We start from the raw sequence: 141,653 nt of genomic DNA on the forward strand, positions 1-141,653 counted from the left end.
AAAAGGGTATATTAGCAAGCATGCATATGAGTAATTGTATTTGCATGCGGCAAGTAAGTGATTGCATTTGCATGCGGCTGTTCCTATCGATATTGGCATCCAATATCGATTATTGAAATAATCATTACAATCAAAAATCAACCTTTTTTCCAGATCTATTTTGGATCCAGTGATCAATTTCTGGTAACGAAATTTAGACTGTTGATTGTGGTTTTTTTCTGTGGGTTGTTGGAGGATTACTTAGGGAGATCCGCATGGCTGCTTCTAAGGTGCTTTCACATGAGCACCTTTTCTATACATTTTTGGAGCTTACGTACCTGACGTTCATTCTCCTTTTTTCGCCATTGAAACGCAAGGATTTAATTATGGAAGCTCCTAAACATAGAATAAAGGGTTTTCGTGGAAGTCTCTTTAGGCAAAATATAGAAACGTGAATGAATCTATTTCTCATGAATCATTTTCCGGCTAATTGCGTCTGGTTAGGACAACGATGTTTTGGTGAAATGTTCCTAGCCCAAATAGCAGCAATTTTGCTTTTTTTTTTTAATTTAAACGAAACAAAAAAAAAAACCAAGTTAATTTAAATTTATCTCAAGAGTGTATATTTCTATCCTTGTTCTAAATTGCTTTTTCTTGATTCTTAGCCTACCAGCATTTTAGTTGTCATTGGCATTTAAAACGGGGAATAAAATTCAAAAACATTGTGCAACACAAACAACACCTTACCCTTACATTTGATTTTTATGAAAAACTTCTGTGAATGATTATTGGGGCGGAAACGTAAACGAATTAGTGGGTGTTGGCATCCGAGATTGAGGGGGGAGAATCATCCACGGCTGTGGAGGGAAAGCCATCCATGGTAGAGGCGGAGGCATTATCCATGTGTTGGATGACTGAGCCAACGACGGCGAAAACGGATGGACCATTAGTAGTGGGGGCGGAGGAACCGCTAATGGTTGAGCGGACCGAATGTTAGTAATAGCGGCCCTTCAATATGGAAAAGTGGAATGATGGTTACATGAATAAAAATTTTGTTGAAAATTTACTTACATGGAGTGAATGAGATGCGACGATTGAGGTGCGATGGTTGGCCCTTCAGTATTTCTATTTCTTATTGGGCAGCTGCTTACTGTATGGCCCTTCACTTTGCACTGAAGAGACAAACATAATAAGTAAAAGGAATGGGAAAAATTTAATTTAATTAATAGTCCAAAAATCCTTACTATTATACACTTTCTATGTCGCATCAAGAAAGCTATGTTTCTTTTCTTTTTTTTCTTCTTCTTTATGGTGACCGCTGTGTTGCCACTTGATCCAGCTAACGGAGGTTGTTGTTCTGGTTGTGGCGTAGTTGACGTTGGTTCCATTGTCCGTCTTAACGATGTTGTACGTGAGGATGGTGCAGTGATGCTTGTTGATGAAGGCTCCGGCGACAGATTCCGAACAACATTTTCCACGTTCAAATCAGGATTGCTGTTAGTTGTCGTCTCTAGTACTTCACTTGATGACGTGACCGTTGAACAAGGTTGTTCCTCGTCGTTTTCATTCTCTGGTGTTCTGGAAACTAAGTGTTAAACATATGTACTGGATTAAAGTAAATTGTGAATAATTACCTGATAGTCTGTAACTTCCGTTTTGCATTGAACTGTCGCACTAAACTGTGGAGTTTTGCTGTTTTAGCGTCCACCCATTGATTGTCCGAATCAGGGTAACCAGCGAATTTTACAAAATACTGGACTTTTTTTCTCCCAGTTTCGGAGAAAACAACACTGAAAAGAAAGCCCCCCCCCCCCAAAAAAAATGCACTTTTTATGTACTGAGATAAGACACGTAACCTAAACAAAACTTACCGCCGATCCAGTAGTTCCTCCACAACGTAATCCGTGTCGTCCACAAATTCTCCGCGGTCACGTCCTAGGAAACCTTCCGCGTTTTCAAGCGACATGTTCAACGTAAAACAGTCCAACTTCTTCTGAAATGTGACGTTGGTCAGTTTCAAGTTTTGGTGCTACAATGGAAAATTCCCTAAGGAATTTCAATTCTCCCGAGCTATTCTCCGCTACCTAGTACTTACCTTCTTCTTCTTTATTATTATATCATCTTTTTCATTACAGTTAGAATTAAACGTTATAAAACAATCGTATTCGTTTCCACACATTTTATAAAAAAATTTATTTAATAAATTTGAATTCAGGTCAATTTTATTAAACAATTGAATTTATTGATTATTAACAATAATTATTATTAACAGCTGTGTTATTATAGTAGTTTTAATATCAAATTTGGCAACAGGCAAGCAATAGCGAAACCTGAAGTGAAGTAGACGTCACCATTGCATCGCCGTCGTCATCATATCAGCTTCACCTTCACCATCACAACAGTCAGTATTCAGCAGTCACCAGTGTTTCCAGAACGTAAGTAATACTTTTCTAACATAATTTTGTTACAGTAATCTTTGACTTTGTTTCTCTTTGACTCATATTTCAAATTTAGCAATGTAACTGGATGGCAAACAGATGCCGGTTATCATATGGGCATTCATTTCATTTTTATACGCCTGATTCGTCTATGCAGGGCAGTATGGTTTTATTTTCTCTCTCTGTTTTCTATGTATTCAAGACTATTTGAAACGTACATGCACAACCATGATTGTTTCAATCAGTCTTATTTCCCTTCTTCTCTTCTGAAATGAAACGAACATGGGTAACCATGTTTGTTTCAGTCAGTTTTATTTCTCACATTCTCTTCTGAAATGAAACGAACATGGGTAACCATGTTTGTTTCAGTCACTTATATCACATATTGTCTTCTGAAATGAAATGAACATGGGTAACCATGTTTGTTTCAGTCAGTTTTATGTGACATATTCCCTTCTGAAATGAAACGAACATGGGTAACCATGTTTGTTTCAGTCAGATTTGTTTCCCTTGTTCACTTGTGAACTAAAACAAATATGGTTTCCCATGTTTGTTTCAGTGAACAAAATGTTTAAAATTTCCTATTATTTGCATAGGAACACTGGGGGGGGGGAATTATTCTCACCTAATCGAACGATGGAAACTTCAGTAGCATGTGCTTCAACGAGAATTGATTGCTACCAACCGCAAAGGATATCGCATTCGATAGAACAAAGTAATGCATTCGATTGGTCAGCCGACGTTTAATCCTTCGCTTTACAATTCATGGCCGGCCCATGACAGTACGAGTAACAGGTAAAAATGTATGACATTTTTACACCTGACGATGTCTCATTTCGATGTTTTAATTTTTGTTGTTGTTGTTGTTCTAAAAGGATGGTGGAGAAGGAAAGATGTTCAGGGTTGTTGATTTGCGTGGTTGGGATAATGAATCTGGCCGCAGCATCCCGATAGAGCGATTGCAAAAAGCAGCGGAAAGACTTGCCTGCAAGTTGCCTCTCATCAGGGCCACACGTTCAGTGTGACTGTCTGTCTTGGATTTAGCATGATGATTATGTCTAGTTATACTGGATATATTGTTTGTGCCTTTAAAACGTTTGCAAAAAAGAATGTTCTTAGATCTGACACCATGTGTTACTGCATTGATTAAAGATCCTTGAATAACTCACTACAAAAAACTGGTTGAAATTTTAAACCTAATCACGGCCTGGATACAAGTGGTTTAGTTACCGTCATATCACCTGTCCCTTTGGGCTTTGCATTATGAGGTTGTTAAAAAATTACGCGATTTCTTTCAGTTTCTAACCTTTTAATGGAGAAAATAACCAAAACGGACGCTTTTGTGTTGAAGACATCCCTCAGTAGAAATGCTCTTGTATTCCGGCATAAAAAAGTGGCGAGTTTGCCTCACGCTCTAAAAGATGAAGTGTTAAAATAAACACCAGACGATAGAGGACAAGATCCTCTAACTGAAAATGTGTGTGGTTCAAAGGTTTCCCATGGAGGTTGGAAAATTAAAATTGGGTAAAATAAGAACCACTACTTAAGGCAAGAAGAGCTTGGAAGTTTCTGTTTATACAATCTATGAACACGGCTACTCGTTGGTATGGTGTTTGAAGATTCGAAAGCATGTTGGCTTGGGATGAGTTTAGACCCATTTTCTGGAGTTTAGAACTGAAATAATGTTTTAAAGAACTACCAGAACTAGAAATCTCACTATGCTACATACTATCACTGTTGGAGGCTTTTTTTTTTTTTATTAGTATGTTTCGACAAAGATAGGTCCGTCTATGTGTCCGAGCGCCACAGCTTGATAGTCTTATCGTTTTCCAGTGCAGCAGATGCGATGACATTTTCAGTAGAATGGCATCCAGTACATAACACGACATCTGGAATGCAGCACAAAACAATTCGTGAGTGCCAACGAGGCACATTCAAAACTGCAATAAATGTACAAAACGGCGGCCACCGGCTAATGAGGAGTCTTACCTCTACGACTTTGAAGTTTTTGAACAATTTCTTTCGTTTGCAAGTTCCAAATCTAAACCGTGTTGTCTCCAGAACCGAACACGAGCCACTATAGAAAGAGTGATACATTAACTTACATCAATTTGTTAAACTATACCCTACTTTTCCTCCAGTACCTGAAAGGTTGGCGAAGATGCAATATTTTCCTTTCTTATGTCCAGTATTGGTTTCCAAGCATTTGCCCTGGATATCATAGGCAAAACAGATCATTAAACTTCTTTTAAAACAGTGTGGGTTGAATGACGACACCTTGGAATAATCCCATAATTACCTATTGTGTCCCGAGTTTTCGTTTTTTGGGAAAAAAATTTTCCTACACTTACATTCTCCAAGCAAAAACACATTGTTTAAGGTATTTTTCGTGTTGAAAGATGAGTTGGTAAATTTTTAATTTGTGTTTGTTCACAAATGGCGACAGCGGCTGTCGTTTTTCCTTTGTTTTATTAGCATTTTATGAAGCCCGGTTCAGCCATTGACGTCTGCCCATCCAAATCTCGAAGGCGGACAACCTGTGGCCTTAATTAAATGCTTCTACCTAATGTATAAGTTGCCCCCAAATATTATGAGCAAATGAAACTTTCTCTGTACGCCCTACTGTAGAGCATGTATGCTTTTCAGCTAGAAGACCAATTAAATGACAGTAATAAACGCTTTTCGATATCCGTATACAATACTGTCACACGAGTTGTATTTGGACAAGAATAAACGAATACAACAAGTGATGACTTAAATTCTAGACAATTATCCCTGAGTGTAAATATTGAAATACTTTAGTATTTTAATATTACCGAAGGTATTACCGGATTTATGCCCGATTAATTTACAATACGGGCACAAAAAAAAGAGGAGGAAAGATAAGGGGGAGGCAAGGGGGAGGGACAAGGGGGAGGGACGAGGAGGGAAAGGAGCTGCACCCAGACCAAAACCGGGTTCTGGAGAAATTCGGCGGAAAAAAGGCGGCAAAATTCATAAGAACCGTTTATAAAATTCGGGGAAACGGGCCTTTTTCCGCTGAAATTTTAGCGCACTGTCGCCATGTTTGACCGTGAATAACTTGTGTACGTCATATCGGATCGCCCTACGAATGGGAAAATGACATATTAAGCCGGGCAGGAGCAGCTGGACCGTGAAATCCGCGTGAAAATCAGACATGCCGAAACCGGCCGAGTCAGCTACCGGAAGGAGCGGTCGCACGGCTCCTCATCGGGTACCGCTGGATAGAGCGCAATCACGCGATGGAAGCTGTCGAAAAATTTTCGCGATCCGACGCACCGTTCAGCCGCTATGAATTTTTGAAAATCAATTCCGAACGCGGCTGCGCTTTTGACGTCGAATTCCTAGAATTGGCAGGTAGAGGCCCATCATCATTTTTCGAGCTTTAAAAATCGTCTGCGGCCGAACGGTGTATCCGATCACGGCGGGACCTTCACCATCGGAACGACCTCGACGAGCCGCATCCAATGATACCGGTTTCGTGATCATTCGTGACCGAAAAAATATTTTGATAGAAAAAATCACATGGGGGTTGGACGCAATGGGATAGACGAGCCAGGCACTTGTGGGAGTCGGGGGAATTGGTGTGAACGAGAAAAATTAATCATAACTCCCGAACGGTACCGTTGCTAGCACTGACATTCATACTGACGGAATCAGCGTGAGCCAACGCATCGAACGGTGTCCAACCCGTCATGATTAAAAAATATAAAAAAATTCAAAGAGGAAAGAAGGTCAGTGGGGGTCAAGCAATTAACAAGGGCCTAACTGCTCCATTTTCCAAGAAAACCAAAGAAAAGTTGACAAACATACACGCCAATCTCGGCAGCGGATCGTCGCACGCACCTGCCATAGCCACCGATGAACGCGGCTCGTTTTCACCATCATTTTGTTTCACAATTCCAGATTTAATTTACACGAAGGTATTGTGCTATGCACGTCTTGTCCCTGAGTGTAAATATTGAAATACTTTAGTATTTTAATATTACCGAAGGTATTACCGGATTTATGCCCGATTAATTTACAATACGGGCACAAAAAAAGAGGAGGAAAGATAAGGGGGAGGCAAGGGGGAGGGACAAGGGGGAGGAGGGGAAAGGAGCTGCACCCAGACCAAAACCGGGTTCCGGAGAAATTCGGCGGAAAAAAGGCGGCAAAATTCATAAGAACCGTTTATAAAATTCGGGGAAACGGGCCTTTTTCCGCTGAAATTTTAGCGCACTGTCGCCATGTTTGACCGTGAATAACTTGTGTACGTCAAATCGGATCGCCCTACGAATGGGAAAATGACATATTAAGCCGGGCAGGAGCAGCTGGACCGTGAAATCCGCGTGAAAATCAGACATGCCGAAACCGGCCGAGTCAGCTACCGGAAGGAGCGGTCGCACGGCTCCTCATCGGGTACCGCTGGATAGAGCGCAATCACGCGATGGAAGCTGTCGAAAAATTTTCGCGATCCGACGCACCGTTCAGCCGTAATGAATTTTTGAAAATCAATTCCGAACGCGGCTCGCGTTTGACGTCGAATTCCTAGAATTGGCAGGTAGAGGCCCATCATCATTTTTCGAGCTTTAAAAATCGTTTGCGGCCGAACGGTGTATCATATCACGGCGGGACCTTCACCATCGGAACGAGCTCGACGAGCCGCATCCAATGATACCGGTTTCGTGATCATTCGTGACCGAAAAAATATTTGGATAGAAAAAATTCCCATGGGGGTTGGACGCAATGGGACAGACGAGCCAGGCACTTGTGGGAGTCGGGGAATTGGTGTGAACGGGCAAAATAAATCATAACTCCCGAACGGTACCGTTGCTAGCGCTGACATTCATACTGCCAGAATCAGCGTGAGCCAACGCATCGATTGGTGCCCAACCCGTCATGATTAAAAAATATAAAAAATACAAGAAGGAAAGAAGGTCAGCTTGGGGTCAAGTAATTAACCAGCGCCTCACTGCTCCATTTTCCAAGAAAACGAAAGAAAAATTTACAAACATACACGCCAATCTCAGCAGCGGATCGTCGAACGCACCTGCAATAGCCACTGATGAACGCGGCTCGTTTTCACCATCATTTTGTTTCACAATTCCAGATTTAATTTACACGAAGGTATTGTGCTATGCACGTCTTGTCCCTGAGTGTAAATATTGAAATACTTTAGTATTTTAATATTACCGAAGGTATTACCGGATTTATGCCCGATTAATTTACAATACGGGCACAAAAAAAAAGAGGAGGAAAGATAAGGGGGAGGCAAGGGGGAGGGACAAGGGGGAGGGACGAGGAGGGAAAGGAGCTGCAGCCAGACCAAAACCGGGTTCCGGAGAAATTCGGCGGAAAAAAGGCGGCAAAATTCATAAGAACCGTTTACAAAATTCCGGGAAACGGGCTTTTTTCCGCTGAAATTTTAGCGCACTGTCGCCATGTTTGACCGTGAATAACTTTTGTACGTGAACTCGGATCGCCCTACGAATGGGAAAATGACAAATTAAGCCGGGCAGGAGCAGCTGGACCGTGAAATCCGCGTGAAAATCGGACATGCCGAAACCGGCCGAGTCAGCTACCGGAAGGAGCGGTCGCACGGCTCCTCATCGGGTACCGCTGGATAGAGCGCAATCACGCGATCTCAGCTGTCGAAAAATTTTCGCGATCCGACGCACCGTTCAGCCGCTATGAATTTTTGAAAATTAATTCCGAACGCGGCTGCGCTTTTGACGTCGAATTCCTAGAATTGGCGGTAGAGGCCCATCATCATTTTTCGAGCTTTAAAAATCGTTTGCGGCCGAACGGTGTATCCGATCACGGCGGGACCTTCACCATCGGAACGAGCTCGACGAGCCGCATCCAATGATACCGGTTTCGTGATCATTCGTGACCGAAAAAATATTTGGATAGAAAAAATCCCATGGGGGTTGGACGCAATGGGATAGACGAGCCAGGCACTTGTGGGAGTCGGGGAATTGGTGTGAACGGGCAAAAAAATCATAACTCCCGAACGGTACCGTTGCTAGCGCTGACATTCATACTGCCGGAATCAGCGTGAGCCAACGCATCGAACGGTGCCCAACCCGTCATGATTAAAAAACATCTAAAAATACAAGAAGGGAAGAAGGTCAGCGAGGGTCAAGCAATGAACCAGGGCCTAACTGCTCCATTTTCCAAGAAAACCAAACAAAAGTTTACAAACATGCACGCCAATCTCGGCAGCGGATCGTCGCACGCACCTTCAACAGCCACCAATGAACGCGGCTCGTTTTCACCATCATTTTGTTTCACAATTCCAGATTTAATTTACACGAAGGTATTGTGCTATGCACGTCTTGTCCCTGAGTGTAAATATTGAAATACTTTAGTATTTTAATATTACCGAAGGTATTACCGGATTTATGCCCGATTAATTTACAATACGGGCACAAAAAAAGAGGAGGAAAGATAAGGGGGAGGCAGGGGAGGGGAGGGGGAGGGACGAGGAGGGAAAGGAGCTGCACCCAGACCAAAACCGGGTTCCGGGAGAAATTCGGCGGAAAAAAGGCGGCAAAATTCCTAAGAACCGTTTATAAAATTCGGGGAAACGGGCCTTTTTCCGCTGAAATTTTAGCGCACTGTCGCCATGTTTGACCGTGAATAACTTTTGTACGTCAAATCGGATCGCCCTACGAATGGGAAAATGACATATTAAGCCGGGCAGGAGCAGCTGGACCGTGAAATCCGCGTGAAAATCAGACATGCCGAAACCGGCCGAGTCAGCTACCGGAAGGACCGGTGCTCCTCATCGGGTACCGCTGGATAGAGCGCAATCACGCGATCGCAGCTGTCGAAAAATTTTAGCTATCCGACACACCGTTCAGCTGCTATGAATTTTTGAAAATTAATTCCGAACGCGGCTGCGCTTTTGACGTCGAATTCCTAGAATTGGCAGGGAGAGGCCCATCATCATTTTTCTAGCTTTAACAATCGTTTGCGGCCGAACGGTGTATCCGATCACGGCGGGACCTTCACCATCGGAACGAGCTCGACGAGCCGCATCCAATGATACCGGTTTCGTGATCATTCGTGACCGAAAAAATATTTGGATAGAAAAAAATGGGGTTGGACGCAATGGGATAGACGAGCCAGGCACTTGTGGGAGTCGGGGAATTGGTGTGAACGGGCAAAATAAATCATAACTCCCGAACGGTACCGTTGCTAGCGCTGACATTCATACTGCCGGAATCAGCGTGAGCCAACGCATCGAACGGTGCCCAACCCGTCATGATTAAAAAACATAAAAAATACAAGAAGGGAAGAAGGTCAGCGGGGGGTCAAGCAATGAACCAGGGCCTAACTGCTCCATTTTCCAAGAAAACCAAACAAAAGTTTACAAACATGCACGCCAATCTCGGCAGCGGATCGTCGCACGCACCTTCAACAGCCACCAATGAACGCGGCTCGTTTTCACCATCATTTTGTTTCACAATTCCAGATTTAATTTACACGAAGGTATTGTGCTATGCACGTCTTGTTCACTTTTAACTAATAACCATAAGGGATGACCATACCAAACTCGGAGAGCGTCTGAAGACTCCAGGGAAACCAGGGAACTCCGTATTCGGATTCGTAGGGCGATCCGAGTTGACGTACAAAAGTTATTCACGGTCAAACATGGCGACAGTGCGCTAAAATTTCAGCGGAAAAAGGCCCGTTTCCCGGAATTTTATAAACGGTTCTTAGGAATTTTGCCGCCTTTTTTCCGCCGAATTTCTCCGGAACCCGGTTTTGGTCTGGCTGCAGCTCCTTTCCCTCCTCGTTCCTCCCCCTTGTCCCTCCCTCTTGCCTCCCTCTTATCTTTCCTCCTCTTTTTTTTCCTCATGTATGCTTATTTTTCGGCATAAATCCGGTAATACCTTCGGTAATATTAAAATACTAAAGTATTTCAATATTTACACTCAGGGACAAGACGTGCATAGCACAATACCTTCGTGTAAATTAAATCTGGAATTGTGAAACAAAATGATGGTGAAAACGAGCCGCGTTCATTGGTGGCTGTTGAAGGTGCGTGCGACGATCCGCTGCCGAGATTGGCGTGCATGTTTGTAAACTTTTCTTTGGTTTTCTTGGAAAATGGAGCAGTTAGGCCCTGATTCATTGCTTGACCCCCCGCTGACCTTCTTCCCTTCTTGTATTTTTTATGTTTTTTAATCATGACGGGTTGGGCACCGTTCGATGCGTTGGCTCACGCTGATTCCGGCAGTATGAATGTCAGCGCTAGCAACGGTACCGTTCGGGAGTTATGATTTATTTTGCCCGTTCACACCAATTCCCCGACTCCCACAAGTGCCTGGCTCGTCTGTCCCATTGCGTCCAACCCCCGTGGGATTTTTTCTATCCAAATATTTTTTCGGTCACGAATGATCACGAGACCGGTATCATGGGATGCGGCTCGTCGAGCTCGTTCCGATGGTGCAGGTCCCGCCGTGATCGGATACACCGTTCTGCCGCAGACGATTTTTAAAGCTCGAAAAATGATGATGGGCCTCTACCTGCCAATTCTAGGAATTCGACGTCAAAAGCGCAGCCGCGTTCGGAATTAATTTTCAAAAATTCATAGCAGCTGAACGGTGCGTCGGATCGCGAAAATTTTTCGACAGCTGAGATCGCGTGATTGCGCTCTATCCAGCGATACCCGATGAGGAGCCGTGCGACCGCTCCTTCCGGTAGCTGACTCGGCCGGTTTCGGCATGTCCGATTTTCACGCGGATTTCACGGTCCAGCTGCTCCTGCCCGGCTTAATTTGTCATTTTCCCATTCGTAGGGCGATCCGAGTTGACGTACAAAAGTTATTCACGGTCAAACATGGCGACAGTGCGCTAAAATTTCAGCGGAAAAAGGCCCGTTTCCCGGAATTTTATAAACGGTTCTTAGGAATTTTGCCGCCTTTTTTCCGCCGAATTTCTCCGGAACCCGGTTTTGGTCTGGCTGCAGCTCCTTTCCCTCCTCGTTCCTCCCCCTTGTCCCTCCCTCTTGCCTCCCCCTTATCTTTCCTCCTCTTTTTTTTCCTCATGTATGTTTATTTTTCGGCATAAATCCGGTAATACCTTCGGTAATATTAAAATACTAAAGTATTTCAATATTTACACTCAGGGACAAGACGTGCATAGCACTATACCTTCGTGTAAATTAAATGTAGAATTGTGAAACAAAATGATGGTGAAAACGAGCCGCGTTCATCAGTGGCTATTGCAGGTGCGTTCGACGATCCGCTGCTGAGATTGGCGTGTATGTTTGTAAATTTTTCTTTCGTTTCCTTGGAAAATGGAGCAGTGAGGCGCTGGTTAATTACTTGACCCCAAGCTGACCTTCTTTCCTTCTTGTATTTTTTATATTTTTTAATCATGACGGGTTGGGCACCATTCGATGCGTTGGCTAACGCTGATTCTGGCAGTATGAATGTCAGCGCTAGCAACGGTACCGTTCGGGAGTTATGATTTATTTTGCCCGTTCACACCAATTCCCCGACTCCCACAAGTGCCTGGCTCGTCTGTCCCATTGCGTCCAACCCCCATGGGATTTTTTCTATCCAAATATTTTTTCGGTCACGAATGATCACGAGACCGGTATCATGGGATGCGGCTCGTCGAGCTCGTTCTGATGGTGCAGGTCCCGCCGTGATCGGATACACCGTTCTGCCGCAGACGATTTTTAAAGCTCGAAAAATGATGATGGGCCTCTACCTGCCAATTCTAGGAATTCGACGTCAAAAGCGCAGCCGCGTTCGGAATTAATTTTCAAAAATTCATAGCGGCTGAACGGTGCGTCGGATCGCGAAAATTTTTCGACAGCTGAGATCGCGTGATTGCGCTCTATCCAGCGATACCCGATGAGGAGCCGTGCGACCGCTCCTTCCGGTAGCTGACTCGGCCGGTTTCGGCATGTCCGATTTTCACGCGGATTTCACGGTCCAGCTGCTCCTGCCCGGCTTAATTTGTCATTTTCCCATTCGTAGGGCGATCCGAGTTGACGTACAAAAGTTATTCACGGTCAAACATGGCGACAGTGCGCTAAAATTTCAGCGGAAAAAGGCCCGTTTCCCGGAATTTTATAAACGGTTCTTAGGAATTTTGCCGCCTTTTTTCCGCCGAATTTCTCCGGAACCCGGTTTTGGTCTGGCTGCAGCTCCTTTCCCTCCTCGTTCCTCCCCCTTGTCCCTCCCCCTTGCCTCCCCCTTATCTTTCCTCCTCTTTTTTTTCCTCATGTATGCTTATTTTTCGGCATAAATCCGGTAATACCTTCGGTAATATTAAAATACTAAAGTATTTCAATATTTACACTCAGGGACAAGACGTGCACAGCACTATACCTTCGTGTAAACAAGACGTGCATAGCACAATACCTTCGTGTAAATTAAATCTGGAATTGTGAAACAAAATGATGGTGAAAACGACCCGCGTTCATTGGTGGCTATGGCAGGTGCGTGCGACGATCCGCTGCCGAGATTGGCGTGTATGTTTGTCAACTTTTCTTTGGTTTTCTTGGAAAATGGAGCAGTTAGGCCCTTGTTAATTGCTTGACCCCCCACTGACCTTCTTTCCTCTTTGAATTTTTTTATATTTTTTAATCATGACGGGTTGGGCACCATTCGATGCGTTGGCTCACGCTGATTCTGGCAGTATGAATGTCAGCGCTAGCAACGGTACCATTCGGGAGTTATGATTTATTTTGCCCGTTCACACCAATTCCCCGACTCCCACAAGTGCCTGGCTCGTCTATCCCATTGCGTCCAACCCCCGTGGGATTTTTTCTATCCAAATATTTTTTCGGTCACGAATGATCACGAAACCGGTATCATTGGATGCGGCTCGTCGAGCTCGTTCCGATGGTGAAGGTCCCGCCGTGATCGGATACACCGTTCGGCCGCAAACGATTTTTAAAGCTCGAAAAATGATGATGGGCCTCTACCTGCCAATTCTAGGAATTCGACGTCAAAAGCGCAGCCGCGTTCGGAATTAATTTTCAAAATTCATTACGGCTGAACGGTGCGTCGGATCGCGAAAATTTTTCGACAGCTTCCATCGCGTGATTGCGCTCTATCCAGCGGTACCCGATGAGGAGCCGTGCGACCGCTCCTTCCGGTAGCTGACTCGGCCGGTTTCGGCATGTCCGATTTTCACGCCGATTTCACGGTCCAGCTGCTCCTGCCCGGCTTAATATGTCATTTTCCCATTCGTAGGGCGATCCGAGTTGACGTACACAAGTTATTCACGGTCAAACATGGCGACAGTGCGCTAAAATTTCAGCGGAAAAAGGCCCGTTTCCCCGAATTTTATAAACGGTTCTTATGAATTTTGCCGCCTTTTTTCCGCCGAATTTCTCCGGAACCCGGTTTTGGTCTGGGTGCAGCTCCTTTCCCTCCTCGTCCCTCCCCCTTGTCCCTCCCCCTTGCCTCCCCTTATCTTTCCTCCTCTTTTTTTTGTGCCCGTATTGTAAATTAATCGGGCATAAATCCGGTAATACCTTCGGTAATATTAAAATACTAAAGTATTTCAATATTTACACTCAGGGATTAAATCTAGAATTGTGAAACAAAATGATGGTGAAAACGAGCCGCGTTCATCGGTGGCTATTGCAGGTGCGTGCGACGATCCGCTGCTGAGATTGGCGTGTATGTTTGTAAACTTTTCTTTCGTTTTTTTGGAAAATGGAGCAGTGAGGCGCTGGTTAATTACTTGACCCCCAGCTGACCTTCTTTCCTTCTCGTATTTTTTTATGTTTTTTATCATGACGGGTTGGGCACCATTCGATGCGTTGGCTCACGCTGATTCCGGCAGTATGAATGTCAGCGCTAGCAACGGTACCGTTCTGGAGTTATGATTTTTTTTGCCCGTTCACACCAATTCCCCGACTCCCACAAGTGCCTGGCTCGTCTATCCCATTGCGTCCAACCCCCATGGGATTTTTTCTATCCAAATACTTTTTCGGTCACGAATGATCACGAAACCGGTATCATTGGATGCGGCTCGTCGAGCTCGTTCCGATGGTGAAGGTCCCGCCGTGATCGGATACACCGTTCGGCCGCAAACGATTTTTTAAGCTCGAAAAATGATGATGGGCCCCTACCTGCCAATTCTAGGAATTCGACGTCAAAAGCACAGCCGCGTTCGGAATTAATTTTCAAAAATTCATAGCAGCTGAACGGTGCGTCGGATCGCGAAAATTTTTCGACAGCTGCGATCGCGTGATTGCGCTCTATCCAGCGGTACCCGATGAGGAGCCGTGCGACCGCTCCTTCCGGTAGCTGACTCGGCCGGTTTCGGCATGTCCGATTTTCACGCGGATTTCACGGTCTAACTGCTCCTGCCCGGCTTAATATGTCATTTTCCCATTCGTAGGGCGATCCGATTTCACGTACAAAAGTTATTCACGGTAAAACATGGCGACAGTGCGCTAAAATTTCAGCGGAAAAAGGCTCGTTTCCCGGAATTTTGTAAACGGTTCTTATGAATTTTGCCGCCTTTTTTCCGCCGAATTTCTCCGGAACCCGGTTTTGGTCTGGCTGCAGCTCCTTTCCCTCCTCGTCCCTCCCCCTTGTCCCTCCCCCTTTCCTCCCCCTTATCTTTTCTCCTCTTTTTTTTCCTCATGTATGCTTATTTTTCGGCATAAATCCTGTAATACCTTCGGTAATATTAAAATACTAAAGTATTCTAATATTTACACTCAGGGACAAGACGTGCATAGCACAATACCTTCGTGTAAATTAAATCTGGAATTGTGAAACAAAATGATGGTGAAAACGAGCCGCGTTCATCGGTGGCTATGGCAGGTGCGTGCGACGATCCGCTGCCGAGATTGGCGTGTATGTTTGTCAACTTTTCTTTGGTTTTCTTGGAAAATGGAGCAGTTAGGCCCTTGTTAATTGCTTGACCCCCCACTGACCTTCTTTCCTCTTTGAATTTTTTTATATTTTTTAATCATGACGGGTTGGACACCGTTCGATGCGTTGGCTCACGCTGATTCCGTCAGTATGAATGTCAGTGCTAGCAACGGTACCGTTCGGGAGTTATGATTTATTTTGCTCGTTCACACCAATTCCCCGACTCCCACAAGTGCCTGGCTCGTCTATCCCATTGCGTCCAACCCCCATGTGATTTTTTCTATCAAAATAAAATATTTTTCGGTCACGAATGATCACGAAACCGGTATCATTGGATGCGGCTCGTCGAGGTCGTTCCGATGGTGAAGGTCCCGCCGTGATCGGATACACCGTTCGGCCGCAGACGATTTTTAAAGCTCGAAAAATGATGATGGGCCTCTACCTGCCAATTCTAGGAATTCGACGTCAAAAGCGCAGCCGCGTTCGGAATTGATTTTCAAAAATTCATAGCGGCTGAACGGTGCGTCGGATCGCGAAAATTTTTCGACAGCTTCCATCGCGTGATTGCGCTCTATCCAGCGGTACCCGATGAGGAGCCGTGCGACCGCTCCTTCCGGTAGCTGACTCGGCCGGTTTCGGCATGTCTGATTTTCACGCGGATTTCACGGTCCAGCTGCTCCTGCCCGGCTTAATATGTCATTTTCCCATTCGTAGGGCGATCCGATTTGACGTACACAAGTTATTCACGGTCAAACATGGCGACAGTGCGCTAAAATTTCAGCGGAAAAAGGCCCGTTTCCCCGAATTTTATAAACGGTTCTTATGAATTTTGCCGCCTTTTTCCCGCCGAATTTCTCCAGAACCCGGTTTTGGTCTGGGTGCAGCTCCTTTCCCTCCTCGTCCCTCCCCCTTGTCCCTCCCCCTTGCCTCCCCCTTATCTTTCCTCCTCTTTTTTGTGCCCGTATTGTAAATTAATCGGGCATAAATCCGGTAATACCTTCGGTAATATTAAAATACTAAAGTATTTCAATATTTACACTCAGGGACAAGACGTGCATAGCACAATACCTTCGTGTAAATTAAATCTGGAATTGTGAAACAAAATGATGGTGAAAACGAGCCGCGTTCATTGGTGGCTGTTGAAGGTGCGTGCGACGATCCGCTGCCGAGATTGGCGTGCATGTTTGTAAACTTTTGTTTGGTTTTCTTGGAAAATGGAGCAGTTAGGCCCTGGTTCATTGCTTGACCCCCCGCTGACCTTCTTCCCTTCTTGTATTTTTTATGTTTTTTAATCATGACGGGTTGGGCACCGTTCGATGCGTTGGCTCACGCTGATTCCGGCAGTATGAATTTTAGCGCTAGCAACGGTACCGTTCGGGAGTTATGATTTATTTTGCTCGTTCACACCAATTCCCCGACTCCCACAAGTGCCTGGCTCGTCTATCCCCTTGCGTCCAACCCCCATGGGATTTTTTGTATAAAAATATTTTTTCGGTCACGAATGATCACGAAACCGGTATCATTGGATGCGGCTCGTCGAGCTCGTTCCGATGGTGAAGGTCCCGCCGTGATGGGATACACCGTTCGGCCGCAAACTATTTTTAAAGCTCTAAAAATGATGATGGGCCTCTACCTGCCAATTCTAGGAATTCGACGTCAAAAGCGCAGCCGCGTTCGGAATTAATTTTCAAAAATTCATAGCGGCTGAACGGTGCGTCGGATCGCGAAAATTTTTCGACAGCTTCCATCGCGTGATTGCGCTCTATCCAGCGGTACCCGATGAGGAGCCGTGCGATCGCTCCTTCTGGTAGCTGACTCGGCCGGTTTCGGCATGTCCGATTTTCACGCGGATTTCACGGTCCAGCTGCTCCTGCCCGGCTTTATATGTCATTTTCCCATTCGTAGGGCGATCCGAGTTGACGTACACAAGTTATTCACGGTCAAACATGGCGACAGTGCGCTAAAATTTCAGCGGAAAAAGGCCCGTTTCCAGGAATTTTGTAAACGGTTCTTATGAATTTTGCCGCCTTTTTTCCGCCGAATTTCTCCAGAACCCGGTTTTGGTCTGGCTGCAGCTCCTTTCCCTCCTCGTCCCTCCCCCTTGTCCCTCCCCCTTGCCTCCCCCTTATCTTTCCTCCTCTTTTTTGTGCCCGTATTGTAAATTAATCGGGCATAAATCCGGTAATACCTTCGGTAATATTAAAATACTAAAGTATTTCAATATTTACACTCAGGGACAAGACGTGCATAGCACAATACCTTCGTGTAAATTAAATCTGGAATTGTGAAACAAAATGATGGTGAAAACGAGCCGCGTTCATTGGTGGCTGTTGAAGGTGCGTGCGACGATCCGCTGCCGAGATTGGCGTGCATGTTTGTAAACTTTTGTTTGGTTTTCTTGGAAAATGGAGCAGTTAGGCCCTGGTTCATTGCTTGACCCCCCGCTGACCTTCTTCCCTTCTTGTATTTTTTATGTTTTTTAATCATGACGGGTTGGGCACCGTTCGATGCGTTGGCTCACGCTGATTCCGGCAGTATGAATTTTAGCGCTAGCAACGGTACCGTTCGGGAGTTATGATTTTTTTTGCCCGTTCACACCAATTCCCCGACTCCCACAAGTGCCTGGCTCGACTATCCCATTGCGTCCAACCCCCATGGGATTTTTTCTATCCAAATATTTTTTCGGTCACGAATGATCACGAAACCGGTATCATTGGATGCGGCTCGTCGAGCTCGTTCCGATGGTGAAGGTCCCGGCGTGATCGGATACACCGTTCGGCCGCAAACGATTTTTAAAGCTCGAAAAATGATGATGGGCCTCTACCTGCCAATTCTAGGAATTCGACGTCAAAAGCGCAGCCGCGTTCGGAATTAATTTTCAAAAATTCATAGCGGCTGAACGGTGCGTCGGATCGCGAAAATTTTTCGACAGCTGAGATCGCGTGATTGCGCTCTTTCCAGCGGTACCCGATGAGGAGCCGTGCGACCGCTCCTTCCGGTAGCTGACTTGGCCGGTTTCGGCATGTCCGATTTTCACGCGGATTTCACGGTCCAGCTGCTCCTGCCCGGCTTAATTTCTCATTTTCCCATTCGTAGGGCGATCCGAGTTCACGTACAAAAGTTATTCACGGTCAAACATGGCGACAGTGCGCTAAAATTTCAGCGGAAAAAAGCCCGTTTCCAGGAATTTTGTAAACGGTTCTTATGAATTTTGCCGCCTTTTTTCCGCCGAATTTCTCCAGAACCCGGTTTTGGTCTGGGTGCAGCTCCTTTCCCTCCTCGTTCCTCCCCCTTGTCCCTCCCCCTTGCCTCCCCCTTATCTTTCCTCCTCTTTTTTTTGTGCCCGTATTGTAAATTAATCGGGCATAAATCCGGTAATACCTTCGGTAATATTAAAATACTAAAGTATTTCAATATTTACACTCAGGGACAAGACGTGCATAGCACAATACCTTCGTGTAAATTAAATCTGGAATTGTGAAACAAAATGATGGTGAAAACGAGCCGCGTTCATCGGTGGCTATGGCAGGTGCGTGCGACGATCCGCTGCCGAGATTGGCGTGTATGTTTATTTTTATTTTATTTTTTTTGGAAAATGGAGCAGTGAGGCGCTGGTTAATTACTTGACCCCAAGCTGACCTTCTTTCCTTCTTGTATTTTTTTATGTTTTTTAATCATGACGGGTTGAGCACCGTTCGATGCGTTGGCTCACGCTGATTCCGGCAGTATGAATTTCAGCGCTAGCAACGGTACCGTTCGGGAGTTATGATTTTTTTGTCCGTTCAGACGAATTCCCCGACTCCCAAAAGTGCCTGGCTCGTCTATCCCCTTGCGTCCAACCCCCATGGGATTTTTTCTATCAAAATATTTTTTCGGTCACGAATGATCACGAAACCGGTATCATTGGATGCGGCTCGTCGAGCTCGTTCCGATGGTGAAGGTCCCACTGTGATCGGATACACCGTTCGGCCGCAAACTATTTTTAAAGCTCGAAAAATGATGATGGGCCTCTACCTGCCAATTCTAGGAATTCGACGTCAAAAGCGCAGCCGCGTTCGGAATTAATTTTCAAAAATTCATAGCGGCTGAACGGTGCGTCAGATCGCGAAAATTTTTCGACAGCGGCCATCGCGTGATTGCGCTCTATCCAGCGGTACCCGATGAGGAGCCGTGCGACTGCTCCTTCCGGTAGCTGACTCGGCCGGTTTCGGCATGTCCGATTTTCACGCGGATTTCACGGTCCAGCTGCTCCTGCCCGGCTTAATATGTCATTTTCCCATTCGTAGGGCGATCCTAGTTGACGTACACAAGTTATTCACGGTCAAACATGGCGACAGTGCGCTAAAATTTCAGCGGAAAAAGACCCGTTTCCCCGAATTTTATAAACGGTTCTTATGAATTTTGCCGCCTTTTTTCCGCCGAATTTCTCCGGAACCCGGTTTTGGTCTGGGTGCAGCTCCTTTCCCTCCTCGTCCCTCCCCCTTGCCTCCCCCTTATCTTTCCTCCTCTTTTTTTTGTGCCCGTATTGTAAATTAATCGGGCATAAATCCGGTAATACCTTCGGTAATATTAAAATACTAAAGTATTTCAATATTTACACTCAGGGATAAAGTACACGCATCAACACCGCATTTCATCGTACATTTTTTAAAATTATTATTATTTAGTTTACCCAGTGGCCTTAATATATTATATTATGTATACAATATAAAATGAAAACGAAACCATTGGAGAACACAATTTCTTTGTATTATGCAGACCATAATAAATGCACAGTTTTCAAGGATTTTGGGTATTTTGCATCTTCCAGTAGTGGCGCAATTTACGCTTGTCTGCTGCCGTTGGACGCACCTGATTAAATTTCTGGGAAATAGCCAACTCCAGTTTCGGTGGCAAACGATGTCTAGTTAGTTTCACCTTCAGCATGGAGCAAATGGCATCTAAGCAGATAAATATGATTAAAATACAACTCTTAAATAATATTAAAAAAACTCTTACCTTGTATTTGAACGTACTGCTCACACGGAATAGGAATTTTCAAGTCGTCCCCATGCGTAGCTTTCGTACCACTTTTTTTGTGGAGACGGAGGTATTGCCGGGAATACAGCGTCCCAATAAGATTCAGGACAAACTTTCGCTCATCCACGGTACTCAATTTGGTAAGGTTTTCCTTTTTTATTGGAAACGCGTCCTACAATGATTTTTTTCTTGGTTACAATAGAAAAATAATAGGACTGCTGCGAACTTACCTTTAGAGCATGAAAAGCGTCCTCGTCCTCCTCCTCATCCTCGTCTTCCTCTTCCTCGTCGCCACTTTCTTCAGCCGATGAATTATTAGTTTGTTCGTCGACATGGCGGGAGCTCGTCGATGGAGCTGGAGACGATCGGGAATCCGCTTGCGTACCCGCGTGCGTACCCGCTTCAATCACCACCATCGCCTTGCTCACTAATTTGGGAAACACTAAATAGCAATACATATTGTATGTAATATTGTGCATATAGTAATTGTAATATAGTTCTATAGTTAAATGTAGGTACTATATAGTACCTGTGTTTAGTTCTTCTATACAATACCTCTTTATAGGTATTATATAAGGATACTATATATAGGTATTATATATAACTATAATACATAGAATAACTGTATAGTTAAGAACTGACAGTTATTCTATAAGTTCTTTATATACACATGTACACAATTTTAAACAAAATAATATTTATTGGTTTTAGATTTCTTACCTTCCACTGCCCTCAGAAGATTTGTTACTTTTTGTAGCTCCAACTCCAAGGAAGTACCTTTCTGGAAATGGAGATATTTTTTTAAAATACAAAATAGAGCTATTAAATTAATAAGTGTTTAACTTACCTCGTCAGAGGCTGCCTTTTGCGCCACTAAGGCTTCTTCCAGCAGCTTAACCTTGTCCTTTAGGGTACAGTTCTCCTCTGCAAGGTTCTCCGCAGTCATTTTCCATTCCTAAATAGGGGTTAACAAATTTTAAAAATTTATGTATTAAACAAATGAAAAAGAATACACAATTACCTGAGTCGTGCCAGCAGCAATTATTTTTTCATCAGTGGCTGCTCGGACAGTAACATTTGTCTCACCCACTTCAGCCTGCGACTCATCTATGATGAGAGGCTGGGGGGACATAGACTGATCCTCTTCCTTGAAAGCTGACAAAGGGTCATTGCTTACCGGATCCAAAGCCTAATACAAATACAATTAATTAATTAATTTTATATGACTTATGATTAGGATTAACTAACCTTTGAACTTGTACACACTGTTGACAGAGGCGGATTAGTGGCTTTACATTTTCTCTTTGGCCTGGAAGACATTGTACTTAAAACTACTAAATTAAGATATGTTAGAAAAATAATATATAAATAACTTATATACACATCTATCAAATTACCTTGTATTTGAAGTCACTAAACAATTCACCACACGTGTCAAGTTTGAATTTTGATTCTTTGGGCCTGTTGTCTGCTGTGTATATATACGTATAGTGGTACACGATCGCTTTCCACGATATACCGTGGAAATCGACCCATTCCACGATAGTAGGCTCCTCCCCTTCTGGGCGGGGCTAGCCATTCCACGATGGTTTTCCACGATATACCGGTACGCGTACACGATATACCGCGGCCCACTATAATACCATGGTGACAACTGACAAGTAGTAAAATCCACTGAAAAAGGTTTCATGCATTGTCTGTAATGGCTTTGTTAACGTCAGTTTGAGGATTGTTATAGTTGATTGTAGCAAAGTTTTGAACAAATTCAGATACAAAAATGAAAAATACCGTTAGTAACGAGAATCAGGCAATGATAAAACGTTTCGTGGAACGAAGTTGGCAGTTAAGCAAATGTAAAAAATGGTATAAAGATCAGAAGAAAAACGCTGCCGCTTAATCTTGTGTTAACGATCTTTTGATTTTTTTTCGTTTAGCAACAGTTTACTTCATGACCCTGTGAAAGCTATGTGTGGGCATTTATTTTGTCGAACTTGCATTTTTGTGAAAGTTCACCACCATACAAATTATACAGAGACTCAGTCAGACTGTATTGTTTGCCAAGATGTAGACTCAAACAGGGATATTGAAGAGGTCAGTTTGAAGATTAGCAGACTCTCTTCTTGTCTTCTTCAGTTTGTGAAAGACTTTTGCTCTGAGGGAGGCGTCACAGTTGGTAAAAGTTTTCTATTAATTGTTTTTTAAATGTATTTCTGTTAGCTTGTTACATTGATATCATTTTGCTTTTCATCACAAAAATCATTCCGTGATCATTTTGTCCTTAGCTAGTTCAATTGGCCCAAAACAGAGCTCAGAAACAAAGCTGTTAATCCTAACTGAAGAAAATCTATATTCTCAAGAAGTGAATCTGGCAATGGAATCTGAAACTTGCAGTGGCCCTATACTAATATCTGGCCTACCATCCCCTCGGCTAACTAGCCATAGAACTCTGCAACCAACACAGAAAGTTGATCAATGGCTGATGACTTATTCAGATGAAGGTCCATCAACCATGCACAAGGAGGAAGAGTGTGAAAATAGCGTTAGCGTTAAAAACTCTGAAACCCTTTCTTCTCAGTCGCTGAAAGTTTCGTCGCCGTATTTGACCTCTTCGTCAAACGGTAAAGAGCTGTCATACGACATTGTTTCAGCACCCAGTCCACCACCGCCGCCAGGCGAGGACATAGATCATCAGGTAAAAAAAAAATGGTTTCTTTTAGCTGTTTTCTGGGTATAAAAAATATGTTCGTTAGATTAAACGGGGACGACCACGACGTGGGAGAGGTCGTCCAAGGAAAAATGCCTTGCCAATTAGTTCGGGTGAAAATTTCGCGAAAAAACGTGAGCGTTCGAATAGCATTACACCAGAACTAAAAGTGTCTGGTATCAAAACACCTATTTCACATACAAACATTTCCGAAGATATAGATGAAGCTATTGCATCCAAGTCCACGAAAACCATCACTACTAAAATGCATTCCTTTATGTTTCCCTTATCAAAAAATAACCGTTTTCACCTACCCAAAGGTATTGAATAGTTTCAAACAAATAGTTTCCTTTTATTTTATCATTGGCCTATTTTTAGGTTTAGTTCAAAATGAAATAAATATGACGCAAGACGAAACAAGACAAGTACTTGTCGATACCGGCGTTTCGTCAAATAAAGAAGTGTTTGAGAAACAGGCAGATAGTTTCGGTCGAGAATGTACCGATGGTGAACATTCTGTAAACCATCATACAGATACCGAGTGTTCTACAGCAAACCGTGAAGATACACAAACTCCGGAATCATTTACATCGAATGGATTAAACCTTCAACTACTGCCTTTAACAAGTACTTCGAGCCCTCAGCCTGAAAAATCCAGTCTGGCTCAACCGATAGCCCATCATCTGACACCAGTTTCTCGTCCTAAAACGCAAAACCATACAACTTCTGCAACAAATAACCGTGACATATTTGCCGATAAATTACGGAATCACGCGTCGTCTCTCGTATCTATTGGTAAACGGCGTACTGTGAATTTTTTTTATAAAGGCCGTGTCACCCCTAGGATATCAATTCATTCATTTGAAAGACAACCGATTATCTTTACCCGTTTGGGGAAATTGGGCCCTATTCTTGACAAGACGACAGCATACTTACCGTTTTCATATGGTTCGCGTGTTGACTCACAGAAAATGACCTATGCTCAGAATACCCAAACCTCTTGCTCAACATTCGTCTCACTAGCTTCAGTTGCGACTCAGACAGAAGCGATTGAAGCTCCATGTATGACTACGGAAGTGCAATCACAATTTAGCCTGAGTCAACGTCAAGTAAATGTCCTCTCGCATAATACGTTACACATGGGTGATCTACCAGTATCGCCTGCTAAACAAGCGCGGAACGAAGAAAATGGCGAAAATTTTAGCAGAAGAGAGTCAGATGAATGCAGTGAAAATATGTTCGCCGAGGCATTTAAGCGGACCAAAAGTTTGTCTTTGAGTGATAATGAAAATGAGATGGCGGAACGAAAACGGAGAAAAGTCTCGTCGCTAGATATTGTCAATTCAGTTCCAGTTTCGTTAATGCCATTATCTGTGGAACCAAGTCCTAGACTAGCGAATGAAGTGCATCGAGAATTACATGAATTGAATACGGACGAAGTTGCAGCCTGCAAAACTGTGGTGATGGAAAGTGATCCAGATTCGGACGAAGAGGATATTCTTACATCTACTCCTCCACGCCCAGCTCCTCCAAATCGAACCCCGTGCAAACGCATGGTTTTTACGTGTTCTGGGATTCCGGTAAGTCTACCTTAAATCTGCAAACCCACAGTTCGTTCATTCTGAATATGAAGTATTAATAACCACCTGGTTTAAATGCAGCGGCCACAGGTCAAATTGATTGAACATTGGGCTCAAAGGATTGGGGCCGAAGTATCGCAAACGTATAACTCTTCTGTTACGCATGTGATTGTTTATCTGGACGACGAAAACTGTGCACAGCGAACTCTGAAATTCTTATATGGCGTCGCTAGCGGTATTTGGATTGTAGGAGTCGACTGGGTTCATAAGTGTATCCGCGAGAATAGAGTGTTAGATGAAGAACCATTTGAAGCACTGGATATGGATGGAGAAGATGGTCCTCGCCGAGCCAGACAGACTAGTCAAAAGGAAAAGTTGTTCGAAGCTTTCGAGTTTTGCTGCCAAGGGCCCTTTACTGACGTGACGGTTGATCAGCTCAATCAGTTGTTACATTTATGTGGTGCAGCCACGGCGCCTAGTCCATCGCAACTAACAAAAAGACGGCGATATACGATGATTGTCATCCAGACCGAGGATGACGTCAACTTGGAAATTGAACGTACAGCGGTCGACTGGTTCAACAGGCACAAAGTAGTTAGCGTTTCCCGCGAATGGGTTTTAGATTGCTTGGCCGCCTATCAACTTCTTCCAGTACTCAACCAATTCATAGGTAAATATTCCGTTTCAGTGCTGAAGTTGATGGGATTTGATGCACGCCTTGGGGTATAATGACCATTTTTCTGTCCCGATGCTCAGCATCATTTAAGTAGTCCATCAAGCAGATAAAGTGTGTCATTTTTTTTTTTTTTTCTTTAGAAGGGAAGCTTTTTTTTTTGGAATCCTTGTACTTTTTTTTTGGATTTTTCCAAGTTTTATTAAATAAATTGAAATTCTTCCTCGTTGCCTGTTGTACCTCCTTTTACAAAAATATCAATGGTTTATCAAATTCGATAAAATTAAGGTAGGAGAAATTGAATGTATATTATTATGATGACCGTTTAACAGAGTAATTAGTTTAAATAGTAGTATAATGTAACTTTGTTTGGAGCTCATCCATGGATACAACTGCTCGGTTTACTTGTCTGCCTCTGTTTCCAATCCGAGTGAAACAAAAAAATATAATAACTTGCCAAAAAAAAAAGTAAGTTTTCCAGAAAAACTTGGGGAAAAAAGTCAAAATTTTGACTTTGAAATTTTGAATTTTAATATTTATGCCTTTTTGACAATTGCGTTTTCTTAGATTTTTGCAAACATTTCAAGAAATTACTCAGGAAAATCTTTTATCTGTTCCCTTCAGGAAGGAATCATATTTAATATGCCATTATTTCATTGGTGTCCTACCCTCGTTCATCACTCCAACTTCCCTTCCACATTCTAAATTATAATTCTAAGTGTTACTATGTCATCATAAAATGTTCACAGCACAGCAGCAAGGTCTATTAAATAATAAAGGCCTATAAGATCCAATACCTTTTATGACGTCGAGACTCGAGAGCACTTACAACAGATATATCGAACCGAACCGTTTGAAAAGTTTGTACCCGGGTCATAACCGATTGACTATTTTTTGGGTATGTCAATGTGGTGGAAACGGGGATCGGGTCCTAGGTAATCAGGCCCGAAACCTACGAACCTCTTTTTACTTTGTGTGTATAGTATCCTGCACAAAAACCCGAACATCAATTTTACTGTTATTGATTTTTTGAAACAAATAAGATATCTAGACTATTACAAAAAAAAATTTTCGGGGCTCTACAACCTGCCCAGAATAGCTCTTTTAAAAGATCTTTAAAAAATTGTACGCTATTTACTCGACCTCAACCTTGTGTTGACCATTTTATTACCCAGCCTTTTAACGCACACTAACAAAGGAAAAACGAGTCTACCCGCTAAGGTGCCGCCCGCTCAGATATAAGACCCTTTTCAGCGGGAACGTGACATTGGACCACCCGACAGTAGCCCTTAAGAGTAACCCGACACCAGCCCCCCCGACACCTGCCCCGTCCGACCGTAGCCACCCCCAACATTAGTCCCCCCGTTTTTGAAGGGGAGGGGGGGCTACAGTCAACGAAGAACGCGACCCCAGCAATGTTGTTAGGGAGGGAAGCCTGTGTCGTGAAAGCATACGACACCAGCCCCCCCATTTGTATTCATCAATATTTTATTTATATTTTTAAATAGAAAATATCTATTGAATCTTGCCACTAGGGATCGGCCCCGACCCTAATCGGGGCGCATTTTGCCAATCGGGTTTCGAAATTCGGGGCTCAGGGTGGGGCGTTCGGGGCTCGGGGTGAAAATTTTTGAACCCCGATCTCAATCGGGGTGTTTTATCGGGGTGCCTAATCGGGGATGCAACCCTGATTGCAATCAATCGATTGACGTAAAAACATAATCGATGGAGTAAAAATCGACTATTATGATGAAAATCGGGAAGTTCGCCCCGGTTACCCCGATAAAAACCCGACCCAAATTCGTAGTTTGAATACAGGCGCCATTTTTGAAAAAGGCGTCAGGGCAAGCGGGTTTACCTCGATTTTTGCCCCGCCCCGCCCCAGCTGACGAAGTGGCACTCCGATTCATCCCCGATTGCCTTTTCCCGGGGCGGGGCGGGGTGGTTAACCCGATTATGGCTAATCGGGGCCGATCGCTACTTGCTTGCCACTGCTATAGGGCTGTTCGACATCTTTTTTCGCATTTGATTTTATCGTGCAACGCAGCATTCGACGGCCGATTCTGTCTGCTATGAATGTATTTTGTTAGGTCACGCCTATTGCACCTCGCCAGTGAGGTACGTACTCCAATAGAGGCAATTCACATCGCGGTTTCGCGTGTCAATTGTTTCGATGTCCGCCATTTTCTCTGGTTGTTTATGTCATGTTTTGCGTTGTCTGTATTGGCTGAAAGTGTTATTTCCCAATACAAAGTGGATTTTGTGACTCAGTGTTACATTTTTTTAATTTTTTTTTTGTGTCAGTTCATTGCTACGTATCTTGGTTAGTATGTGTAGCAATTTCTGTTTCCAGATCACATTTCTTGTATTTAAAAAAAAATCTTTTCAGAGGGAACGTGACATTGGACCACCCGACAGTAGCCCTTAAGGGTATCCGTCTTCTATTTTAGAATCAGCTCTTTAGATTTCAAAGGTTCAAGGTTTAATTGTAATATACCACTATCACGATTATGTCACATTATTACCTCATAATAGGTGTGGACAGGTGTGCACAGCTCTTATTTTTTCACTGAGTTCCTTTTAAATGTCGGTCTGGTTTCCAACGTATGTCCTGAATTTCAGAAGGGGGGGCTGGTGTTGAATGCCTCATCGACACCAGCCCTTACTTGAACGAATTTCCCAAGGGGGGGCTAGTGTCGGGGGTCCAATTTCGCATTCGCGGCCGCAATCACAGACGAAGCTTCGTGGTGGTCTCAAGTCAGGAGACAGACGACGAAGCTTCGTGTTGGTCTCGAGTCAGGAGACAGACGACGAACGCAACCATAGCAGCAACAGCAGCAGGAGCCCTTGTCCTCAACAGAAGGTGGGATTTTTTTACTTCATTGATCCTGAAGGTGTGGCACCTCGCCACCTTGCTACGAAGCGCCTTAAAAATGAGTCGATTTTGGCAGACGAACCAGCTTTGAAGAAATTTACGGTAGGGAGATCACGTAGCAAGAAATTTCGCAATTATATGTCTACCTGTCTCCAGCCGTCGCATGCAAGTTTGATTCACAAGCGTTATGAGCCCCATTTTTTGAAAAAGTCAGTCACTCTCCAGTGTCCTAAGATTGACCATTCCATGGCTCGAAGAATGAAAGAGAGGAAAGGACCTTAACTCAACAAGGTGGAGCAAAAGTATAAGTCTTTCACCTCCATTCAATACAAATTATTGGACGTCGCTCGCCCACTACTCTTCATCTCAGAGTCCATGTCAGCTGACCAGGCCAATGTAAGCTCAGAAATCTTGGATGCATGCAGCGACACGTTACGCCTGCTAGGTCACACGTCAAAGGCTAGCGAAATAGAATTAGGGGCCGTTCACAAAATACGTAACGCATTTTTGGTCAATTTTTGACTCCCCCCTTCCCCCTTGTAACGGTCCGTAACAAAGTTTACTACCCCCCCTCCTAAAAATACGTAACAAATGTTCAAACCCCCTCCAAAACCAGAATCATATAATTGAGAGAAAATGACTGCAATGGAGAAAATACCATTTAGCAGACAACAGTTGTCATGACAACAACAAAAAAAGAAGCTAAACAGCATTTTTTTTTCTTTTTCTGCAGAAATTAAAAGTTCCACGAAATAATTGTTCTGGTACGTAACATTTTATGAAACCCCCTCCCCCTTGTAACAAAGCGTAACAAAACCAACGACCCCTCCCCCCTTTCGCGTTACGTATTTTGTGAATGACCCCTTACGGCTAAACGATGAGAGAACATCCCAAGTTCACCGACCTAAGATTCGAATCTCTCCTAAAAGATCCCGAATTATTATTACCAGACTTTTAGAAAATTGCGCCTTTCGCAACATTGCCAATTTTTTATTTTCTTATCAGATGATATCAGATATCAGTTAAAAACGAAAAACTTCGATTTTTTCTGCTTGCTCTGTCTGTTGGCCTCAGCCAAAAATAAACGCAATCACGACGTCGACACTCCACACTTCTCAGTAGCGCTCGGCCCTGCACCAATCGGAGAACTTTTTAGTCGATTCAGTGCCCAATTTTCAAAAAGTCAGATTTTTCTAAAATTAATAAAAAAATTCCGTTCGAGAGAATCGAGTTTGCCAATCTCGATTCTTTTTGTCCTTGAAAATCGGAAAAGAAATAACGGTTCAATTCATTCACTTTTCTTTATTTATTATATTTACTAAAAATAAAAAAAGTTAAAATAGAAAACCGGGTTTTTTGCTATCTCCCTGAGAGGCGACCAGCCTAATTCACTAGCGAACCTGATGGGGAATCTGGAAACCCCTTAGTAAACACACGCCGTTCTGGAGATAGGGCGATCGTGTACCTTTCCTATTATATCGTGGTTTGGCGGTTATCAGGAGTAAGTATGAGGCAAGAGGCCTTCCAGAAGGAGTCGTCAAATATTTGCTGGCCACAGATCGTTCCTCCACATCTTCTACATACCAAAGCGCATGGAACGCTTGGGTTGATTGGAGTGTTCAGAGGAATCAGGATTCCCTGTCGCCTACTGAGCTCTTCTCTATTCAACATACAATCTTAACTGCTCTTCAGTCACTTACGCGACCTCGAGCAATTGTACAATTTATCCCAACATCCACAAATTGGTGTTAAAATTAAAATTGCTGTTGCGGATTTTTGTGTAGGATACTTTACAAAAACAATCAATTAATCAAAAGAAACGACAACGTAATAAATTAATCGTTATACTTAGTTATATGTACGCCTATGTGGGAAAATCATCTTTATTGTAGGTTGTAGGTGACTTCAACGTGTTTGTTTCTGTAGCTACATTATTACTCCCAAAAGTATTAGTAACTTTGGAGTTTTAGTCTTGCCGAGTTGAGAAAAGTTGTACACTCCTAAGTCCAACGGCTGAACCATGCGCAGTCTTTTAGGATCTGCATAGCTTCTTTAATCGGTAGGCTCTAAGAGCATTCACTTCAAAACAAAATATCAACATTCAATGAAGCTAAATAGAACATTTGGCTATTAGGAACAACTCCACCGTTCACCAACGATGAACATTTAGCCGCCCCAATGTTCATCACAAGAACTAATCGACGTGCGAGCGATTCATACTTAATTTGCATTGATTAATGATCATGTTATTCACTGGTTATTTTTTTATAATAAGACAGCCATAATTCGCAACCCAACGCCGTTTTGTATTTTAAAAACCAAATTTAAAAGAAGTCCAGCGAATAACAAACCGTTACAAAATATTCAATATAAATTGTTGGATTTTCATAGTTCACTTAAAAAGAAAAACATATATCAGCTAGTGGGTTATTCAATAAGCTATACTATTTTATCACTCATACGAAAATGCACAGCGTCAACACACGCAACTTCCCCACGTCAACAAAAAAGGATTTTGAAGTGTACACCGATTTTCCACTATCCATTCAAAAAAGAATATTTGGTGTCCATTTAACTTAATTCATCTCCGCAATCCTTAGGTTATGATATATTTGAACCACGTCAAAAAATCCTAAATCATCTCTCTCGAAGCCATATTTTTACATCTAAAAAAACTCAAGATGAACAAAAGGAGAAGCAGGCAAAACAATAAGGACAGAAGGATAATATATCTATGGCATGCGCTGAGTTCTATCAACAAATAAACCCCGACTCAATTTTATTACTAAGCATGGCGGCGTGTTTTCAAGGGCTGGCAGAAACTAAAACAAAACAAAACAAAAAAAAAACACAATTAGTTGGTACACATCGTTTTTAAAGTTATTTCAATAAGAAGGCATCCAGATAAAGACATGATAATACCTTTGGCTTTGGATGCATATTCTATTATTTGAAGTAAACATCGACCGAATTCTTCAAGAACCAGACCTTCTGTTTCGGCCGATGTTTTACGCAACCTTTCAGCTTCTTCAGCTTGGGCAAGAAGGCACTGACACGTAGCCTCCACGACTTCTTGGGTGATGAAACTGAATGGTGGCCTACTGCCGAAACTAAATGATAATGACGGAAATTATAACAGTTATTCGTTAAATGGTACTACCTTGACCCAGACGCCGATGGTATTGAAAAGCCCTTAGGAGTATCAGCCGATCGGTCATCTTGTTTGCTATTATGGGTGGTATTGCTCACCGTTCGACTATCGTTAGAGTTACCAGGGTTATGTTGAAGCACTGCCATTTTAGACGTTCTTTTTCCCCAGTTCCTGGAGGGGAACCAGCGGGATCGACACAGTTTTTACATCCGATGCATTTACAAATAGCCGAGCATGCTATTTTAGCCTAAAAAATATGAAACCAATGAATAATGATGACTGGCTGTTGTTATTTTTGTTGTTATTTAAAAAGCAGTTCAATCAACAAACCTCATAGCATTCACAATAGTTCTTCAAACAGCCCGAGCGCTTGCAGTGGCATCCCTTATTATGACGTCTGGGTTCTGGACCCCAACCGACACCAATTTTAGGTTTAAAGGCGTGTGGATTACGATCCAGGCAAGATCTTATTGCACGCAAACGTAGTTCTTCATGCTCCAAGTTATTGGCGCAGCAGACGCAATTACAGCCGTGGCAAAACTCGCCATTGGCAAAACAATCACAATAACTGTAAGTTAAATTTTTAAAAAACTTAGCAGGAATTACTAAAAGACAACGTTATGATGAATTTACAGTTTGAGGCACTGTGACTTGGTACAGTTGCATGGCTTGCGAGGTTTGAGGCCATTTGATTCCAACACGCTTTGTGCTTTTGCTTGAGAAGCAGCCGTCGACATTTGAGCAGACTCGGGAGAAGGCGGAGGAGCTGCTTTTGGTTGCTGTGACAAACGAGGGGTCGCACTCGAACTAGTGACTATTGGTGATGTGATCGATTCCGAAACGACAGTAGCAGCACTGGTTGTAACAGCCGAGAAGTTCGTTGTTGCTGGCGAACTATTTGTCCCCATTGAATTCTTAAGATAACAGCGCGAAACAGAATTTGATTAAAAATACGTCATAGTATTGTAGAAGTGGGTCGATCTATGCTGAAAAAACGTAAAGCGAAAAGTAATTAGGATGCTCACTTGAGAAGAATACTGAGCTGGAACCATCACAATGTTGCTTGTCAGTGAATTCATCGATCCAGCTGGCAGTATTATACGTTGAGCTCCCTGCGGTACACTAACTGTTGAGATTGCACCCTTTGCTTGCCCAAGCGTCTTTGTTACGGATGGAAGGGTACCTTTGACTGATTGCTGGGTCACTGTGCTGTTTGATGGGTGGATCTGCAGGGCAAGAAACAGTGGTGATTATGACAATACCAAAAATTTTTAGTTAATCTCACTTTAATGGAGTTTGCAGTAGTTGCGCCTATTAGAACTTTTGAGGTTCCTGGTGCCGTGATTAAGTTTCCCGTTCCATTATTTCCACCAGTTGGATTGACGACGCGAACTAATTGTATCTAAGACAGGTATATTCTCATTTTTATTATAAACTTTTACGTGAAACCATCGATACAACCTTGTTTCCCGCAAGCTGGAAATGCTGCTGAGTTCCACTTTGTTCTCCTTGTGGACCCATTGCGGGAAGGATTCCAGCAGCTAATGCTTGAGCCGTTGTTAGCCGTATGTATTGTGCTGGTTGTGTTCCACTACTTTGCCGGACTACATACAAAAGAAAAATTTGAAAAATTCTATGTAATCGCACGTGACATTAAAAGATAAATTAACGAGGAGAACGGAGAAAAAAACTCCCAAATTGTAATACATCGACATGTTTTATGTACCTTGGGCTGAAGTAACCGAACCTGGTGTAGAAGGTCTAAGCACAAACTTTTGGGGGCTTAACGGATTCATATTCGTGACACTCCCACCACTTGGTCGAGCCTGAACGAGTGCCGCCATCGTAACTTGACCCGCAGCGTTCTTTATGAGTAAGCTCGTTGGTTGGCTTTGCATGGAAGACGTAGATGAGACAGTCGATGCAACAGAATGCGGTGGAGCTGGGGCAATCTTTGTGGGGGTTTTCGTCGGCCCACTTCTTACCAATGTCACATTGCCTCCTGCGAATTTTGCTCCTTGTTTCCCGGCCAAAATGTTGTTTGCGGGAGTTGTTTGGCCTACCGCGGCAACGGCAACCTTATTAACAATTAAAGGTTGCCCCTGATAAAAAAAAAAAATGAGAACCAAATTCCAATGCTTGAAAAAGTTTAAGAGCCTACTTTCTTGGGCGAAATAAGACCAAGTTGTTGAGCTTGCTGTAGCGTAATGGTTTTTGTCGGGCTCATAAGCCGAACGGATTGGGACTGAATTCCTGTAGCTTGTGGCCCGGTACTCGAAATTTTACTTCCATCTGTGTTCAAGGCATTGACAAAGCGCAAATTCGTATTTGTTGTTAATAAAGATGTTAATCCACTTGTTGATGCTGGCACAGTAAGAAGCAATGGCTGTCCATGTTGGTTTTGGCTTGTGGGCGCAAGCACTACTTTGGTAACCTAATGATTATAAATGTAGGTCAAGTACAAGAAGAAATGCAAGTGAGATGGGCAAACCTGGGTTGATGCTGAAGCTGAAACTGTTTTCTTGATTTGGCTTAACGGAAATACATTTCTTGCTATTGGTTCGGTAACCGGCAGAGAAACGGACATGGGAGTGATAGATGATTTACTTTTATCATCACATATATTATTTGTCATAATATTGAATCCAATGTCACTTTGATCCATGAAACTTTCCATTGGAATTGATTGTACACTTTGACTTCTATTCACTTCCAGATTCTATAATACAAGTAAATTGGAGTATATTCAGAGACTATTGAGTATTATTAATATCTTACTTGCACATCAACATCCATGGCTTCAATAGACATAGTTTCCACTTCTTCCGAATGACCTAGATCATTCATGTTTAAACTATGATGATCACTTCCTAAATGCGCCACTGTTTCACTTCCTTGGCCATGGTCGTCTACAATGCTAGAAACATTGGACATATGAGACACTGCATCATTAGATTCCAATGCTCCTTCTAATCCGAGCCACAGAGAGGGGTTGTTGGCCTACCAAATGATTTGGGGTAAGTGGAGGGAAAAAATTGATTTAAATTTGTTTAGTAGACTCAATAAAATATTACATCTAGAAAAAATCAGTTTGCTCAAGATGTTACGTTTATTCAACAAAACCCGAAAGGGCAAAAGCTTACCAAATCTGACACATCAGTGTTCACCAAATCAGGAGGTAGGTCTGACACTTCAGTTGTTATAACTTCAGTTTGTTCATCAGTTTCTGGATTAACAGAAGTAAGGGAAAGAATGAAATCATCTGTTTCAACTTGCATAGCGGTACCTTGGGAATGAAAACAAAAGTTAAAATTGTGGAGGTTTTAGTCAAACTGATGCCTAAACATACTATGACACAAGTTCAGACAGAAATCTAGGTCCTAGTTAGCTAAATACTTTTTGAATGTGAATCAGGGTTACTTCAAAGTTAAAAAGATTTGGAATGAATATCGAAAAACCCGCCTGCAATAGGCGCCATTTTGAAATTGTTTTCCTAAGGGCATCAACCTGGGTTGATTTTTATGCCGTCAGCCTCATAACTGAACAAAATCAGCATTGCAAAGTTTGGAGTACGTAACATTATTAAGCCATTCAATTGTAAGACAAAATAAATATACCTTCATCTCGTGAACTCGACATCATTTAAGAGGAATCGTACGATCAGCCCGCCATGAACTTATTCAAAGCGACGCCTGCGATTGCACCCTTCATAAAGTTCAAATAACTGTTCATAGATGGCGAAGACCACCGACTTGGAAGTCAACACAAGAATTTGGAGTGAATTTGGGAAGTAGTACAATAGGTAGATAGGCTATACGGTACAATATTACAATAACTGTAACAAACAAGAGCGTAGTGGTATCAATACATATTATATCTGCACAAAATTAAAAAGTTTCAGGTAGTTATTTGCAGCAACTACGTTATGTTTTAACCTGTCATTTGAAACAAGCCAATTTGCTCCAGTGCCATGTTTATAGCCTGTCTTTGTTTTTAAATTTTATGTACTTCATTAACGATATGCGTTACCATGGAGGTGAACGTGTCTCGATCTACGTCATATGTAGAAATTTTTTTCTCTACTTGTATTTTCTTGTTGTTGTTGTTGCTGTTGTTGTCATTGTTGTTGTTGTAACATAATCACAAAAACACCCCAAACGAATCTGGTTTGCCCGACAATTGCGACAATTTCGTACAAAATTTGCTGTCTATAGAAATTCAGAAAGCCTTGAAATTGTAACGCGTATTATAGTGATTAAAGCACGTTTTTGAGCGCTGAAATTTAAGGACAATTAATGCAGAGATAAAATTCAGTTTAAAGAGTGTATGAATCTAATGTTCTACGCGTACGTTGACTATCCGGTTCAAGAACTACAATATTTTTGAATTTTCACGGAACGCGAAATTCTTCTCTCCCAACCAAATACACCATAAAATGCCCAGGTAAAAAAAAAAAAAAAATGGCTGCTTAAGAAGTATGCGGTGTGGTAGACGATGGCTTACTTTTAACTTCGCTTCAAGGCAACTGAAAATAGCGAACGCAGATGTAGGTATCGTATCTGTTTTTTAGAATGCGTTTTCATAGCGGAAAGCGCTACTTTACCGATGTTGGAGCATATACTCGATTAAGAAATGTTAAAAAACGATATGCTGGGAAAAGTAACTGGGACTGAGTTTGTTTAATCTTTCCATCGAGACTAGGAACCTCCTTACCATTATAAAATGAACGACAAGGCAAATAAGGGGTTAAAAAGTAATTTACTCGGGGTTCGATGATCATGTTGTTGTTTATTTTATTGTTAGTTAGATTGTTTCATGCTTACTTCAATCACGGTCATCCTACTTTAGCACAACAATTAAAACTCGGGAATATTCTCGGTGAATTTAAGAGGATTTTTTCTTTCTTTTTCTGTATGTGTTGGTTTTTTGCTAAATTTGTGCATTACAAAATAAGCAATACTGTGTGGCCTCTATAAATGTTAGCTGTCAGCCTGTTACGTTGCACTTGGTGAATGCAGCTCACCTGTAATCTTGTGTTAAAAAACCGTAAAAAATTTTAATCACGTGCAATAGAAACCAAAAATGAATGAACAGTGCGTTACGTGGACTTCCCATTAAATTGTTGTCCAAATAAAGGACGATTCAGTTTCAATTGGATATATCACAGACGTGTTGTCTTTCCAAGATGCATGGGGAATTCAACGCTATGCTGCGTGGTTCATGTATATTTTTGTTCTTTTTTATATAGTTGACCCGAAACTTTTTCGTGTTAATTTTCAGATGCTTGAATTTTATCGCTGGATGCTTCATTAATCATAGGCAAGAAACATTCACTGCTTTGCTAATGGAAGCGTCGCCCAGCACGAATGAGGCTACTGTACTGAACATGGTATTATTAGCAAATGAAGACGTTCGACTTTACAATTGATCGCTTACCGTTGCGTGGGTATCAGGGACTACACCCAGCTTGGAACAACCCAGCTCGGATGCAGTAGCCATAAAGAAAGTAAGCAATAGTAGCAGTACGGATACTAATAAAAGAACTATGTATTGGAATGTCACAATTCATAATACGTCCCCACAAACATTTACACTCGCCAGACTAGGGAAGGAACACAACGTGCTCCAAATGACATGAGCGAAGATATAGGAATATGGAAAAGAAAATGGGAAAAGAGAACAGTTCAGTCGTGTAAACATCTCGTAATGAATGTTCGCATGGAAAATGAACAACATGCCGTAAGGCGTGGTCAAATATTCCAATGGTCATTAGTGACGCTTGCGTTTTTACAGTGATACGTAACAATCAATATTTTCTTTACGTACATAATTCGAACAGTATTATCAACAAAATGCATCCACGTCAATTTACAAATGAATATGTTTTTCATGAGAACCAACGACTTCATACTGGGAATCAGTTTCACGGTCTCATATTTGAGAAAGACCTCAGTCGGTCAATTTACATCGTCCAAGTTACCAAAACAGTGTGGTTCTCGGCAAGTTTGAATTAAGCTGCTGATTGTTCTTCGAATTTTGTCACCACACGCAATCGGTTTGGACGCGTTCCAATCGTGCTAGGGGTGCGAGCGCTGGTGTCAGGATTCAAACATGTCTAGATCGCTTCCGTTCCTTTCGTTTACTTCTGAGAGTTTCTCGATAAGTAGAGGAGGAAGATTTCCAAATCCTATCGAAAGTGTTGAAAATTAGATGACATGACTTTTTTTTTTTTTTTTTTTGATGAAATAATGTACCTGGACAGACAACGGTTAGATCAGTTTCAGGGGGCCAGACTTCTGAAGTCAGAAGCGGATTGTAACTGCAGTAGAAGGGCATTTTATAGATTAAGTAGATGGTTTCACTAAGGCGAGCAACGTCGAGTCGGGCGTGTCTGGCCATTAAACCGAACTGAAAACTTATCTGAATGGCCAAGACTACGAGCTGTGTGACTCCAAGGTTTTTGCAACCCTTTACCGCTGCCACTGATCACATTTATGGCATCAGAGGATTCCGTTGATGGTTTTATCAGTTGCCACTTCTCAGGAAACGTTAGACCGTGAAGGCATGCTAGGCGGAAAAAACAGCCTGTCGCGCCCCCATCATTTCATTGTATGTCCTGTGATTAGACCCACTGGTGGTTCGACGGAACAGGTATCGGTTGCGTTGAAACTCGTTCAAGTTGCGTCCGAAATCGTGATGAGCGAGAAGGATTGGTGTTGGAATTTTGACGGATTCTCCTTATTGTATGTCCAGCTGAATGACGATGGAAGGCGCAACGGAGAAAGTCAAATGAACGGACGGATTCGGATCCGGGGTGTGCCTTCAGAGCGTTGTGATGCACATTAAAACGCAAAGCACTCATCGTCGATCGTGGTGGTTCAGCAATGGCACGCATCGCGCAGTTTCGTCATGCAGCTCAATTAGCCTTCGTTGGTTTCAGCGCGCTTCACTAAAACGAACGTTTCGGTAATTTCGCGCTGTCGTAGAGGAAAAGAGGTGAGGGTTGTTCTTGATTCATTTCTCGACCCCATTTCTTGCAGCCACCATTTAGCCGAGTACGTTAATCAATTGGGGTTGCCCGTGTTATTCTATTTATGCCTCTCCATTGACATTTCATGTTTCCATTTTTAATATTCCATTCGGAGAGGAAGCATTAAAAAATTTGCACGGCAAAACAGTTGAAGCTCTCCCGTTACAGTTGAAATTGGACGTTTCCTTCTTTTCGCCCCGTCAATCGGTAGCGGCTTCCCAGAGAGCTATTTAGCCACATTGTGGCACCTTAACCATTTTCTTTTCTTTTTTCTTTTTTCTTTATATATATATATACACTATATGTACATATTTGCCGGCTGAGTTCTTGCGCTGCCATACCTTGGGCTTGGCATTCAACATTTTGTCCATTTTCCGTACCCGAAGATGGTTGACGAACAAGAGTGTAGATGGAAGACGTTTGGGCTAGATGCGCAGCATATGGACAAAGTGTTTCAAAACCCAAATCATCACGAATTCACCATCGTCTGGGAGACACTTTATTTGGTTGAAAAGGGGAGTTTGTTTGTTTGTTTGTTTGTTTGTTGTTTACTTGTTGACGTTGGCCTGCTTTATCCGTCGTTCAAGTTGTCTTACGCACTACAGGAAAATGGGAATGTTCCTCATATCCGGGGGCGCAATCACTTGCAGAACTTCCGACTGATTAGATGGACTCTGCCCTTCAGGTTTGGGTCCATACGATTCGTAATTGGACGGTTTCTGACCGCACAGCGACGCTGCTGGCGACTCGTCGTGATTGTCAGCTCCACCACTGGCCATGTGCTGACTGGAACTGCTGCAACCGCAATGTTGACAATGCTGACAATGTTGGTGGCGCAGTAAATGCTGCGTGGGCATGGACGAAGGATGCTGCCCAGCCAGCGAACCACCGTAGATGTTGCACGGCTGAAACACCTGGCAGCTTTCCTTGGCCAGCAAACTGAGCAACTGCGCATTGTTTGGCAGTTGCATCTCATACAGCTGCGGCTCATAATAGCCGGCCAGTCCTCGCCGGCAAAGATGTTCGTAGGTGCAGACGGACGGCGTCGTGGCCGTACCTTTGTTGGTGTTGGACGAAGACGTCATCGAAGAGGCGGTCGAGTAGTAGGTCATCGACGGCGCCTTGTAGCCGAGCTCTTGATAAATGTGCTGGTGTGAATGGTGTGCATCTGTGGCCAAGGGTCCGCGCTGCCGATCCACCTCCTCGTAGGGCTGTTCCATTTGATCGGTGGGATCGGTGGCGACGCCATCCCGAAACCGGATGAAACCACTGTCGTTGACCAACACGGAAGAGACCTGCGGCTGCGACGCATTCATTGGGCAGCGCGGCCGTTGGTGTTGCGCTTGCGACGAGGATCGCTTCGAATCGTAGAGCGCTGTGAAAGCCGAAGAGGACGAAGCCGATGAAGTAGCCGAATGGCTGGCCATGGCCGCCCGGTCCATTTGCTGTTGAACCTGATGAAGGTGCAGATGCTGGTGTTGATGAGATGACGTCGGATTCGAGTAGCAATAGTTTCGCAAATTGACCGACGGGTAGGGCGACTCGTCCGAGGCGACTGACTTGATCGGCGACAGATCGGTCATGGCGCCTCCAGTGGCCGCATCGCCAGCACCCGCTCCATTACGTGCCATGGCGCCTCTGTTGCTGTGGCAGCAAAGGGTCGACAGCGTCTCGATTGAACCGTTCTTCAGCGACCTACCGGCAAACATCCACAAGGAACCCTTTTTGGTGGTCGACGAGGAAGACGGGCCGCTAGAGTCGCCTTGCTTCTCTGCTAGCGTCGTTTGATTGTAGCGCAACGGTTGGACGGCAACGTAGGCGATGAGAGTAGCCATGATGAACTCGAGGAGACGAGCAATCAGCTGATACGTCCACCATGGCCAAAAGTTTTCTGTTGCCACTGGCCAGTGATCTAGTCTCTTCTGTTCGGCCGCTTGTTCCATGCCGGACAAGGACGAAGGAAGACCTAGCACCTCGCGCAGCGCATCGACGTTCAGGTTACGCTCGCGTTGCAGGCCCTGGTAGCGAGCCAAGAACTCGGCTGTTAAGACGACTGGAACTGCGCCATTGCCGAGACCGATGCCGTGGCCGGCACTGCCAGCCGACGTGTTTGGCTGCTGTCGCCATGGCAAACCGTAGACGCCGAACATGCCGTAAAGCTGGAAAGCGGCCACGAGCAGGGCTAAAATGGCGGCGGCCAGGGTGACGCGGACAGCTCGCAGCAGCGTTGGATGAGGTAAGTATCTGGGCAAAGAAGCGCCGTGGACGTGGAGGGCAGTCAGGTGGCTGCGCACCGTCTCCGTCTGCAGGCTGACGGCAGCCCGGGTGGCCGGAGCAAAGGCTGCCAGATAGCCGAGCGACAATGCCAGCGACCACAGCACGAAATAGGCCTGACTGGCCAGGTGCAACGAGAAGAGACCGCCCACGGAACCGACGACGATGTCGATGCTGAGACTCAGAGCAAAATGAAAGGCCACCAAGGCCGCCCAAAGAGCCGGTTTAACTAGCACGCTTGGCATCACCTAAAGAAAAAAGAGAAAACGAAAAGACAAGAAACAACAATTCATTAAGGATGAGAAACCGTGAGACAAGAAACTGAAAGCTGAAAGAGAGATATACCGGTCTCTCGGAGTCGTAGTATAAATAATTATGCACACAACAACAAGTCGCTATCCAATATTCAATGACCCGAATGAGTCCCAATAGGCAAATAGGCAAATAGGCAAATAGGCAAATAGGCAAATAGACAAGAAAATGGAACTGTTAACAAAGCCTTTCGCCAGCAGTTGCCACAAGTGAAATCGTCCCATTACGCTATTACACGCACTATGTTAAACAGCCAAGGTTGAATTAATTTAGCGAAAGTTTTGTGGGCGGTCGCCACGTCAATAGAAACCCTCTCCATTGTCAGTTCATCCCCGGCATTTGGTTAATCTCACGTCAGCATGACAGGAGGAGCCGTACCGGTAATCATTTTGGGCTCTGGCCTTCTAGCTAAAGCGATCGGCCAGCTTAGGAGAATGGAGTGTTTCGCTCAGTGTCATGGAACGCTAGGTATTCAATTGGTTTCAATTTTCGAGCACGGTTGTTTCGTCGCCAGTCTCTCTCTCTTCCTTTTAACGTCAATGATGATCACAAAAGAAGAAGAAAAAAGCGGAGAACAACGGCAAGTTCACGGATTTCGAGTGAATTCTATTGGATGTGCCACGTCAGTATGACGAACGCAGCCCAAACATTCTCTCGGCTTTTATGCTGAGCTAATGAATGGCTCCCAGATACGGTTGGGATGTTGCTGCGACGTTGAGGCACAAGAAGAATCTAGCGAGAGAGACGAAAGAAAGGGAGCCCCCCTTTAGGTCCAGACCCACTAAAAATGTTACTCTCTGTCCTGAATTCGAAGAAATTACCTGGTCGCCATCTTTTGTGCCCACTCACTTCTCTTTCCCGTCTTCCCCACTCTATTCTCTACTCCTCCAAAACCACTTAGGGAAACAAATTGAAATAAAAGAAATCGGTTGATGCTCGCTGGTCGTTGGGACTGCTGGCACACACAGATGGAAATACGAAAAGAATGAAAAGAATGAAAAGAAAATCAAAGAAAATCAAAGAAAAAAAAGAAAGAAAGAAAGAAAAGGGAGAGGCGCCCATTATTATCACGGGCCATCTTGGCGTTTTCGTCGTCGAAAAATGACTCTTCACTTTTTCTCTCTTCCAGAAAAAGAAACGATGATCGTGTTTTCCACGGAAAGAATGGCGAAGAAGAGCTTGCAAGAAAGAAAGAAAAAAAAAAAACTCAAAATTAAAGAAGTGATAACCAACGACGAAGAGGCACTATAGTAAAGAAGAAGACTAGAAAAGAAATAGTAGTAGTAAAAGAGGGTAGAAGGAACTGCCAAGAAAGTAGAAGAAGAAGAAGAAGAAGAAGAAGAAGAAGAAGAAGAAGAAGAAGAAGAAGAAGAAGAAGAAGAAGAAGAAGAAGAAGAAGAAGAAGAAGAAGAAGAAGAAGAAGAAGAAGAAGAAGAAGAAGAAGAAGAAGAAGAAGAAGAAGAAGAAGAAGAAGAAGAAGAAGAAGAAGAAGAAGAAGAAGAAGAAGAAGAAGAAGAAGAAGAAGAAGAAGAAGAAGAAGAAGAAGAGGTTTCTCCGGTTGCGCCTCTGGCTAAGGCTGATAGCGGTCGCGACCACCACTCACGTCCCATCGCAGATGGAGGAACTCAAATACCGATAGGGCACGCATTAAGTGAAGCGTGACATGGGAAAAAATGCTGTTGAATGCTTGTCAGTCAGCCGTCACCGTTTCGGAGAGTGTAGCCGACGATGGCAAAAGAGAAAAGAACACAACAACAACAACAAACAAAAAACGAAAAGACGAAGAAAAAGAAAAAGAGATGAAAACGGCCTTTTTAGAAAGCTTTAACGGAGAGAGAGACTATTAAGAAAGCGACAAGTGGATTCAAAGAAAAATAAGCGTTTTCTTATTCTGTGTCGCTGCCCCGTTGTCTATTTGCCTATCCCTCTATCCCTCTATCCCTCTATCCGTCTATAGTCTATAATTTGTTTGCGTGTTTGCATGCGCCAAGGTACACGTTTATATTTACCTGCAGTTTAGTGGCTTTGAAGATTCCGAGAAGAAGGACAGCCAGGGCGGAACTGAGGCATGGGAAGGCCACGTTAAAGATGCTAAAGGCTAATGCAGGTGGCAACAATCTCTTGTGATTGTACGCGTCGTACAGCAAGTGGATGGACCGTGTGATGGCCAGGAAGAGAACCAACAGCTGAATCGACAAGCAATGACTGGTGTTCAGTAAGCGTCTCGTCGAAGATCGCAGTCGCAACAAATTCGACAGGGCGAACATGCCCAACAAAGCGAACAACGACGACGCGCCGTACACCTGAATGCTCCAGGCTGCATCGCGATTAGCGCCACTTTCGTCCTCACTTTCTACGCGACTCGTCACGTCTCTCGTGCTGGAAGTCGACGGATGGCCTCGGCTCGCTGGCGTCGATGTTTCGCTGGGTCCTGACGCCGTCCTGTTTGTTGTAGGAACGGACACTGTCGATGGGGGCGCTACGGTGGTGGTCGTTGTCGTCGTCGTCGTCGTCGTCGTCGTCGTCGTTGTGTCTAACATGCCATCGTCGTCGCCGTCTTCTTCTTCTCCGTCTTCTTCTTCTTCTTCTTCTCGAACCGTTTCAACGGTGGTACTCGGCATGACGGTGGTGGTTGTGTGGTGTCTGGTACTGGTCACGAAACGATTGCCAGCGTGGCCAGCTCCGCTCAGATCCACCAGCGGCGGAATGGTAGGTCGGAGATTGAAGGGCTGGTTGTTGCCGGGATTGCGGGCCGTGTTGATCCGCGACGGGCCCCTCAATCCGGGCACGTTCGGGTTGTATTGGCGGTTGGCATCCGACGGAGGCGGCGTCCGATCGTAAGGGATGAAATCAAAGACGCGCGTGTCGAATTCGAAGACGGGCTTCGGTCGGACGGGCATCGACGTGCTGCTACTACTAGGCAGAGCACTCTTGGTTTCGCTGGCCGACGTGGACGCCTCCGTTGTCGTTGGGCTCGTTGACGAATGGCTACCGTTCGACGATGTGTGGCGGCTGTCTGGCGCAACATTGCGTTCGTCGACCTTATCAGTGTGATCGATGTTCTTGTTGGATGACGCCACGGCCACCGATGCGGTCGCACCCGATTGGTTGGTGGCCGAGAAGGCCACTTTACTGAAGATGGCGCCCAACGTTTTGTCCATGGAGCTCGGTCTGTCACCGCGCGAGAAGACGGGAAGGTCGAGCAACGACAAACCCTGTAGCAGCAGCGGTGGCGAAGTGACTCGCTGCGTGGATCGTCTCTCGCCATTACTGCCGCCGCCGACTGTGCCGGTTTGTCTCCGTTGCCGGCTTCTAATTGGTCGTCTGTCACTGTCGACAGAACCATCCGCCAACGGCCCGACGCCAACACCAACGCCATTCCAGCCGAGATTGTTGGTGCCTTTGTTCGTCGAGTGCAATCGCATTCGAGAAGCATGTTGATGATCGTTCGGCCATTCCCCTCGTGTGGCGCACAATAGCGGCAGCACGGCCAACAGAAGCGCGATTTTTGAACAGGCCATTCTCGACGGTGACGGTGACGGTGACGCTAACGCCGACATTCAGTGGCGCATGCTTAGTTGGCGATCGCGTTGGTTTTCTTTTTCCTCCTTCCACTAACCTATCGGTTGATTAAGAGTTCAAAAATGGTTTAGATTCGTCGTCTCGAAAATTGATGCTGCACACACCGAATTTAAAAGCAACATTTTCAATCATTTCAGTTAATGCGTTCATTTTGACAATGGCCGGTCCGGCCATCATAGAAGAAACATGGACTTTTAATTAACTCGATGACTTGGAAAGCCCAATCAGTTTCTTTTCGGTTTCAGCATGGCAAATGAAGCTCGTCGTCTTCTTAGTAGTAGCAGAAGACGCAGGGGGGAAAAATGCGGGGAGCAAAACTTCAAAGGCGTTTTAATACACAGGTAAAACGAGTAGATGTACGTATTAGAGTGTGTCTGCGCGTAGGATGCAGCTTACGACTGCTACAAAAGAAATGTGGGGACGTGGGATATTGAGGATGAGAGAAAAGAGATGAAGGGGAAAAAATAAAATAAAATAAAATAAGTTTTGAGATGAAAAGCGTCCCGGACATGATAGAATGAATTCCTAGCTTGATTGAAATCCATTCTCCCCCTTCCGTCAAACCGTATTGCGCCTCGCATCCCCCCTCACCTCCCCGTTTTTTCCCTCCCTGTCTCAGAGCTGGATATACAACCAGACGACTTGATAGGACCGAAACCATCCATTAAGCACGTTTGGTCCCTCTTGGCTTTGCCGTGTCGTTGAGTGCCTGATTACCGTATAACGAATTTCGACACTGAAAGACATTTCCCTTTTTAAGCACTCGTCCCCCATCTTTTTAAAAACTCTGAAACCTAAAAAGGAACCAAAAAAATAATAATAATAGTAATAATAATAAAAAAAAAAGTCCGACCATTTTCTCTGTATACATTAACTACGAATCGAGATGACGAATACCCGTTCCCCCTCCAAAAAAAATAAATAAATATAAAAAAAAATAATAATGATTAAGACTTGAAGCTAGGCATATGGACGAATTCAAAGTCGATTGAAATTCGATAAAGAGATGGGAGGAGATTTCATTTCCTGAGAAGAGGGGAAAAAATCTCTCTATCATCGGGAAATTCTAGTTTCTGGGTTTTTTATTTTGTATAGATCTGAATGCCGACATTCCAGTGGCTCAATTTTCACCGCTCGCTTGTCGAATGGCTCAAATTATTGCTATTTTCGGATACCTGTAAAAATGGATGCGCTCGCTTTGGGATCGGCTTTTGAAGATGCACAGTGCGTTCGTGCAGCAGTTGTATTTATTTGTCAAAGGGTTGTACGAGGTCGATGAGATTTTTGCTACAGCTCAATTGCCTTGGTTGCAATCGAAAGGCTAGCGATCTCCGGGCCATCGTCCCAAACGATCAATAAAGTCATACGGAGGAGCTATAGGCAGAAAGTATAGAGCAGAGGAAAGGCGATTGGAGTCTGGCATAAGGAAGGATCATTCACATTCACTCACAGGATGCACTTGCGCTCGCCCTACTGCGCATTTAATCCTTTTAGAGCTTTTGGTAGCAACGAAAATCTCCATCGCGAGTAGTGCTAGCAACAACAGCAATTGTGCTATAATCTAGAAAAAGCAACATCGCCGCGCTGTTCGCAGCGCTGTGGTTAGGCTCTTGCAGTAATAGCTCTGTATACTATCCAGACTATCCAAGTCGAGTCTGAATAATGGTACCAATATCACTGAAAAATATCTTTTTTTTTTCTTTCTTTCTTTCTCCTGGGGAAGGGCGGGGAGAAGGGACGGGGGGGGGATGGAGACCATATTTTTGTTGTGTTTATTCCTCAAGAGTGGAATACTCTGGGCGTTTGGTATCGCGCAGCCAGCGGATTAAACAGCTGAGCCCTCTCCTTGTTTGGGATGGACAACAGTCTCGTCGACCCCAATCCGCATTACTAAGCAGAGATCAACTAAGGTAATATAGCGTGATACACAAGAGCTCAGCCAAGCAACGTTTGACTCATCGTTACAGTTGTGATGTCTGTGACACACACACACACACGCCATCAACTTCATCAAGATGAAGTTGATACGAAGGTGGACGTCGGATGCAAATCGAAAAGGAATAGCGGCCAGTGGCTGATAGTTTCGTGACGGGCGAATCGAACCTCCTCTGACACGTCGTCCCGATTAGATTATTGAAATTCTTCTCTCTCTCTCTCTCTTTCTCTCTTTCTCTTTTTTTAACGGAGTAATAAGCCAAGAAAAAGGAAAGATAAGGGCACATAGCGTCGTGACTCGCAAGTTGTGTGAGTCACGCACAGAGGGAGTGGTGCATGTGGCAAGCCAACCAACGAGTTTGACGATGTGCTGTGTTTACCATCGATGGTCCGTTAGAGGGAGGGGGGTGGAACGCGGGTAGACAGTTACCTAGAAAGAAATAAAAAAAAAAGAAAAAAACCTCAAGACAAACTGAACCGGTGATGACGAGACGAGTAAGGGCGGACATTCTTTGGCCTTCAAGAAAAGTCGCTGGTTTTGGGTTTGACACGAGGGTATACAGGCACACGCCTGGAACAAGAAAAGAAGAAAAAAAAACCAAAAAAACGGAGGGGGTACCTAGGTGAAAGCTATAGCATACCGTGTTGTACCTGTACCTAATATCCAGGTACACGAGCGAGAACACAACTATGCCCCCCGTCTCTCCTATCCGTCCCTGTCATCATGTTTTCCAATTATGCCGCAGTATGGTATCGAGCGGTGTAATGTAAATGATTGCAACCCCCCTCATGTCATGGCAGAGACCAAGGGAAACAAAAACAAAAATGAAATGAAATGAAATCTAAAATAAAAAAATGAAAATAAATGAATAATAAGAATGTCAAATGAAATGATGAAAACCTATTTGGAAAGAAGGAGAAAAACACAACGACTTGCGATGACTATTTGTTTGGTTTTCCTAAGGGATGCGATGTGGCCTGTCGGATGAATGTCTAGACGTGTGACATTTCGCTATTTTGTTCAACGGACGAACCGCGTGCGTGCAACATCAAATATTCGTTACGTCCGACTGGGCGTGTCTAATCATTTTCTGACTCGTTTTGCTCTTTTCATCTTTCATTCTCTTTCCTTCCCTACGTCCATCCGTTTCTTGCCTTGGTCTCTTCTTTCATTTTATACACACTTTACGGATATCTTCTTTCGAGCTTCTTTTTTTCTTTTTTTTTTCTATTTTTTCATCCGCTTTGCGTCTCGGCCGGCACATCGATCTGGGCTTATTCTAACGTTTCATATGTTTAGGCAATACACATCATTCCCCAATGGAGTTCCAGAAAGGCAAAAGGGAGCTCAAGGAAAAAAAAAATAATAATAATAAATAAATAAAATAAAATAAAACGACATCTTTGCAGTGGAGAGAGAGAGAGAGAGAGAGAGAGAGAGTAGAAGCACTATACCTTTTATCTGTAAAGGCTCTTATTGATGATATGGAACCTGGCCATGAGAAATAAAATAAAAAGAAGGTGCTTCCAACAGCTGTTCACCTCAAACTACATCCCTCCCATCACATAAAAAAACAAAAAAAAAAAAAAAAGACTTGACATATTTTTCAATAAGAGACATGAAAGAAGTCGATGAGCGCTACAACTGCGTCATCGTATTACATAGACACACACCCACATTCATCCAGTAGTTGTATCTAACCTGCAATCTTTCTTTGTCCTATTCAGACAGACATGAGTTTTCTTTTTTTTTCTTTTTTTTTTCTGAAAATGTCGAGTGCCAACCCCCTCTTCTGTCCTCAACATATTGTAGAAAACAGCAGTCGGAGAGGAGCTAAATCGGAGGTGAGACTCTTAACAATTCACGAGTGTACTGTGTCGCAGTGTTCGAGGCTTTTGTAACGAGGAGGACAAATAAATAGAGAATAGAGGCCGCAAAAAAAAAGGGAGTAGTAGGATAAAGCGGATTTTCATCGATACACATCGGTGGGATGCATGTAGGGGTGAAAGAGAGAAATCCGGCCGGCAGGGAAGGGCCTGGAAAGAAGGAGACGATTGCATGCGACGCTGAATGGAAATGGATTCGGCATCTGTCATGCCGTTCACCCAATCGTACAAAGGCAGATAACAGGACTTTGACCACATGGGCACGGCGATTTTTAATCGCTGATTCGCTCTCTTGTTTAATATTATTAGATGGGGAAAAGCTAAAGGGTTGTATGCTCTTCTCAAAAACAAAACCAACGAAACAAAACAAGGAACATGAAAAAGGCAGAAAAAAAAAAACAGAAAAACTCCAGCTGTCCTAAAAACTCAACAAGATGATGGCAAGGCTATTGATTTTTTGTACTTTGTGACGGTCGAGTGCTAAACAGGAAGAGAGCCCAAGAATCATTGGTCTTCCAAGGGCGGGGGGTATAGTAAGAACTTGACTCGTCACGCCGCTCGTCATCAATTCTATTTACGTTGCTAGCGGAATGTTCAGATGTATTGAAGGCGGCAAAAAAAAAAAAAAAACGCAGAAAAAAAAACGTCGTAATAATAAAAAAAAGACGAGTTTACGATATATGATGAATATTTCATGTTTCACATAAGCTGCTTCGTCGCTTTCTTTTCATTGGTTGCAAAGTCAAATGTTTTCAGGACATCAACCGAAATAAAAACGTCTGTTGGGAAACGAACGACGATTCGAGTCCATATGATGGAGGATGGCAATAAATGGCCTCACTAGGTAAGTGCAATACTCGTAGACTATTAGGCCGACAGCAGAACATTCTTTTGTCTGCTACATTTCCTTGTGCTTCCGACATTATCTTCGATGCTGCTCTCTTGACTCTGTGCCATCGATCGCTATCTCGGAAATATAATCAAAAAGTCTGACACCCCAACGCACTATACGACAGGCATGCCGGGGGATGATATGTTTGCTCACGTATCGATCGCCACGATAGGCTAGAGAGTAACCGCTTCTGCCCGTAATCTGCTTGGCATATCGGTCTGGATGCAGGTAAAGGCATCGCCTCCAGCAGTGCGAAATTGTATTGTAACAAAGTGGTATAAGGTATTGGCGTGAGCCACAAGGCAATAACAAGATGGCAATGCCGTATGTCTAAGTTTCGCCTCGATCATTATTCATGTTCGCAGTTAGGAAATAAAGAAAAACAAAAATAAATGTGAGGGGAGGATAAGAAAAAATAAAAAAGGGAAAAGAACGAGATGGAACAAACAGACTTGTGAACAAAGTTTGTAAAAGACTTTGTCTTACGATCGGCGTGCCAGAAAACAGAAAAAAAAAAGAAAAATAAAAGAAAAGAGAGAAAAAAAGAAAGAGAGAGAGAGACCTCCTGCTTGGGCCCACCTCCACACGCTCCCGCTGTGCAGTGATGTCGTCCCTTCTACCTATCCATCTACGGATCTCTGTCGACATGAAGGAAAACATTTCCACAATTCTCGTGTTTCTTTCCATGTAGAACACGGCATATCGAGGTCTGTATTGATATTCTTGCAGACGTGAGCGATGAATTCGGCTATCCCCTTCTTATAAACCAGGGGGAAAGGTAAAAAGAAGCTACAGGAGCAGCAGACAGAAGTAAACAACTGCTGGCAAAAATAAAAAAACAAAAAACAAAAAAGAAAGAAAAGAAAAAGCTTTTCTAGATGTTAGTTGGGGTTGGAAGCCATCGTTGGCATTCCTCTTTTAATGGCATTCCGAAAAGAACGATCCGTTTATGTAGGCGAGAGGCTCTTGCACGGAAAGATCAACTTGCGTCGTTTCCTTTTTTTTTCTTTTTTTTTCCCAAACAAACCCGGATGCTTTACAGCAGTAGGGGGTAGAACAAGTTGGAACTTACCGGTTGGCGCTGCTCAAGAAGCGATACAAAAAACCAAAAAAAGTTGACTTTTTTATTTCATTATTTCATTATTATATATACTGTATATATACAGTATATACAGTATATTTCTTTGCCCTCGTTCTCTACCAATAACGCCATATCTAGGCTCGACTGCTGAAGTCCAAACACTTTTTCACGACTTTAGCATCGTGAATTCTTTCATAGAGCCGTCAGACTCAACGGGTAGTTGCTATTACCGCTCCAAATGTACTGCCGTCTCTATTCTGTAACAGACTGCTTACGCTTCTTTTGTTGTGCATAGCCGCGATCTGTTGGTCATCGATCCCTCGCGCACGAGGAACGGACTCGAAAGGAGGAGCCCTTTTGCTGCGTACACTACACGCACCTCCTTCCCCTTGTACAAAGAAAAAGTTGACACAATGCCCTGTTTGTCTGCGGCTTTTTGGCTTATTCACCGGTGCATTACGCAAGATTAACCAATTTTTGAAATGTGTACTTAACAGTCTACGAGTGCATATACGCACTTCATGGGACTGCATCACGTCAGCATAAAAAGTAATAGAATATGTCTGATACGTCGGACAAAAAAATAAAAATAAAAAATAAAATAAAAAGGGGGAAAAGAAAAAAATTGTTGGAATCGACGGGCCACAAGGGTGCCACTCGTATATCGACCTTCTTTTCTTTTGCTTCGTCAAACAGTATAGATGTACGCAGTTGTATTATTAGACTCTAGGGTTACCGGGTTATCGGGTTAGGCTATTTTAGTCAAACGACACGACCCCCAAGGCTGGCTCCTTCTTCTTTTCTTTCTTTTTTTTTTCATATTATTTTTTATTAACATTTTATGTGTATTTGTTCTTTTTCTAGTTCCGTATATGGAATCGAGTAGAAAGAAGCAAATCCTCTGAAGCGCGTCGTTTCTCCGCGTCAGCTGAAAAGAAGCTTGAGAAACGCTTCACCAGACCAATAAGGGTCGCAATGATCACCCCCCCCCCCATCTTTTTAGCCTATCTCTTAAACAATAAAAAAAGAAAAAGAGGAAACCGTTTAGGAAGACATTCAGAGTGAAGCTTTAGGAAAATCTCGTCAAAAGAAGAAGGACCAAGCCGCTAATGTGGCTTTCAGTTGTATCTCCGAAGCGAATACACGTTCTATATTCTATACAGAATGTAAACACACACACACATGGACACAGATTCCATGTCGTCTAAATAGGACAAGGATGAATGCAATAATCCGCCAAGAGAAAGAGAGAGAGAGAGAAAGAGAAAGAAAAGGCCGATTGTAGAAACTAATAGCCCCGGTGACCGCAGATGGCCGGCATAATTTCCATCGATTGATTCTCATCACGACGCGCAGCTAAAACGGTCATCGACTTGTTGTTTCAGCGTCTTGCCGAGAAAATGAAAATAAATACATCGTGCGCCACTCGCAATGGCTCGGCAAGGTGAAAATAGAATGAACGCCATGACGATGGTTGGATGGGAGCGAACAAAGTTGGGGGCTGCCAGTGAACGTCTTGACCCCGTTACATTCAAAAGCATCGATGACGAGGCGATTTCAAAGGGTGACTCGCCAATTTCCCCTCTGCACGCTGTTTGAATTCTAAAGCAGCAGTCGTGCTCTGCCCGCCGCTGTGGCTTTTCGGTAATGTGACTGGATTCATCCTCTTCCGGCGGACACGGCTCATAAAAGGCCCATCGTGGCTGCCTGCAGTGATGGAGAATCACCCAAAAAAGGGGTGGCTGTATTTTATCGAGGGCGAGGAGCACCAACAAAAGGTGTAGCGAATTGCTACACATTTGCACTCTTCCCAAAGTCTTCTTGCACGTTTTGATATGCATGAGATGCAGCCAGCAAAAGCCATAAGCAGCACGCCCAACAATAAGCCCCAGCGTCAGCGGAAATGTACAGAACAAACCGCACAACTGATAATTGATCGAAAACTCGGGGTTTTCTTTTTTTTTACGCATGCGCACATTTCCTCTTTCCTTTTCATTATATTCATTCCGGCGGCAACCGACACCTTTTTTTGTTTTTTTTTTTTTTTTTTCGTTTTCAGGCCAGGAAACGTAAAGAACAATAACAATAAGACGGGGAAAAAAATAAATAAAATGAAAAAGAAAAGAAAAAGAGCCAACACTATACTTTTGTACAGTTGTAACAAAAGATGTCGGTAGTTTTTACGAGGCCGTTGTTGCTTCAAAAAATATTGACTCGAGAACCGAGATGATCTACAGTATCCGTCATTTCGTTTTTCCACCAACTTTTCGTCGACTGATTCTTTTATAAACACACACACACACACAACACAAAGAGAAAAGGCTAACTGGTGTTGTTGTTTTTTTCTTGTTTTTAGTCGGTGGTTAAAAGAAGAAAAGAGGAGGAAGGGTGTGCTCGTAAAAATCTACATTTCAGCATATAGCTGCGAAGCCAACTTTTTTTTGTTTTTGTTTTCAGCAAGATAGGAAGCATTTGAACGCTGGAACCGACTTGTTCTCGTTTCTTTCCATTTATCTGTGGTTTCTTTCTTTTCGGTTTTTGTCTCTTAAATTTCATTTTTATTTTATAGCAATGGCTGAGAGGCTACACGCTGCACGACCACTCTAAAGGGTTGGTAAAGAGCTTGGAAGATAACCATAACTTGGCCGTATGGGTGGAGAAGGGAGAGACACAAATAATAAAACTGAAATGAAATATTTAAAAAACAAAACAAAAAACAACGAAAAAACAGGAAAAATACAGGTTGAGTAAAAAGGGCGGAAGAGCAGCTGGCAACCTGTTTCTCCTCTTCTTATGTGAGTGCGTTTGACTGCTGATGCCTGTGCCATCACGGCTGCAATAAACCCATGGACTCTCTCCGTGCCCGATAGCTTTTCCTCCGAGCTAGCGGGGAAAATCGTTTCTTTTCTTTTCCTTTTTTTTTTTTTTGTTCTTTCTTTTTCCAGGTAATAACAAGCTGCCAATGTCAAGCGGTGCATAACCAGATGACATCAACAGCAGTGGTGCGCTACATTTTTAACCAAGTCTTCCTGCCTTCTCCTCACTCTAGGACGTGTTCATTTTTTTCATTTTTACCCCGTTGTCCTTCGTACTTCGCACCCGTTAGACACAACATATTTCCACTGTAGGGGTACGGTAAAAGCAACTTCATAAAAACACAAGCTGCTGATGTGATAAACCATGGAGTTGACGCCTTGACAGTGAGAACACTGTCGGTGCTGTGTGTGTGCGGGCAGGGTGCACTCACGCGCGTCTTTGCCAGGAAGCCATGTGTGTGTGTGTGTACTACAATGTCCCCACTCTTTGTTTTGTTTTTTGTTTGTCTTTTTTTTTTATAGAGGAAGAGACGATACGCTGGACGACGAGCTACAGTATAGTACACCCAACAAACAAAGAAAACACGAACAATTTTGAAAAAGAAAAAACAAAAACAAAAAGGAAAAAGATTCTTGTTTCTTCTCGGTTCACAGTGGCCGCTGCGTTAGTAAGATGCCTGGAAATAGCAGCCCCAACAGCCATATGGCAGATGGGGGACCAGGTTAAGAACTAAATAGAAGAGAGAGAGAGAGAGAGAGAGGGGATAGGGGGGGAGGAGATTGGTTAGCTGGCCGTGTGCAACCTGAGCATTCAGTCTATGGCTGAACACAACACCGGCCCATCCAATCGTGAGAAATACAGCCACAGGCAGTTCGTTTGCTTTGATGTAAAGCCGAATTCCAGCAAAACAAGTTGATTCTTCTTGCTTTCTCGTTGAAGCAATACCAATGTCGAATTCGATCACAAAGAGATTCGATTCTTTTTCGATTCTACCTTTTTTTTTTTTTTTTTTTGCCATCTCATTTCATGCGCAGATCTAACGGATAGTAGAAATAAACCTGTTTTTTGTTTTGTTTTTTTGTGGAAGGGGGGGGGCTTTCCTAAGTTAACGTTGAAAAAAATGTGCCTAAAAAAAGGGCAGCTATAGGCTGGTGTCTAGATAATAACGAGTCACCAAAACCCAGCAGCAGACGGCCAGCGTGTCGCATCAAGTGGAAATGATGAGTAGTCCCTTAACGCCAGCCAGCCAACGTAAAATCATCCATGTTTTTCTCGTATCAAATGTTTCAACGTCATCACGTTGGGAAACAAGAGACGATGCTCTGCCTCGACTTCCCTTGCCACTTTTTCTTTTCTTTTGTTTTGTTTTTATTTATTTATTTATTTTTTCCAGGCTTCCTCAATGTTGTTTTTGTTGGCCACCGAGTTTTGAACGACTAACGAAAAAAAAACCCCTGACTCTTCTCAAAACTTGGACAACACAAAGATAATTTGGACTTGAACCCATTTAGAAAGTTTGGTGTCTGTTTAGCCCCAGAGACGGAATAACGCAAGTTTCTTCCAAAGACGATGGACAACATCAGTTAATAATGATCTTATTCCAAGTCAAACGGTTCCAACAATGAAAATCAGTGAGAAAAAGGGCATGGCCGTTGCTGAACAGCAGGTCTCGTGCTCGTTAAATAAGAATGAGCTATAGTCTGCTAGGGTGGGAAATATAAATAACTAAAAAATAAAAAAATAAAATGTACTAAATGGGAGCAAAGTTGTCGATGATTTGGCAACAAAGTCTTACTCCCGGTGCAACGTGTGAAAGGCACAGCATCGTTTTGTTTGTTTTTTTTTGTTTTTATAATGTCTCTCCGGAGAGCTGCCCCGGAGTTGCGACCATAGAAAAGGCAGCCCCTGTTATGTCTGACAGCACGTTTGCCTCATGAAGAAGATGGAATTGGGCTGCATTCTATGTGCAAGTCTTTTGTTTGCTCACTTGTTTCTTCGTTTTGTTTTGTTTTGTTTTGTTTTGTTTCCTATTCTTATACAGAGGGGGGCTCTGTCCCACACGAAAAGACACGGCATTTATCTGTTTCGGAATAGAGCAGCGTGCTGAGAACAAGAATAGCAGCCAAATTCGATCTGTCATCATTCGATTTTAATCGCAGCCAGCAAAAAGAATTCGATAAGAGATGAGACAAAGGCCAGCGTTTCATAAACGTGCTGCTGCTGCAGGCAACGAATCGAGGGGGGTTCTCTTTCTTTTCCCGAAGCGGCAGCAAACACATTGCCTCGTTCCTTTTTGTTTCGCCTCCATTATTCCACATGATCGGTCATTTGTAAGGAAGAAGACTGCCGAGCGAGAACCACACACGATGGCTGTGTATCGGATTCTTTGGAGCCGTCAACAAGCTCGTTCTCCGATCAAAAATCCAAATCAAAAGGGAGAAGGCAACAGAAATAAACATCACGACACAATAAGAAAAAGAGAGAGAGAGAAGGAAAAAAAATAAAAACAAGATTATTTTTCTTTCTTTGATGCTGTGTGAATGCAGTTTGGCCATATTGAATGCCGAGTAAGTTGGCCATCGCTAATGATCTTGATTCTGTTGGCTCGTTTGGAGGAGGGCAGCTGCTTCGTCACGTCATAAAACTCTCTACGCCGTGGGATTCGGATGCAACTAATCAAAACACATTGGGTTGAACGCATCAAAAGGTGTGTGTGTGTGTGTGTGTGTGTGTGTGGCAAAGAAAACTGGAAGAGAGGAAAAGATGGGCGGTGGCGCAACGGTTGAAAAAGAAGAAGAAGATGGGGAAAAAAAAACTCGGTTGTCACGATCCATTTTTACGTACTCGAATGATTTCCATTGACGTTACCCAGCGCTTTAGATCTCTTTGTGAGAGCTGCATGTTCACTTTGCCGACCTTTTTCTCGGTTTAGTTTTTTTTCCTTTCTTTCTTTCTTTTTTTCTTTCTCCTTCTATTGAACAAGAAGATTCGATTTTCTATTCTTTGTGGTCAACTAGAGAGGCAAATCGAACAATAAAGAGCCCAAGAAAATTCGGAGGAGGGAAAAAGAAAGGATCGCTTACATTGGGCCAAAAGATGAAATGACCCGAAAAATGTGGGTCATTTGGATGGAGTTTGGTTTTTTTTCTTTTCTTTTTTCCTATTTTTTTTTTTCTATTTCGTTTTCCACCTCAATGGAACCGGGTGGGTGCATAGCTGCTGGCCAAGAAAGGAATTGAGAGGCTTCCTGATGGGTTTTGCCTTTTTTGGGGGTCCCTTGATTTGATTGAAAAGTGGAAAAAGAGAAGCTCAACTTTCGGCCAAAAAGAAACCGAGACGTGCGCGTTCAATCAGCGGACAGCGTAAGGAATCAATCCGCGTTATAGTCACAGCCCATCCATAAAGAATTAGTTTTCTTTCTTTTTCTAATCAAGCGTTCGGCAAAACGCAATTCACCAGTCTAGATGAAGCACAGCACAATCCGGCATCGTACCATCGTCTTACTGGAAGCTTACAGCGCACAGCTGATGTCGTCTGGCACGAGTAATCGCAGTCACTGGTTAACGACTTTCAGTCCAATGTGCCAGCAAGTATTTCGCAGCAGGAAAACGAGAAGCCCTCCTATTTTGTTTCCTCGGGCTTTTACAGACCATTTACACAAACGGCTGCGGCTCTTTATTTTTTTTTTATTTTATTTTGTTTTCTTGTTTCGTGTTGCGGAGAGCGCACTCGGAAATGGACCCCAAAAAGAGGGTCAGAAAAAGGCCTTCGTCAAAGCTGATTGAAAACGGTTCAACGCTTCCGGTCAAGCTGCTATAGCCAAAGAGCCGACAAGCGGATCGGACCCCCAACCCCTCAAAAAAAAAAAGGAAAAAAAAAAAAAAATCTGGCCAGATCAAAGGTCACTAAATGGTACTCGTTTTGGTTGTAGGAGGAAGGGTGTTGAGCGATTGAGTTAGTAGTGGAGAACAAGTCCACGTGTTGGCGTAGGCAATAAATGGAACAGAGTCTCGGCCGAACGCTACGAGTTTAGGGACGTCGTTATCTGTTGGAATCGCATTGCTCGTAACGAGTGGAGGCCAACAGAGTGCCAGCAGCAAACCATTCGAATGTGTTATAGACAAAGCATATGGGACTGCAAATAGAGTCGGAGGTCGTTCTCAATCGTCTCGGTTTGTGTGTAACAAGATTCTGGAACGTGCTCGGACCATGAAGGAACCTATTTACGTTGACGGCGTCTGTTCCTTTTCCTCTCTCCAATGAGAGAATAGCACAAAGAAAAAAGAAGGAAACTTTCGCCGAAAAAGAGAGAGAGAGAGAGAGAGAGAGAGAGAGAGAGAGAGAGAAGGTTGTCGGTAAGGGAGATTGATCACGTTCGCGCTGCTCCCGACACTCGACGACATCTTCAGTAGATCTCGTCTAGTTTGTTAATTGTATGGCCATGCATCCTTTGCGTGCATCTATGCGGCCTTTCTATTAATTTCATTTGTTTTGTTTTTTTTTTTAGTTTTTTGTGTTTTTGTTTTTTAATAGTACACTATGCACACCTTTGGAAACAGAAAAGGCATGGGAAAGTATGGAAAGCACTTTTGCATCAACTATGTTAGACAGCAGTAAATGGAGTGGTGCAGTCTCTGATGGAATCGGCCGATTATGGTGCAACGGCCAGCGCTTTGAATTGGCGGCCACACGGAACGATAAAAAAAACAAAACAACCTGCGCTCTCGTGTGGAACCGTCTCGACAAAAGAAAAAAAGGGAGGCAAGAAGAAGAAGCTCGGCGTATGATTTTCCGTCTTGTTTTCTATTCGAGTCTTTTAGTTTTGGTGCATCACAAATGGGTGGGTGGAAAGCCAACGAAAATAAGCAGTCTACACCTCCACACACACACACACACACACACACACACACGAAAATAAAATAAAGCTTGTTTACTGCAACACGGTCTAACTTGTGAGCGGAAGAAGAAAAAAAAAGGTGAGATAATAATAAAAAAGGAAAAGAGCTTCGCTTATCATCAAGAATAGCTACAACAGGTCTGGCCAGAAAAGAAAAAAAAACGGGGCAACACTCACCACCACTAAAAAAAAAAAAGGCCACGATGAAAACGAAACAAAGAAGAAGAAGAAAAAAAGGGGGGGGGAAATAAATTGTAGTTTTATGGGACTTTTACATTGCCTGTTGGGTGGGCACCTCACTTTTGCCCTGCGTCCCTTACCTTGCCCTTTGTCTACCTGCAGTTCATTAGTGCTACCTGTCAGCGACAGGGAATCATATAAAAATCCGAGCTTTCCCTCCTTTTTTCTTTTTTTTCCCTCATCCAACAGAGGGGGAATAAGAAAAAGAAACGGGACAGATACAACGTGAATTACAACTGCTGAAAGTGGAATACAATTTAAAAAAAAAGAAAAAAAAAAAGGTAACTCCTCCCCCGCGCGCCTGTGGCTAGCCGACAAGTCATAATCTATCGGCTCAAACGTTGTGGCACACAGAAGGTCAACGAGGTGCAAAAAGGATCAATGCTAATTACAAACTGTCATCTTGAAAAGCAATGACCAAACTCCAGATGTTTCACGGCAGCCCTCCAGGTGACCGTCCAGAACGCCAATGATTATTATCCCCCCCCAAAAAAAATTAATAAATAAATAAAAGTACTAAAATACCATCAAACCGGGAAGGGATAGTAACTGAACAGTTGAAACCCGAAACTAATGAATGAAAAGCGGTCGAAAAGACAGTAGACGTTCAAACGAACCTCTTTTTTGTTCTTCCTTTTCTTTTTCCGTATAAAAAACAAGGGTTGTGTAACGCTTTAACTGAAGTTTGGTCTATTTGATTTCTTAGCTGCTAAAAACAAACGTAGTGTTCATTTTTTTTTTCCCTTTTTCACACGATGCTGTCGAGGGGACACGAGGGGGGTGTGCTGTTTGAAGAACGAAAAGAGAATAGTCAAAGTGACGGTTCTTGTGAACGGAGACACTAGATACCGTTCCCACACCCCTCCTCTTTTTTTCTCTTTTTTTTTTTTCGTAGTTGTCTGCGTGTCGAATCGAAACTAGCGATGCCGACATCTTTACCAGTTGACGCATAATTCTTCCACATTTTTTTGCTATCGGATATGTCTGAGAAAACTGTTTCTGAATTCATTCTCTCGGCGTATGTGTTTCGCGAATGCTCATCCATGCGTTCTTACTGTGCATCAAAAAGGTTTGGTTTTTTTTTTTTCTTCTCTCTTATTTAACCAAACAATCGTCTCACTGAAACGAACAAATTGTGACGCATCGGGGGTAAATGACCGACATTGCGCAGCAGCGCGCCGAGTCTAACTTTGTTTTGTTTTTTTGTTTAGTTGTTTTTCATGAACTTTTAATATCAATAAATGCTTCAACGGTATTCGACGATTGCGGTGTGTGTGTGTGTGTGTGCACACCAAGATATAATACAAGGAAAAAGTACTGCTATGCCTGACAGCGAACTAGGAGACATAAACTTAATCGATCTATTATCCGCATGTACATTTCCGCGCCATCGATTTTTTTTTTCTTTCCTCCCTCCCCTCAACGGTTATTTCTTTGCTTTCTTCCTTATCGCTCCCTCTTTCTTTTTTTTTTCTTTTTTTCGTTTTCATGTTTGCACGTCCATTGATGGACTCGAGTTCAATGGCAAATACAAGCCGAAATTGCTTCACTTTCTTCGGTTGGTTTCGTTCAAAATAAGAAGAAGGAAAAAAGAAAAAGGAACACATCATAAATAAGGCGTTAATGCACCAGAGAACAATAGAGAATGTTCAACGAGGGAGGGGGGGAATAAAAAAAAAAAAACTTCAAAGTGGTAACCCATAGGAAGTAATTACATTGTTCCGGGTAGTTGGGATGAAGAGGACATTACTGGTATATTTCCCAGTGAACTGCATCACGAAATGCAAGAACAAAGAACATCCTGTTGAAAAAACTTTGAAAAAAACAAAACAAAAAACCCCCAAAAATGATCAGCGAACATTTATCGAAATGTTTGGCGAAAATCGGCTGACTGCTGCGATTCTTATTGAAAAGAAAATAAGCGGATTGAAAAAGAAAAAAAGAGAAAAGAAAATGGTTAGCTGTTCGTGCATATTGTTGACTGGTTATTGGCCTTTTACTGACAGAGAGAAAACCACAGTGTGTAATGTCGGAGAGAAAAAAAAAAGAAAAAAAAACCCAAAAACATTAGCAGTTGTTTTTCTTTCTTGGCTCTATGGTTATTCGGATGGAGAAGAAGGGCAAAACGAATGCCGCCAACGGCGTCCTCCACCAGCGTCATGGATGGCCAGCCTTACACACTTCAGCTCCGGGCGTTACACACACATATATTCAGTCACAACCCGAGGCTTAATTGCAAAGCAAGGGGGGAGGCGGAGGCCCGTCACACACAGACAAAAAATAAAATATAGAAAGAAAAAAAAAAAATAATAAAATAAAAGAGATAGGATGAACGAGGGAGAAGCTAGTAGAAGGGAGAAAAAAGTAGGGAAAGAGGGAGAGAGAGAGAAAAAAGGAAGGGGAAACAGGGAGGGAGGGAGAGAGAGAAAGGAAAAGAGAAGAAGAGGAAGAATCGGGGAAATGAAGCCCTTATTTTTGCCCGCTCATATAATACCCCCAACGAGAATTTACGAGCGAATACGCTAGCGGGGGCGACCTCGAAGGCTCTAACCGAAGAACCCAAAGAAAAAAAAAATAAAATAAAAAAATAAAAAATAAAAATAATAATAAAGAAAAAAGAAGAAGAAGAAGAAGAAGAAGAAAAAGAAAATTCGTTGGCTGGCCAGGCACGCATGCCAACCTCCGGGATAAGACGTTCGCCGCTTTAGCGCCATGATCCTGATAAATGATCTTCCGGGACTTGCGCACAACAGCGTGAACATCAATGGAGAAAAGCAGCACACACACACACACAAAAATTCTAATGATAATCTCTGAAACGAATATATTATTTTTGTGTATGCGTGTGTGTGTGTCCTTATTTCATGTCTGGTGACACTTTTATTACGGAAGAAATTGAAAATCCCTAAATGAATGTCCTCAGTTCCGTGCCGATCAGGAAGCCGGCGACTTCATTTAAACTATTGACTTTATGGGCGGGGACGTATAGACGGGGCTGTGTGGGACATAACGATAGGAGGAGACAAGGTCGGGACATTTAGAATACCAACGGGGAACGGGAAACGGGGAACGGGGAAAGAAAAGAGAAAAAAGAAACGAATAAAAAATAAAGCCTAGCAGCGAAAGCGGGTCCAGCTGTCAGACCAAAAAAGAAGAAGAAGAAGAAGAAGAAGAAGAAGGAAAAAAAGATGCATGTACATTTATAAGAAAGAAGCGATCTGATGGACAGCGGCCAAAATCAGATTCCGGTTTCGACGTCGCTTCGGGTGCAATGCACTTGCCCTTTTCTTTTTCTGATTCGTTTTTTTTTTCTATCGAGTTTTCTTTGACATACAAAAGAAAGGCCAGCATCACTTTCGTACAACAGGCGATTAGTCCGGCCAAGTCGCAAACGATTTCAACATCATACCTTAGCGCTCATCAACAACAACAACTCTAAGGGCTAGTTGCCTTAAAAGGCGCGTCCATCTGATTGTCACGTTTGCATAGTGCCGGCAAGTTTTGTCAACCCGTTTTTACAGCCAATCTGGTTAGTGGTTACCAACACATTTCCTTGAAATTTTTAAAAAGCTGCCCCGCGATCACCGACCAAACACGCTAATTGGGGAGCGCGTCACTAAATGATGATGGCCGACGAAAATGTTAACGTTTCTCTTGTTGTTTTGAATCGTTTAATTGCTTTTAGTACGTGAGTCGGATTGAAAGAATTTTCTACCATGGTGCGACTGCTTCCTTTGTCGGCCATTTGTTGGCCGCAACGCCTTTAAATCGAGAAAAACAAAACAACAACGAAAAAACAAAATGCTGGCTCGACTATATCATCTGGTACCCATTACTGTGTATCAACTGTAAAACCATCATTCGGCAATTGCCATCATCAGTATAAAAAATGTAAAAACATTTAAAAGAAGAAGAAAATATGGTTGGATGGAAGGAAGAAGCGAAAAACAATTTGAAACTGCAGGCCAATAAGCAATAACATTGGAATTGAACCAGAACAAAGGAATCCGAAGGTTACCGCTTTTGTCTTGTGCTATAATTACTATCATAAAGAAAGGTAGAAAGAAACAAAACAAAAAAATGGACGAAAAACCTTATAAGAAGGAAACAACACAGCGCTCCCAATTGCTAGAAGCAATCGCACCTGTCGGAATGACAGCCAGACGGCCTAGCTTAATGGTAATTTTAAAGAAAACGAGAGAGAGAGAGAATTGAACAATGCTCGCTATATCCCCGTCGCCAATCATCCAACTTGTCATGCTCTCTAATTCCCAAACTATAAACCTTTCCAAGAAGCCCCTTTTAAACAGAAAAAAGAAGAAGAAAAAAAAAAAAAAAAATATTTTGCCGTCCCAAAAGGAATGCCTTAGCCTAATCCGATCAAGTCCAAGCGTCTCGTTTTCACTCAAACTCAACAATAGCAGAGTAACAATCAATACTTTGACCCTGCTGGTTTGGCTCTAGTGACAAAGCAGCGATGCAAATTCAATTGTTTCCGTCTCCAGCGGGAATATGGTTGCAATAATTATGTAGTCAAATAGTCTATTCGAACGGGAAATATTAGAATCAATTACATTACTGTCTAGACTTGCTTGTGCATTTCACTTTAGCGGAAGCCAAATTGGAACAACAAAAACAAAAATACTTTCACGTCTATGCAATTTCGAGTTGATGTCCTCATTTTACAAGGGGAAACCACACACATTAAAAAACAAAAGCGAAATGCATTCCGGTGATAACGACTGTCTACTTTCACTACCCTAATCGAAACGGCGGAGACAATTAATATGTATAGCACAATTTCCCCAACTTGCAGGAAGATTTAAAAAACAAAACAAAACAAAACAAAAACGTTAGTTACGCTATTGAAAAATTTAATGGAAGCGCTTCTCATCTCTCGAAATGTTTCCCATTCGATCGGCGCACGAATTGCTGGAAAAAACGAATTGTTTCAATATTAATAGGACGCCTCGTGTTGCTCTTAGATCTTTTGCCGAGTTATTTATTTTTTTTTTTTTGAAAAAAGAAAAAAGAAGAAAAAAAAAAAAAAACGAAGAAAAAAGAGTGAACTTATTTGCCTATTCTGTTAGTGGAACCTAAACAAACATAGCGTCCAAAGTGATATGCTCAGTTCAGTTTCTAGGAACGTGGAAAATGCTGCTCCATCTATGTGCTACGTCTCTTTTGGGGCTGTTTACTAACATATTGATGCTTAACTCTGTATGTGTACACAAGAGTGTATACATACAGACAGGCAGATAGACAGAGACACACACACACGCGCTTGGTGACGATTCCTTATCGTTGGCAATACATGCAAAAGACGACAGAAACTCCACCCACTCCTGGCACATCGCAAGTCCAAATGCATCGGACCGGTGTAAAGCTGAGGAGGTGGGGTGGCACACCACGACAGTGACAAGCTGCGCTTTTTAACAAGCAGTTGCATGGCAACTTGTTTTTAAACGGATTTATCGACTAAGCAACCTGCAACAAAACACTCAGATACGCACGACCACGATCGTCAAGTACAAATGGAAGCAGATTTCGCATAGGCAAGCCACCGGGTCAGTTAAATCCGGCATCACGACTGATCAATAGAGCACACACCATCATTTTTTCAATTCATTCCTAATGTCGAAAATGGATGGAATGACTAAATGAATACAGAGAGCTCATCCAATCAGTATTCGTTCCATTTTTCAGTTTTCTTGTTCTCTTTTGAAATTCATGATGAAATGAAAGACGGAAAGGAAATCGTTAATAAGCTAACGTTGCGAACAGAACTTTTGCTCCCGTCTCTGTCGCTTTTGATTTTTGAATTTTCTGTTCAACATCAAGAAGAAGAAGAAGACGAAGAAGAAGAAGAAGAAGAAATCTCTAATTGGAAAAAAGGTTATTAGCGTGCAGGCACACTTGTTCTCAGAGTCTCTCGTTTGAGAAACAAAAGTTAGAAGAAGAATACATTGTGTTTTGCCTCTTAATAAGGCATTTCTGTTTTTCGTTCTTTGTTGGGCGTCCCACAATCCAAAAGGTATTCAACAAAACGGCTACTTTTTCCTGGGATGACTTGACACTTGACACACACGAAATGGTCTTACCTTAATCAGAGACTCTTGGGGACGACAGTGGTAGACAGCGATCCGATTCCGCTTGATTTGATGTTCAAATTCCAAGGTATTTTTGTTTTGTTTTATTTTGTTTTGTTTTGTTTTGTTTTTAAAACGTAAGAATGAGAAACACTGAACCGTTTGAAAAGTCTTCAACTCGAAACGTTAAACACTAAAACTTGGACCGGGTACGTCGCATACGTTAAAACAACTCAAACTGCACCGCACGCAGACGAAATCAGAGAGGGGAAATCTACGAAAAGAACCGACAGGCTGTAGTTGTTGGTCCAGTGTCTAAGGAATGACTGAGCCCGCTAAAGGGAAAGCAAGGCAGTTTTACGCTGTGCTACAGTGTGCAGCGTATACACGTCCTGCTGCCACAGCACTGCTGCTCCTGCTCCGCCCTGAAACGTCCACGCCATAGCTAGCGGGTGTCTGTATAGTACTACCTTGAAGCTGCAGAGAAACCGAAAACAAAAAAGCTACTCGCACAGCAAAAGATGGAGGGACCAACAGCCCCGGCGGCGTTTTTCACCAGGTATATATATGCAGTATGCTAACCAGTAACAAAGCACTGACTACTGCGGAGGTATACCATCAAGGAGACTCTGTCCTTTCTCCTACATTTTTTTCTTTTTTCTTTTTTTTCTTTCTTTCTTTCTTTTTTTTTTTTTTCTCTCTTTTATTCACGTCTGTTCATGCACAAAGAAGGACCAGAGAAATGCCGACATAACACACGGTACTCCCTAACGGTTATGATTGGTAAACATACCTTATTTTTGGCGTGTATAGCCTTACCTTGATCGGGCTATAGACTGGTAGGCTGGCCGTGCCAAAGCCTGAAAATAACATCGAGTTTTCGAGTATTTATAGAAGACATACTCGACAATACCAAGCGAAAGTTTATTAAGATGCGGGCTAGCCAGTGTTGCGTAGATGGGCGGCGGTAGTTGCATTTCAATTCTCGTTCGAAAATCCCTTGATTATACAGTAGTATGCAGCAGTGTATATGCTATAGGAAGCTATTGTGCTTATCCAAACATGAAAGTAAGACAGCCAGACGAAGATTACCGGACAAAAACTATTTTGGCCATAGAGCGACGAAAGAATCTCGTCTTCGGCAAAGCTACGAATAGCAAAAAATAGAAAAAATAGAGAAAAAAAAAAAAAAACTATTGGAATCTTCTTACACATTTGGTTAGGAAAGAAAAGCATGTGTGCGCAATCTCGAAAATCAGCCATGCACTCATGGATGATATTACAAGCTTAAATGAAATCCCATGACATATACTGTACTGTACGTCGGTGGGATTTCTTTATGCCAAACATCATGCCTTCAATCGCAACAGAAAAGGGGATAAGAAGAAGACTAAGAAAAGAATGAAAAAAACCAAAAAAGAAAAAAAAGAAAGAAAATCTTCAAGTGAAGATTTCGGTGACGTTTTCAACGAAAATCCAAAGGCTCTTAACTCCATCAGTTCACCGAATCGGCTTATCTAATATTAGTTTGAGTACGACTGAGTCTCTCAACAGCGCATATCTTCGCTTTCGATCAATTGGAAAAGTTATACTGCCATATCTGCCATCAGCGAAAATTTCAATTGACAGAACTCGTTTTCGACCATTGCGATGAGGAAGCAGTTCAAGAAATCAAATTGCCTTGCAGGAGACGATTTTGTGTGTGTGTGTGTTAACAAAGGTGAAATCGGTTAACGATAGCACATCAGCAACCTTCGAGCAAGCATATTTGATTGATAATTGCCAACCGGTTTTCCCGTGAATCGGGCCAGAAGCTTGTACAATTTTTTTAAAATCATTCTTCAAAATACGGGTATTCAAATATTCTTGAATTCTGAAACAAAACAAAAACAAAAAAACAAAACAAGTCTAATTCGAATCCTCCTATTCGCCCGAGGGAGAACAGATATAATATAATTTTCTAACTTTTTGAGTTCTTATCTTTTGTTACCTCCAGGTCTTCTCCTCTTTTCTAGGTGCACATGACTCTTATAGGGTAGAGACTAGCAATTGCTCGACTATATGCCTCAACTGATAAAGTAAAAAAAAAAAAAATGAAAAAAAAGAGGACTTTCGTAAGGATCTGGGGTTTCTCTTTAGTTAGTCTAACATGTGATTACTTGCATTGCTCTCCAGTCGGGGGATAGCATTGAATTTTGAAGCTCAATCAAACAATGTTTGACGTCTAATCCCAAGATGTGGCCTACCTGTAAGCAAGACTGAAGCAGGGGAGGGTTTTTTCTGGTAGCATTTGATCCATCCATCGGAAACGTTAATGGTTGATGAGTGGATTAATGAAGGATCGCTACGGGAGATAAAACGATCAAAATGTACAGCAACGCACAACAGTTTGTCCTAAATACAAAAGAGTGGTTCAACAATTTTAGATGGTTCTTCGTCGTTTAGAAAACGAACTATAGAGCACTAAGAGAGCGACAACATTTCCCTGCGTCCGTCCCTCCCCTTTTATTTTCTTTATACACAAACAGGTATACCAATACGTGTAGATGCCTATGTAGATGTGTTTTTTTATTCTTCTTCTTCTTCTATGTTGTTTTGTTTTTAGGTTTTCTTTTCCTTTCTCTGGTATCCATTAGAAGCCATGGCTGTGCGGTTTTGAATACATCAACTGCTGCACCAGTCATATGTTTATTTGTATGCAACGACCGCTGCTGTTGAGAGCGCAGCCCCCATGTAAGCTGCAGCTCAATGACTATAATTTCCTTTGGCCTGCCTTCTTGATGGCGCGCAGCAAGTCTGGCCCTCAATGAAGGATCGGCTTGACATGGCCCGTCTTTTTTTCTTTTTCTTCTTTCCTATATTCCACTGTATTCTTCTCCTCCACCTCCCTGCGCATCGAGTGATTACATTTCTTGCTCACTTCGATCCCTTATGGCGCATTGATGAATAACTGCGAGTCGTGAGGCCTGGGCGTTACTGGACAGGCTTTTCCAGTGGCCTTGATCAGTAGAAACCGTTGCTGGAGATGCTACTTTCCTGCACACATTTACCTTCTTTCTCTCTGTCTCTCTCTTTCTTTCGTTCTTTCTCAATCGTTTCTTCCTCGGACAAGTCAGAGCAGACCATCTCAATAGCCCTCGCTTGCATTCACGGTGTATCCGATAATCTACATTTGATATTGGTTTCTTCTTGATCTGGCCCCTCCGGCCTGCCAACAGTGTATTTCACCACTCGCGACCAGCTGTCTGTATCAAATCGCTATTGCCCTTTGGGGTGGAGTTGAAGAGCGACAAAATATAATCAAGCAAATTCCTGGTAAATGGCCTATACAAGCCAAGTATCGCTACTTTTTGTAGCCATGCCGAAATTTGCCAGCACAAAAGTATGCTTTATACAAGGAATCCCCCTTTTTTTTAGTGAACCATCTGTGGTGTCTTTTGATTAAAAAAAAAAAAAATAATAAATAAAGTGTGTGTGCGCTTTATTTTCCTCGTTCATTCTGTCCGTCAATGCCTAAAATATGAAATTGGAGTTATAGAGCCAGAGGAATTTTACGTAGGCAAACTCAGCAAACTGGCGCTGCGTTGAATTTTTCAAGCCATCTTGATATCGATCGAGACCTCTAATTTGTATTGAACGAGTGGCAGCCCAACCTACGCGAGCAAAACAAGTTACAATTTCATGGGACGGAAAGACTGCAGTTGCAGGGCTCGGCAAGTTTGTCGATATTTAGCAACATCATCGTTACGTACAATCACGTCTACTTTGCAAATTTTCGAATCACTGCCGAATCTGCAATGATACAGTGCATATTATATGCAACTTCCACTGAAGCACTAATTGGTTTATTTTGTCATCTGTTTGCCTCTAATCTATATTTACAAATATCTGGCAAGGCGACTGTTATTGAACGTTTTTACACGGATCCCAGACATCAGTAATCTCACCGTGAAAGTTACTTTTATATTATATTACATAAACAAAAACGAAAAAAACTTAAAAAATCAAAAATCAAAAAACAAAAAATGAACTTTTACGAAAAACGAAATAATGCAAGTACGCTGTAACTAACTAAGAAGAACTTTTTGTGATAAACAGCAGAAGGTCACCTAATAAAACGTGAAGATAATGTAATCGTTGTTACTTTTATTGCAGCAAGCTATCCAGTTTTTTGGGCATTCTTCCATGCTCCTTGTTGCCTGAGATGGTCAGTAATTAGTTCAGAAAAAAAAAAAAAATGCTAAGGCCAATGAGAGTGAGACAGATGGATGGGAAGAAGAAGAAGAAGAAGAAGAAGAAAAAAATTGGATGGTAAAAGAGAAAGGAAAGGCTGAAAAAGGAAAGAAGCGTGACGAGAAAAAGAACGGGGCATAGATATAAAGAAGGAATTATATTGTGAGCAATGATGTTATCTCTGTTCTCCAGCTTTCTTTAGACTGTGGCTAATAATCTCCAAAGAAGCGGAAGAGCATACGGAAAGCAAAGCTACAGGGCAACTCTCCACAAAACAATATTGTTTGTCTTCGCTCTATACGGTAATGGAGATGAAGAAAAATCCTTCACCAAGCCGTCGCCATGATGGAATTAGCCAGATTATGAAGATGAGTTGACAATGGGGAAACGTACAAAATCTGGCCAAGTGTGGATAAGTTTCATCGCCAAAGACGCCAAAGGTACTGGAAATACAAGTCTCCTTTCCTTCATCTTATTCGACAGTAAATTTGCTTGCTATACAGCCTCGTTGCCTTCTTTATTTGTTTTCGTTAGGAGATTGATCTGCAGGGGAAAGGGAGGCTCTGAGGCGTCTTGTATCCACCTAGACAAAATCGGTGATCAGCGGATTATAATTCCATCAAATGTCTTTCAGTTTTGGTGTGCCTCATTTTGTCGCGACTTTTGCCCATTTTGATGTTTGGCCATGTTGTTGTTTCAACTCATTGAGGCCGACCTCAACATGAACTACTGCTTATAATGAACCGATAGAAGGCTAACGTGAACTATTGGCGGAATCAATTAATCGGCCCAGTCGGCCATAGGGCGCAGTGCTATTTAAAGGGCCAGGACAGAGAGAAAATGATAAAAGAGCAGCGGATTCGCGCAATGCGGTAGCGAGTAAACGGTCTCCCAACTGAAATGAGAACATTGGTATATAGCAGTTGTTTGCCTCTCGCTTGAATGAATCAAGCTGACCAGGTGACATGCACTCGACGTCTGTTCCTTTTTTCTTCTTCCACCTAGAAATGCATATTAAAGACACACGGCGCGTTTCACTATTCCATTGGACCACGGACATATGGCTAGTGGCCCTGAAACCTTTTATCCCCATACCAGTCGGTGGCTCTTGGATCCAAGACCAATTGGGGTCCATTCACCATCTTGCCCTGTCATTCTAGAAGCAGGCTTCAGTCTCCGTCTCTTTTAACAGCATGCATGCAAGCCAAATAAAGAGGAAAAGAAAAAAAAAAAATAATAAATGAAGGAAGCTAAGCTGATGCTTCTTCATCTGTGGGGTCAAATAAGTTGAAGGCTTTGAAGACCAACAAGTTTAGAATTCGTCACCCTCACAAAGCCAGTCTCAAGGGTAAGCTTGCAGAGGGGACAGCAAAAGATCGAAGGTAGGTAGTAATTGAGGTCATTAAAGTATCAACTGGGCACTGAAGTAAACTAACTCTATGAGATTCCGGATTGAAATCTAAGGTTAAAAACGAAAAGGAACAACAACAAAAAATGGGGAAAAAAAAACAAAATAAGAAGAAAAGAAGAAAAACAGCAGCCAAAAGGTTTTAACGGTCTGTCGTTAATTTTTACGATCTTTTGAAGAGGTTTTTACGAGCAGCGATTCTCCTGTTCAACGCTTCGGCTTTCAGAAATTATGATGGAATGTCATCGCGCCAATATAAGATAACTACCATTGCCTGTAATGGACAGTTATTGACGGAAGCTGGGATTTTATTGTAGCCGTCGTTGGCGGAAACAATTCTAAAGGTTTTCCAAGTTTCCTACCTTTTTTTTTTTCGTTTTTCCTTTTTTTTTTTTTTTTTTTTACAATAAGTCAATTTAGATACGGTGTTGGAAAAATACCCCAAACTGACTAGCCTGAAACCTTTCTGGGTTCGTCGATAGAATATTCACAAAAAAATTACCTGCATTACCATCCCCCCTCTCCAATAATCTGTTCAATTTTTCTACCTTGGTCGACACACCCAAAAAAAAAAAAAAAAAAAAATCCCTAAAAGTCTGTACTGTACACCGCCCAAGCTTTGACTGAATAAATCCATGACGAAGGCCTCCCCTTCCTTCCTTTCCCTTTCACGCTGATGCCGACACCTTTACAAAAGCTTGACAGCGAATAGAAATAGTATTCTTTCGCCACGTTTGTTCCGGTAAGGTTCTGTGAACGTCAATCGGACTTGAATGGTTTTCTCATTTGCTCCTGCAAGAAAGACTTTTCTTTTTTTTTTTTTTTTGTAATAGGACATCTGTCTCAAACATCTGAGTCCAAACGGAAAAGGATGGGGTGGGGCGGAAGAGGTCGCCAAGGAAACGCGCTTTAGGTCAAAGTTCACGCACAGCTTCGTAGCTTTGTAATTACGTCTGCATTGTAATAACCATGCCACGTTTCTTGTGTCTACATCCTTTTTATCTGTTTTAATACTTAAAATCTTTTGGTGATTTGGAGAAAAACCAATCAATAACAGAGAGACTCGATAATAAGCGCTCACTACAAGACAATAGTTTTTACCGTTTTCTAGTCAAGTTTCACTTGTGAGTGTTGGAGCGCTAATAGTTACTTGTAGATAGAAAAAACAAAAACAAAAACAAAACAAAAAAAGAAAATAGATTAGCTGTCATTTTCAGTCAAATGCGTTTCACTGTTGCAACGGACGGCACCGAGCGAAGACGTTTTATAGTCGGAACTTCACTAATGAATAATGCATGACTGCAAAATAAAAGCCTGATATTATAATTGGTACAAACTGGGAAGTTTCGAAGTGTTCTGATCCAAACAATGAGCTTAAGCTGATGAAAGGAGACAAACGATGGAAGATTCATTTACCAGCGATCTAAAACAAAAGGGCGTTTATGGAGATCACGGTAGGTTTGGTTGTGAAAGAATTTGTGTAATAACCAAAATAAAGCTTCCTGGACATAAATTTTATAGCGCGACGTGAGAGTTGCATGACGGAGAGAAACCTTGTTAGACTACCTCTCGTACGTCACCGTAATACTGCCCAATACGATACATTCCGTTTTGTTTTTGTTTTTAGGGTTGCAGTACATAAAACGAGTTGAAATTCGTCCAGCGGCTGCAACTTATATTTCACCATTAGCAGTATGGATTTTAAAGTTAAAAAGTAAGCAAGCAAAGTGTACGACATATGGCTAGATGTAATTATCGTAGCATTCCAATCAACCAAAGTTCATAGTCTACACAATATCGTTCTTCCGAATGGCGTTGTCTCCTAGTTAGCCGAGAAGCCACAAAGTGAGTCTAATTAAAAGGCTCAACTCCTAATGGCAATTGTCATGAACAAATGTATCAAATATCAAATGTATCAAGAGAGAATGAACTTAACTTAGTAAGCATGCAAGTTATCTCCAACGAAAAATGGGTTGATTTTTTTTTCCGAACTTAAAACATTGGCTGTTTATTTAGTTGACTGTCGTCAACAGGTCTCCCTCGCCCTACTAAGCAATGTTACAAATCTTAAGAGGTCAATATCTTTCCAACATTCTACAGTGCATTTGTATAGTTGTACGTATTATGAGCTGTTTGCCTAAAGCTTTCTGGACGAAGGTTTATGGCGGTTAAGTTAACAGAATTCGGCTATGGGTAAATGTTGAATTTCTCTTTTCGGAAAAAGGTTCGCCGCTTCTCCTCCCTCTTTTCAGATCCTTCTGTTAGTTGTGTTGACCTTTTTTTTTTTCTCTCGTTTTCTTTGTACCACGGTGAAGTGCCGACCGTATTTGTTAATTCGGCGTTATTCTCAGGCAAGTCAGGAACGTCGTTAACCTTTGTCCACCTTCGCTTTGTCAATGGTTATTTTGTAACGGCTGTCGTTCAAATAACCCATTCAGTGGTGGGCTGCGATCTGTCCTCTTCTCTTCTATCCGCTATAGCCTGCAAATAGAAAAGGCGACGAATGGGCTATTTTTTTTTTCGCTAATTCCTCTAACATGGAACTCCAAAATTGTTTAAAGACGTAAGGTTATTTTGCACCATAATTAAAATGCTTAATAACACGCGTGTGCTGTAATCTTTAAGTGAGTACCTAGCGTCGCCTAGCGTAGAGGTCATTGCCCGATCAAGTCGATTGTTAGCACATTTTGTCCACGTTAATTTTACCGAAAAGTGTCTAAGGGGAAGCAGAATCGTACATACAAATATAGTGTTCGTCGACTTTTTCCCATGAGTGTAACAAGTATCGATCAGAACTATTTTTCTCGATCGCTGGTGGAAACGTCATTGAGTTTTCTAGCAAAAGCGAGCGAAGGTTACGATATAACTAGATGTAAGCAACTTGGCCTAGTACTTTGAACGGGGCTCTTTATTTCTTATGTGTCTTTCTAGCGCAGTACCGCCTTAAAACCAATTTAAAATTCACGAGTGGTCGTTTTAATTCTACCTAAACTAAACGCCGTAAACCACATCAGTTGGCGTGGTTGATCAAACCAATGTCGTTGCGTTTATCGATGCTCAGCTCTCGCTTTTCGCGTCGTCACGTGGTATATTAAAAGACAAAACGTTGTGAACGTAGAGAGTTGCATTACGTAGCAAGTGCCGTGCTGAGGGTATTCTTCTAAAAGCCTAATGATACACATAAGAACGTTTAAACACACAATTTTTCAATTTCGGTACGTAGGCTACTTTGCTGGCTTTGGGCTTTCCCCGCTTAAAGGCTATACGATACACTTTTTGCCGTCTACCGCTGGTTTGGGAAACTAAGGTGAACTGTCACTGCACAATTTTCTTCTAGAACAATCAAACGGGGGACATTACCTCTCAATTAGAACCAGATGACTGAATAAAATTTTTTAAAACCATTTATTTAGTAAATAAAACCGACAATCAATTAATATTTTTTTAACGCTAAATCACAATTTGAAATTATTTTATATTTTAGAATACAAGCTTCTTTCAGCAGTCGCTAGGGGACCTCAAGTCGTTAATAAAATGCTTTCGTCTGCTTCTTTTAAGTACGTTTTGCTATCGTGTAAGTGTTAAGCTTAACAGACACACGTGTTAAATTGGTGTGGTTAGGAATTTGTGTATCAACTTTACGTATTCAATAAATTTAAGCCTGTCATGGAAAGTGCAGAGAATGCCGAGAATGCTGAAGTGCTTGTGAAGCCTCCCACTTTAACAGCGAGTGATCGCCTTGCAGCAAAAAAACGGTTTCGTACTCAGCGGAGACTCTCGACAATGAAAAACAAGGTGTTGCGGAATGCACAGTGGGCTACTTTAAAAAAAGAGAAGCGAAAGGTTGTTGTTTGTATGGATCTCGTTTTAAGCCTTCAAATAAAAATATAGCATTTTATAGGTAAAAAAAGAAGGTCAAAAACAGAGGAAGAAGGAGGCTGAAGCTTTAGGTGATAAGGCACCCCCAAAACAAATTCCACGTACAATAGAAAACACAAGGGAAGCTGACATTACCACTGTTGATCGTGATGATGAAGAAGTCACCTTTGACATTACCCATGATGAATATGAATCATATTTTTCGAAAACTTATGTGCCTAAGATTTTGATAACATCATCAGACAATCCCCATTCAGTAAGTGTATCACTGTCTAGAATCATTTGAATGGTTATAATAAAATATTTGATAATGAAAATTTTTTAATTTCAGAAAACCATCCACTTCATTCGTGAATTGACAAAAATTTTCCCTTCTTCTGAATGCCAGTGGAGGAAACGTTCCAGTGTTAAAAAAATGATACAGAGCGCTAAAGAAAAAGATTACACTGATGTTGTAGTCATTAATGAAGACAGACGAGTCCCAAGTAAGAGATAATTACATTGATTGTTTTGTTTTTGTTTTGTTTTGAAGATGTATTTTATTAATGTTTTTTAAAAATTGCATTTACCAGATGGGATGTTGGTGTCCCACTTGCCTGATGGTCCCACAGCTTACTTCAAAATTAGTAATGTCAAATTGACAAAAGACATGAAGGTATTATTTGTCTTATAATTCCCTTACATATTTGTGATGAAGCTATCTTGGTCATTTGCATAAAGTACAAGAACATCATCAAGGAGTTCACTACCCACCGACCAGAGGTTATTCTCAATACTTCAGACACGCCTTGGTCAGGCTGTGAGTAGGATGTTAGCATCTCTATTTCACTATGATCCGCAATTTAAAGGTCGTCGTGCAGTGACTTTCCATAATCAACGAGACTATATTTTCTTTAGACATCACAGGTTTGTAAACTTTAAATGTTCTTTGGTAATTTATATTGCTACAACTTTTCTGCATAGGTATGAGTTCAAATCTCAGAAAAGAGCTGCATTACGCGAATTAGGTCCTAGGTTTACATTACGGCTAAAATGGTTGCAAAAAGGAACTTTTGATACTATCGAGGGTGACTATGAATGGATTATCGCAGGAAAACGACATGAAATGGAAACAAGCAGGCGTAGATTCTTTCTTTAACAGTCTGACATTTTGTGCTGGGAGAATTTAAATACACGTCTGTGTAATATAAAATTGTATTCCTAATTTTGGCCACTTTTTGCTAAAGCAAACCTCGACGCCATAGCATAGCCATAGATATTGTCACGAGAATTTTTGCATGCAGGCACAGACTACGAAGTAAAAGACCACGATCCCCGTATGTATTGGGTTCGGAGGACATGCTCTGTCCGACCGATGGTGGCGCTTGGAACGAATTGGGAATTGTTCGGCTGTTTTTCCCGTTTTACCTACTGAACCAATCTTTTTCAGGTATAATTTTTATTGTTTTACCTACATAGTAATTATTTTTGTCTCCTTTCTAGTTTCTGTAAATTATTTAAATTTTTTCGATCTATCCTAGTGCTCCATAATAAAATGTTTTATTCCCTCCCCCTTTTCTGATGCCTGTATATCAGTGCAAAGGGTGGCAAAGACTATAATACCAACCAGACTTGCCGCGATCGTGATCCCGATCAATATAAAAAATTTATCGCCGATCGGATCGGTGACTTTTCGCCATCTTGCAGTAGGTTTCGTGATAGCATGTACCCAGCTAGCATTCTGCCCCTCACGGGGATATCCCAGCCAGGTCCTTTCAGGCTGAGCGGGATATATCCCATGCGACGTCTTTAGTAGGTAGGACATCCTAGTGTCCGGTTTTTGAACGTCCTTTAGGATCATCCATTGGATGTCATGAAATGGACGTCCATTAAATATCCAATTCTAAGAATCCAAAGAAAAATACACAAATAAGAAAAGCAGTCGCTTGGAATCAAATCTTAGTTCTATATTCAATTCAACTGTAAATCACACGCTATACCCACTCAGCTATTTCTTTACATTTATGCACGTATCAAATTGTCTACTGTAGCGCCAACTTAAAATAAAATAATTTAGAATATTGTCACGAGGGTTGTATTTAAACGAGCACAGATGAATACAACAAGTGATGACTTAAATCTAAACAATGGTCTTACTTAAACAAAAAGAGGATAACCATTATCAAAAGTTGGAGAAACGTCTGAAGACCTCTAGGGAAACCAGGGAACTCCTCTAACGGAGCCCAGCTCCGGGAGCTCACCCGATGGAGACTCATCTAACGTAGATTCGGGGCAGCGTTTTATACCGTCGCACGAATTACTCCCCTTCCGGACTGCGTATCTCCGTATCCTTCTTAGAGCAGACTTCTCCCGATAATTTCTTCACCACGATCGCAGCGTTGTCCAAGGAGCGGATGACTCATCTCTGCGAAGAGATAACCATTCTCCCTTTTCACCCACGGCAATATCTATTCCCACTGAGGGTTGCGGGTTGCGGGTGGGTTATTATAGTTTTATTTATTCTTAAGAATAATGAACCGCAATGGTGTAGTACGCTGTACCAGCATATGTTGTTATGTATAGCAGTTGGGATCTGCATAATAATAATGCATTCTTATACAATGTAAGATTGTGGTTCGTTTGAAAATTTGGACCCCAACGAAAGTATTACTGGCAAAATAGGTGTAAGAATGTTAAATAATGCTTGTTCATTTCAATTCACCCTATTTTCAAAAAATTGCGCCATTTGTGGCGTTGCCTAGTTTTAAACATCATGTTTTGTATTGTATGACTCGCGAGTGAGGTAGTGGGCCAGTGGCTGTGAGTTGGAGATAGCGGGAGACAGACCCAACCGATTAGACGTTTTTGGTACTGGCTGACACCGTAAACGGCATGTTTCTGCTTTGAAATAAAAACAAAAAGAATTAGATGACGCTGCAAACAGCGTAATTTTTCAAATTAAGGTGAATTTAAAACATAAATAAAAATTCCCAAATTAGCACCGTCATTTTGATTTTGGTCCAAAAAATCGGGAGTGAAAAGGAGCCATAGATTTACTTTTCTAGCACACGAACTGATAAAAAAAAATTATAAAAAAGAAGGTGTTTTGCCTGTATCACCCCTGTAGACGACCGGCCTCCTAGATTAGCGAACCTAGCGGGGAATCCTGGAACCACTTAGTAAACACCCGCCGTTTTCCCCCCAGAGAGTGATACGGTGATCATGTACCTTGTTTATATCGTGCTTTTTTCGTCAATTAGTTCCTTTTACCTGCTAATAGAATTGTTAATTTGAAATAAGCTGGATCAAAAAAAATAAATAAAATGTAAAGAAATTTAGTCGAATTAATTTAAGAATTCGACTGTGCTAAAAAATTAGGAAAAATTTGTAAATGAATATCATATGGAATTCTTCATATAAAATACAAAATTCATTAAACAGTGTAAATTTTGAACACTAGGTGTCATCCAAAAATGATCACGAAGAATAATCGGCAAAATTTGATCGAAACGGCAAGTCAGCTTTGGTAAAAAAACAAAAAAAACATTAAAGGTGACGTAGTGCCATAAAAATTAAAAAAGCACGGGAAGAAAGTCGATGTTTTGATATTTGTTGTCTAGTGTTCCGGCTGAATTCCCTTGTTAGGAAAAATTAGAAATAATTATAGAAAATAGTTTATTCATCTCTTAATGCATGTAAATTTTTTGGAAGACCTATTAGCAATAATACCCTTCTATTACCTTTTCGCGCAAGATACCCTAACAAAATAAGAATCCGTGTTAAATAGCCCTAAAAACTAGACGTGTTCCGATATTTTCGGCACCTACTGTATATGTGCTTATAATACATTTTTCTTAAGTACTACTATACTTTTACTTTAAGGTTCTATGGCTTTGTATTGGGGGACATTTTGAACGGGCATGGGTCCGTTCATGAAAAGTCCTAAATATTTGATGCGTTTTATTGTAATCGGCTACCGCCTTCATTTGGTTGTTTTTTTGTATTTATTTTTGTCATTTACTTTTATTGTTTTGTTTTTTATGGATGCAAATAGGGGAGACCGGACCCATCTTGGACAGTTCTGGTTTTCCCCTTATATCTCCATTTTTTAAAAAACAATTTTTTTTTTTTTTTAAAAAAAAAAAATTTGTTTTTTTTTCCCCTCTTTTTTTTTTTAAAAAAAATTTAAAAAAATTTTTAAAAAAAAAAAATAAAATTTTTTTTTTTTTTTTGTGAGCCGGGGGGGGGGAAGGAAAAACCACCCCCCCAGAAAAAAAAAAAAAAAAAAAAAAAAAAAAAAAAAAAAAAAAAAAAAAAAAAAAAAAAAAAAAAAAAAATAAAATAATAAAAAAAAAAAAAAAATTTTTATAAAAAAAAAAAAAAAAAAAAAAAAAAAAAAAAAAAAAAAAAAAAAAAAAAATTTTTTTTTTTTTTTTTTTTTTTTAATAAAAAATAAATAAAAAAAAAAAAAAAAAAAATAAAATTATAAAAAAAAAAAAATAAAAAAAAAAAAAAAAAAAAAATAAAAATATAAATTTTTTATATTAATAAAAATTTTATATAAAAAAAAAAAAAAAAAAAAAAAAAAAGACCGGGACCCCCCCCCCCCTACATTGTTTTTACATTAATATATATATTTTTTTCATTTTAAGGAATATGATTGAACTAAACAACGATGGTTTATATTAAAATTAGTGTAAATTGTCACCCATAGTTTTACGTCAAATATATCGGAACAGAAATGGACCAATCGTCAACAAGCATGAAGGTGGCCATCATTTTTACGTGCCACTTTAAATTTCATTCCTGTATAACTCAATACTAACAAACAAGATTATTGTTCCTTATTAAAATTTTTTGCCAGAATACAATAATTTTAAAATCTCAATTTTTTTTATTAAAATTTATATACTATTTGGGACATGATTAAACATAAATTTTGATCCCAAAAATCCTCGGATCTCAATTTAATCAATTCACATTGAACAATAATTGACGTTGGTGAAATGCATTCCACAAAAGAAATTGGATGTCACATTCTGGACAAAAAGTTTTCACGCAGCAAAGCCAGCGAATATAACAGGATGTCAAGGTAATTTTGTAATTCCAACACAGCGATGGAAGTGTAGGGTAGCTCCCAATATGAACATCCACAACTTTTTCCCAGTGCTCGTCCCAGTCTTCCTCTGCTGGGTTACAACCACGGATAAATGTTTCAATGTCTTCAGTGGAAGCTTCACAATTCTCAATATCCTCTACATCTGAATAAAAAAATTATAAACAATATCAAATGAATCGGACATCGTGAAATTAGGCGTACTTACCACCAGCGTTATTTGATGTGAAGTAATGTTTGCTTTTCAGTTTTTTAAAACTCATTTTGCTAGATAGACATTTGCTTTTAGGTAAAACACCCACCGTTTTTTTGTATTTCTTAACTTTGTATTTCTTTGGTTTTCTTAGGTATAACTCACGTTTTAAAGTTTTCAGAAAATTTTCCTGTTTTGGCATTTTTGTTTTTTTAGTTTTTACGTGAAATCTGATTTGACGCTAAATATTCTGTAAATTTTAAAATCATCAGTGAACTGAGATGAATCCTTTGAGTATATTCGGCAAGTTATAAATAAAAAAAAAACCGTGAACGGAAAGAATCGGAATGAGCCGTACGCAGAGTGATTGGAAACAACTCCGTTCCCCACCACTTAGAGGATCCGTTTTTTACTAACAATCTAAATGGATTGGGTGTTTCCGTGGACAGATGAAGACTGTGTTGGGTACAGAGCACCACGGTCTTTACTTCGTAGTCTGTGCATTTACTTACACTGAAGTTTGATTTGGATTTGATTTGTTAATTTTTGAGAAAAATTGAGTCAAATCCAAATCAATTCACTCTAATAAAATCTATTCAAATCCAAATCAAATCGTGTGATTATTCGGATTTGATTTGGATTTGATTTCATTTCGATTTGGTAAATCGTATACACTGTTGGTTGTACTTTGATTATAATAAAAATATAATCTTCTTTCATGCTATTGTCGTCAATTAGTTCATTTTACTTGGCAATATAATTTTGATTGAAATAAAGTGAACAAGAAACATCAAATGTCAAGAAATGTATTCGTATTAATTTAAGAATTCGACTGAAATAAGTTAGGAAAAGTGTGTACACGAATATCATTGGAATTCTTCATATTAAATACAAAATTCATTAAACAATGTAAATTTTAACACTAGGTGTCAGACAGAAATGATGGGGAAGAATGATGAGCAAAATTTGATCGGCGATCAAATAAATCTCAAATTATGGGATCGCCGATCAAGATACAAAATTTGATGGGAACGGCTTGCTTTCAAGTTTAATAAAAGTTTAAGATTAAAGTCAGCCAACGGCTCAAAATTTTCTGTTCGTTTTGTTTTTACATGAAGACGATGAAAATCAAAAACTGAAATTAGATAACAGGGAATGAACGCTATCCGTAAGGTCAGTCCGTAAGAAAGTAAGACGATAAGTGCTCATGAGGCGTAAGATGTTTTCATATTCGCCTGTACAAACACGCTATTAATTCAATGTTATCGATGTCGTAGTGATTGAAGTGTCCATCTGCAAAAATAAAACTCATTTGTTCGTGGCCCGAAATGGTGTATTTTGATTTTCGGCAGAAGGTATATAAATGTATTATTATGTGTTTATCTCCTTTTTTGTGTGATGTGTTTTTCTCCGGGATTTTTTCCTATAATTTACTTACTGTTTGAATGTCTTTGAGTATTGTTTAGCTGGGACTTTACACACTATTCTATCAAACCATCTACCTAAATTATTGAGGCTTGACGGTTAACTTCTTCCCTGTAAATAAGTTCAATGACATGAAAAACTAAAACATTTGGAATGGAAGTAGAGTTCAAAAATCGTCTAAGAGTATAAAGTAGGTTGTTGTAAAGTACATAGGTGTAAAGTACATAATAGGTATCCCTAATGCTAATAATAAAAATGTATCCAATCAATCAACAAAAAATTAATATATTTTATATTCGTTAATGGCATTTTTCTATTAGAATCCCGACATTGATTTTTGCGGGGTATTTTGGTTACCTTACAGCACACTAGCGCCCCTAGGGACTGAAGGCAAAGGTAAGATTTTCGCTCTCAAAGTGTATAGGGAGTAAACTTCAAGGGATAGGAAAGGGTTCCCAATCAAATCATTTTTTAAGAAATAGATAAATAATGCTATTAAATAAAGAACGCCTTATTTTTTTGTTAAAAAAAAAATAATTTCGCGTAGTTCAAAATATTTAATTTTTATTGGTGAAAACCGTGATTTTAACACAGAGTTATGGGGGGAAAAGCCCGTGTTCTTAATCGATGAACGAGTGTGCAGGGGCGTGGGGGCTGCTCCTACAAAAAAGTCAAGTGTAAATGATTTGAAGATCTAGTTTTCTTCTGATCAGTAAAAAAGAAATGAAAATTTTATGTCTAGCCGTTAAATAGTAATTTGAGTTTTAGTGACACACGCAGCGCCATAAGAATACATGGAAATAGAGGGGGATGTTCTTAATCATTTGGTGGGTATTGTAGGTAAAGCCAATTTCGAGCAAATAAGATTAATAACGCCATGGATCGTTGGCCTCAAAGCTTCAGTTGTTGTTTGAGATAGAAACGACGTTTTGATTTCATCTTTCAAGTATTTTTCTGTCGTGTCTAGTTTTTCCAACTAATCCAGGAGAGGCTTCAATTTGAATGAAACACAAGGTAAAAACTCGGCATCAAGCAATTAAAAAAACCTTTGTTCTGTCTGCTATGACTTGGCAACGTCGCCCCCTCCCCTCCTAGCGAGCGCAGAGGGCAGTTGGTCTCGACTCGTTGGTCTAGCGAATACACGCCATATTCGCTCCTGAATTCAGCCCTTATTGAACTTCATCCTACTGTTCTCCAAGTTTTATTATTGATGCCTTCTGACATGCATCGACCACTGAGAACATCAAATGCGTAATTTAATAAAATTACCATTTCTTTAATCGCTTCAGTATCTTTAAATGATACCAAATTACATTTCCCCCTGAAATAACGGAATCCAACAGACACGCTGCGTGAAAACAGCTGAAAAAGTTCTAAAATTATCGAGAACGCATTAGTTTATTGAAGAACATTTTAATTTATACCTGTGTAGCAAATTAGACTTATATTTTCTCCCAACAATTTGGTAAAATGTCTGATAGAGCAATCTTGGAACATGCCTTGGTAGGGAAATCCCTTTCGGCTTCAAACAGAAAAGTTTGAATAGATCATAGGAAATTTCAGTACCACCAAACTAAAAACAAACAAATTTAATAGACATGTCTATCCATTTTTTTATAAGTTTGTGCGGGATTCTCACGTGCAATTGGGAAAATGTGCTCAAAGATGAGGAGATGAAGGGGTGATAGAATGAAGTATGATAGAATGACCGTTGGGACTTAACATTGTAAGGATCCATCTGCCAAATCAAATTTAAACGCTTAAATTGAACTTGCTGCTTTTCTTGACCTTATCTCTCTGCCATTGCAGCGTTTTGGCACTAAGTTTGTTGCCCCGAATGACCCACTTTCTAATTTTATTATCTTAACGCTAAGGCCAGCTGTCTCTCGCCTTACTTTATGTTTTTGAACACGCCTGACCTCATTTGACCTTAAAGTCTGCTCGCTTTCTTGCCGTATAAAAGATGGACAACCTCCACTTGAAAAGTCAGTCAGGCGGCCAAAAAGGCCCTGCAAAACTCAGCGGCATCCGCTTCTAGAGTTACTGTGGAAAGTAAAGAAGGTAAAATTTGATAAATTATAAAATAATCTTTAACAATATTATAGATTAAAAATTTTTTTATAAGAAAGGTGCGCCGAGTGTTGAAAAACCATCGGCCACTAGCCGTTGGCGTCGCAGAGACAATAATAACACCGATGCTGTTCCCTATCCAACTGAAAGAGTTTTTATGGAAGGGTTTCATAAAAAACTAGTTAGATTTATCGCTAAAGATATGCAACCCATTCAAATAGTTGAGAATGGAGGTATGTTTTTACACTTGTGTTGATGCTATTCGAAGTTTTTGACTATCTCTTTTCTCACTCTTTGCAGGCTTTAAAGATATGGTTCATTACCTTGATCCTCGGGTTACGCTGCCGTCAAGAACAACCATAGCGAACACTTTGATTCCCCGGGAATTTGAAAGTGCAAAACCTGCTTTGTTTCTGGAACTCCAATCTGTCAATTATGTGTCTTTGACAGCAGATTGTTGGTAATCTCGGCACATGGAACCGTTCATGGCAGTTACTGGCAGTTATGGCAGTCCATTTCATCGTGAATGGACTGTTAGAATTACGCGTTTTGGTTACCTGCCCCATGATCGGTTTGCATACAGCAAATAACCTAAGTAGTAAGCTGGAAACGATTTCATCTGAATGGGGTATCACCGAAAAAGTAGTTTAGTCGTTACTGACAATGCGTTGAACATTGTCGCGGCTATTAACTTGCTGACACACAAATACAGGGAACAAGGTATGAGAACTTTTAACTCTGAAATTAGCAACAAATAACGTACCAATCTGATGTATTTTTTGTCTTTGGAATCACTTTTCCATGTGTTGCCCACACCTTGCTGTGACAGATGCCATTAACAACACCCTTGTACATGCCACTATAAAACCGTACAGGGATCTTGTGACTTACTTTCATTCTAGCCATATGGTAGTTGAAGTCCTCAACAAACATTGCATGTACAATGGTGGACTTAGTGGAATAACCAATATGTAATGCTCAAGAGCATGCTGGATCTTAAACTACCAATTTGTGCAACTATTGGCGAGCTTCAGCGGATGGATCTCTCTTTCACAGCTGAGCAGTGGGATCTAATGGAGGGAATTGTCAAAGTGCTTAGCCCATGTGAGCAAGTAAGCAGAGCACTTTCTTCGCAAAGATACCCTTCCTTATCAAAGGTAAAATTTGTATGAAAAGTGATTTTAACTTCATCGTAAATATTTATAAAAATTTTCTTTGACTTTAGTTATTTCCGCTTATAAGCCTCATGCTTGAGGGGCTCACGAATGTCTTTGACGTCAACCCAGTCAGGTATGAGGGGCTATTGATTTTCAGAAATCGGCTAATGAGGAACATCAAGCCCCGGTTTCATAATTTGGCGCATACCAATCAGGACTTCAGAGCCCCTAAATGGCCCTTTGTTTCATTTGCAGGTTTTACCGACCCGAGGTAATTTATCGTCTAAGGGAAAATTTTCCCCGATTTTTCCCCGATTTTCCTCAATTTTCCCCAATTTTCCCCTTTTTCCCCAATTTCCCCAATTTCCCCAGTTTTCCCCTTTTCCCCCAATTTCCCCATTTTCCCCAATTTCCCTGCTGTTCTCCCATTTTTCACTATTTCCAGTAAAAATTCTATTTAAAATAAATTTGTTTCAGTAGCTTAAGTTTTTATTTAATCCGAGAAAAAAAAAGAGAAGCATCATGCACAATATTTTCAGAATAAGCAATTTTTTTACACGACGGGATGGTTGAAGAAGGTAGACTGCAAATGTAGGTATTACAAGGGTGGAAACCGTGAGCAATAACAGATAGTTTTGTTCCTGTTGTTGACATTTCCTTCGATTTATTTGTTTGCCCATCAAATTGGTTCCAAGTACAGATTACTGCAATGTCCTCGTCAACTTTTTTGTCAGTTCCAAGGTCAGTTCCTCTTTGCCTTTTAATTGTGTTTTTTTCTTACTCTCGACATAAATTGAAATTGAAGAACGCGGCCTAATAGGAATAAATAATCGGCTTTGAACATGAAAGAGTCTGAAAAAGACACCAATCGCCAACCCACACGATTTTCCTTTCTTCTACCGTTTTCACTATCAGTTTTTGAGCATCAGAGATCGACAATGGCTGGCGCACTTTCAAGTTACGATCACTGCTCATCTTCTTCATTTGTGTTTCCAAAAACCAGCAGAGCGTTTTAATTTGAACAAGTCGCATATTGCCTTCCGCATCTGCTAATTTTACGAAGGAAAATGAAGAGGGACAAGGACCTTTAGAGTTATTAGTAAAATCCCTAAGGTCAGCATCTTGTAGTGAACGTAAAACTTCTAGATCGTAAGGATCTTGTTCTGCTTCAGTTTCATTGCCTTCATCGTCATCAGGCTGCCCATCCTGTTCATCCTCTTCGTCATCGTCCTTCAAATCATCTTGGCAGATTGTGTTGCTTCGGATCTTATTACCGTATTTTGAACTGAATGAGAAATTAACAAGATCTTTTCCCGTTAATTCAACGCCAAGGTCGTTCTTAAAGTCGTATTTAAGAATCGATATTCCTCCGTATCTTTGGGATAATAAGAAAGCGAGATTTCAAATCCCGCGTTTAGCAACATGCACTTAATTTCACGGGAGTCTCCATCTGATCCATTAGCGACCAATTCAAGTTCTGCTTTTTTTAGGCATTCTTTAATATAGTCATGACGATTCTTCACATCCAATGCAGTCATCCTATTGTTACGTGCAAATGTGACAATCCGGACAGGGGTAGAAAAATCAGCTAACGGTTGAGCCATGATAACGAAAATAACTTTTGCTGGTTCGTTTTGCTTGAAATATTTCAGTTTGTCGGAAACTGAATTTATTACAAATCCTTTGGGATCAGGTAACCCCGTTTTTTCAAGCCGAAGGCTGCCGCCCAGTATTGAATTGTACCTAGTATGGTATTCCCGTTTTTGGATGCAAGCAGTTGCATCGACTGACACTGTGCATTTCATCGGCAATTTGTTCGCCTTAATAATTTCCAGCAACGGGTCCAAACATATGGTTCCTAAATGTAAAAAAAAAGATAAGTATAAAAGAAATCAACAGGAAATCAATGCTTTTATAGCACAAAAACTCGATCTGTTCTAACTCATACCTGGCATACACGTAGAGTTGTACTGTGCCAATTTTTCTTGGACAACAGTGGGCGAAGCAAATATTCCAGGCAGGTTGTCATGGAGGATCTCGTATGTATGGGGTCAACCAAGAATCCATAAGTTAATGGATATGTCGGAAAACACACTATCCCCATAACGACGTCCTCTTTTGTTCTTACCGGATTGTTTGATGGATTGACTCATCATTTGCTTCAGGTCATGCTCATCATTGCGTCGGTTAAATTTGAGTCTGAATTGTTTTCACACAAAAAATGGAGCGCATTCCATCCATCGTCGTTCTTTGCATTGACATCAATTTCCAGTTGAATGAAGAGTTTAATGGCGTCGAGTAAATTCGAGTTTGAATTGTTTTCACACAAAAAATGGAGCGCATTCTGTCCATAGTCGTTCTTTGCATTGATATCAATTCCCTCGCGGATTAAGAGTTGAATTGCGTCGGTTAAATTTGAGTCTGAATTGTTTTCACACAAAAAATGGAGCGCATTCCATCCATCTTCGTTCTTTGCATTGACATCAATTCCCAGTTGGATGAAGAGTTTAATGGCGTCGAGTAAATTCGAGTTTGAATGGTTTTCACACAAAAAATGGAGCGCATTCTGTCCATCGTCGTTCTTTGCATTGATATCAATTCCCTCGCGGATGAAGAGTTGAATTGCATCGGTTAAATTTGAGTCTGAATTGTTTTCACACAAAAAATGGAGCGCATTCCATCCATCGTCGTTCTTTGCATTGACATCAATTTCCAGTTGGATGAAGAGTTTAATGGCGTTGAGTAAATTCGATTTGGAATTGTTTTCACACAAAAAATGGAGCGCATTCTGTCCATTGTCGTTCTTTGCATTGACATCAATTCCCTCGCGGATTAAGAGTTGAATTGCGTGGAGTAAATTCGAGTTTGAATTGTTCCAACACAAAAAATGGAGCGCATTCTGTCCATCGTCGTTCTTTGCATTGATATCAATTCCCTCGCGGATTAAGAGTTGAATTGCGTCGGTTAAATTTGAGTCTGAATTGTTTTCACACAAAAAATCATTTGCTTCAGGAGACTCATTGAATCAGTATCTTCTTGTGTTTGCGTCTCTCCAAAACTAAAGAACTCACACTGCTTCCTGTATTTCGCAACAATTTCTTGAAGTGGCTCCGATAAAACCTCATTCTTCTTTGACAAAAGAGATATTTCGTCGAGGATCTTGAAGTGGTTCTCGATGTAACTATGATAAATATCGGAGGCACCAGCCCTCAGCATGGCTTGTTTTCTTTTTTCACATCTTGGTTTGTTTTTGTTGTGGTAGCATTTGAGTTGATTTTCCATGTTTATTTTAAGTCCAGAACGCCCAGAAATGACAGAAGCAGAAGATTCAGCAGGCAAACGGTGTAAACGCGATGTATTTCTAGACTTTACAACTTCTTTTGATTGATTATTGTTAGATCCAGCATTTCCCACTAATATAGATCATCGTCAGATGAGTCCTCACTGTCCGAGTCGCCGAATTTCTTCTCCGAACCATTTTTCGACAACCCATTGTCGGATTTGTTTCCTTTGACAGTCTTCTTGACTTGCTCTTCGACTTCCATGGCGGTTTTCTTCCTACGTTTCCCACCTGTAATCAATATTATTAACAGCTATTGTTAGGAACATAGTAGTGATAGTAACAGAATAGGCTACGCATAATAGCAATCCAGTTAACATACCAGAGCTACCATTGTTAGATCCAGCATTTCCCACTAATAGATCATCGTCAGACTCAGATGCGTCCTCACTGTCCGAGTTGCTGGATTTCTTCTTCGAACCATTTTCGACAACCAATTGTCGGATTCGTTTCCTTTGGCGGTCTTCTTGACTTGAGCGAATACGAGCACCTTCTTGCAATTCGTAGTGTTCAGGGCCGTACTTGACAACCATAATCTTTCTGTTACACCAATCATCAATGTAAGAAGAAATGGATTTGCCTGTGATGTCTACAGCTTCTTTGTTCTTGTGACTGCTGTTGTGTGAAAATTAGAACCAGTAGAACGTCCAATCTGTGTTGAAGTTATCAAGCTGATCGATGGATTTGGTTCAGATGGGCTAGAAGATAAATAAATTAATGGCATCTTTTCCAGAATAGCTGAGCAAAATGTCTTAATAGTATTGGGCTATTAGCACTTAGGGCACTTTGGCAGTTTGGGCTTTTGGGCTTTGGCATATCCGATATCCCTTATCAGCATATTGTTTCGATTCAAAAGTGCAGATAGCACATATGAAAAGTTGAAATCTGACAAGAAGGCAGTTCACTTGGCCAGTAGCCATTAGGTTACATAGAAAAAATAAATATTGCAACTGTAACAACTGCTGTAAGTCTTGGCTAATAGGTAACAAATAGACACCAGTTTCATCTACATATTGTTTTCACCATTCAGGAAAACCCTTGTTCAAAACAAGGAAAGATGACTTCTTTTTTCACAAAGAAACCAAAGGAAGACCAACCTAATAGAGCAAGTGATTGACGCGTACCCACTCCCTATTTGTGAACGCACTCTTGCGGATTTCGCCATGTTTGTTACGAGTCCGTTTTTCCTCTGAGGAATCCTTATAGGGAAAAAAGGGGATCGCAAAAAAAATTTTTGAAACCTTCCCAATTTACCAAAGGATACTAGCAATAATTTTGTGTTAAAGGTAAATGAACTAGCTACATTTTAATATTAAATTAAGGGTATTTAATTCTAGAAAACAGCTAAATTTTAATGTATGTAGTCCCCCAGTAGTCGTGTATCGGGTCTCAGTCTTAGTCTTGTTAACCGTGAATACAACGCATTGCTACAATAGTAACTTATTATGGAAAGGCATTTATTCTTGAAGAAATAAATGATCAAGATCATGAGATATAATTTAAAATGGAACACAGTTGCAGACTTCACATAATAAACTCTCCTGTAAATAACCATTTCTGTAAAAAAGAGAAAATTTTCTAATGTTCTGTTTGTATTTGGCCCTGTAATTTAACTTCACAAGGACACCTAATCTAAATAACATTTCGAAGCTTTTACAGTTATCTCCCTAGTAGAACATCAAGTCCCATGGATATCCTACAGCCGTTCCTTCGTCCCAACGCGATCCCATTCATATTGGAAACCATAGAAAATAAATTAGTTACCGTGTTACTTTTTCTTTGTCTGTCATGAAATGGGAAAGCCTGTGTTGGTAAATGGGGGTTGTAGTAGGAAAAAAACAAGAAGATGTCTATCTTTGAAATAAAATTTATTTAACTTATTAAGGGAAAAAAAATCGGAAACGTATATTGCGTCTTTGTTTGGTGTTTCCAAATCTCAAATACACCGAGTAAGTGTGAACAAAGAAAACACAAAGAAATTCTCTACTAGGAAAGTGTTTTAGCCGCCAAAACAACGGATGGCAAATGAGTCTCGTTCAAAATATTGAAGATCCTGTGTTATTAGGATTATCCCAGGGCATCGGATCCCATTTAACTAAGTGATGTTATGTTGACAAAGTCTTTTCGTTAAATTTATATTTTTGTTGTTTTACCTTTATGACTATAACACTTTTCGTGTCGTTTTGTTTTGTTCCAATTTGTTAATCTAGTTTGTACAATAAACTGCCATTTTTAAAATTAGTTATGGGTTATCCTCATTGTGGTAGAATCCTCTTCTTGGTAAAGAAGTTGAGGAATTGTTAAAATTTATTATGATAGCAGCCACTATTCATTTTTATCTTCTAGCACCTTGCTCCACTCTATTCGTTCTACGAACTCTAATTTCTTTTTCCTTCTGGTATTCCAACAGTTCTTCGAGTTTATCCCACCACTTTGACAGTGGATGGTTCCACAGCAGTGAAGATACACATGTATCTCACCATTTATATCCATAGACTATGCTACACTTAGATTAAAAGTTAGTCATAGATTAAGTTAGTCATAGCAGCGATTCGAACACGGGACTCTAGATCCATAGCGGACACCATTTTCACTGCGCTATATGCCCTTACAATCTGAGAACGCTAAAGTTTGAGGGATGAAAGAATCGAAGATAGGTGGCACTAAGATCGAGTGCTTGGCTATAGAACCATTCAGTTATAGAACCGCGCACAGGCTGGTTCTATAACTAAACCGGAACTGTACTAGTCCGGTTAGAACAGGACGTCCAATTCGAGATAAAATTACGTTCGAGGGATATCCATGTGCCCCCAAATATGGATATCCCTTGCAACGTTGCTGCTAGGATATCCCGATGAGTGCACTAGGGACATGGGGAGGACGTCCACAGGGTTAAAACTGACTTCCCATGCACATCCACGGACGAAATTGTTCTACTAGGGCTGTTTCACACAATTTCCTCAAGCGAAGCAACGTACGTGTCGAAGACATGTTTTTCTGAAACCTTTGCAGCTTTCTGGAAGGAGAGTAGCTGTAATTTCACATTCTATATTACTAATGATAATGAATATAGTAGTATATATATACCTACGAAGAAAAATAGTTAAGAAAAGTTAATCAAGTGAAAGTTTTTTAGTGCCATTCTGCACCGATCTAGCTTATGACTAGTGTTGCTTAAATGCTATTTTTTACAAAAGCTGAAGCACATATGTTTAGTGTTTTCATTTGGAAATGTAGACGTCGAATCAAAAAGTAATTTTCGACAAGGAGAGGGAAACCAGATACTACTTCTGCGTTCTTGAAAACCTAGTCAACTTTGCTACGTCTACATCTATTGTAAATGGGCCTGATTCCAGGAGTGATGCTGCGAATTCAACTAAATCCAGTTGTATTACTGCCACCTACATTGTGGATGATTCAAGAACAGCAGATGCTTGTGATGAAACTCACCATCGTCGTTCATCGACGAATTCGTCAACAGGTGATGTTTAAATATTTATGCTGCCAAGGGCTCAACAGTGTCAATATTGATTTTGGGTTCAATTCCCGAGATTGAGTATCCGTACGATTCATGGTTTCATGCGTAGTTTTAAGGTTGAGCCACAGGATCTCTTAGGCCTAGTTGCTGTGCTAGATACGAGAAACCAGGTCGCTAGAATTACGTTTACATCAGAGGCATACATCTAAAGTTTTTTGTCCCAGCACAGCAGTGGTATCGTCAGAAACGAATTGGAGGGGAAAGAAGTTGGCGTAGTCATAAGAGATAGCAATATCCAAGAGAAATTTGTTCGAATTGCAGAGATTCCACAGAATCTAGACTCGGGAGTAGTTCAGACACATCTAAAGGAATTTGGGAATGTAATTGAAGCTCGGTAGGAACGCTATCGGGTGGCAGAGAATGAAGTTTTACACCCTGTCCTTGCCACTTGGATGATCGTACGAATGACGGAGAAGAAAAATATTCCCTCATACAGTACACGCCCTTAGTATCCGAACGCTAGGCCATGTAACCCAGCATCTTATGTCGAATGGTGTGTAGCGCGGATAGGGAAATGGTGTAGTAAAAATTTTAATAAAGCTACAAAAAAATTTTCTAGTGTTAAATTAACATTAAGCTATCCAGTACAATTTATTTTTAATTTTTTACCTACAATATTTGGTAGCTAGCATGTTAGTCATCAAATATCCGAACACCGTTTCACCTTTCCCCCACCCCGACTTTTTTCTCAAGTTTTCCGTTTTCCATATTTTCTCGCGACATGAAAACTTTTTGGAAACCATAGCAACTGTAAGGACGGGGGAAGAAAATAGTTTTCCTTACTTTAATATTGAAAATGGGGAATAGTTGTGTGTGATGATGATGAGTTTATTGTTGCACAAATTTTTTGTCAAAGACCGAGATAACAGTTAACAAGACGAGTCCGATTAAAAGAGACTTACTGACGAAGACTGCAAATAGACTCGAAGATGAACGAAAAGCGACGGAAACCAGACTGACACAAGACTGACTGATGATGAAGACTGCAGAAGACTGCAAAAGAGACTTACTGACAATCTGGAAAGGGGAAACATTTATACGAAGGAGCAAGGTCACTTAGGGTTAGGTGTCGCAAAGGGAATTAATATTTTGTGTGTAAATGTAACACCTAGGTGGAGAATTCACACGTTTGAAGGCCAGGTAGAAGGAAGATTGAAGGCCGGAGCCATCGGTAGATGACCTATCGGCGGAAGAGGGGAAAAGGGTTGTAAGCATGGGAAAGGAGAAAGGGATGTAAGGAACGTGGCTGACCGTTCCTTACACAACCATTTGAAGCTGTATGATTTCGACGGACGCGAAAGATTCCCGAAACAAAGAAGAAGATTTTGCCCATGCACAGACCGCTTGGTAAAATCTTACTGAAAAAGACGCTTATCGTTAAAAATTAGCGAATGACAAAAAGACTTCAATTATGCTTTGAAGCTAATGGCTGGTGTAAGAAAAAATTGACATATTTCATTTGTCAGTTTGTTTAAATTAAATAAATCCTCTTTTCTGATGATCTGATCCTCTTAGATAAATCTGATGTCTGATCCTCTTAGATTTATTTTCTAAATGTAATTTTATCCGTCTTTTAAAATCATCTGTCACCAATAAGTTTTCATGTTGCAAGAAAATATGGAAAATGGAAAACTTGAGAAAAAGTCGGGGTGGGGAAAGGTAACAATTCAGAGGTTAGCCTTTCCCCGACTTTTTTCTCAAATTTTCCGCTTTCCAAATTTTGCTCGCAGCAAAAAATACTGAATTCATGGGAACCGTCTCGCTTTTGAAGTAAAAAAAAAAAAAAAAATTGCTTGCTTTTTTTGTTGTTTGTATTTTGCAATTAAAAACTGTGCCATCTAGCGCTCACAAGGAATTTTTATTTTTTGGGCTTCCGGGGGGGGGGGGGAAGGTGCCACTTTTTTGTGAAGGATACTGTATATTACAATTGGCAGTTATCGTGCGGTGGTAAAGTATGACGCAAAAAAGCCTACTTGCAGACTTTGCGACGAAGAGACACACTTTAGCTACAACTGCCCAATATTAAAACGAAACCAGGAACCCACCATTGCCCAAAAACCTGTTCAAAAAATGATTAAAAAGACAGAGACCACTAAACAGAATCCCGCAGTAGTTCCCTTAGCTAGAAATTCCATGGCTTCTAAGGTACCCATGGAGGGTGAATTGCAAGATTCACTCTCGGAAGTGTAACGAAAGCCTACAAATACATTTAATTATGATAACCACATTCTTATTATATTATGTTTACTCTCCCTTGGCATATAATTATTTCTATATTTTACTCTCTCACATTTACTCTTCTTTTGCATATTATTCGAATATTGTAATTCGCATAGTAACCATTTGTCATAGACATCTTAGAGTTGACCCAATTGAACACCTGCTGTCTGACTCACACGTGCAACGCATATCACGCCACCAGGGTTGTTAATATCGCTAAAATAAAGTATGTTCGATTGCGATAGCAATACTGGTGTTTTTTTTCATTGCCGACTAACGATCGATGAAGTTTCAAAAAAGTATCGGTGCGATAATCGCCGATAGTCGCCGATACTTTTTACAACGTTGCCAAATTGAAAAAAAAATTCAAATATTTTTATTAACATTTTTTTTTCAAAAGCAGAAAAGCTATATTTTTAAGTTTTTATTTTACAAGCTCGACAGAAAAGAATAATTTGATTTTAAAAACACGATAATTTCAAAATGAGTATCACTTAAAAGAGTTCGGGTAGGGGTCAATACACGACCACCAAGAGAAAACAATCTCTCAACAGCAGCGGAAGATGGAATTCCGGCATTATATTTACAAAACAATGTTTTTAAGTTTGGGAAGGAGTTGAGACTTTGTATATCAGATGTCGTTTTTTCATTTAGATACTTTGTTAATTCAATGTTTCCATTAGAGAGTGGCTGCTGATATTCAGCTGCTTGGCGTAGAGATGCGTAAAAGTCATGAGACTCTGTAGGACTGGTTTCTTTGGTGTTGGTCGGCACGGTTAGATCTTGTAAAAGGACTTCTACTTTAGATACTATTTTTTTTCGAAGCTTCAGATCCTTTTCGCTGTTCCCAAGCCAATTAAATTTAAATTGGGGATGTAGCACGGCAGCTAATTGAAAGTGTTCTACATTGAACAAATTACCAAATCTCTTTTCTAATCCAGCCAATAGTGCGTCAACAAGAGTAAGAGCTACTAAAAGTTGGTTAGCACCTTCTAAATGATTACGTTTTAGGGAATTTAACGAGTTTCTAATGACAACGATTGATGGCAAAACATTTCCAGAAGAAACGTTGTGTTCTCCCTGCAATAGATCTAGACCGATAGCAATGGGCTTCATCACCTCAACATATTCCGAAATAAATTGGTAATCCGTAGAATTGAGGGGTGTGACTTTCAATGCTTCGCAAACAGATTTTAAATTTTTCCTTCCGTTCTTACCCTCGGCAATTTTTTTCACGTGACAAATGGCATCATACCACGCATTCCAACGGGTGGCATTTGGAATGACAAATAAAACACCTGGGCGAAAATTACAATTACTGCTTGAAATAAAATTGAATGTTTTTGTCTAGGTACCAAGTAACTCTTTCACTTTTTCACTTTGCTGGTCCGACCTACTTTGTTTATTAAACAAAGACTGGAGCTTTGTTAATGCTGAATCAGATGCTAGCTTGAAAGCAGGAGTTTCTAAAGCCTTTTCTGCGTCTTTGCGAGCAAGCAAGTTCAACAAATGGGCAACACATTTACAATGCCACGGTAACTTGTACCGATCGTCGGCATCATCGTAATCAAGTAACAAAAATTCGAGATCAGTTCCAACCTTTCAAATTAGAAAACATTAAAATTTATGCTTTTATTATATTTTCAAATTAAATACCACAGCGTCATCGTCCTCTTCTTCGTCCGTTTCCAATTGTGTCTCAGTCCCATGAGCACCAAAAAGTCTGAATGCCTTTAAAAAATTCGATCCAGAATCCGTGAGAGTTAGCACAGTAATATCGTCTATTCCAAACTCCATATTGATGGACTCTAAAGTTTTCCCCAGCAGATCATATGTGTGCCGACCAAAGATTCTACGAATGGCTAAACAAACACTGATTCTCTTGAGCTTTTTGGGATCAATCCAATGGCATGTCACACCAACATAAGACTTCCCTCTTGCTGACCAGCAATCAGCTGTAGTGCAGACTGCCTTCAGTGTCATTAAATGGGCAACAAGTTTTTCTTTAGCTTCAAGATATCTAGCTTGTAATCGTTTTGAAAGAGTTTGTCGACACATAACCTTATGTTCTATGAAACAAACAAAAAACGAATCAAATAAAAGAACTTTTTCATAAAATAAATTTTAAATAATACCGGGTGAGACACATCTCATCAGTTTTATGAACGCAGGAGAATCAACATGCTTGAGTGGAAGCAATCCTTCAATGATGTAGTCCAGTACATATCCATCAAACTCTTCTTGAGTATAAAAAGAAATCTTACTTTTCTTCGCAGATTTTGGCTGAAATGCTTCTTCCAGTGTGGCTTGACGACTTTGAATTTCCGCATCCTCAACCTCATCACAATCAGATGCTGGTTTTCTTTTGGTTGGGGTGGTAATGGTATGACTACTTTGCTGACAAGCAGCTTTAAATGATAGAAGCAATCCTGGGTGCACACTTTTCATATGACTAAAAAGGTTTTGTCTGGATTTTTGGTTACAACTATATGTCCATAATGTTCCGTCGGGTTTTTTCTTCGAAGGACAATTTTCACAAATAAAAAGATAATTCCCTGCTTTTCCAGCTGGGCCGTGGTATTTAAAAAAACTTGGATGAACGAAAACACCACTGTAGGATTCGTCCATTTTCAGCTGTCACTTTATGATTCTTAAAAGCAGTCTGCTGAAATAAAAAACTATCGCTATCGCGTCATCGGCGATGAAAACGCGATTATCGATCGATACTCATTTTAAAACCTATCGCGCGATAATCGCTCGAACAAAAAATTTCATTTCCGATGACGATTTCATCGTTCATCGCGGCGATATTAACAACCCTGCACGCCACTAAACAAACTTCCATGATTGGTCACACATGCGACGCATATCATGCCATTAAATAAACATCCGTTTGATTGGTCGCACGCGCGACGCCAATCAAGCAATTAAACAAACACTTTCTGATTGGCTGCACGCACGACATTGTGACACGTCAACAGCATCATGCCACTTTGACGAGATGCGAGGTTTCATGGGGAACCCAACATCTAAGAAAGATCAGACAACTAGCAGCTCGCTAAACGTTCAGTTGCCTTCAACAACACTAGTTCGACACCTAACTTGCCTTAGTGTTTTCTCTTACAAGTGTTTCTCCGCCTACCTGTTTCCGTAAGTGCCTATCTGAGTTGTATTTCCAATCGTCTTCTATTTCGTCTTTAAATTCACCCGTATCGCTCGCGCTACTACGGTAAGATCAATTTAGGTTGTCTCCATTTACACTTTGTTCCTCTTTAGTTCTCGTATTCTTATGCGTGTAGTCTCCCTTATATTTTATGGCCTAGTCTAGCAATACACTGTCATCATTGTGGGTAAACGCCTCCGAGTTCCGTGTTAATATATATTTGCCTTAATCCGTATAGTCATTCACCCGTGAGGGAGGATGCTTTACAGAAGGGATCCAAAATTTGGAAACTGAAACCATGAAATGTGACACTCCTACCACTTCCCTGACTGTATCTTCTAAAGATAATCCTTCGAAACCAATTAAGGAATCCCAAATGACAGCCCTTGACACAGAGACACAAGACCAAGAACCAATGAAAATTATCATGGAATCGATGGAACCCAACATGGGGGAAATTGAGACCATGGAATCTGACAAAACAAAGGACCCCCTGAGAATTCCGACAATACCACAAAACAAACGCTTCAAACCTACTTGGACGACCCAGAATTCTAAACCTACCTCAGGCATTCCTCTACTCATAAAACCTAACAAATGACTTCTAGACTAAAAATCGCTTCTATCAACATTGGAGGTATTAGGTCGAGCAACGTCAAATTCTTTTAAATTTCTGCAGGGACGGTAATATAGATATCGCGGTACTTCTATAGGAAGCTTTTCATCCCACATAACAGTTTAATGCAGTAACTCATCCTAAATCTGTTTTACTAGGACGTGCAGTACTGGACCGCCAAAGGACGTTATAAGGACGCGCTTAAGCCACGGTCATTTTTAAAAATAAATCACGTCCCTCGGAAGACGTATTATTTTGATCCATTTCTTTAAAAGCCACGTTGCCAAAATTAACAGTGTAGCGTTGAGGTTAAACTTTGTAAGAATTACGTACACCACATCAAATAATATTTTAGAATTCCTTTTTTCATTACGAATAGTGATTGGTTAAGAAGAAGAAGCTCAGTCTATGATGCGGTAGGCCAATGATCGAAACAATTGTGTTGCTCTTCTGGTGTTTTTGTCAAAGAGCGCAAAGCGTCGATTTATTAAATGCTAATTTTTTTTTTCAAAAATTCATTTCTGTATTATGGAAGCCAAAATTATTTCACTGCATAATTTCTCAGTCTAAAAATGTCTATAACATGAATGAATGATGCGTATATAATAGACTACTTGACTGTCATGCGGGAAACCCGTGTTCGAATCCGATGGCAGAATAATTTTTCTAGCGTTCTTTTTATAAAGCTGAAAGTCGTCCCAGTGAACGCCATAATGAGAGCTTTGGTGGTCATAAAAATCCGTGTATTAGAGCAATTTTTGCCGGTCATCAACACCTGCTTTAATCATCTTTAAGTCGTCATTTTAGGATTTCAGGACAGAACAAAGAAAATCCTAGTATTGCCGTTACAATGAATAAATATCCTTTAAAAGACGTCAGTGTGCTGTGTGGGATTCTTGTTCAATTATTGAAAGCTGTTAACACTTGCTAGCAAATACTGGTCCCAACAAAAATGGAACAGCCATTCTCATTAAGTATGGTGTGGAATATTCTCGATTGATTCTTGAACCTGACGGAAGGCTTATCTCTATAGACGTAAATTCTTTTACGTTTATTAATTTCTATGCCCCGTCATGTAAGCAGGCTAAGAACGATAAAAACAATTTTCTTCGTCAAACCGTTCCTGCGTACTCAGTTACCACTTGACTGTTCTTCTTGTTGATGGGCGATTTTAACTGCGTTGACGACATCCAAGATAGGGCAAATATCCAATCCCTCCCTGTCCCATGTAGTTTTGTTAGCTATGCTTTAAAAGAGATGGTTACTGGTCTCGATCTGGTAGACTTCTGGAAAAAGCTGAATCATAGTGAACCGGGTCATACTTTCCATTACCATTTCGGTTCTTCTAGACTTGATAGGATATATGCTAGTCAATCTTTTGCAGATACATTTTTAAATATTTCTTTGCGTTTTTTATCAATTAGTTACTATCAGTCAGTACAGTCCACACTTACTTGCAATCTTGATATCCCAAATCGTAGCAGATCCCCTGCCGAGTTGTGGAAACTAAATACTTCAATATTGTCAGAAGAAGGTTATCAGAAATACGTAACAAATTTCATTCAGGAATCTGTTAATCATACTCTTAGAGAAATTTTGTAGCAAATTGGTGGGAGAGTGTCCTGAAACCAGGTATCAAGCGCATTTCGTTAGATTATTCGGCAAAGAGCAAGACTTATAAGAGAAACCAAGTTTTTCTGTCAGTCTTGCATTCAGGAAATGGCCGAAGTAGATACCTTTGATTGAGTTGCCTTTCACCAGTTGAGGAAATTCTCAAAGTCTTGGGAGGAGAGCACACTTAAAGGATATGGGATTCGTTCCCGCTGCTTTGAAGGACCAGAGGTAGAGGAAGCAAATATTTTTTACATTAATAGAGCCAGAAATAACTACCGTAAGTGTCGCATTGATAAGATCATTGCCCCCAATGGCACATGCTTATCGGCCAAAGAGGATATGTCAGCAGAAATTGTTGACCATTTCAAAAAGAATTTTAAAACTAGACTTTCTCCTGACACACTGGCGGGAAACTCTGACGTCTTCGCAGGGCCAAGCGGTGATCAGGCTAATTCCCAAGCCTTCAGGACTTTGTGGAGTTTCTAATTTTCGGCCAATTTCTCTTTTGAATTGTGATTACAAAGTCATGGGATCTATCTTAGCGAGACGATTGAGGCCAACACTGTCATCTACCATAGGGTCTCATAAAAAAAGTGGGGTATCTGGTAGATTGATTTTTGATAATTTAAGTCTTTATAGAGATGTAATTCAATTCGTTGATGACGGGGGATGCCATGACTCTTCGAACTCTACGATTCGGGGTATTGGCGCTGCCATTGTTGGAGTTTTCTTTGAAAAGGCCTACGACCTGGTTAACAGAGAAGTCCTCTGGAGGATTCTGGATGTTATGGGTTACCCCACCACTTTCGTCCGTTGGTTACAGACTATGTATTCTGTAACAGGAATGTCAGTCCTCAACGGATCAGAGGTGGCTGGGGTGATTTGTGATATTCATTCGATTCGCCTGGGATGCCCTCTATCTGTCCATCTCTTTGTTCTGTATATTTAGCCTTTGATGTTGCGTTTATCTCGAGTTCTCCAGGTCATATCATTATTCAATGAAAAACTCACCGCCAGAGCCTTTGTTGAAGACGTCACCATTTTCGTTTCATAAGACGAAGATTTTACCAGAGCATGACAAGTTCTTGACTTGTTTTGTCAGTGGACAACGGCAAGGATGAATAAGGAGAAAACAAAAGCCCTGGTACTCGGGACTGGGGCGCATTTTCACTTTAACTGTTTGTTAAGCTTTTTTGTTCAACTTCAACTTGTAGCTTCACGAGAAAATGGATTTCTATAAATAGTTGTAAATTGTTTGAGAGCTTCGAAGAACAATTGAAATTGTTACTTCAGAGCTTTAGTGCATAACCCTTGAATGTCTGAAATTTTTCTAGCCGGGAGAGTAAACTTCATGGTGACCGTGTTGATGACTAGGTCGATATACTCTATGGTTTGTGTTGGATTTTCTATAGACTTCTCTTTACTGATAATAAACCCTAGGGTTTCCAGTGTTGACCTAGCCTTGTAAACCGTTGCTTGTCCGCTTGCCGAGAAGTCGCCGCTATAAGTATGTAGTCTAGATAAATGATGAGGCGCATCCCATTCTTCCTGAGATATGAAACCACTACCCTTAAAAATTTTGTAAATGCCCAAGGTGCGGAGCTCAAGCCGAAAAGAAGGGCTACAAATTCATAGCGCGTGTCTTTCCAAAAAAACTGTAGGAATTTCCTATGGCCTTCAAAAACTGGGATGGTTAGACAGGCGTCTTTTAGGTCCAGTTTTGCTAACCATTCCCTCTGCCTAATAGTGTGTCTGATGGTGGAAAAACCTTCCATTTTAAAGGGCTGCTCCACCAGAAATCTGTACAAATTTTTTAGGTTGATAATACGTCGGCATCTCCCTGATTTCTTGGGAATGAGAAAAATGCTGCTGATAAAACCAGGGCCCCCCGCTTTCACTGTTGCGCCTTTCTGGAGTAACGACCCGATTTCCTGGTCACAAAGCTGCTTATTCATCACGGAGTTTGGTGACGGGTAAGATTGAAAGGGTTGTTCTAGAAATTCTAGTTTAAAACCCATGGACACGGTCGACAAGACCCGCGGGTCTTTCGTAAATATAGACCATTCAGGAACAAAGCGGACAATTTGGCCTCCAAAGGAGTCGAATGAGGCAAGTTTGGTTTGTATATACCGATCTTGGGTGTTATTTCCTGAAGATGATATCTGATTTGTATGAAAAGAGGGTTGTGAAATCTTCGCAAGTTGGTTGATATTGGGCTTTGGTGCTGTCGAATTCTTCACGTTCTTTAGATGAATATAGAGCAAGAGGGAAGCGCGTACTCCCTACTGTTTTACGAACACACCTTACTATTTTAAGAGAGAAATTAGGGCTGGCGCCCATGTTTATATCCCGATATAAACACGGACGTAAACAGTAGTATTGAACGAGGAGTAGAGATTGTAGTAACTTGTTGCATTTTGCATAATATATGCATTCAACAAGGGGACTTGTTTAATGGGGGAAATATAAATCCAAATGAATTTCATTGCAATGTTAATCCCAATCCCCAAAATGTTGTTAGAGATAACCGTGCTGCAGAAAGAAAACGTTAATTAATATGTGATTCCCTACAAACAAGAAGGCCTGTTGTAGCATTTCGGAGACGTCGTGTATGAGTTAAAATATGCAATCGGTATTTAATATTGTAACGTTATGTACTCGTCTTCGCCTTGTAACGTTATGTACACGTCTTCGCCCTTTGGCCGACTTTCCCTTTTCGTCGACGTGACGAGTTCTTGTTCCCTACGTTCTTCCCCATCTTCTCTTCTCTAATTGGGGCAGTCTCCTTTTTGGTGTGAAGCCGGCCGGATTTAGTGAAAACCTCTTCAATTTGATTGCCTGCTATCACCTACTTAATCAAGTATCGTCTAATTCCCATACCTTTTCCCTATTAAGTTGTGTTGTGTGATTGATACTAATTTGTTCAATTGATGGTGCTGGAATGCCAAAAAGCATGGCCAGATCTAGACGCTCGTGTTGAGTGTGTGTTACTGTCTTGTTTAATTGATGGTGCTGGAATGCCAAAAAGCATGGCCAGGTCCGGGCGGTCGTGGTAATACGGCTGTTTGTGGTGCACTGCGGTAATGCAGGCACTAGTGTGTTCGTGGTGCACTGCGGTAATGCAGGCACCGATGTAAACGCGGTAATGCGTGATCAAGACTAACCTGTATGTGTCGGCTTAAGTCAGGATAATAGACCGAGCCCGTTTTCAAAGACACCCATCTAGGCTGTTCCCTACCTCTCTTTTCTTAACAATATAAATAAAAATGTACCAATTGAAAAAAATGTTTTAAAAACTGTTTCTGTACTACATAGTTAAAAAACGAGTTTGCAACATTACAAACAGATATACATTTCCGGATGAAATTTATTAGTATTTCAGTACTTTATAAATTAACGAGTAAAACGAAAGTTCAAGTATATGAAACAACAAACGTCACATTTTATCTGTAGCCCTTTGAATTAACCAAATAACTCACAAATTACTACGAGAACTTGGAGGTGAGGGGGAACGTCTATGAATTGTTGAACGAGATCTTCGACTGTAATTGCCCGATTTATTTGAATAGTTGGAATACGAATCTATTGGGGTTGCACTATTGACACCATCTTTTGAAATACCCTCAGAGCTCCCGGACGATGATCGTTTGTCATATCGGTGTCTCGGTGAACGGGAAGTGGACCTTGCTCTCGTTGATGAACCTCCTGATGTCATTGATTTTAGTGCGTCGATCAACTGTTGCGTTTTTCCATACGTTCAGTATGTCTCTGTTGGATTTCCTTTTTCTCTTCTAGATATCTTACTTTTCAATCCTCTCTCATTTCTTTAAAAGCCATAAGCACTTTATCAGATTTCGTTGCTTCGCTCTTCGGTCTTTTATTTTACATTTTTTAAGAGACATCCTCTTCGTCCAACTCAACCACATAAATATCGTCATCATCGATTTCACGCTCACTGTTTCTTTTGCGACATTCTTTTACATTTCTTTTTTCTGCCTTAGAAATATCACTACCATCTTCCTGAGGAGTCTTGTTTTCATTAACTGCTGCTTCTTTGGCGATTCTAAATCTGTAGATACATAATGAAATCAGTTAATCGTACGTAATCGTAGTTTAAAATTAAAAGAGGAAATTTAAATACCTTTTTCGATACCTTCCTCATCACGTTTGCACTCTTTTTTATTGGCAGTGTCTTTGAATTTTGTTGGATTTGGTTTTTTATTGAAAGAATCACTAATAAATGGTGGACGGTAGGAATTGTTCTTCTCCCCAATTAAAATGATTGATGGAATTAGAAGAATACTTTAAGTTAAATATATTTAGTAAAACAAAAAAAAATTTCTTCTATCTGGTCAAAATGTTTTGGCTTTTTATTAGTATCACTGGCACCACTACTAGACTGGCTAAATTTTGTGATGTTGAAAGTGGTAGAAAGTTGAAAGTGATATTATAGACATACTCAGCAACAACTACATGGCTTCAAAATTAATTAATAATTGATGGTGATGGTGGGATAATGATGGTGGGAAGCCCTCTTCCCACTATTCCAGCCTTCTTTTTTATTACAATTATTCGAAAATGTTGCACTACAAGCACTTTTACTTTCCATTTTTAATATTTGTCACACATAGCTAACGTAAGAAACTATAAAAAAGTAAAACTGAAACACAATGGTAACAATCAGCGTTGCCTAATTTATTTATTACAGATTACCCTACAAGGGGTGGGGATAAATATCACTTGAAGTTGAACTGAAGACCAACGGTGGTCTGGACCACCGTTGAGCAAGTTTAACTTTTCAAGTTCAACCTTCAATTCAGCAAGACGCAGAAATGGAGGTTGAACGGACATCAATTTATACCATCTAGTTGCAGTTGACAGGAAAACGGTAGACGACCAGTTCAACAGAAAGTTCACGCGAAAACCCACCCTTGGAGCTCTAGATTGATTTGATCTCTTGACTGGCTTGTGTCAGCACCAACATTGTCCCTGTTAGGAATTAGATTCTCTCACTCCATAGTCGAGACAGCTGGGAGGGTTTGAAATGATGCAGTTGGCTCTCTAAATGGTATTCTGCGAGAGAATGCCTGTCGACGTTTTAATATTTACCAGAGGGTGAATTTCCTCAAGTCAAAGGCTCTCTCCGGAACTGTGTACATTGCACAGGTAATTCCTTGTAATCAAAATATAGCTGAACAGATGTCAAATGCTGTCATGAAATTCATATAAATGAGAAAAGTAAAAAGGCCAAAAAACTGTAATATACCGTATGGTCAAACAAGGGGGACTGGGAATGGTCAACACACACCTCTTTTACCGTTCCCTTTTCCTGTACCCCAAGTCCTAAAAGGCCCCAACAGCCCAGAAAGTTCTCTACTTCGGTATTGGATGTCCTTCCCTCTCCAAACCAATCTGCCATCAAGACCTCGAAACCGATTAGCATCTGATGTTCCAGTGTCCTGAACGTCTCACCGTTTGGAGTTGGTTGGAAGAAATCATGCGTCAAAAGGGCTGCAAGTCATCAAAAGAAAATCTGATTCGTGGTCATTTTGGGCCAATAGGAAATCTTCGGCAAGCGTTTACTATTCTAACTGCCTTCATCTTCATCAACTGGAGGGCAAGGAACCATCCATACCCCAAATCAAGAAGAAGTAGAGAGCTTATGGAAAAAAATTTGTCCCCCCAAGTTAAGTCCACATAGGTTAGGTAGGGTTAGGTTTTTTTATCTAATCCCATATTTTACTTTCATTTTCTTCATCTATTTTGTTTGTGTTTTATTCCTTGTTCTATTCATTCTTTGTTTTTTTTTGTTTTTGTAATTTCCTACCCAAATGTCATCTGCTATTGTTTACTTTTGTTTATTTTTGTTTAGCACAACCTTCGATCCTTTGCATTTGCTTGTCTTTGTTTTTATTTTACAATAAGGCCAACACTGTCCAATTTTCTTTTCTCTGCCCTAATAACGTCTGTATCCGAAGAGAATTTTTTATTTTGTTTTTGTTAACTTTTTTTTTTTTTTTTTTTTTTTGGGAAGGGGGCGTGTTTCAATGCCATGTGAATATGAAAATTAACAGAAAATAAAAACATATTGTACAAAAAAAATTTCTGGTTGGGACCCCGTTTTTTAAAATTTAAACAGCTAGAATTACAAGCAATGTTCTTAATTTTAATGGAAGATAACAACGATAGTCAATCGAGATCAAAGAAGAAACGAAAGTTCTGTCTGTTCTTATTCGGCAGGATTAAAATATACCTAACCGTTGCGTTTAGAAATCATCGTCAGGAATGTCAAAGAAAACATCGAATCGTAATGTCTTTTTTATACACGCCTTCCGAAGTACTACTTTAGCTCCCATCTTGGTATATGCCCTTGAAACATCGCATACAACCAGGAGCTAATGCAGGGAATAGTCAGGTAATAGCTCGATGGTAGTATTGTAGAATATATTTCTATTGCCATCAGGGTTGTATCATCAAATTGTTAAAATTGACTATAAATATATATGATTGGTTAGTAGCTTGGTGTCGTATTATTGTTGGACATGTAAATTATTCATTTTGTTTAACTTCTAGAGGGGTTCTTTAAGTTTCAAATGGTTTGATTTACTTATTTTAAGGAACACAGAAAGCCAAATGGTAAAGATTCATTAACACCTGTTCAGAGAAATTCAAGGCATATGGAAAAGTGTATCTACGGACAATAATCGATGATGAAAATTTCCACATTTAAGTTGCATGAATAATGTTTGGATAAACAGTTTGGATAAACATTGGCTCATCCATGATTCGAACCAGGGGCCTCCTACACCCAAAGCATGAATCACTAGACCAATGAGCCAAACATAATATAGACTATGTGTTGAGGTTACTTTTTAGTGTCTTGTAGCTTCTGACGTTATATTGGCCATCTTTAGCTGTAGCTGATCGTTCATCACATTTCTTATCACTTATGGTTAAACAAATATATTGTCAATCCATTCCTTCGAGCCGGAGTTGACCCAGCGACCTATGAATAACTTTCTATTTAATTCTAATAATGTTTTCATTTCTACAGTCCATTGCTCTACCAACTGAGCTATCGTAGGATGTTTTTGATGAGTGGACAATGTAAAATTTATATGGCCTTACATAAACGCTTCTAGAAAACCATTAAGCATTACGCCTTACTAAGGCATAAAAACCCCCTTGTTATAGAATCCACCTGAAAGAAACCCATCCAGATTGCATTTGGGTACGTCTAAACCTTAGAGGTAAAATGGTTGTGCCGTGTGCGGGGGTTTACAGCAAAAAAAAAATTTGTAGTCCTAGATAGCGGATTGTATATCGACCGATAACATCGATCTTAACTATGTTGACCATTTATTCTCAGTTCTTTAAAGGTAGGGAAAAGAAACGACCTGACTGCTCGGCCTGCCACCAGAGCCTCAAACCATTCTAACTGTCGGTAGCGGAGGGTGATTAGAGTTTGCGCTCCTCAGTTTCACTTGAGTCTTTCAAGTTTTAGTTAAATCAGTTGGTTTCACGTAGTGTAGAATGCCGAGGCACAAGTTTAATCGTGAAGATTCAAGTTCAAGTTCGAGTGCGTCCTCTTTTTCCTCGGATTCATCATCAGATGAGTCGGCTCAGGAGACTCGACACGCTAAAAGGGTTAGGAAAGCCCCCCCCCCACCTTCTCACTCGGAAGACTCTCACATCCAGGATAATCCGAGCCATCCTCAAGTGAGCGAGGCTGTCGTCGTGCCAGCTGCCTTAACGTCCTTGATTTGGCAGACTCTGGGCGAGGAAGATGTTTTGGATGAGATAGTAGAAGAAGGTGGAGGAAGTGGGCCATCGATCTCGGCCCTTCCAACGATCCTATCGTTGGCTGGCATTGGTTTGGAGAGAGGAGAGCAGTTTTGGGCGCAAATTGTGGCGGCCATGAAGGGTGCTAAGGAATCGAGGAGGAGAAAGAGGCTTAAGCCTACATTCAGGACCTGTGAACGCATGCTGAAGCGTCTGAGAAAGGGGACGAGCAACAAGAGGTTAAAGGAACTGAACAAGATGTACAAGTACTCGGGTGGTGTTGCTCCTAACTTTTTTCAAGCTTTATGCATTTAGAGTAATTGGTTTTTCCGGCTTGCTTATGCATGCTTCGAAATCTTCGATATTGTGTTTTTGAATACCTGTTCCGGTTAGAAAGTAAAATCGGTGGTAAGACTGGAGAGGCCTACGTGTTGCGTGCTCATTGCAGGTCTTGCTACTCCTTATCCGTATTGCTGTAAACGTTTTACATTTTGACTTGCTATCAAGTTTTCCTTGTGGTATTTCGAAAGGTCACTGTCGATTAAAAGCCAAGATAGGTGTGGTAAGACTTGAAGGACCCACATGTGGCGTGCTCATTGCAGGTCTTGCTACGGCCATGCTTCTATTCTGCATCTAATGATTGGCTTTCTTACATGATTATGCACTGTGTGCTCCGGGGAGACCCTTTTTCCGTGTTTGTCGTTTCCCTTGAATAACCATGTAACATTTACCATTTGTAATGTAGCATGGACGTAGGGGACGAAATTGATTTTAGAGCGCCCTCGTTGGATTTCGAGATGCTGCTAAAATGCCAGGTGAAGCTGGGCTCGTCCATAGGCAAGGAAGTGAACGATGTGGAGAAGGTGTTATATAAGGTTCACCAGTCGATGTTACCTGTCTTTCCAGTGCTTGCTTTTCTGGAGTCCGATGAGGCTTGGAAATTAATTTCAGCTGATCCATGGATCCTCAACGTAGTGAGGCACGGGTTGGAGTTAGACTTTGAGGCGCCGCCCGTGATGGTTAATTTTCCGTGTAACGCGCACATGGATGTCGATCAGTTATCGATAGGGAATGAGGAAATAGGAGCGTTCAGGAAGTCTTTCAGTTCACAAGTCTCTGTTTTGGTCTGGCGTCGGCAACGTGGGCGTTTACAAAGCTTTGAAGCCAGTACTGGCTCTTTTGAGAACTTTGGGTTTCAGACTAGTAATCTATTTGGATGACCTTTTAGTATTAAATCAATGCAAGTTGGAGATTTTGGAACAATTAAGTTTTATTAGGATCTTATTACGCGTCCTCGGGTTTGTGATCAACAGGGCCCGGGCTTTCATGTACTTAAAAATTAAAAAATATGTATTTAAATATATGCGTTTATGCTCTTAAAATATGGAAAATATGCACGATAAAGGTAAAATATGTGCATTTAAATTAAACAATTTAAAAGGCTAAATTATAAAGAAATGACTCAAATTACCAAGGTGTTTATTAAGGAGACAACTAACAAGCATTACATTTCGTGACATATGTTTCACGAAGGTGTTCGAATGTAAAAGACTGCCGTTTGTCAGCAAGTAGGGTTTTGTAAATAGAAAATGATCGCTCTACTTCGGCCGACGAAATTGGGGCAAATTTAAAGCAAGCAAGATCAGAAGGACTTAAATTCTCTTCAATTTCGGTGCGAGCTGACTCGTCCCCTTCTAAGACTTTAGCAATGTTTCGAATTGTTTTAAAGCCCTTATTTTTCTCTAACAAATAGTTCCACTTGGTTTTTACAGCAAGCCAAATTGTACCGCCTAAATGAAGATTGTGTTCAATGTTCAAAACTGTGTTTACAGCAGAAACAAGAGGTAGACCTTTTTTTCCGAGTTCAAGGATGGCATATTTGAGAAGGAGAAAATTTGCAGAAATATAAGTCAATTGGGATTTAATGTTGGGCTTTGTCAGCATGCCTTGTGCAATTCCAATCGATGCGGAATCGTCATCCTCCAGACTAAAAATAACTTCGTACACGTTGTCGGATATTTCGCTGCATCAAGCCAGGTGCCTTTACAAAGTTAAAATATTAGAAAAACTACCAGAGATTTGAAATTTAGAATATTTACCCCAACGAGTGACTATTGGTCTAGGAGGAAGGGATACACCCGGAGCAAGTGTTTTAAACTTTTGGATCCTAGAAGGGCTTTTTCTGAAAATCTTTTTTCCGTTCGAAATTAGTTCGTTTACATCAGAATACAATAATCTGACTGTTTCGCAGAGACGGTGCAACCCGTGGTCCAAACATGTTACATGGACAATTTTTGGATAAATATCTTTGATGGTCTTCCCAAAAAGAAGCATGTAGGCGACTCCATCCGTTACTAAGAGCAAAATTTGGGTTTTGGCGTCGAAAGAATCTCCCAAAAGCTTGATAGAGTCCAAAAATAAAGTGCACATGGTAGCGTGGTTTGTGTGCTCAAGATGCACAAAGTTTAGCAAATAAGTCTTGCCTGCTTCTTGAGCTTATAGAATTCCAATAACCACGTTTCCAATCATTCGGCCCATTACGTCGGTGGTTTCATCAACAGACATCCAAATCTTTTTACCTTTCACTTCGTCAGCAATATTCTCCATAGTTTGGTTGTAATATATTGAAAGATATCGTTTTCTCAAAGTTGATTCATGCGGAATCGACTGATTAGTGCAGTACTTTTCCAAAAATGTACGCAATTCGGGGTTTTCAATTTTAAAAAATGGTGTGTCGGCAGATGTAAGTGCCAGGGCCAAATCCAAATTAAACTGAGAAAGCTTCCCTAGGTTTTCGAATGCAGCATTAACAAACAACTGTTTCTCTTTAGGATTCTTTTGATTTTCGACTGCTTTGACAGGCTTCTTTGTTGAAAAATGTTGCTCAACTCGAAATTTTTTATCGCTGGTGATATTGATTCCGCAGGGAACGCAATTCAATTTTATGCCATTAGTTGCCAATAAATTATCCCCAAATTGTTTTACAAATTGCCTTAATTGGGCCGATTTTGGGACTTTGACTTTAGGCATTCTCTCTCATGCGACTATATGAGTAGCGAGTGAAATAACCTAATGAGTAGATAACTCTGGGGACTGTTGACAAGAGACTAAACAGCAGGTCATCAGAGGTCAGTAAAACAAAGCCCTGAAGGAATCTTAAGAAAAAAAGGGGGGAATTTTCCTCTTTTTCTTTCAAGGTTGGTCTTTTTTTTAAAGTTGGGTGGGGGGGGTGAACCCTTTTCATCATTCTTGCAAAAACGAGCTGTTTTTATGGAAAAACCTCAAAATATGCATTTAAATATATAAAATATGCATCAATACATATAATAAGTTCTTAAAATAATTAATCGGAATATATGCATATATATGTAAGATAAAAACACCCGTTTTCGCATCGCCTTGATGTGAAATGCCGACATTTCTATGTTTGCATAAATTTAGAGCCAACAAAAAAAATATCTAATTACATGAAAGCCCTAGCTCTGGTGATCAACGAGGAAAAATCAGTGGGGACACCAACTCAGGTGATGAAATTCTTGGGATTAATCGTAATACGGTTACTTTGGGTTTTCGGTTACCGTCAAAGAAAATCGATTCGTTGGTTGAGAGATGCGGTTAGATATTGAGGTAGCGGAACGTTCCGCTGCAGGTGTTAGCAATTCTGTTAGGGGATTTTAATTGGGCGCCATCAGCCGTTCCATTCGCGCGTTCTCATTACAGGGAAGTACAGTCGCTGTATATAGGGATCTCCAAGTTTTACAAAGGGGAGCTTGACGCTAAAGTGAATCTCACTAATTTAGTGAGAACCGATTTATTGTGGTGAATAACCAATCTCGCCTCCTGCCAGGGTAGGCCTATGTTCAAAGCGGACCTTACGTTGCTGATCTGCTCAGACGCGTCTTGGTCAGGTTTGGGGGGGCAGTCGGCGAAGGCGTTACGACAGGCATGTCTTGGTCAGACAAAAAGAAGGATCATCACATCAAGGAGCTTGAGATGTTAGGAGCATTTAATGCTCTCAGGGCCTTTGCGTGCTCTAGGAGCAACTGTACTATCTAGTTGAGATTAGACAACACGGCCGTGGTAGCGTATGTAAATAAAGAAGGAGGGATTAAATCGGCATCCCTGAATAATTTAGCGCTAGATGTGGCTCGGTGGTGCGAGGTGAGAAAAATGGTTTTGAAAGCGGAGCATTTACCGGGTGTTTTGAATTCCATTGCAGACAGGAAATCCCGCAGGTGAGTGGACTGGAGCGGTTGGAGGTTACGTCCGGAGGTTTTTCAGGCTATATAGAGAGTATGGAGGACTTCGGTCGACCTTTTCGCCAACCCGTGGAACAGTCAGCTAGTGAAGTTCGTATCTTGGAAGCATCAGCATCAGGCGTGGGCAGTCAATGCGTTCACTTTGAGCCTGTAAGAGCTGGAAGCCTATGCTTTTCCCCTTTCTCTGTGATTGAAGAATGTTTGTCCAAGATCCACAGGGATCGAGCGACTGTAATATTGATTTGCCCGCTGTGGTTGAGCCAACTCTGGTTCGCGTCGCTGTTGAGTCTGGCGTAGGATGTGCCGCGGATTTTGGCACCACATCCGTTACTATTGCCTTTAGTCAAAGGGGAGAATCACCCGCTGTGTAGCTTACCCAGCATCCGGCTAGTCGCATGGAAATAGTCAGGGATAGATACACTAAACAGAGGTTTTCGGCGGAAGTGGTCGAGTTATTGTTGGGAGCAGTCAGGGATAACACAAAACAGCCGCATATGATTCGGGCTGGAGAATTTGGTTGGATTGGTGTTAGAGGAAGGAGTCACAATCCCCTGTGCAGCGCTGTTCCAGTAGTTGCATCCTTTTTGGCCGAGCAGTCTGAATCCAATGCCTATAGCACGGTAAATATATATCGGTCAACCCTATCGTCTGTTCTAGAGCGAGTAGATGGGCTAGTTTTGTGCAGTTGGTCAACACCCTGAAATTGTACTGCTCCTGAAGGGTATTTTTAACAGAAAGCCACCTTCGGCCAAATATAATTCCACTTGGGACGTCAATGTGGTTTTGTCTTATCTTACGAGCCAGGAGAATACCTCACTTTCGTTAGGGGCTTTGGCAGCGAAGCTAGCCACTCTACTGGCTCTAGCGACCCTTTTCTGGGCTTCAGATTTGGCTGCGATCGGTAAGAAGTCTATGAAGTTCTTGACTAATCGGGTTTCGTACTCTTTGACCCGCCCTCGCAAGGCCCAGAAATCAGGAGGGCTTCAGTCGTTCTCTCTGGAGAGGCTGGGTGATGAGCCACTGGACCCGGTGGCGTGCTTAAAGTGGTACATTTGGAGGACAGAGGGCTTCAGGAAGGACTCGAACAGCGAACCTCTTTTCATTAGCTCGGTTGGACAGCACAACCCAGTAAAAAGCCAGACAATTTCGAATTGGATAAATAAGGTACTTAAAGACTCGGACATTGACGTGGGTTTTTTTTTTAGTCACTCAACCAGGGGAGCAGCAGCCTCTAAAGCAATAGTGGTGGGAGCCTCGTTAGATTCAGTCCTAAGTGCCGGGCACTGGGCGTCGTCTTCAACGTTTAAAAAATCCTATCACCGCGAGAAAGCTCTAGGGCCATCGGTTGCCGCGTCAGATTTAATATTTGTTAGTTTTCCTTTCAGTCAGGTTCATTGGAGTAACCGATTCTGTATTACTATAATTCTAGGTTTTGGCTTGAGTTTTACATAAGCTTTAAAGTCACAGTTAAGATCAATGCTATCGATCGATCTACAATTCTAGATTGTCCAAGCTTCGTCAGGACAATATTAATTGTATGAGTGAATATCACATGATCTTAACTGTAAAATTCCCACCACCCACCCTCTTTTACAGTTAAGTTGGCTGGGCGGAGCCCGTTATTTGTGCAAATGACCGAGTTCCGTTTTGTATGTTTTCAGATCCTTTAGCAATGGGCGTTACGGTCTTAGAGGAAATCGCGGACGGGAGAGATAAGGAGCAATACCCAGTTTTGATTTACCGTTGCTTAATTATTCGGCTTAGGCTGTTTATTTGTTACCATGGTGTTATACCTGGTTGTTACTTTCGTGTGTTTGTTACACTTTGTAGAATGGTCTGAGGCTCTGGCGGCAGGCCGAGCAGTCAGGTCGTTTCTTTTTGTTGAGAATAAATAATTAATACAATATGGGATGAATCTTACTTTATTAAACTTGCAATCACGCAGTTTTCATTAACAATAACTTTACCATAGACAATATAAAGAAAAAGGAGAACAGGCACTTTGTAGTGCAGAACAGAGGGAGTTCAGGTACTCTTGAATATCGGTATAATACTTAGTCAGAGTTAAATTTACAAAAAAACCTGAGAACAACACTTGTCTAAAGTTGAGAGAGAAGAGAGGGCAAGGTGTCAGAATGATGTGTGAGCAAGAAGACTGAGGAAGGGTGCTGCTAAACAGCATCTACTGTTTCACTGGGTTTCGGCAACAGCAGATTTCTGTTAGGTTTTATTCTCCAGTTTCAACATCTCCTCTCGAGCCAATGGGAATCTGGCTTAGTCTGTCTGATTTTTGAATAGAGGTCCATCCACACCAAGCTCCTTCCGCATCCTTTCGAAATCCGGCTTTGGCAGTGGTTTTGTAAAAAGATCTGCCTTTTGCTCCTTTGAGGGGACGTAAGTTGCGTCAATGATTCCATCCTCTTGTAATTGACAGATAAAGTGATATCTGGCGTCTATGTGTTTCGTGCGTTGGTGAAATTCAGGGTTGTCGATCGATTTAATAGCACTCTGGTTGTCGCAGAGAATTTTTACTGGTTGGTTGTCAAATCACCAAACTCTGAAAGGAGACACTTCAGCCAGACCGCTTCTTTGCACGACTCGGATGATGCAACATATTCTGCTTCGGTGGCAGGTTGCGAGACGCACCTTTGTCTCCTACTGGACTAAGAAACAAGGCTTCCTCTGATGAAGAAGGCAAAGCCTGAGGTAGAGCACCGTGAGTCTAATTCTCCAGCATAATCGGCGTCCATGTAGCCAATTAGTGGTTCAGCAATTGGGGAGCCAAAGTAAATGCCGAATTGGTCTGTTCCAGCTAGATAAGATAAGATACGTTTTACCGCGTTCCAGTGAGCACGTTTAGGATTTTGGCAGAACTTTGCCACTTGACTGATGGTGAAGGCAATGTCCGGTCTGCAAGTGATGGATAGATACAGCAGGCAACCGACAGCTTCACGGTATGGCACGGTTGACATATCCAGCATCTCTTCTTTGGTTGATGGTGAAATTTGTGCCGAAATACGGGAACAGGGATCAGCTGGAATGGTAGTGGCGTTGCAAGTATCCATGTTGAATTTGGCTAGGATTTTCTTTACGAAGTCCGGATGAACACCTATTGTCTGCTTCGATCACGATGACTAGAGAGTCCTAGAAAGCGAGTTGCAGGAAGGCTCCGCATATCAAATTCTTTGGATAGGAAGTCGATCACACTTTGGATGAGAGTTTGGTTGGTGCCCGCCACGAGACAATCATCAACGAAGATGGTGACAATAAGCAGCTCATTTTCATTACGACGATGATACACACAAGGGTCTACTTCACATCTTGTCAGTCCGAATTTTAGGAGAAATTGGTTAAACTTGTCGTTCCAGATCCTCTGCGCTTGTTTTAGCCCATAGATACATTGCTGCAGGAGACAAACCTAGTCTTCTTTTCCTTCAATAGCAAAACCTTCCGGTTGTTCCATAAAAATTTCTTCGTTAAGTTTTCCATAGAGAAACGCGGTCTTGACGTCAAGGAGAGTTATTTCTAAATCACGGAAAGCAATGACAGCAAGGATTGCGCAAAGAGAGTCGTATTTGAGCACCGAAGCAAATGTTTCCCTGTACTCAATGCCGAACACTTGGGTAAAACCCTTAGCAACTAGTCTTGCTTTGAACCTCTCATTCACTTCTTCGTAGGATGGCTTGATCTTGAAAACCTATTTACTTTTGATGACGTTCCGGTCTGCTGGGCGCTGGACAAGGTTCCATGTATTGTTGTCCATCAGTGATTTGTATTCGTCTTCCACCGCCGCTCTCCACAGTTCCGTTGTTTGGTTTTATTGCCTCCTTGAGAGTATGAGGTTCGTAGGGCTCAATGAAATTTGCTATGGACAGGGCTTCCATTCCAATATTCAGATCGGGATTGGGACCATTTTTCAGGAAGAGACCTTCTCCAATCCAGGAAAGCTGGAGTGTAAGCTGGAGTGCGTCCCGAGCGCCGTGGTAGTGGACGATCGAGTGGTAAGTCAGCCTGTGCATCCTGTTGGAGATTTAAATGTTGTTTGGATCTTCTCGGATTTCAGCGTTGATAGTCCCCAATGGTGGACGTTTTTCATCGGACATCTCCTCTGCTTCCATAGAGGCCTCAGCAGAAACTAGGGCTTGATCTTCAGTTTCCATAGACAGCTCATTAGTTTCGACCATATTTGTTGGCGGAAGGAAAAAATTGAAGGGGGTAGACTGGGAAGTTGGTTGTAGAGCCTCAAGCTGTGGTAGGTTGTTTGATTGGTCAACAACTACATTTTGGCTGATTTCAATCTTCCTTTTTGATTCAATCCAAATACGGTATGCCTTCTGAAATTCGCAGCAACCAACAAAGATCCCTTCGATCGCTTTTGAATCCAGCTTCCGGCGACGAGCATCAGATAAGTGAACGAACCCAGGTGACCTGAAGATACGGAGGTTTGAGATGTTGGGTTTTTGACCATGAAGAGCCTGATGGGGTGTGACTTCTCCGGTGCTTGACAGTGTGCGGTTTTATGTGTATCCTGCATTCCCGATAGCTTCAGCTTAAAGTTACTTTGGAACATTTCGAGCTAAAAACATGCTGCGACCGGCTTCAACAATAGTCCGATTTGATCGTTCAGAGACACCATTCTGCTGTGGTGTATAGGGTGTGCCAGTTTCGTGGCGGATTCCCATTTTGGAAAACCAGTATTGAAATTCATGTCCTGCATATTCACACCCATTGTCAGATTTCAACACAGGGACGGTTCCGTTGTGTTGTGTTTTTAAGCTTGCAACAAAATTGCGGAAAAGGTCAGGAATTTGCGATTTGGTCTACATAAATTGAACTTCACACCAGTTGCTAAAGTCATCTTTGAATATTACAAAGAAACGAGATCGACCAGGCGACATGATCTCCTTTGGACCATTTACATCAGGGTGGATTAGGGCACCAACACTTTTTCTTCGAGTTCTTCCGGTCGGAAAAGTCTGTACGTGCATTTTTCCTTTGATACAGCCGGTGCAGAGCTTTGGAGTATTTGGTTCTCGATCCAGGTTTAAGCCATCAACAGCATTTTAGTTAACCATGTTAAGGATCATCCTATGATTAGTATGGCCGAGTCTTCGATGCCAATCAGTAAGAAGAAGAGGGACACCCGCGTTATTGACGACTTCAACATCTCCTTTTCCCTTTACTGCGAGTCGAGTGTTTCCTATCCCCACGACAGTGTGGGCACCTTCTCATGTTGTTTGTAATTAATTATGATGGATCGTTTGTCCGTCATATGCTCTGACGCTCCAGAGTCGGCTACAAAGCCATAGGTTTCAAAATCTACTCAGTAGGTTGATGATGCATACGTATAATCGGTGTGGTCGTCTCTTTGTTCTTGGCTGAAGTTTTACTGTACCTGTGACAGATTTGCACTTCCATTTGTTGGGATTGGAGCTCCATCATTGATTCTGTGTCTACAGTTTTCAACTTTGTGTGGACCGAGTCTACAGTAGCTACAGAGATTATTGTTCTGGTGACCTCCTCCTATTGAGCAACGAAAACTTCCTCGAAATCCACGTATATATCCTCTACCACCTTGGTAACCACCTCGTCTACCTTGTTGAGCTCCACGTGGTACGTGATTGGGTGCCGGTCTATCGTAGCGATTAGAGTTGAAGGCCCATTCGGAGTTTTGATATGTACCACAGTTGTTGCTGGCAAAAGCCCCATCACGCGTTGGGACATTGTTTGAGTTTTGATCAAGTTCGGCAATGGCTTCTTCCTCCTGAAGTTTGGAGAGCAGTAGTTTAACAGTCTTTCCTTTGTCAGGAGAGTTTTTCCACGTTGTATAGAAGTGACGAAAAATCGCGGGCAGAATAGAAAGTATTTTCGATATGACTCGACTCTCTGGGATCTGTTCCCGTATGTCAAGATTTCGAAGCCATAGAACCTCTAATGCGGTCACATGCACACCCTAAGTAGAAAATGTTGTTGTAGTACATACCACAAGGTAATAGTTTTTGAGTTATGTTACCAGTTTTAAATCGATACTCAGTAAATTGTCGTAGCAATATGAGCTTGATATCTGAGGCTGAGCGTGAGTGTTGATTTCTCACACGTTGATACATATACGCTGCAGTGAGCATAACTGTTGGGTTGCATTCTCCAGTTTCAACACTTTTCAATACTTTTAAACAGCTGAGAATATATGGTCAACACAGATGAAAAAGATTCATTAACTCGTTTTCAGAGAAATTCAAGACATATGGAAAAGTGTATCTATGGACAATAATCGATAATGCAAATTTCCACATTTAAGTCACATGAATGATGAATCTATAATCAGTTTGGATTAACATTGGGCTCATCCGGGATTTGAACCCGGGACCTCCTACACCCAAAGTAGGAATCATACCACTAGACCAATGAGGCACTTTTGTAGCCTTACGCACGAGATAAACGAAAAGGTGGACAAATTATTGCACTTTGTATTTCTGATCATAAACAATTTGAGCGTTAGGAGAAACGGCTGGAGAGGCTTGCGATGAACACGTTTCCATACGTGTTCCTCAAGCTTCCAATTACACAAACCAAAATTGGGGCCAAATCTCATACAGGCTTAGATGTTCGGATGTTCAAAGTCTTGCTATGAGTAAGGTGACAATCTTACTCAAGATAACTCTGCGATAACGAGACGACAGCGTAACCTGCTATGAACACGTTTGCCAATCGTGTTCCTCAGGAAAGGTTACGATAAACGAGACAACAGCACTACCTGCTATGAGCACGTTTGCCAATCGTGCTCCTCAGGTCTTAGAAAATGATAAAGGAACTTAGGGCCACAGTCTAGAAGTCAAAAGAAGAAAATTTAGATACTGGTTGCCTGCCAGTATCGAGACACAAACTCAATTGCAATAGAGGGAAAACGAGAAACGAAAGGAAAAAATGGAACTAAGAGCGAGACGTAAGTTGTGAGCCGGGACAAGTGTGTCTTCTAAGCAACTGGTTGATCGTCTCGGGGGTCGTCCGGAGCTCCGCCCTTCATTACCAATTTCCCAAACTCACATCCAGACGTTGCCAGATGGGATGTTTGGTCAGAGAACGCCCTTTTGTTGGCCATTGAAATGCAAACACAATTTAGACTATGTGTTGAGTTTATTTTTTAGTGTCTTGTAGCTTCTGACGTCATATTGGCGATCTTTTAGAGAAATTCAAGACATATGGAAAAGTGTATCTATGGACAATAATCGATGATGCAAGATTTCACATTTAAGTCACATTAATGATATATCTATAATCGGTTTGGATTAACATTGGGCTCATCCGGGATTTGAACCCGAATGACTCCTACACTTAACTCCTACACCCAAAGCAGGAATCATACCACTAGACCAATGAGCCACACATATTACAGACTATGTGTTGAGTTTACTTTTTAGTGTCTTGTAGCTTCTGACGTCATATTGGCCATCTTTAGCTGTAGCTGATCTCTCCTCACATTTCGAATCATTTATGGTTAGAAACATATATGGTCAATCCATTCCTTCGAGCCGGATTTGAACCAGCGCCCTATGGATAACTTATTATTTAATGCTAATCAGGGTTGTTAATATCGCCGCGATGAACGATGAAATCGTCATCGGAAATGAAATTTTTTGTTCGAGCGATTATCGCGCGATAGGTTTTAAAATGAGTATCGATCGATAATCGCGTTTTCATCGCCGATGACGCGATAGCGATAGTTTTTTATTTCAGCAGACTGCTTTTAAGAATCATAAAGTGACAGCTGAAAATGGACGAATCCTACAGTGGTGTTTTCGTTCATCCAAGTTTTTTTAAATACCACGGCCCAGCTGGAAAAGCAGGGAATTATCTTTTTATTTGTGAAAATTGTCCTTCGAAGAAAAAACCCGACGGAACATTATGGACATATAGTTGTAACCAAAAATCCAGACAAAACCTTTTTAGTCATATGAAAAGTGTGCACCCAGGATTGCTTCTATCATTTAAAGCTGCTTGTCAGCAAAGTAGTCATACCATTACCACCCCAACCAAAAGAAAACCAGCATCTGATTGTGATGAGGTTGAGGATGCGGAAATTCAAAGTCGTCAAGCCACACTGGAAGAAGCATTTCAGCCAAAATCTGCGAAGAAAAGTAAGATTTCTTTTTATACTCAAGAAGAGTTTGATGGATATGTACTGGACTACATCATTGAAGGATTGCTTCCACTCAAGCATGTTGATTCTCCTGCGTTCATAAAACTGATGAGATGTGTCTCACCCGGTATTATTTAAAATTTATTTTATGAAAAAGTTCTTTTATTTGATTCGTTTTTTGTTTGTTTCATAGAACATAAGGTTATGTGTCGACAAACTCTTTCAAAACGATTACAAGCTAGATATCTTGAAGCTAAAGAAAAACTTGTTGCCCATTTAATGACACTGAAGGCAGTCTGCACTACAGCTGATTGCTGGTCAGCAAGAGGGAAGTCTTATGTTGGTGTGACATGCCATTGGATTGATCCCAAAAAGCTCAAGAGAATCAGTGTTTGTTTAGCCATTCGTAGAATCTTTGGTCGGCACACATATGATCTGCTGGGGAAAACTTTAGAGTCCATCAATATGGAGTTTGGAATAGACGATATTACTGTGCTAACTCTCACGGATTCTGGATCGAATTTTTTAAAGGCATTCAGACTTTTTGGTGCTCATGGGACTGAGACACAATTGGAAACGGACGAAGAAGAGGACGATGACGCTGTGGTATTTAATTTGAAAATATAATAAAAGCATAAATTTTAATGTTTTCTAATTTGAAAGGTTGGAACTGATCTCGAATTTTTGTTACTTGATTACGATGATGCCGACGATCGGTACAAGTTACCGTGGCATTGTAAATGTGTTGCCCATTTGTTGAACTTGCTTGCTCGCAAAGACGCAGAAAAGGCTTTAGAAACTCCTGCTTTCAAGCTAGCATCTGATTCAGCATTAACAAAGCTCCAGTCTTTGTTTAATAAACAAAGTAGGTCGGACCAGCAAAGTGAAAAAGTGAAAGAGTTACTTGGTACCTAGACAAAAACATTCAATTTTATTTCAAGCAGTAATTGTAATTTTCGCCCAGGTGTTTTATTTGTCATTCCAAATGCCACCCGTTGGAATGCGTGGTATGATGCCATTTGTCACGTGAAAAAAATTGCCGAGGGTAAGAACGGAAGGAAAAATTTAAAATCTGTTTGCGAAGCATTGAAAGTCACACCCCTCAATTCTACGGATTACCAATTTATTTCGGAATATGTTGAGGTGATGAAGCCCATTGCTATCGGTCTAGATCTATTGCAGGGAGAACACAACGTTTCTTCTGGAAATGTTTTGCCATCAATCGTTGTCATTAGAAACTCGTTAAATTCCCTAAAACGTAATCATTTAGAAGGTGCTAACCAACTTTTAGTAGCTCTTACTCTTGTTGACGCACTATTGGCTGGATTAGAAAAGAGATTTGGTAATTTGTTCAATGTAGAACACTTTCAATTAGCTGCCGTGCTACATCCCCAATTTAAATTTAATTGGCTTGGGAACAGCGAAAAGGATCTGAAGCTTCGAAAAAAATAGTATCTAAAGTAGAAGTCCTTTTACAAGATCTAACCGTGCCGACCAACACCAAAGAAACCAGTCCTACAGAGTCTCATGACTTTTACGCATCTCTACGCCAAGCAGCTGAATATCAGCAGCCACTCTCTAATGGAAACATTGAATTAACAAAGTATCTAAATGAAAAAACGACATCTGATATACAAAGTCTCAACTCCTTCCCAAACTTAAAAACATTGTTTTGTAAATATAATGCCGGAATTCCATCTTCCGCTGCTGTTGAGAGATTGTTTTCTCTTGGTGGTCGTGTATTGACCCCTACCCGAACTCTTTTAAGTGATACTCATTTTGAAATTATCGTGTTTTTAAAATCAAATTATTCTTTTCTGTCGAGCTTGTAAAATAAAAACTTAAAAATATAGCTTTTCTGCTTTTGAAAAAAAAATGTTAATAAAAATATTTGAATTTTTTTTTCAATTTGGCAACGTTGTAAAAAGTATCGGCGACTATCGGCGATTATCGCACCGATACTTTTTTGAAACTTCATCGATCGTTAGTCGGCAATGAAAAAAAACACCAGTATTGCTATCGCAATCGAACATACTTTATTTTAGCGATATTAACAACCCTGATGCTAATACTGTTTTCGATTCTACAGTCCACCACTCTACCAACTGAGCTATCGAAGGATGTTATTGATGGGCGGAAAATGTCAAATGTATATGTCTTTACATGAACGCGTCTAGAACACCATTAAGATTTGCGTAATATGACAAGGAACTTGAGAGGTGTTAAACATACGTGTCCAACGCCATCTGTGTGCATAATGTGCAACCATGTACAGCCATTGTACGTGGCTCTCTTGCTTTTCAGTACTGCTACCGTACACATGTTCTCTCTCTCTGCATCTCTCTATCAAAGTTGTGATCTCCAACTATTCATTCAGGTACTTAATAAAAAGATCATAAGTGTGTTTGTCAATTGTGTTATAGCTAATTCAAACAGGTTATGGGCCCAGGTTAACCGATATTTTTTTTCTTCGTAAGTTCAAAAAAAAAAACACCAAACTCAACCACGTTGAACAACTCAGTGGCACAATTGTTCTTCTGCCTCCCATTGTGGAATCGAAATAGTAGAGGTACTTCACACATAATTACTTGCCAATATGTGATCGATTGCCCACTAATCATTTATATGCACAGACTTAAGGGACGTTACTACTATGACTGAATCAAAAATTCCCAAACTTAGCCATATCGAGCAGTTCAATGGCACAAACTTTCAATTGTGGAAGTACAATTGCTGGCTCGTTTTTGACCAAAGTGATTTACTTGATATAGTAGAGGTATTTCACACATAATTATTTGACAATATGTGATCGATTGCCCACTAAACTTTAACAATACTTACTGTTCTCAGGGGAGGTCCAAGTTACCCCAACCAATTGTTAACGAAAACGGGGTTACCACTAATAGCACCCTTATCAAAGAATGGAAGAAGTGTGACACAACTGCTCGAGTTATTCTTATGGAAACTATCACCCCAAAAGAACAACAGGCGTTCGTTAATTGCAAGTCAGCGTTTGCCATTTGGGAGAAACTTGCAGCACAGTACTTGCAAAATGCTTCTGCAAGCACACATGTGCTACAAGCAAGTTTCTTCAAATACCAATATGTCAGTGAACATAGTATGATGACTCACATCACGGCAATAGAAAATCTTGCTCAACAGTTGGAAGACCTAGTGCAACCAATGTCTGAATCCCAAATGATGACCAAGATCGTGTCTACACTGCCGTACAAATTCAGAGGTTTCATGACCGTATGGGACAATCTTTCTGCAAAAGAGAAGACGATGCCCCAACTTATTACCAAATTGATGAATGAACAACATAGAAACACTTGCTCATCCCCTCTCTTAGAGAAGTCTTCTATGAAAGCCCCAAATGCTGAAGCCTTTACAGCTACTAAATCGTATAATTTCAGGAACAATCAACATCAAGACACGACAAGAAACTATAAGAAACAAAAAGTTCTATGTGAATATTGCGGAAAGGCTGGCCACACGGAAGCAGAATGTCGAAGATGCATAAACGAAGAAAATGGAACCCCAGACGTAATATGTTCATACTGTAAATGCTATGATCACACTGAATCAATATGTCAAAAGAAAATCCGACACGAAAGGAATCATTCTAAAAGAAAGACAAGCAATGCTAAACTCTCCCTATCTAATAATCTACCTTTTGCGCTTGGAGCAAGTACCAGACAACTTACAAAAGGAGGATGGTATGCCGATTCAGGAGCCACACATCACATGTGTGAGGAAGAGTCCCTCATGCACAACTAGATTCCCACCACATCGACTTCATGGACTGTAAATGGAATTGGTGGAATCCAACTGATTGTTCGCGGACAAGGAAGTGTACATATCACTACTACAGTATGTGATACGATGCACGCGGCCATACTACATGACGTCTTGCATGTGCCTGGTCTAGACACAAATTTGTTGTCGATCGCATCAGTCACTGATCGTGGAATTGATGTTCATTTTAAAAACCAAAATGTAACTTTCGTACGCGAAGGAACAATTGTAATGACGGGGAAGCGCACTGGAAGAAATTTGTATTTTCTCAACATCACAACAAGAAAAATCACCGAAGACCCTGAATCCACTAAGAAAAACTTCGCTGTCATCGCGCACACTGCCACAGCAAGTAAGGATTCACTCTTCAAGTGGCACCAACGTCTCTCCCATACCAACTACCGAACGATTATCAAGATGGTGGAGGAAGAATTAGTCGACGGAATCAACTTACAGGACCGCATTACTCCCCCCAATGTTTGCCCTGGTTGTGCCTATGGCAAAATGCATCGCCTCCCTTTTAAATCTGGGCGGAATCGAGCCAAACAAGTTGGAGAACTTATCCATTCGGATGTATGTGGCCCCATGCAACAACCATCACCAACCGGCTCTAGGTACTACGTCACCTTTAAAGATGACTTCAGTGGGTATCGAGTAATATACTTCCTTAAACTTAAATCTGAAGTTTTCCAGTCCTTCAAGCTTTTCGTGTGTCGTTTGCGGAGTGAAACGAAGAAACCTGTACACACACTCCGAACAGACGGAGGCGGGGAATTTAAAAGTAATGATTTTTGCGCATGGCTCAATAGAAAAACTATCCGGCATGAGATTAGCCAAGCACATACGCCGCAACACAATGGCGTCTCTGAACGAGACCATCGCACAATTGGAGAAGCTGAACGCAGTTCAATGCACATGAAGGGTGTTCCACTTGAACTCTGGGCGGAGTCTTACAGCTGCGCCATCTACACACTCAACCGCACACTATCCAGCTGTGCCCAACTTACACCCTATCAATTATGGTTCAGCAGAAAACCAAATATTTCACATTTAAGAATATTTGGAACTGAGGCCTATGCCCACATCCCTGACTGTGAACGTCGCAAGCTGGAGCCAAAGAGTATTAGATGCATATTTGTAGGCTACTGTGACAATACAAAAGCATACCGTTTTTGGGATCCGACAAGTCACCGAATAAAAATCAGCAGAAATGCGCTGTTTAATGAAGAAAATGTTCTGGTCTCCTCTAATTCATCAGCTGAACCTGGATTGCCTCCTTATTACACCCCAAACACCATTGAGACTACTCTATCCGACACCACACCACATGACCAGCCAGTATCTGAATCTGTCTCAATCAACGTGCCCTTTGTCATACCGGACCCAGTCGTTTCAGTCCCTAAATTCGTTCAACCAAGAGAACTTCGGCGATCGGCCAGAGGTCATCAACCAAGGCGAGAGTGGGCGGAGATTGCGACCCAGAATGAAGACACTCAGCCAGATGGTGACACACTCAATGAGCCAACTAACTACAATTCAGCCATCTCCGGTGCAGACTCACTTAAATGGAAGAAGGCTATGGAAGAGGAATATAGCTCTCTTATGAGTAACAAAACTTGGTCACTGGTACCACTCCCCTATGGTCGGACTGCTATCGGAGGTAGATGGATCTACAAACTTAAACTAGTATCTGTTGGAACTGTACAACGATACAAAGCACGCTTTGTTGCAAAGGGGTAAACCCAGCGTCTCGGTTTAGACTACGCCGAAACCTATGCACCAGTGGTCAAACTTGACTCACTTCGAACCATCTTATCCATTGCTGCCCACCGTGACCTTGACATGATCCAGCTAGATGTCTGCACGGCTTTTCTCTATAGAGACGTTGAGGAGGAACTTTACGTTCGGCAACCCGAAGACTTCATTTCTACCAACAATGCCTCACTCGTCTGCCGTCTCCACAAAGGGCTTTACGGACTCAAACAGGCCTCACGCTTGTGGAACTCAAAATTCGATGTTTTCCTTACTACGTTTGGATTCATCAGCAGCCAAGCTGATCCATGTGTATATTTGCAAAAAACTAATTCTGAATTTACAATCTTAGCCATCTGGGTAGATGACGGAATCGTTTGCAGCAACAGCACCCAAACAAACGAGAACATCCTCATGTACCTCAAATCTCATTTTTCCATGTCTTCAGGTCCAGCTGATTTCTTCATAGGATTACAGATAACACGTGATCGCCCTCAACGTAGGCTATTCCTGTCTCAACCCCAATATATTCATCGAGTCATTCAAAGGTTCAAAATGATCGACTGTCATCCAGTCAGCACCCCTGCTGACTTTAATTCTCGCCTTAGTGCAGCTAATTCTCCAACGACACCCGAAGAAATTACAGCCATGTCAGACACACCATACAGTGAGGCCATAGGATGTTTGACTTACGCTGCAATTTGTACACGGCCTGACATATCATTTGCCGTCGGTCAAGCAGCCCGCTTTAGCAAAAACCCTGGTAAACCACACTGGACAACAGTTAAGAGAATTATTGCCTATCTCGCAGGAACGAAAAACTACGGACTCCTTTTTTCTGGAAAAGGACGTGCTGAATTCTTAGGCTATTCTGATTCAGATTATACAGGTGATTTAGACTCCCGGAAATCTACATCTGGCACGTTGTTTGTCCATCTTGGATGTGCTATTTCATGGAATAGTCGAAGGCAAACGTGCACAGCACTCTCGACCACGGAAGAAGAGTATGTAGCCGCTAGTAACACCACTAAAGATGCAATTTGGCTTCAACGCCTCATTCAACAGATTGGTAGCATTCCACCCGGACCTGTGCGCATAATGTGTGACAATCAGAGCGCCATAAGCCTTATCCATAATCCTGCTTATCACCAGCGCACAAAACACATTGATGTCAGGTATCATTTCATTAGAGAGAAACAACTTGCTGGTATTGTTGACGTTGTTTACATTAGTACAACCTATCAGTTAGCTGATATCTTTACAAAACCTCTTGAGGCCTTGCGTTTCTCCTTCATTCGCTCACGCATTGGTCTTGCCCCGTCTCTTTCCGGAAATAAAAAAACAAACAAACAAACAAACAAAAACATCTTATGTATCTGCATTCCGTTATTCATGTCTGTACTGTTTGAAAGGGGATGTTAAACATACGTGTCCAACGCCATCTGTGTGCATAATGTGAAACCATGTACAGCCATTGTACGTCGCTCTCTTGCTTTTCAGTACTGCTACCGTACACATGTTCTCTCTCTCTGCATCTCCCTATCAAAGTTGTGATCTCCAACTATTCATTCAGGTACTTAATAAAAAGATCATAAGTGTGTTTGTCAATTGTGTTATAGCTAATTCAAACAAGAGGTTGGGTCACAATCCGTCTTGAACATATTTGGCTGTTGGTTAAGCCGGGGATGAATTTTTCTCTTAAAACTCTTTTCCCTTTTTTAAGCTGCGTCCACAGGGGCACTTTTGCTACGCCTTACTAGGGCGTAACAAGCCCCTTCTTAAAGAATCCATCTTAAAGAAACGCATCCAGATTGCATTTGGGTACGTCTGAACCTTAGAGGTAAAATGGTTGTGCCGTGTTCGGGGGTTTAGAGTGAAAAAAACTTGTAGTCCTAGATAGCGGATTATTTATACTCTCTTATTATTTAAGCAAACAGCAATTTAACTCGAAAATCAAAGTTGTTGAAACAATTCCTAGTGAACTAAATTGTCTTTGGTCTCCATTGAAGAAACAATTCTAAATGTGTCAGTAAGCACTACTGTTTGTATTGAAAATTAAATGCTTTCATATTTAAAATGTTTAGCAGTTGTTTTCTACCATCCAAATGGTCGTGAGGCGTAATAGAATTTTCGCATTTTGACGTAGGCGAGCTGAAAACAAGGTTCCATGGTGTAATGGTTATCACATCAGACTTTGCCCAGCTGGCACAGGTCACTGCTGGGAAGTGACCATGAAACGACCTCTTTTGGCTTGGTAACAACCCGAAGTAAAAACCAGGTCATGTCCGATTTACTGTCTATTGCACACGCCTGGTCACGACCAATTGAAATTATTAGGTAATAACCCAGTGTGTGTAATAACCTGTGAACTGGTGCCAACCTGGTTTAACTCGGGTAGTGACCAAGCAGAAAGAGGTAGTTTAATGATCACTTCCCAGTCAATGACCTGTGCCAGCTGCAGATCAAGAGAAAAACGGTTTACAACTTGATTTACTTCCACAGTTCTTTGCATTTTTGCTTCTGGAACCGGATACAAATAAAAACAATTATTAAAATTAATGAAAATGATAAAATTTGAGAAAATTTCTTTTTTGCAAAATGAAATATTGAAAAGTGAGATCTTCTTAGTCTTCTTATTTTGTTTCTTCTTAGTTTGTTTCTTCTTAGTTTACTTCTTCCTTTTGCCTTTATTGGAGACGGACGAACTAGCCGAATTTTAAATGTTGGATACTGCGGATCTGTTGCATCCACTGGTTCCGGCAACCGGGGAATCCGACAGACTTGGAACACACGACTCAACGACGTTCGAAGTGTCTTCAGCGCGCTGGACTCGACGTTTTGACTTGAAAATCCAATCTTGGGAAGCCTTTTCAATATCAGGATCGTTGACATCTGCGTACTTTATGTTTGCCTTTACCGTTCCTGCAAATTAGAAAAGGAATGGAATTTGTAGTTTAAATTAAATAATTGAAAAGTAATGGGACTAAATGGCAGTCACTTACTAACAACGAGAGAGAAGCAATTTGATCCTTTTACGGCTATTTTCTTCTTATCTCTTCCTATCCACGACAACTCGCAGCCAAATTTGTCCGTCACAAGGGCTGCCCATATACGGCGGACGAAGTCACCAAGGTCACTGCCACCCAATGTCGAATATTTTGAAACCTAAACAAAGAGGAACAAAAGGAAATTAACAGCTAATCTTTAAATAAAAAATTGGATAAACATAATTTTCACAAACACAGGGAAGGGAACTGGACTTAAAAAAAACATTGAAACCTACCAGTTTGATGCAATTGCGTTTGTCCATCAAAAGATCCTCCAGCATCTGCCAGCTGTCACAGTCGTCAACAGGCAACTTCATAACTTCGTCGAAGAGGTCTTCAATGTGTTGGTTGTCCTGGAAGGCCAGCAGTCGATCAATTTTCTGTTCCACTCGATTAACACATTCGAGGATCTCGCAAGATTTCTTCAACGTCAGCCGAGAAACATTCTTGTCGAAGGAGGATTCTTGAGCAATCGCGGGTTTCTTGAGGGAAGATGAAGTATTGCTATCGACATAAAGACGCCTCTTGGAGCCAGGAGAAGCTGCGACATGCTGATGACTGGAAACTGAAGACGACATTGGAGCCGGAAGCTGGTGGTTCATGTCACGGAGGGTAGAGAGGGGCTTAATACCAAGTGGCTGCTTGAAACGACTGATGGTTTCGACACCATCCTTCTGCGTGTTGAAGATCTTGGAGAAAACCGTTTTCGCGAGATTGTTCAAATGACGGGATTTGTTTGCACTGGCTTTAGCAGTGACAGGCTTTTCAGCAACCGTGTTGACAGTGTTTGTCTTGGTAGCGTTTACCTTGGCAGCGTTTGTCTTTAAAAGGTTGGACTTGGCAGCGTTTGCCTTTGCAATGTTGATCTCGTTGGTTTTTTTCTCGGCTGCTGACTTGCCTTGACTTTGGACAGGACTCTCTCGTAAAGTGGTAACTTCATTCTCCGATTCTAGATCTGAAACATAAATCACATGAACATTGACATAAATCAGACTTAACGCAGACCGACATAAATACACACCTTCATCCAAAGCTGGTAAAGTGTCTTCAATCGTTTCGTCGGGAGACGAGTCGCTATCCTTGGTAAGGTGTCTTCAATCGTTTCGTCGGGAGACGAGTCGCTATCCTCCTCTGAACTGAAAGCGCACTTTTGGGTTGATGTTGAAGGGCCGTTTGTGATTGATCTCTTTTCCATTGTAGGGCTGAACCGACGAGGAGGTAAAGATCTTCTTTTCTTCGGCTTTTCCACATCCGAAGTAAGCAAATCAGAATCAGGGTTCAACGCTCTTTTTTCCCACCCTCTGGCAACTTTCCAGTCATCTGTCGAAATAAATAAAATAACATAATGTATAATTAATCGTTAAATTAAGATGTATACGAGCTACGATTATTTCTACGGAAAACTTACCACAAATTTTAAGCAACATGTAAGGATAACTGGGCCAATTTGAGTCGGGAGTTTGGTGACTTCTTACAGCCTTTTCCAATTTCGGTCCCTTAAAGTTTGGATAAAACATGACATCTTGGTCCACTCTCCAATTTTCGGAAACCGTTGCTACTTCTTCCGCCGATGAAGTGTAGAAGATGAATGTTTCCTAATTGAATTAACCATCACCATCAATTAACCGAGGTAAGCTTAATACTTTTGCTTTAATCTATATCCGTTATATTTTAATTTGTGTTATATTCTCAGGTAAGAATTCTTTCCATTAAATTGGCGTAATCTTCCAGGGTGAACAAGACCTCTATGAAGTAAAATTCTTCGATTTGCACTAGTGGACAGGTTAGCAACATGTTGTGAAAAATTGTTTACTCATAATTTAATATAGAGTTTTGTGTTTAGTTTACCGTCCCTGTTTGACCTGGATATCTGTTTAATTGAAATTTATCAAGGCTTCACATCTTTATCTGCCAGATGTATCTGATGAGTAACATAGCTCAGCCGACACCGCTCGTGATCCTCGAGGATTTGCAGTCAAATTTTACACCGAAGAAGGCAACTGGGATTTAGTCGGAAACAACCCCCCATATTTATTATTCGTGATCATATTCTCTTTCCGAGCTTTATTCATAGTCAGAAACGCAATCCAGTAATCCAATTGAAGGTAAGTTTAATCATTTTGAGAGAAAGTAAGACTCAGTATTTAATTTTGTATATTTACATTGAATACGTACTAGGACCCTGATATGTTCTGGGATTTCATATCTCTTCGACCTGAAACGACTCATTAAGTTTGTTTTATGTTTTCCGATCATGGGACTCCAGATTGTTATCGTTTCATGAACGGTTACGAATCGCATACCTTTAAGTTAGTTAATGCTGAAGGCAAGCCAGTGTACTGCAAATTTCATTTCAAGGTATTGACAAATTATTGAAAATTGTTTTATTGATAGGATTCTAACGAGTTCTGTATTTCTTAGACCGATGAAGGGATTCGTAATTTAGATGCGGGCAAAGCTCATCAACTTACTTCCGATGATCCAGACTATGCAACTCGTGATCTGTATAAAGCCATTTCTAAAGCAGATTTTCCTTCCTGGTTCGTAAAAATTTAAGTGATGACCTATGAAGAAGCAGAAAAGTTCAAATGGAACCCCTTTGATTTAACTAAAGTAATTTCATTCTTTTTCAACAATCCCAAAGATCATTGTATAATTTTTTAAAATTATTACCAGGACTGGCCGCAGGCAGATTTTCCATTAATTCCAATTGGCCGTATCCGAAATGTAAATCGATCTTGGACCGCAACCCAAAAGATTACTTTGCTGAAGTTCAACAAATTGCCTTTAGTCCAGCTTATAATTAACCAGTAACATCACATCGGCTATCCTATATTGCAAGGTAGCCTGAAATTTATTATCTGTTTATTTATTTTCAACATTGAAATTTTTGACGGATTGATGCTTAACATTTATTTTTTTAGGCTACAATGGAGGAACCATCCAAAAGAAGAAAGTTAGTAGTTAAGAGGAGACAGTTGATTAACAGATTCAACCAAGAGTTTGCTATGCTCGGTGGACAGCTTGACGGTGAACTGCTTGTCAGCCCACGCCAAAACGTTCTGCTGGTTGAGGAAGATGTTGTGAATAGCGCAGACGAAGATGCCGATGATGAAAAAGATGACAACGAGGACGCGCCGCTTTCCTTGAACAATGACGAGATGTCTGAGACTTCGGGCCATTCAAGCTCAACAGATGTAAACCAATCGTCTCCAACATCAATCAATTTCAACGACTTACCCCAAAGTCAAAATGACGATGAAAATCATGCTTATAATGATCGTTCAGAATCATTGTTGGAGTCCGATTCTGATGCAACACCTCAATCTACTACAGATGAAAGCGAACAATCCGGTGACGAAGGCATAGACTTGGAGGATTGGGACGACATCGATGCCATTCTAAATGCAGAAGCGGAGCCAATTGATCAAGATGTAGAGCTGAAAGAGTTTTTGGCCGATTGGTTAACGAAAGAAGATGTCTCGGGCACAGCCGCCGACAGGCTTATCAAAGGTTTGAAGGACCTTCGTCATCAAGGCCCCACATTCGCTTTCTTGCCAAACTGTTCAAGAACCCTACTGAAGACTCCACGCAAAGTATCTGTTATTCCGCTATCGGGCGGAGGTGTTTACTATCAGTTTGGGTTAGCAAAAGGAATTCAACATCAACTTGGGCGACGTCTACTCAACAAGATTTCTTCCGTCGTGAGAGGGCGCGTGAACACGGATGGATTGCCGCTGAGTAAAAGCAGCTTAAGTCATTTTCATCCCATTCTGTTTCTGTTAGAAGGAGAGCAAACTCCTTTCCCTGTTGAAATTTACCATGGACATCAGAAGCCTGCAAGTGCAAACGAATTATTGAGAATGTTCGTGGAAGAAGCCTCCAGTTTGCAGAGTAATGGCATTACTCATCGTGGTCTTGTACTTGGGTTTCAAATCTTAAACTTCAATCTTGATGCTGTAGACCGCTCATTTATCTGCGGGATCATGGGTCATTCCGGCTACTACTCGGGTCCGAAGTGTGTCACAGAAGGTTTTTATTATGTTACACCGGGAAAACATAAAGGCAGACTAACGTATCCTGATATGGAAGCAGCACTACGAACTCATCAGACATTTGTAGACCGCGAACAACCAGACCATCACGTTAGATTGTCCGTATTGGAAGACCTTTCCATTGATATGGTTCTCGATTTCCCAATTGTCTACCAACACCTAGTCTGTCTGGGAGTAATGCGGAAGCTTCTCAAAACCTGGGTGAAACGATCGACATCTGTCGATCTAATCAGCAAAGAAAATGTGGAAGAAATTTCACGCAGGTTAATAGCGATACGCAACTCAGTCCCAAGCGAATTTGTTAGGCAGCCGCGCTCTCTTGTCGACCTTCCAAGGTGGAAAGCCACCGAGTTTAGACAGTTCTTACTTTACTGGGGCCCTGTTGTTTTGAAAGATCTCCTTCCCGCTCCATTATATAACCATTATCTTTGCCTCCATCTAGCAATGAAAATTTTGGTATCCGTAAAATTATGTTTTCATTACAACAATTACAGTAAGCAATTGCTTCGCCACTTTGTATCTGAAAGCCGGAAATTGTATAGTCCTGAATTTGTTGTTTATAATGTTCATGGACTTATCCACCTTCCTGATGATGTACTGCGTTTCGGCCCTGTCGATAACTTCAGCTGTTTCCCGTTCGAAAACTTTCTACAGCAGATTAAGAAAAAAATTCGTCGCAGTCAAAACCCTTTGGCACAGGTAGTTAAAAGGCTGGCAGAAGTGGCAAGTTGTAGAAAGCTATCCACCCCTGTCAACGCCCCTTCATTACTGTTGTCTAATCCCCATTGTCGTGGCCCTTTACCTGATGGTAACGATGTTCTTTTCGAAGCAAAGCAGTATAGAACTGCTGTACTTGATCCCTGGCGATTAACTACTAGAGCCCCTAACAACTGTGTCTTCATCAACGATGGAACAATTGTATGTATTCAAATTGTTATGCAGGTTGGTGATGATGTAGAAATTGTTGGTTTCCGTTTTCTCGAGCCCGAACCGCTTTTGGAATCTCCTTTTGATGCAAATGGTGTCCTTCAAACGTACCGTGTGAATACTAATTCAATCAGTCCCCTAATAAGCTACCCAATTGAAAATGTAAAATGCAAAGCATATGCGATTCCTATGTCCTGGCAATTATATGATTTTGACGAGGAGGCGGAAGAAACCAACCATTTTGCTATTTTTCCTTTACTGATGGAAGACAAGTACCGATAGAAGTTAAATAAACAAATTTTCATTGAAAATTTTATTTTGAATTTATTTTTCTTCTAATATCGAGTCGAAATAAAATTTACTAGCAAACAGTTCCAAAAAACAATTAATTTGTTATGGTAACTTGTTGGGAAATTAAGATAGTGAAAAGGTAGTGACCAGGTAAAATCAGCAGCCAACTGCCTTAAACCTTTTTATGGTACCTTCTTGGGAATTTGAGGCAGTGAAAACGTAGTGACCAGGTATTGACAATCAGCAGCATAAAGGATGGTAGCGACAAGTTGGCCAAATAGCGTTATGGTCACGACCCAGCCAACGATGTGCCAGCTGGGTGACTCTGATAATCTGAGTTTGATTCTCAGTGGAACCTCTAATTTTTAACAGTTTCACCCTTGTAAGGCCATTCAGTTTTGATGATAAGTAACAATGAATACTTTTTTATTATACGCGACTTATATAACGCGTGAAAGGCTCATTGGTCTAGTAGTATGATAATTGCTTCGGGTGTAAGTGATCCCGGGTTCAATTCCCGGATGGGCCCGCGTTTTCTAAAATTTAAACTACTAGATTTACAAGTGATGTTCTTCTTTTTAATGAAAGATAAGAACGACGGTCAGCCGAGATCAAAGAAGAAACCAAAGTTCTATCTGTGCTAGTTCAGCAGGATTAAAATATGCCTAGCCGTTGCGTTTAGAAACCATCGTTGGGAGTGTCAAAGAAAACATCGAATGTTAAAGTCTTTGTAATGACCACCTTCCGAAGTACTTCTTTAACTCCCACCTTGGTATATGCCCTTGAAACATCGCATACAATTAGGAGCTAATTCAGGGGATAGTCAGGTAATAGCTCGATGGTAGTATTGTAGAATATATTTCTATTGCCATCAGGGTTGTATCATCAATTTACTAAAAGTGACTATAAATATATAACTGATCGTAGCAGGACTCGAACCTGCAATCTTCGGATCCGAAGTCCGACGCCTTATCCATTAGGCCACACGACCATATTGTTGTTGTTGCATGAATTATTGAAATTTAAATTATCATGCCATGGTTCGCTCAAACATAATCTTTAAAGATAAGTTCTGTGTAGATTTGTAATGAATGGCAGCGATGGGATTCGAACCCACGCCTCCGAAGAGACTGGTGCCTTAAACCAGCGCCTTAGACCGCTCGGCCACGCTACCCTACTGATTCGGCAAACAGATGTTTCCCGGTGCGAAAAAAACGAAAATTAGTCTCCAATTACAACACGTGAATCAATCTGGTAGATTGGTTAGTAGCTTGGTTTGGTATTATCGTTGGACATGTAAATTATTCATTTTGTTTAACCTCTAGAGAGGTTCTTTAAGTTACAAATGGTTTAATTGTAAATTGTTCGAGCGAGCATGGCTCGCGATGAACAATTGAGATTGTTTGTAAATTAAGAGTGACGATATTAACTGATGTGTGTTGACCTTGTGTATTGAGCTCTTCCTCCAGCAAGAACTAAAGTGGTGGGCGTATCCCCTATGCTACCTCAGACCTTTTTTTTTTTTTTTTGGTAACATTGAGGTAAACAAAAGATGGATATGTTTTTTTTTTTTTTTTGTTTTTTTTTTTTTTTTTTTACAGTTTTCTGCCGTTCTGGTTGACGCGGTTGCCATTGAAGCCTCTATTGCCACCACGGTTGGTATAATTGTTATTTCCACTGCGATAGTTGTTGTAGTTTCCGCCATGGTTGCTGCTGTTGTATCCGCTGTATCTAAAAGAATATAAATATACACTTTATCAGTAGAATATTTACAAGGGATTTTAGGAGGGCGGGAGGGAATTAAACCCAGTTAATATCGTCACTCTTAATTTACAAACAATCTCAATTGTTCATCGCGAACCATGCTCGCTCGAACAATTTACAATTGTATGTAAATCCGTTCGATATTAACTGATGTGTCTTCATAGCATTAGACTGGGAATCTAGCATATCATTGCGACCGAATTACTGAAGGCTCACGATGACAATTCGTCGTTGCCCATATTATTGAGGACCGCTGTCTCGACCAAGTTTATGTCCTTGGCGTCCCGTTTGTAAAACTTAGCGAAGGTGGATTCTCGCGCCCAGTGACCCTGGTTTAATATGGACTGGATCGGGATCCCTGCCGCCGCCGCTTTAGAGCCTGCAGCTCCTCTTGTCGAGTGTGCCGCAAATACGGAAGTGTCTATTCCTGCTTGTCTCAACTGCTCTTTGATCCAGCGACCAATAGTGGAGCTACTAACCGGTTTGTGTGGCTTCGTGGTACCGATGAATAGGTAATCCGCATTTGATGGAGAGCGTAGTGGGGCGGTCTTTACTGCGTAATACTCCAATGCCCTGACTGGGCATAAATTAGGGTTCTGAGGCCAAACGTTAACGAAAATTTGATGCAGCGCCCCCGTGCGCTGGCTCTTCCTTGGTCGGCCGAGCGTGAACACGGCTTTAGAATCCGATATATCCAGAGAATGCGATTGAACGGATGCTATATCAGAGCAGCGCAGCATGGTAGTGAGGGCGAGGAGCGTTACTACCTTCCTAGAGAGTTGGATTAGGGAAAAATCAGCCATTGCCGTCAGCTCGAAATGAGACAGAACTACACTCGGGTCCCATGTATGGTTGTATTTGGGTGTTGGAGGTCTCTTGTTATACATCCCCGAAGCAGTTGAACGACCAAAGGTTGTTTACCGATACTTGTGCCTGGTGAGTCTCCGCCGCGACTTAGGCTCAGGGTTGACGACAGCATGGAGCGTGACATGTTCAACGTGCTGTAACTCTTGCCGGAATTAAAGGTCTTCGTGAGGTAATTTAAGACGTTGTTTAGGCCAGGAGACAAGGGATCAACATCCCGTTCAAGGCACCAACTACGCCAGTCGTTCCAGGCGGACTGGTATGTAGAGTGTGTATTTTGCCTGGATGCCCCCAACAATAATTCGACAACATCTCCCGGAATGCCTTGGGCTTCGAGGCAATTCCGGACAGTCTCCAGGCGATCAGGCGTATCGAGCCGTCTTGGGTGAGCGGGTGGTTGTGGCCTCGTGGAGATGTTAGCATCGCTTGATTGTGAGGCAAGAGACGCGGCACATCGACGGACATCTCCATCATGTCCGGAAACCAGGCCTGGCTCGGCCAATACGGTGTCACCATGACAACCTCTGCTTGATCCCGTATCAGCTTGGTCAGGCATTTCGGAATGAGCTTGAATGGGGGAAAACAATACCCTTGGAGATCCTTCCAGCAAAGTGAGAATGCGTCTACCCTTGAAGCTCCTGGCTGAGGGAACCAACTCACAAAGACAGGTAGCTGGGCATTCCATGTGCTCGCAAAGAGGTCCACTCTCAGGTGCCATATCTTTTGGATTTTTTGAAATGCTTGGCTGGACAATCTCCAATCTCCTGACGCCAAGGGTCTCCTCGATTCTATGTCTGCCCGAAAATTGGCCGAGCCAGGGAGGTAAACTGCATGTAAATTCAGGTTCCTTTCTTCACACCATTTTTTTATCTCCAAGGAGATTGAACATAAGTCTCTTGAACGTGACCCACCCTTCTTGTTAATATAACTTACTGCTGAGGTGTTGTCTACTAAGATCTCTACAGTGATACCGTGTCTTTGGGCCGTAAAACATTGTAAGGCTCGTAGGGCGGCAAGTAATTCCAACGCATTAATATGACTACCGCACTCCTTTACTGTCCACGGGCCCCCTGTGCTCACGTCTTCACATACTGCTCCCCACCCTGTAAGAGATGCGTCTGATGAAAGACAAAGAGAAGGAGCTGTCTCTATCATAGAGCGACCGCTAATTAAATCTGCCTTAGTAGACCACCAAAGCAGGTCTTCTGATGCTCCGGGCGTAATCTTTACACGTCTTTGTAAACTGTCTTCCATCTTCTTCGTCTCCGTTATGTAAAGCGCCTGAAGATCCCGTAGGTGGGCCTGAGCGTAGTTGACGGATGACGTCGCCCAATTAAGGTTGCCTAAAACCTTGGCGATGTCACGCAGTGTGGCAATTCCTTCTTCTTGCATCTTAACACACAGCCGTTTGATATCTCCTACTTTCTTTTCCGTCAGGTGAAAGGTCATGGAAACTGTATTGATGATCAACCCTAAATATTCCATGGATTGCGAGGGAACTTGGATAGATTTTTCTGAGCATATTATAAATCCTAGCGATTCCAATAGGGACTTGGTGAGCTGCACTGCTTCCTTGGCAGCTATTTGCGATGCCCCGATCAACAACAGATCGTCCAAATAGATCACCAAGCGGATTCCTTTACGGCGCAGAAAGGCAACCACTACCCTAAGTAGTTTGGTAAAAGCCCACGGAGCCGAACATAGACCAAAGGGCATGGAGACATACTCGTACAAAAAACGCCCTCATCGAAAGCGGAGAAATTTACGATGACCGTGAAAAATCGGGATTGTAAAGTAGCGTCTTTTAGGTCGAGTTTTGCCAACCAGTCCCCTTCTCTAATTGTATCTTTAAGTGTGTTGACCCCCTCCATCTTAAAATGGTTGTGAACAACGTGTTGGTTAAGCCTTTTCAAATTAATAATTGGACGAAATTTCCCTGGTGTTTTCTTCGGAATAACAAATAAATTACTAATGTACTCCCCCACTTCAGATTTTACTTCCGTGATGGCTCCTTTCTCTAGCAGACTGGCTACTTCTTGGTCACATAGGGCTGTATGACCCCCTTTAATCACCATAACTGATAGGATGCTTGACTGGGTAGGGACAGAAGTAAACTCTAATCTTAACCCTTGCGTCACCGTCCCTAAGACCCACGGGTCTTTTGAGAGACGTTCCCAAGCTGATACAAATAGGGACACTCGACCACCGAAGGCACCAGGAAAAGCAAGAAGGTTGACATACCGGTTGTTGTTAGACTGCGAGCTACCACCATATGCCGCTGCTGAAGTGTATGCCCTGGCTGGTCTCTGAAGTGGCGTAACTGGAACCACCCCACTCTTTTCACCTGCTTGAATATCCATGGTATTCATTGTCTTCATCTGGTCTACCAGCTTACCGATGAATTTTGGGCCAAACAGATGCTCCCCGCCGTCAGCTGGGAGAATCTTCTTGTTATCCAGCAAACTGGTGAATCCGGGATAAATCTGGGTCAAAATGTTGCGTCGACGTGCTCTGGTGACGTCGTTTAATAGCGTGGCCCAGAGTCTCAGTGCGATCTTGATTGCCTTGGCGTCTGATCTCGACTTTTTCTTCAAATTAGCACGGCTATGTAAATAAAGCAACGGTTTAGCAAGATCAAGAATTTTAAAGGTTTGACTTCGGTAAATTTTCTCAATTGAATCGATGTTTGACTTCGATGCTCTGGAGTTCTTTATCGTCTTCAAACGATAATAAAAGGACTCATCCATCTCAGGATTTGTGAGTAATTCTGACTTCCTTGCCAACTTGGGTTTGAAGGTCTCTCGGTCCTTCTTCACCTCTTTCTCGTCGATCCCCGTGACCACCCAGTTGGAAACACTCTTGATGGTCTCCCTACTAACTTTAAATTTTTTCGATTTAGAACTTGAACTTGAATCTGAACTAGCGCTTGAAGAGCTCGAACTAGTAGAGTCGGACTTAGAGCTAGAGTCCGACATGCTTGCTTGACTAGAGCTAAAAAAGGTCTGAGGTAGCATAGGGGATACGCCCACCACTTTAGTTCTTGCTGGAGGAAGAGCTCAATACACAAGGTCAACACACATCAGTTAATATCGAACGGATTTACATACAATTTACTTATTTTAAGGAACACAGAAATCCAATGGTAAAGATTCATTAACTCGTTTTCAGAGAAATTCAAGACTTATGGAAAAGTGTATCTACGGACAATAATCGATGATGCAAGTTTTCACATTTAAGTCACATGAATGATATTTCTATAATCGGTTTGGATTAACATTGGGCTCATCCGGGATTTGAACCCGGGGCCTCCTACACCCAAAGCAGGAATCATACCACTAGACCAATGAGCCACACATATTACAGACTATGTGTTGAGTTTAATTTTTAGATTCTTGTAGCTTCTGACGTCATATTGGCCATCTTTAGCTGTAGCTGATCTCTCCTCACATTTCGAATCATTTATAGTTAGAAACATATATGGTCAATCCATTCCTTCGAGCCGGATTTGAACCAGCGACCTATGGATAACTTATTATTTAATGCTAATACTGTTTTCGATTCTACAGTCCACCGCTCTACCAACTGAGCTATCGAAGGATGTTATTGATGGGCGGAAAATGTCAAATGTATATGTCTTTACATGAACGCGTCTAGAACACCATTAAGCATTGCGTAATATGACAAGGAACTTGAGAGGTTGGGTCGCAATCCGTCTTAAACATATTTGGCTGTTGGTTAAGCCGGGGATGAATTTTTCTCTTAAAACTCTTTTCCCTTTTTTAAGCTGCGTCCACAGGGGCACTTTTGCTACGCCTTACTAGGGCGTAACAAGTCCCTTCTTAAAGAATCCATCTTAAAGAAACGCATCCAGATTGCATTTGGGTACGTCTGAACCTTAGAGGTAAAATGGTTGTGCCGTGTTCGGGGGTTTAGAGTGAAAAAAACTTGTAGTCCTAGATAGCGGATTATTTATACTCTCTTATTATTTAAGCAAACAGCAATTTAACTCGAAAATCAAAGTTGTTGAAACAATTCCTAGTGAACTAAATTGTCTTTGGTCTCCATTGAAGAAACAATTCTAAATGTGTCAGTAAGCACTACTGTTTGTATTGAAAATTAAATGCTTTCATATTTAAAATGTTTAGCAGTTGTTTTCTACCATCCAAATGGTCGTGAGGCGTAATAGAATTTTCGCATTTTGACGTAGGCGAGCTGAAAACAAGGTTGCATGGTGTAATGGTTATCACATCAGACTTTGACTCTGATAATCTGAGTTCGATTCTCAGTGGAACCTCTAATTTTTAACAGTTTCACCCTTGTAAGGCCATTCAGTTTTGATGATAAGTAACAATGAATACTTTTTTATTATACGCGACTTATATAACGCGTGAAACGCTCATTGGTCTAGTAGTATGATACTTGCTTCGGGTGTAAGTGATCCCGGGTTCAATTCCCGGATGGGCCCGCGTTTTCTAAAATTTAAACTACTAGATTTACAAGTGATGTTCTTCTTTTTAATGAAAGATAAGAACGACGGTCAGCCGAGATCAAAGAAGAAACCAAAGTTCTATCTGTGCTAGTTCAGCAGGATTAAAATATGCCTAGCCGTTGCGTTTAGAAACCATCGTTGGGAGTGTCAAAGAAAACATCGAATGTTAAAGTCTTTGTAATGACCACCTTCCGAAGTACTTCTTTAACTCCCACCTTGGTATATGCCCTTGAAACATCGCATACAATTAGGAGCTAATTCAGGGGATAGTCAGGTAATAGCTCGATGGTAGTATTGTAGAATATATTTCTATTGCCATCAGGGTTGTATCATCAATTTACTAAAAGTGACTACAAATATATAACTGATCGTAGCAGGACTCGAACCTGCAATCTTCGGATCCGAAGTCCGACGCCTTATCCATTAGGCCACACGACCATATTGTTGTTGTTGCATGAATTATTGAAATTTAAATTATCATGCCATGGTTCGCTCAAACATAATCTTTAAAGATAAGTTCTGTGTAGATTTGTAATGAATGGCAGCGATGGGATTCGAACCCACGCCTCCGAAGAGACTGGTGCCTTAAACCAGCGCCTTAGACCGCTCGGCCACGCTACCCTTCTGATTCGGCAAACAGATGTTTCCCGGTGCGAAAAAAACGAAAATAAGTCTCCAATTACAACACGTGAATCAATCTGGTAGATTGGTTAGTAGCTTGGTTTGGTATTATCGTTGGACATGTAAATTATTCATTTTGTTTAACCTCTAGAGAGGTTCTTTAAGTTACAAATGGTTTAATTTACTTATTTTAAGGAACACAGAAAGCCAATGGTAAAGATTCATTAACTCGTTTTCAGAGAAATTCAAGACATATGGAAAAGTGTATCTACGGACAATAATCGATGATGCAAGTTTTCACATTTAAGTCACATGAATGATATTTCTATAATCGGTTTGGATTAACATTGGGCTCATCCGGGATTTGAACCCGGGGACTCCTACACCTAAAGCAGGAATCATACCACTAGACCAATGAGCCACACATATTACAGACTATGTGTTGAGTTTAATTTTTAGTGTCTTGTAGCTTCTGACGTCATATTGGCCATCTTTATCTGTAGCTGATCTCTCCTCACATTTCGAATCATTTATAGTTAGAAACATATATGGTCAATCCATTCCTTCGAGCCGGATTTGAACCAGCGACCTATGGATAACTTATTATTTAATGCTAATACTGTTTTCGATTCTACAGTCCACCGCTCTACCAACTGAGCTATCGAAGGATGTTATTAATGGGCGGAAAATGTCAAATGTATATGTCTTTACATGAACGCGTCTAGAACACCATTAAGCATTGCGTAATATGACAAGGAACTTGAGAGGTTGGGTCGCAATCCGTCTTAAACATATTTGGCTGTTGGTTAAGCCGGGGATGAATTTTTCTCTTAAAACTCTTTTCCCTTTTTTAAGCTGCGTCCACAGGGGCACTTTTGCTACGCCTTACTAGGGCGTAACAAGTCCCTTCTTAAAGAATCCATCTTAAAGAAACGCATCCAGATTGCATTTGGGTACGTCTGAACCTTAGAGGTAAAATGGTTGTGCCGTGTTCGGGGGTTTAGAGTGAAAAAAACTTGTAGTCCTAGATAGCGGATTATTTATACTCTCTTATTATTTAAGCAAACAGCAATTTAACTCGAAAATCAAAGTTGTTGAAACAATTCCTAGTGAACTAAATTGTCTTTGGTCTCCATTGAAGAAACAATTCTAAATGTGTCAGTAAGCACTACTGTTTGTATTGAAAATTAAATGCTTTCATATTTAAAATGTTTAGCAGTTGTTTTCTACCATCCAAATGGTCGTGAGGCGTAATAGAATCTTCGCATTTTGACGTAGGCGAGCTGAAAACAAGGTTCCATGGTGTAATGGTTATCACATCAGACTTTGACTCTGATAATCTGAGTTCGATTCTCAGTGGAACCTCTAATTTTTAACAGTTTCACCCTTGTAAGGCCATTCAGTTTTGATGATAAGTAACAATGAATACTTTTTTATTATACGCGACTTATATAACGCGTGAAACGCTCATTGGTCTAGTAGTATGATACTTGCTTCGGGTGTAAGTGATCCCGGGTTCAATTCCCGGATGGTCCCGCGTTTTCTAAAATTTAAACTACTAGATTTACAAGTGATGTTCTTCTTTTTAATGAA

The 141,653-nt window shown here is 41.3% G+C and overlaps 8 protein-coding genes, 3 long non-coding RNA genes and 10 other non-coding genes across 23 annotated transcripts; 8 read left to right on the forward strand and 13 right to left on the reverse strand.

The window, feature by feature from the left end:
- The first annotated feature begins 2,309 nt into the window (after window positions 1-2,309).
- LOC123471285 lies at window positions 2,310-3,585 on the forward strand. Of its 2 annotated transcripts, none has more exons than XR_006645683.1 (3): window positions 2,310-2,414; window positions 2,494-3,220; window positions 3,293-3,585. It is a non-coding gene; the product is annotated as an uncharacterized LOC123471285 (long non-coding RNA). The 2 variants fall into 2 exon arrangements; XR_006645682.1 differs by having other exon boundaries at window positions 2,494-3,212.
- Window positions 3,586-20,832: 17,247 nt separating this feature from the next.
- On the reverse strand, window positions 20,833-21,449 carry LOC123471545. The gene is made up of 3 exons (XM_045173091.1): window positions 21,326-21,449; window positions 21,152-21,259; window positions 20,833-21,085 (listed from the first exon to the last, which is right to left on the reverse strand). Exons 1-3 carry the CDS (start codon window positions 21,434-21,436, stop codon window positions 20,987-20,989), a joined length of 318 nt encoding a protein of 105 aa, XP_045029026.1. The 5' UTR covers window positions 21,437-21,449; the 3' UTR covers window positions 20,833-20,986.
- A 481-nt stretch (window positions 21,450-21,930) lies between these two features.
- LOC116920843 (breast cancer type 1 susceptibility protein homolog) lies at window positions 21,931-25,490 on the forward strand. 2 transcript variants are annotated; one of them, XM_032926985.2, is made up of 6 exons: window positions 21,931-22,167; window positions 22,239-22,477; window positions 22,587-22,996; window positions 23,055-23,328; window positions 23,387-24,588; window positions 24,670-25,490. In XM_032926985.2, exons 1-6 carry the CDS (start codon window positions 22,082-22,084, stop codon window positions 25,315-25,317), a joined length of 2,859 nt encoding a protein of 952 aa, XP_032782876.2. In that variant the 5' UTR covers window positions 21,931-22,081; the 3' UTR covers window positions 25,318-25,490. The 2 variants fall into 2 exon arrangements, with proteins under 2 accessions (XP_032782876.2, XP_032782877.2); XM_032926986.2 differs by having other exon boundaries at window positions 22,021-22,157.
- Window positions 25,491-27,525: 2,035 nt separating this feature from the next.
- Window positions 27,526-33,012, forward strand: LOC116920842. The gene is made up of 4 exons (XR_006646223.1): window positions 27,526-27,584; window positions 27,651-28,124; window positions 31,604-31,857; window positions 31,923-33,012. It is a non-coding gene; the product is annotated as an uncharacterized LOC116920842 (long non-coding RNA).
- LOC116920840 (protein lin-54 homolog) lies at window positions 30,422-35,033 on the reverse strand. The gene is given in 15 exon segments (XM_032926982.2): window positions 30,422-30,958; window positions 31,059-31,237; window positions 31,297-31,441; window positions 31,444-31,534; window positions 31,618-31,855; window positions 31,921-32,201; window positions 32,313-32,513; window positions 32,573-32,689; window positions 32,749-32,891; window positions 33,014-33,389; window positions 33,449-33,721; window positions 33,779-34,006; window positions 34,066-34,287; window positions 34,431-34,573; window positions 34,905-35,033. Coding segments are annotated over 15 exon segments (2,679 nt in total). The 5' UTR covers window positions 34,930-35,033; the 3' UTR covers window positions 30,422-30,941.
- A 1,783-nt stretch (window positions 35,034-36,816) lies between these two features.
- Window positions 36,817-64,723, reverse strand: LOC116920839. The gene is made up of 4 exons (XM_032926979.2): window positions 64,336-64,723; window positions 42,913-44,522; window positions 37,542-40,839; window positions 36,817-37,474 (listed from the first exon to the last, which is right to left on the reverse strand). The coding sequence occupies exons 2-3, from the start codon at window positions 44,461-44,463 to the stop codon at window positions 38,917-38,919; spliced, it is 3,474 nt and encodes a 1,157-aa protein (XP_032782870.2). The 5' UTR covers window positions 44,464-44,522; window positions 64,336-64,723; the 3' UTR covers window positions 36,817-37,474; window positions 37,542-38,916.
- An 8,783-nt stretch (window positions 64,724-73,506) lies between these two features.
- LOC123471206 (ribosome production factor 1-like) lies at window positions 73,507-75,035 on the forward strand. Its single transcript, XM_045172230.1, is given in 7 exon segments — window positions 73,507-73,807; window positions 73,866-74,099; window positions 74,175-74,328; window positions 74,416-74,498; window positions 74,564-74,622; window positions 74,624-74,749; window positions 74,807-75,035. Coding segments are annotated over 7 exon segments (1,008 nt in total). The 5' UTR covers window positions 73,507-73,630; the 3' UTR covers window positions 74,982-75,035.
- An 18,255-nt stretch (window positions 75,036-93,290) lies between these two features.
- Window positions 93,291-95,702, reverse strand: LOC123471044. The gene is made up of 4 exons (XM_045171907.1): window positions 95,017-95,702; window positions 94,538-94,950; window positions 94,237-94,480; window positions 93,291-94,179 (listed from the first exon to the last, which is right to left on the reverse strand). The coding sequence occupies exons 1-4, from the start codon at window positions 95,507-95,509 to the stop codon at window positions 93,311-93,313; spliced, it is 2,019 nt and encodes a 672-aa protein (XP_045027842.1). The 5' UTR covers window positions 95,510-95,702; the 3' UTR covers window positions 93,291-93,310.
- A 17,276-nt stretch (window positions 95,703-112,978) lies between these two features.
- Window positions 112,979-113,380, reverse strand: LOC116920674 (secreted RxLR effector protein 161-like). The gene has a single exon (XM_032926774.1). It carries the CDS (start codon window positions 113,378-113,380, stop codon window positions 112,979-112,981), a length of 402 nt encoding a protein of 133 aa, XP_032782665.1.
- A 4,506-nt stretch (window positions 113,381-117,886) lies between these two features.
- LOC123471045 lies at window positions 117,887-120,304 on the forward strand. Its single transcript, XM_045171908.1, has 4 exons — window positions 117,887-118,579; window positions 118,646-119,058; window positions 119,116-119,359; window positions 119,417-120,304. The coding sequence occupies exons 1-4, from the start codon at window positions 118,087-118,089 to the stop codon at window positions 119,902-119,904; spliced, it is 1,638 nt and encodes a 545-aa protein (XP_045027843.1). The 5' UTR covers window positions 117,887-118,086; the 3' UTR covers window positions 119,905-120,304.
- A 9,325-nt stretch (window positions 120,305-129,629) lies between these two features.
- LOC123471315 lies at window positions 129,630-130,072 on the forward strand. The gene is made up of 3 exons (XR_006645781.1): window positions 129,630-129,662; window positions 129,726-129,891; window positions 129,974-130,072. It is a non-coding gene; the product is annotated as an uncharacterized LOC123471315 (long non-coding RNA).
- Window positions 130,073-133,240: 3,168 nt separating this feature from the next.
- Trnar-ucg lies at window positions 133,241-133,313 on the reverse strand. Its single transcript has one exon. It is a non-coding gene; the product is annotated as a tRNA-Arg (tRNA).
- Window positions 133,314-133,414: 101 nt separating this feature from the next.
- Window positions 133,415-133,496, reverse strand: Trnal-aag. Its single transcript has one exon. It is a non-coding gene; the product is annotated as a tRNA-Leu (tRNA).
- Window positions 133,497-138,228: 4,732 nt separating this feature from the next.
- On the reverse strand, window positions 138,229-138,300 carry Trnap-ugg. The gene has a single exon. It is a non-coding gene; the product is annotated as a tRNA-Pro (tRNA).
- Window positions 138,301-138,440: 140 nt separating this feature from the next.
- Trnay-gua lies at window positions 138,441-138,547 on the reverse strand. Its single transcript has 2 exons — window positions 138,511-138,547; window positions 138,441-138,476 (listed from the first exon to the last, which is right to left on the reverse strand). It is a non-coding gene; the product is annotated as a tRNA-Tyr (tRNA).
- Window positions 138,548-139,172: 625 nt separating this feature from the next.
- Window positions 139,173-139,244, forward strand: Trnaq-uug. The gene has a single exon. It is a non-coding gene; the product is annotated as a tRNA-Gln (tRNA).
- Window positions 139,245-139,804: 560 nt separating this feature from the next.
- On the reverse strand, window positions 139,805-139,877 carry Trnar-ucg. Its single transcript has one exon. It is a non-coding gene; the product is annotated as a tRNA-Arg (tRNA).
- A 101-nt stretch (window positions 139,878-139,978) lies between these two features.
- Window positions 139,979-140,060, reverse strand: Trnal-aag. Its single transcript has one exon. It is a non-coding gene; the product is annotated as a tRNA-Leu (tRNA).
- Window positions 140,061-140,409: 349 nt separating this feature from the next.
- Trnal-uag lies at window positions 140,410-140,481 on the reverse strand. The gene has a single exon. It is a non-coding gene; the product is annotated as a tRNA-Leu (tRNA).
- Window positions 140,482-140,621: 140 nt separating this feature from the next.
- Window positions 140,622-140,728, reverse strand: Trnay-gua. The gene is made up of 2 exons: window positions 140,692-140,728; window positions 140,622-140,657 (listed from the first exon to the last, which is right to left on the reverse strand). It is a non-coding gene; the product is annotated as a tRNA-Tyr (tRNA).
- Window positions 140,729-141,353: 625 nt separating this feature from the next.
- Window positions 141,354-141,425, forward strand: Trnaq-uug. The gene has a single exon. It is a non-coding gene; the product is annotated as a tRNA-Gln (tRNA).
- The last annotated feature ends 228 nt before the right edge of the window (window positions 141,426-141,653 follow it).

The sequence above is a fragment of the Daphnia magna genome, linkage group LG4 (assembly GCF_020631705.1).
Source record: "Daphnia magna isolate NIES linkage group LG4, ASM2063170v1.1, whole genome shotgun sequence".
NCBI lineage: Eukaryota > Metazoa > Arthropoda > Branchiopoda > Diplostraca > Daphniidae > Daphnia > Daphnia magna.

Excerpts from the sequence above, each read along its gene's own strand:
- LOC123471545 (XM_045173091.1), bottom strand. The coding sequence starts at position 21,436 with ATGTCCCCCCAGCCTCTCATCATAGATGAGTCGCAGGCTGAAGTGGGT. Across the intron at positions 21,260-21,325 it reads TTGCTGCTGGCACGACTCAG|GAATGGAAAATGACTGCGGA; the intron begins GTAATTGTGTAT and ends ACCCCTATTTAG. Across the intron at positions 21,086-21,151 it reads AAAAGGCAGCCTCTGACGAG|AAAGGTACTTCCTTGGAGTT; the intron begins GTAAGTTAAACA and ends CTCCATTTCCAG.
- LOC116920843 (XM_032926985.2), top strand. The coding sequence starts at position 22,082 with ATGAAAAATACCGTTAGTAACGAGAATCAGGCAATGATAAAACGTTTC. Across the intron at positions 22,168-22,238 it reads TTAAGCAAATGTAAAAAATG|CAACAGTTTACTTCATGACC; the intron begins GTATAAAGATCA and ends TTTTTCGTTTAG. Across the intron at positions 23,329-23,386 it reads CCGTTTTCACCTACCCAAAG|GTTTAGTTCAAAATGAAATA; the intron begins GTATTGAATAGT and ends GCCTATTTTTAG.
- LOC116920839 (XM_032926979.2), bottom strand. The coding sequence starts at position 44,463 with ATGTCGGCGTTAGCGTCACCGTCACCGTCACCGTCGAGAATGGCCTGT. Across the intron at positions 40,840-42,912 it reads TCAAAGCCACTAAACTGCAG|GTGATGCCAAGCGTGCTAGT; the intron begins GTAAATATAAAC and ends TTTTTTCTTTAG.
- LOC123471044 (XM_045171907.1), bottom strand. The coding sequence starts at position 95,509 with ATGGACGAATCCTACAGTGGTGTTTTCGTTCATCCAAGTTTTTTTAAA. Across the intron at positions 94,481-94,537 it reads AAGAGGACGATGACGCTGTG|GTTGGAACTGATCTCGAATT; the intron begins GTATTTAATTTG and ends CTAATTTGAAAG. Across the intron at positions 94,180-94,236 it reads AAAAGTGAAAGAGTTACTTG|GTGTTTTATTTGTCATTCCA; the intron begins GTACCTAGACAA and ends ATTTTCGCCCAG.
- LOC116920674 (XM_032926774.1), bottom strand. The coding sequence starts at position 113,380 with ATGGATACTTGCAACGCCACTACCATTCCAGCTGATCCCTGTTCCCGT.
- LOC123471045 (XM_045171908.1), top strand. The coding sequence starts at position 118,087 with ATGGACGAATCCTACAGTGGTGTTTTCGTTCATCCAAGTTTTTTTAAA. Across the intron at positions 118,580-118,645 it reads GATGAGATGTGTCTCACCCG|AACATAAGGTTATGTGTCGA; the intron begins GTATTATTTAAA and ends TTTGTTTCATAG. Across the intron at positions 119,360-119,416 it reads AAAAGTGAAAGAGTTACTTG|GTGTTTTATTTGTCATTCCA; the intron begins GTACCTAGACAA and ends ATTTTCGCCCAG.